This window comes from Mercenaria mercenaria, chromosome 16 (genome assembly GCF_021730395.1).
Source record: "Mercenaria mercenaria strain notata chromosome 16, MADL_Memer_1, whole genome shotgun sequence".
NCBI classification, from domain to species: domain Eukaryota; kingdom Metazoa; phylum Mollusca; class Bivalvia; order Venerida; family Veneridae; genus Mercenaria; species Mercenaria mercenaria.
Window position 1 is genome coordinate 35,547,226 of NC_069376.1, and position 140,028 is coordinate 35,687,253.

General features: G+C 35.0%; 4 protein-coding genes and 1 long non-coding RNA gene across 5 annotated transcripts; 1 reads left to right on the plus strand and 4 right to left on the minus strand.

Annotated features, from left to right (window-relative positions):
• Positions 1–12,121: 12,121 nt before the first annotated feature.
• On the minus strand, positions 12,122–19,179 carry LOC123541465 (uncharacterized). The gene is made up of 2 exons (XM_045326992.2): positions 18,811–19,179; positions 12,122–14,059 (listed from the first exon to the last, which is right to left on the minus strand). Exons 1-2 carry the CDS (start codon positions 19,024–19,026, stop codon positions 13,307–13,309), a joined length of 969 nt encoding a protein of 322 aa, XP_045182927.1. The 5' UTR covers positions 19,027–19,179; the 3' UTR covers positions 12,122–13,306.
• A 9,595-nt stretch (positions 19,180–28,774) lies between these two features.
• On the minus strand, positions 28,775–38,411 carry LOC123541527 (hemagglutinin/amebocyte aggregation factor-like). Its single transcript, XM_045327079.2, has 6 exons — positions 38,258–38,411; positions 35,468–35,587; positions 33,816–33,927; positions 32,592–32,726; positions 31,967–32,090; positions 28,775–31,258 (listed from the first exon to the last, which is right to left on the minus strand). Exons 1-6 carry the CDS (start codon positions 38,264–38,266, stop codon positions 31,213–31,215), a joined length of 546 nt encoding a protein of 181 aa, XP_045183014.2. The 5' UTR covers positions 38,267–38,411; the 3' UTR covers positions 28,775–31,212.
• A 504-nt stretch (positions 38,412–38,915) lies between these two features.
• Positions 38,916–85,018, minus strand: LOC128549297 (uncharacterized). Its single transcript, XM_053525868.1, has 3 exons — positions 84,761–85,018; positions 44,481–44,733; positions 38,916–40,087 (listed from the first exon to the last, which is right to left on the minus strand). Exons 1-3 carry the CDS (start codon positions 85,016–85,018, stop codon positions 39,558–39,560), a joined length of 1,041 nt encoding a protein of 346 aa, XP_053381843.1. The 3' UTR covers positions 38,916–39,557.
• Positions 85,019–100,202: 15,184 nt separating this feature from the next.
• On the plus strand, positions 100,203–101,239 carry LOC128549853 (uncharacterized). The gene is made up of 2 exons (XR_008367982.1): positions 100,203–100,547; positions 100,882–101,239. It is a non-coding gene; the product is annotated as an uncharacterized LOC128549853 (long non-coding RNA).
• A 3,020-nt stretch (positions 101,240–104,259) lies between these two features.
• LOC128549624 (uncharacterized) lies at positions 104,260–109,093 on the minus strand. The gene is made up of 3 exons (XM_053526730.1): positions 108,823–109,093; positions 106,883–107,131; positions 104,260–104,890 (listed from the first exon to the last, which is right to left on the minus strand). Exons 1-3 carry the CDS (start codon positions 109,071–109,073, stop codon positions 104,431–104,433), a joined length of 960 nt encoding a protein of 319 aa, XP_053382705.1. The 5' UTR covers positions 109,074–109,093; the 3' UTR covers positions 104,260–104,430.
• Positions 109,094–140,028: the final 30,935 nt, after the last annotated feature.

The window sequence follows — 140,028 nt, forward strand, 5'->3', positions numbered from 1 at the left end:
TTAGAATAAGTTTGAGTAAGTTTAGATGTGTTAATCATAAATTACCAGAATAAAAAGGTCGTTTTCTTGGTGTCATAAGAGATGATCGCATCTGTGAGTTATGTAGTATTAACAAATTTGGTGATGAGTATCACTATATTTTTGAATGTCATTATTTTAGAAAAGAAAGAAAGAAATACATTCCTACGGATTTTATTAAAAACCATAACACTACTAAAATGAATTCACTGTTTAATACTGAAAATGTTAGTATATTATTCAAGCTGGCAACATTCTGTAAAATTATGCTATCAAAATTTCGATAGTGTCTTCTTTTACACATTCTATGTAGTAAATTGTTAAGTGATTGATTTTCACTAAAAACCTTAACACTACTAAAGTGGAAATACTGGTTAACTCAGGAAATGTTAGTATATTATTCAGGTTAACAAGATTTTGTAGAACTCTGCTATCTAAATTTCATAGTGTCTTCCTTTTAATTACACACTTGTCTGTAAATGTTAAAGGCGTACGCTAGAATTCCCTGTATATGAGATGGACGAAAATTTTCCCAATAACAGAATTTCTTTAAACTTTGGATATTGAAGGACAATCATCTAAGAAACAAAAAAAAATGCAATAAAAATCATAGGTCACCGAATTCGAAAAAGAGTTATCTGCCCTTGAAAACGTCATTTTTTGGGGAAATGCCGTTTTCAAGGGCAGATAACTATTTTTTGATACCGGTGACCTATGATTTTTATTGCATTTTTTTGTTTCTTAGATGATTGTCCTTCAATATCCAAAGTTTGAAGAAATTCTGTTATTGGGAAAATTTTCGCACCAAATTCTAGCATACGTCCTTAAGTGATTGATTTTTATTAAAAACATAACATTACTAAGGTGAAACTATTGTTTAATTCAAGAAATGTTAGTATTTTACTTAATAGGTTAGCAAAATTCTGGAAAGTTGTTCTATCTAAATTGCAGTAGTGTCTTTCTTATTACAGTTCTGTTTGTAAATGCTAACTTTGTTTTTGGTCTCTCTGAATATGGTACTGTACTGTATAGATGTCTCTGTATTTTAAGGTTTTTGGATTACGACTCTAGTATTCCGTGATGATCCACATGACTTTGTTGCAATTAATATTTCTTATTTCTCACCTCTTTGGGCTTTGTGGATGGTGCAGACTGCTGGAGTTGTACTTCCAAATATTTTTATACCAATGTAAGTCCAGTTACATATAGCCATTAACAATCGTAGTTATATGTATTGCTCAATCTTGTGTAATATAATTGACATGTATGCACACACCCCGATTAGGGGTCATGTTCTTATGAATAAACTTGAAACTTAAAACTTGAAACTTGAATTTCGATCTCGACACCGTTAAAAATAACTGATAAATTCCTTTTGAAAATGATTATATATACAAGTAAAATTTATTAGAAATGGTTAAAAGGTGTCAGTGGGGACTTTGCAAGTCCGATAGTCGCTTCCCAGAACGCCTAGATTATTCCTTTTCCAAAACCTAAGTAAAGTTTTGAGAAGTGTCTTCGCTGGATTAAGACTTGTGGACGTCCTCACAGACAATTGAAAGTGGATAAAATCGACGGAAACTACCACATATTAGTATATATAATGGTATTACTATATTTAGCTTTCACTTAATTCACATTTGACCTGGGCACCGTACGATAAATTAGTCTACATTTGGCATCGTAGGTGGCTACGGGCTACGGGCTACGGGGTATGTGTTCACATTTTTTTTGTACATGCCGGGAGAAATTCTTATACATCTTATACGAAAATCGTGCAATTTAAGTGCAGTTGCCTTGCAGTCACCGCAAGCTTCCAACGGAAATCTTACGTGCTGAAGATGACCAATATATATAACCATCTGAAAAATGTTATGCCATATAAAGGCCGTCGCACGGAAATTATGTGGCCGCTGCAGAGTTGCCGCGTGATGACTGCTTCTTTTAGGCACATAGTCCACGGAATATCGTGCGTTGGCTGCACGATCAGCGCATGGCCTCCTAACGATGCCCGTGCGGAGATTGTGCAATGTCACCTACGACATGTCTACGGGCTACCGGCTTTCGATTAATTTAAATATGTATAAATTTTCGCTAAACAAAGCCGTAGAGGCTGCGGAGCCCGTACGAAATCGCATATCCATACCCCCTCCCCTCCTCCCCACACACACACCCAATGCCTCCGCATGGAGGTCACACAGAAACGAGGATACAGGCAGTCTACGGGTTCCGCAGACACATCGTAGGTGAAAATAAACTAGGCATGGTTCGTTTATTCCTCAGTCATAACACTTCTTATTGGGCATTTACATAACGAGAAACTGTGAAGAGAAAGTGCCAAAATGTTCAAGTAGCAAAAATATGAACTAAAAGTGCTACATTATTCGTGCCCAAACTTTTCAGTTGCCTCGATCAACATGTACTTGGAAAGGCATCGGTGATGTGAATTCTTTTTAGGTTGTGGGAGAAGGGCTATTTATACCTAAAATGTAAATGTATCATTATTATCCTTCAATGCACTTTTTCCAGTTTTGCACACGGGACATAAGTACTGATAGAGTACAAGTCGAGAAAATATTAAGAAAATATCAAACTGAATGATAAACAAATATTTTTATAATAATAAAAACACGCATAAACTCAGTGATTTATTTAAGAAGCAACACATAATTTTCAACAATTAATGTCATCAGTAATTGTCATCGACGTGTAGCCTTCTTCCGTCCTCTTTTGTCTTCTGAATATACATGCTTTCTCAATTAATTCCGTCTCCGAATGTCAGAAAATCCCAAAACTATCAATGTAAGACTCCTAACAGTACTTTCTCAAAATTCATCTAAATGTTTTTAAAACACATAATAAGACAGAAATTTCTCGCCAATCTCTCAGAAATATCGCGTAAAGGAGCAGCAGCAGCCATTATCGATCTAAATGTCGGAGGTCTAGTATTTTGTGGTACCACGTGACCTGTAGGCGGAGCCTGGCGTCTGGTCAATTACCTAAGTGTTTGATGCTTGTAAGTCTTGTTGTTGTAATCATTGTCTTTCTTCGATCTACAGCTTTTTTTTACTATTTGTTAATACATACTCGTTCAAAAGCACCTGGAATGCTTATGCTGTATTGTCACTTGTCTTGCCGACTCAAAATAAAATTTATCTTATCTTACCTAATCCGTAACAGAAGTTTTCGTGAATTTTAGCTTTATTTTGCAACATCCCAATATAAATCATACAGGATTCTAAAGGTCTACGAGAATGTAGTAAATCTAGGAACTTTCTGAATTTTAAAGACGTTAATGACGTGAATTTTGTATGCAAAAAAAACCCAGAATTCCTATAATTGGACAAAAACAAATTTCGAAAAAAAAGAAAAGAAAATCTACGAAACTTCAATGATTCAGAAACAAGTTGCATAGGAACTTTGCTTTTATGGTAATTAAGATATACCCTGACAGTTTTAAAACAATCTATTCACAAATAAATTTCAAACTGAATTTAAAAAGAAATAGTGTCAAAATGGAGTAAAAAAAAACTAGAGTAATGAAGACACTTAGAAAATTTCAAAGTTTGCGTCCTATTTCTATAGAATGATAATTATATCAATGGTATTGTCTTATATTAAAAATAATTCCAAGAAAAAATGTAACGAGAAAGGTGAATCAATATTAATGTGAAACAACCATACACTTAGGGCCATTTCTAACCCGTCACTTTTTAATTCCTTTTTCTCGAATAAGGTTCAATGTATTAATTAGTTTGAAACTATACATAAAGTTGTTGTAGATGTACAGAAATTATGAAATCTTTCAACCGTGACGATCCAGCAGTTTTGCACCCGGTACGTGCACTTGAACGGTATAAATTAGTACACCGATCGTACCTCCCCTGTTGAGGAGCTGAACTCTGCAAACTCCACGGCGAGGTAGGGTTTACTGGTTCCTTGCTTTTCATCACAGCGCTCAATGTGAAGGGTAAAAACAGTTTTATTATTTCCAGGGCCAAATTTTTGATTGGTCGGTTACTTTACTGGTGGAAGCAAGTATCATTTACACAACAGCCTATTATTTTCTAGAGCTCCGATGTGAACTTGCCCCTAGCTATTAAAATTGTTATGGTTAGGATAAATATACAAGAGCTCGGTCGGCATGTTGCAAGCTGGACATTCACTCAGACACGTAAGTAAATCAGATTTTATTTCTATAACGATATTTTGACTCAAGTATTTATAAAATGAATCTGTTCCCAATAAATTATAAGACAGATGTACATTTACCAGTGAAATTTTAATATTGAGTTATTTTCTTTACAAGTTAGCCAAGTCTTTGACAGAGATGTGTCAATTCGACAGAAGTATCAGCGCACTGGTCGAGTTAAGGATGAGCCCAGGCAGCCTCGCAGAAGGGTATGAGCCGGAGTGCCGTTGAACTCCAAGACATACTTGATAGTTGTCCGCGGGAACCTTAATCAGTGTTAATGCAGCTAGGAACCAGCAGGATATCTTGGTCCATGTCGCGATTCCGCACCCATGAGCCGGTGGACGTGGCAGGCAATTGCTGCAAGATGGAGCACTGGCCCATACCGCTCGTACAAAACGTGCGGCAGCTGCCTTTCCCGCCAAAGTCACCGGATCTCAATTTTACTGAGCACCTGTGGGACGAACTGAACAGGCGAGTGCCCGCAGCCCCTCGCAAGCTCTGTGAACTGAAACAGACCCTTGTGCAGGAATGGAGGAAAATTTCACAATGGGTCATTTGTAGATGGGGCAGAGATGAGTGCCTGCTGTGGTATTTTTGTAATTTATAACTTCCAGAATTTGAAGACACCTTTTTGAAGGAAAATCATTGTTTGAAAAGAAATATTAAACATCGGTAATTTAAAAAAATATGCACGTGCTGCCACTATGTTGTCTTTCGTTGTATGATTAGATTTGAAGTAATTCGTTTTGTAGTGAATCGCTTTTGGAAAAACGAAAATCGTATACATATTCTAAAAGTAACCTCTTTTTTCAAGATCAGTATCAATCGACATGATGCATTTAACCTACGTCTGAGATACCTATACTACGGTATTCATTTCATAGAATGTCATGCTATGCCTTCGAAATGCTAATAATACCCCCACAAAACGAAGTGGGGGCCCATCCAGCTCGTTTTTTTTTTTCACAAAACAGCGAAAAAGTTCCTGAGTATCAAACAACAAGCACGGAACCCTTCCGTGATTTGAAGTTCCCGCGCCAGGGTGACTAGCAGCAGTTAGTTTTACAACTTACAGCAGAATTTTACATGTATCGGCTGTTTAAATTTTCTAAAGAATTAACAGTCATTATCTCTCACCTTAATTAACAGACATCCAAAATCACAATGTTCTAATTATAACAAATATTGACGGGGGCCAAAATTCTGCTACCTTAACGTCATACTATGGTCGGATCAACGGTAATGCGCAGTAGATGTCAGATTTCACCAGCCAACTTGGAACACCAACGGAAAATTTCTCATTGCATTTATTTATCTTTATTCCTTTTTCACTTATTTTTTTAAACAAGTTGTTTTATTTTATCAATTGAATTTTTCATTCTAGACTAGTACATTGCTTATGATTATCGTGCAGAACAAAATGTGTTAAAATACAAATTAATATGCTTTCGCATATCTGAGTTTCATGTAATGTACAAACAGAATTTATATTGTGTCTTTCTAATTTCAGAATTTGATGTCAGTATATCAGTGAACACACATACATTGAATGGAATCCCTACGCAAACTGGCGCATTCTTAATATGGAGGATGGAGATGACATTTATTGCATACAAATGTGTGAATGTGAATAGGACTATACCGAATAATGAATGATACGTACACATATGAAAATGATGTTTATTGTGTAACCTTCATAATGAATTCTGTGTTCAAGTGATTACTTATATGTATGTTTAACTTACGGCTATGATGATCTGTCATATCACTTAATTTCTGAAACCTAAGCAAGTAGGGATTCCTATTTATTTGATTTCATAGTGACATGCAAGGGAACGAACAATTAAAGGAACTTCTCCTGTCTCCTTAATTGGCGTGCCCTGTTATATTGACAACTTTATTCATTTTCCTTAACCTGAAACAATGCTAAACACCTTAATACTACTCAATACATGGATCTTTTAGAGTTATAAAATGTAGCTATTTATTTTCATCATTCAGACATTTCAATCGTTTTTTTTATTGTTGTTGTTGAGGGTCGACACATCCGTGAATTACTAAGTTGACGGAAGGTGAAAAATGTGTCTGCTGTGTTTTCCTGTAATGTCTTTATAAACTCAATATACACTGTAGAGGGAGGTGCAGCCCAGGCTGATTTGTCAACAGAACTATTTTAAAAGGCTATCTGAACATTGATTATATCTTTAAAATTCAACTGAACATTAAGAAGTACCTGTGCATTGCTCTTCGTAGGAAATAAAAATGTTAGATTTGGAGAATGGTGTTGCGTTTTAAAGAAAACTTTAGGTGCACCATAAGGCCAAGTACTACGTTACAACGACCAAGATCAGCCTGTACATTTGTGCAGTCTGATCATGGTCTGCATTGTTCGCCATTTAGTTAGTATCTTTTGATAAGCACCCCTTTTAGCAGTTAATGGTACTGTCCAAATTGAAAGATGGACAAGTCCATTATAGAAATTTAGCAGGATAAGAGTTAAGGGAATATATTTAGTAATGAAGCTGTGTAAACTTCATTAGATTTTCTAATTTGCTTGCAAGCATGTGTCACATTCTTTAAGTCCATCGTTTAAAAACTTCAACTTTACGCGAAAGTGGAAAACTATAGGTCGCTCAGCTTAAATGAAAATGTTGCAGGCTCGGTTTGATGGAGCTTATCCATCGATGTAACTCATTGCAGACTTGGAGCGGTCTTCTGCGCATGCCCGAAAGTGATTATCAGTTGTAGCGCACGGCAAAAATATGCATATTTTTGCATGTCCGCATGCATTTAGTGTACAATATGCATGAAATACTGACTAAAGGTTAGGGTTAGTATCACCATGGTTACAAAATATATACATTTAAGATATTTTCGTTCAAATTTAGTTTATCCGGTATGTACCGGAGTCTGTAATTTATACCGGCGCTCCAAGTCTGCATTGAGTCACAGTCCTCATCCATAGACAAGCTGCCGCTTTTAGTTGAGCAGAATTTATACGTGGTCACAATTGAGATATTTATACGGCGGTGTACATGGAACCTTCAGTGGTACACAGGGTGCACTTTCATAAAAAGCGGCATGTGGTCCCAGCTGAAATAATGAGACTGTAACATATATAACTCAATTTATTATCACACCCTTTTACCTGATGTCCCTCACTAGAGAGAAACAAAATCAATAACACCAGGTTGTGTTAGTTTTTTTTTTTTGAGCTGTAGTTTTTCGTTTCGGCTTCCCATTAAGATATTCAAGTGCATGCACACGTGTAAATGCCCAAACATATTATAAAAGTAGTCCTGATCGCTATCTTTGCGAAATAAAAAAGAATTCGGTTGGAATAAGAGGGAAAGGTGCTTCCTCGACAAAATACGATTTCTTTACCTGTGACCTCGTAACGGTTACAGTTAATTTCAACAAGTAGCTGCTTCAATTGTTCTTGGACTTTTTAGGCATCCTGTCTGCAATATTTTGCACTACATTGTCGTTTCGATGTACGGATTGTCTACTGTGTCCAGCTGTTTGCTCTGTGCTTCCAGACCACAGTTTCACGAATATACTTAAGTTTGTTAATTGACAAAGTATGTTGACCTTTAGCCTGCTGACGGCAAGTGATTTTGCCTTTGCGACCAGTGTAGATCGTGATCAGAGTGCACATCCGTGCAGTCTGATCATGATCTGCACTGTTCGCCATTCAGTTGATAACCTTTTGGTAAGCACCCCTTTTAACAGTTAAAATAGTACTGGCCAAATTGAAAGGTGGACAAGTTCATTATAGAAATTTAGCAGGATGAGCGTTAATATGCTTAAGAAAAGTAAAAAAGTAAACCCTTAAGCTAATTCAATTAACAAACTTAAGTATTTTCGTGAAATTAAAGCCTGGAAATTAAACCATACCTTTTAATTTTCAAAGTATTAAGATTTTGTGGAATGGCACTGTTATCATTTGATTTGATTTAATTACAAACGTATAAGTTTAAGGCAACTTTCAAATAATTTTATCTGATCGTATTAAAACGGTTATTTTGTCTTCTTCAGATTTATATCCTAAAAGGTGAAGTTGAAGAAGTTGAAATTAAATCTCTTAAAGATTTATAATTCTATTCTTAAAATGCATTGTCTGAATTGAGCAGTTCTGGTCCATAATAATTTACGCACATACGCAGTTGCCTATTAAAAATCTGTCGAGGAAACGTTTTATTTAATGATTTAAAACATTGTTTGAAATACAGTAAAGAGCCCATATTATGCAATAGATCTTTGTTTTAAGTAAAATGACTCATAACTGTCCAGGTCGGCATTAAATATTCCGCATTGAGTGCACGCACGCATTGAATGTTAAACCTAACAGTATATACATGTATAGTACACTCAGTACATGCGTACATCCAATAGGGGCGATTGTTGACGTAACGTGGGTATACATGTATCCAATAGAGGCGATTGTTGACGTAACGTGGGTATACATGTATCCAATAGAGGCGATTGTTGACGTAACGTGGGTATACATGTATCCAATAGGGGCGACTGTTGACGTAACGTGGGTATACATGTATCCAATAGAGGCGATTTAATGTTGACGTAACAGTTCATCATATAAATGACATTTATACTAATGTTAAGACTGCTACGTGTTTATTTCATATACGCGCAGATCTATTGAAATAACATATTTTATATCATATTTATTCAATTTATTATTTTAGTATTTTTACTTAAAATTATACAGTAAAATACACCATTTTACGCCCTCACATTACCACTGCCGGGTGAGGATACCTCGAACCCCCGTGGGTGTACTACAGTTATTTTCGTTCAAAAATGAATATCACTATAAAAACGGTTTAATGGCTATATATATTGGCAATTTAGGGGAAAATGCGTCATAAATCTTGCCAATAAAGCAATTTGAAACAGCTGCAACACTTTTACGGCGACTAAATGAAACTAATAAAATGCTTAATGCTTCTAATGCGTATTTTACCAAACTACAATATATTTCATGGCTTTAAAACTTACTTATTTTATACCTTGAACAGTACAATACTTCTCTTTTCGTAGCTTTAGTTATTGTTAAATCACCCATTGGATATATATGGTGCCTATATTTCAGTTTCGTCATTTGGCAGCGTCTGTTTTATGCAAGCTATATAAACTCAGATCCCCTCTCTAAGTGTCTGCTCATAGTGTTCTCTTTTAGGGTAAGCCCATTATTTTATCAGGAAACCCTACACAGCTTTCCATGGAAATGCATGTGGCAACGTTAAATGTCGCAACGCCGCTAAATGTCGCAACCACCGTTAAATGTCGCAAGGTTGACGTTAAATGTCGCAACCACCGCTAAATGTCGCAAAATCGTCTGCCGCTAAATGTCGCACCTTTAACGTTAAATGTCGCAAAAATTTGCCCACCGTTATATGTCGCAACTCCAACGCTAAATGTCGCACAGCAAAATAAGATAAGTTAAACAGTCTTCACAACTTAGAGATAAGACTGGGTAATGCATGCTTGATTTTGGAAGGGCTGAATTGACCTTTCACTCTAATCTGCACGTTTGCTTTTCAGTGGTTTCGGACCATACATACGTTATATCTTTCATATCTAAAGGTTTGAGCACTAACGTGGTACTCGCCACAGTACTAGATTTATTTCAGGTCTGAACTATATAATTCTATGGAGTCCTGTTTAGCTCATGAGACATTAAGCTGGCGCTCCGTATTGTCGCGCGTTGTGTCGCATGTCTTTAGTCGACCTGAATTTCGTTACACAGCAGGCCGGGGGCCAGAAATTGTTGATGGAGGATGGGAGTGGGGTGGGGGAGGGGGCACCAGTTTAAAACAAAAGCTCACCGACGACGTGCGGTAGGTACGGGGTTCCTCTGTCCGTATTTGTGGGACGGATAGCTCAGTGGTTTGCACACTGGCCTTCCAATCCTGAGGTCGGGGTTCGATCCCCGGCAGCTACTCGGGAATTTTCAGAAACGCTTTTCAGTGTTTCCCACCCAGCTAGAGGTGTACTGGTCAGGAACCCAGGCAATCCTTGCGTGTATCAGTGCTATACACTGGGCACGTTAAAGAAACAGGCTGTCTATTCGCAACGAGCTAGGCTAAGTTAGCCGGACAAGCCTGTATCTGATTTCTGATCTCTCCGTGGGGGCTTTGTCTCACTCTGTCCCTCTGGTCAGATCGCTCTGTGTCTGTACTAGTAGAGGATGATTTCGCGCCCTGTGTGGCTGCAGTTGCTGTAAAGCGCCTTTGAACGTGTTTATCATGAAAAGGGCGCTATATAAATCTGGTATAATAATAAATAATAATAATTTTTTTTTATATACAGGTATGAAATGTTTGCCTGTGGTGCATTTTTGTCTATTTTTAGCTACGTACTAGAGGGGCACTCCCCTTATTTTAGGTGGTTAGGGTCTTTTCCCATTTACAGTTCTGAAATACAAGTATGGAATGCTGGACTTTATTGCAGTTTGTGTTCAAAATTTCGGTGTATGGGAGGGTTTATCCCTGTCATTTTCGAGGGTTCAGGGTCTCTCCCCGGGAAAGTTTGAAAAAAAACAGGTATAAAATGGTTGCCTCTGGTGCATATTTTTCTTAATTTTATGGTACTGGAGGGGTACTCTCCCCCCCCCCCCCCACTCCCACCTGGGGAATTTTGAAATATAACTATAAAATATTCGCCTCTGGGGCGTTTTTGGTCTACATTTTGAGAAAATATTATTTCCAAAATAGTTGGGTGCAACTTTGATGAGTATAAGTCACTATTAAGCCAACAAGGGTGGAGTTTGGGGTGGGGGAATCGGCTCGGGCAACAATCCAGGCCTGTTACACAACGCGACACGAAGACTGTATTTTGTAGCTGTAGAAAACGAAAGTTCTCTATTAATCAGCCATGGGTTCTATTTCTTTGTTTGGAGGTTTACATTTAAAGTCATAAGGCGACTATCAAGCTTCAATGGCGGAGAAAGATCCTATGTGGCCCTCTGTACATTCTTTCAGGTAAAGCGGGAATTTTGATATTATTTTACTTTTAGTCTCTTAAAATTGTTTGGTTTAGTCTCATTCCCCTCATTATCCTACTTTTTCCGCCTACCCACACATAACCCTCTCTCTCTGCCCCCCCCCCTTCCCCCTCCCCCCCACCCCCCCCCCACCCCCCCACCACACACACTTCAGAAATGTAAATAATTTCTATTAATTGTCTTGGTGCTGTGTGTTTGAGTCTTAGATTTCTGTGTCGTTATTCACCCCGTTCCCCACCCATACCTAACCCCCACAAACATACAACACTATTACCAAATCGTATTTAGTTAGAAGAAACCTCAGAATATTACTGTCCTAAAACACTGGCCCTATTACAAAATAATTTCACAAATATATTTCTTGCGTGACTGTTCAAGCAAGGTGTGGAACTCAGGTGAGCGATCTAGGGCCCTCTTGTTGCTATACGTAACATCACTTATCATTAAGATAATTATTTGTATTTCATAAACCTGTTAATTTTTCTTCACTCAAAAAAGTAAATATACACAAGGAATTGATAATCATAGTGTCAAATAGGAAGTGCGACATTTAGCGTTGGTGTTGCGACATATAACGGTGGGCAAATTTTTGCGACATTTAACGTTAAAGGTGCGACATTTAGCGGCAGACGATTTTGCGACATTTAGCGGTGGTTGCGACATTTAACGTCAACCTTGCGACATTTAACGGTGGTTGCGACATTTAGCGGCGTTGCGACATTTAACGTTGCCACAATGCACACTGTGTATCGTTCAAGGTTGCATGCACACACCGACATATGAACAATCTGCGGATAACTCCGGATTGTTTTTGGTACTTGTAACATGTTTAAATGTTGAGTTTCTGCACAACCCGGGGCCAGATTTCCACTGCCGGCCATGAACAAGCTCAATCAAGCTAGCTTGTGACATTTCCCTTTTTGTCGTGTTGGGCAACCTGTTGAGTTTACACTATTCCTATTTTAAATGTTTTCTGAAAGACTGCAAAGTCTCTTTTTTACCGCATGTTGCCAGACTAAGATAACGGTTATTTTGATGGAAAGAACAAGGTTAAAAATCCTATTGCTTTAATTTTTTAATGTGTGTGGCGGCTGTGAAAAGTCTCCCCGTACCTCCATTCAGAGGTATTATTTTTCCAGTCCTTTGGGATCATGGAGTCCATTCAATATCTGTGAAATAGAATTCCGTTTAAGCCGGTGCTAGGGCGTGGACGACCTACTACGAACAGACTCAATCAAACTGAGTCACTAAGTCTACTACTATTTTGCTTTATTTTATGCTAACTGATGAAATACTGTGTTTTATCAGTGAGATATAACCCATATCACTCACTGCATATCACTCACTGCATAACACTCACTGTAAATGATAAAGCTTTGCCGATCTACTTGTACATCGTGTATAAATTTTAAATTACTTGCTTAAAACAGGATGAAAATTGTAGTCGCACTTTGTTCTTTGTAGAATATTTCTCTATTCAAATTACCTTACTTAATGAAAATTTCATAACGTTGTGCAGCAAGAAATAAAATAAAATGGAACTTTATGATGTGTGCGTCTTCCTAACGTCACAACACGTCTGACGTCATGTTCGTTTACGTGCGTCTGTTTCCCGTGCTGAGATTAAAAATTATTGCAAAATGTATATCTCAAATAAATTAAGCATAAAAATAAAAAGAAAATTTATTTGTTTTCCGTGAATATAGAAAATCTCACCTCAAAAAGAGAACATTTTCACATTTTCACTCGCGCTACGCGATCATGAAAATATTTGAAATTTTCTCACTTCCCAGTGAGATATATTTTATATTCACTCGCAACAAACAAATGTGCTCTATTTGTTGCATGCTATGTTTCCAAAAGATTTTATTTTCACTACAGTAATAAAACCATCAATAACGGACTGGCGACTAGGGTCTAGATGTGTATAAGCCAAAAGTATTGAACCGCTTAAACGTTAATTTCATGAGCATTTTTTTTTTTTTAAAAAAGTTCCATTAGATAAATTTAGCCATGAAAAGGACAATACAATTTCCTAATGAAATTGCTTCCGAAATATGCAATTTTTAAGCGCATTTTTGATTTTGTCTTACATGATGTTTAGCAATATATGTGTTGCAACGTTCACAATAGGTTCCATCCAGTTTACCGTCAACAGTCGATGGCTTCCCAATAGCGTCACGAAGTGAACTGATATGTCCAAATTTCCTGTAAGCATACGTATTGAGGAAAAGTAGTTCGACTTGACTTATATTGTATGTTTCGCAAGCAGGGTATGATGGGCTATGAAGATCATGATGTTGTTTATAATTTAGTTTTCGTGACAGGCGATTTCGCCAATCTGCAGACATCTGTTTTCCACAGCAGAGCCGAAGAATATCCCAGTAGCGGAAATATTCAATAATATGCTGCATTTTTTCATCGGATAACCCAAAGATAGGCTGATATTCATAAGCAATGAAATAACCTCGTCTGGTGACCAAATCGAGATCAGCAACATACGGAATCGTGATATTTCTTTTCTCTATCCCCCGTCTACTTGCGTTTAACAGATGTTTATTCCGAGGTGACAATGAACCACTTGAAGTAATGAAAATCCAAGAATTAGGTGGTGTTTTCGGCAGAAACTTTGCGATATTATGCGTTTTTATAACGTTATATTTCTGGGATTTCTTCCTATTGAAATAGCATCCTACAGATTTTATTTCATCTTCGAACACCATTGCCGTGCACAAACACAATATATTGAACTGTAGCGTTGTTGCTGTGCGTGGGATACCAAACTGTATGATGGTTTTAGGAACACTTCCCGCACATAACTGAAATACAATCAATTAAGAACATTTTTTTAACTCTACTGAAATATAATTAATCAATTAGGAACATGTTTGAACACAACTGAAATATAAGAAAGCAATTAGCCACATTGCTGGATCACGACTAGGAAATATAATTAATCAATTAGGAATATGTTTGAACACAACTGAAATACATTGTATAAGAAAGCATTTAGGCACATTGCTGAAACACGACTGAATTAGAAACATGTTTATACATGTACCATCGTTGACATAAAATAAATCAATTAGGAACATGTCCATAACACGACCATTTCAAGAGCATGTCTTAAAATAAATAACAACCGTAACAAGAGGAAACGGAAGAGAAAAGTTGATAGACGTACCTAGATATAACGATAGACTGGTCCCAATGAAAAACTAAGTGTTTAGTCAAATAGTTTCCGGTAAACTGGCCACAGCCTAACATGTGTCAATCATAGAGATAGCATGGTTACAAATGTAACTTATACAGTCAGATATTCAATAGACAGCAATTTACAGAATGAAAAATCATTGACTGGAAATGAAAATATAACAAAATAAACTCCTGACTACTAGGTAGAACAAACTTCCAAGATTGCATGATACTTCCTATAGACGTTGATTTTTTTCTCTATGTTTTACAAATATTGTTTGTATCTAAAGGCTTTTCAGCTTTTACTTATTAGTCGTAAGTTTCAAAATATAACCATTCGTTCTATATAAAACATAGAATTAAATCTATAATAGAGTAAAATTTCCATGGAGCTTACACAACAAAATACGTGTATGCAGTGTTGTTCATTAAAGCTGTCGTTAATTTTACCATTTACCTCCCTGTATCAATTCCTAATTAGTATTACCCTGGAACTCATATACACATTGTGTTTTAAGGTAGTGGACCCGTAATGACGATCGGCAATTTCCGGTCTTTTACGTATTCTCCGTATGCGTTTTCGGCATTCTCCGGTTATTATAAGAATAATTTTCTGTTATGACCGAAGAATGCCGAAATCGCATACGGAGAATACGTAATCGCACGGAATTAGCCGATTGTCATTACGGGTCCACTACCTTAAAACAAAACATTGGTACAAAGGGCAGTAAGACGAAACCACCTTAAATATCATTTACTATTGTATTCATAATACATAATTGAGCCGTGCCATGGGAAAACCAACATAGTGGGTTTGCGACCAGCATGGATCCAGACCAGCCTGCGCATCCGCGCAGTCTGGTCAGGATCCATGCTGTTCGCTAACAGTTTCTCTAATTGCAAAAGGCTTTGAAAGCGAACAGCATGGATCCTGACCAGACTGCGCGGATGCGCAGTCTGGTCTGGATCCATGCTGGTCGCAAACCCACTATGTTGGTTTTCTCATGGCACGGCTCATATATAGAAGGTCGGTGTCTCTACCTAGATGCTCGCGTGAGGGGCATCTGGGGTTTCCACACCAACAAAACTGGGAAATTCGCTATGTGGCGTTAACTGTGTCGTTTTCGGTATTACTGTAAACCCAACAAAATAAGACAAATGAATACGCAAAAGGTATTTGTTTGTTTCAGTTTAACGTAAATATACTAGTATATCACATTGAGTGAACACCACATGCAATATTTTGACGAGGGGTTTAGTGCTTTGATCCTGCATGGAAAACAAACATATAGTTCCTTTTTATCTATCATTTTCAGTGGTTTTAAGTAAATTTTACCAATTTAGTACCTTGTGGTATAATATGGTCTAAAGAATCCAGTTTATCAATTAGTTTTAATCTACATTCAGTTTTAGATCTGTAATGGATTATGTTATTAAAGAATTTCGCATTTCCTTTTTCAGTTAGCTTCAGAACTGAGTCACACTGACAGTTTATATCTTCTCGCCCAGGTTATTCATACTTAGGCCACGTATGATCGTTTTGTTGTTCAATTACAAATTGTTTAATTTTGACAAGCTGACTAAACAGAAATCATGACATGTTAATTATAAATACTTACTAATGTGTTCACGCTGTTTGTTTCATGTTTATTCAACTAATGGTCCGTTTTCCTTAAATATCGCTAATTTGGAGTGGAGATAGAACTTCAGTATCACTTGTGCTCTCAAATAGGTTGTACACACATTATGCCTGATATTCACATACATTATTAAAATTAGTTTAGGCCATGGACTTCTATTCTAACATATATATTTCAAAGTTACTAGTCCTATTAAATAATTGAGACTACATTTGTATACGAGAACCCTCATCCTGTTACACCACAACCTCCTTATCAATAAAATGTCTATCCAATACATGCATTGTCCCTGTGAAATTACCAGATATATGTTTCCGTTTTAATATTTGAATGTTTCAATGAAAAAATATATAAGAACACTCTTCCTTACGGACTCCGGTTGGTGCCATATTGAATGTCGACTGTCGCCATGGGAAAACCAACATAGTGGGTTTGCGACCAGCATGGATCCAGACCAGCCTGCGCATCCGCGCAGTCTGGTCAGGATCCATGCTGTTCGCTTTTAAAGCCTATTGGAATTGGAGAAACTGTTAGCGAACAGCATGTATCCTGACCAGACTGCGCGGATGCGCAGGCTGGTCTGGATCCATGCTGGTCGCCAACCCACTATGTTGGTTTTCTCATGGCACGGCTCATTTTAAGGCAACAATACTAGCGTTTCTGCGGTACTTTATTCATTATTTCAGCATTTTTAAACCATTAAGCATCAGATCAGAGATCGGTTAATGATTTTTTTTTCTCAGAAGAATGACACATTTAGTTCTGTCGTTAACGTTGTCGTTAATCGTCATGTTAGCTTCCGGTTGGGCATGCGCACATACAAATGTTAAGGTACACTAGATCTACCTCCTTAATAAATGGCAAAGTTATAGTCACGCAAGGAAAACAGTATGGCGTCTGAGTGCATTTTGTTACCTGTAAAAATCTTTGAGCTCAGTATTAAACTCGTTTCCATATAAAACATATATTTCTTGGTAGTTAATTGGTCAATTAGATACACATACACAAAGAAATATTGAAAGTAAGGAATAGTTATTGTAAGAGGAATATGGCAGCGCTGATTTTCTTTTGTTTACTTGTTTTTTTGTGTGTTTTTTGTTGTTGTTGTTGTTGTTGTTGGTGGTGGTGGTGGTGTTTTTTGTTATCTCTGTCAAATGATGCCGCCAATATACACTTATCTTAACAAAGGAAAAGAAACAAATCGGTTCTAATTTCGTTTTTATAAGGAACTTCCTTGTCCGAGACAGCTATATATATTTACAACACATATCAATCGGGAAGACTTCTTTCAAACTTTCACCACTAATCATTAATGATGGGAAGGCGTGCATTTAAGACGGAATTTAAATTGGCCCAATTTTTTCCAGAATTTATGACTCTTTGATGTTTTATAATAAAGGTTGCAAATCATGTTCAACTCCTACTTTGCAATTGTGTGCATTTCTTGCAAACTATAACAGTTGATTAGTAACGATGTGAAGTTATGCATGTAGGGTTTCTTTCACACTTTCACAGTTGATCAGTGAAGATGCGAAGTTAAGAATGAAGAATTTCTTTCAAACGTATGTTGCTCAGTACTTTTAATGATGTGAAGGTATGCAAGAAAGAAGGAATTTTAGTTTTCTAGGAGTTATGACCCTTTGATGTAAAAAATACCTTTTTAAAATGATCAATTGTCATTAAATATTTGGAAAATGTGCTTGTTTCAAAATAGGTTGAAGTAGTTTAAAAATTTTCTCACATGTAATTTTCCACTTTTCCCCACATTCCTCTGATATATTGACCTAGTTCAACTCTGTCGGAAGTCTCATTCTTTTGCCATGCACTCCATTGTGCTGCATTTTGCAGCAAAATTTTTACTTGATGTTACTTATGACAACACATCTTTGGACTCGTAGGTAAACTGATCTGTGCCAATTCTTCACCAAATTGTTACAGTGCAATTCAGTAATAACGTCATAACAACATTACTCGTAATTTACAAACCTGTCTGTATTGTAGTCGCTGATAAATTACAGGACAGGAAGTTGGACAGAACACAACTACAAAACCAGTTCATCCTTTTAGAGGCATTGAAGAGCCTGTTGTCATTGAGTTTCCCCGCTGTCCTGTCATCGCACAATAGGTGAGGAAATCGTAGTGGCCGGCTGTAAATTGGCATGAACATGCAGTGTGTCTCAGCAAGAAACGGCCATTGCCTCTTAAAGTTAAGCTTAGCTTGAGAATTTATAAATGTCACGTTATAGGACTTACAATAAAAAGGGGAGAAGGTGTGTAGGCGGCCTGGTAGCTCAGTCGATAGAGCATCGGAACGGTATTTCGAGGTCCAGAGTTCGTGGTCCGGTCTACATTTTTCTCACCCTGTGACATTTGGCGCCCAACATGGGACTGTGATGGCTCTACGACGCCAATAATTGCTTATATGCTTATATATAAAGTACCCGCTGAAATTCGAGGACGAATTGTTTAAAAATGCCGGGGAAATATGTCACGGTATAGGACTTTTAATAAGAAGAGGAGAAAATGTGTAGGCGGCCGGGTAGCTCAGTCGGCATGGCTTCGGAACAGTATTCCGAGGCCCCGGGTTCGGGTCCCGGTCTGACTGCAGATTTTTCACAAAGCAAATTATATTTTCATAAATGTCAAGTTATGATACACCTAGCCACAGAATTGTCCTTCAATTACATTTAAATTTAATAACTAATTCCATATTACGGTGAAAATTATTTTCTTACCTCCCAGCGTTTTCTTCCGTTTCCTTTTCGAGACATTTGTTCTATTTGATACATACACTTCCGTTGTTTCTTTTCATCTGTCATGCTTTTATTTTTAGAATGTTTTTGATAAAAACAATCTTTACTTCTGTAAAGACCATTAAGGACAAAGTAGATAAACAGAACACATACACATGCCATTACAAACACCTGAAATGAACTTGAACTTAGAGCCATTTGAAAAATCCGCTTTAAACTATAAACGCCAAAACAAATCTGAGTTTCGCTCCGGCAGCTGGTCAGTATATGTCTCGAGATCCAAGTGTAAATAGCTTTACTATTGATCGGTTTGTCATTTTATAGCGTACAAAATAAATTGTCATCTCATTTGCTCTAGTTTTGACTAAGCTCTTCTTAATATATTCAGGAAGTTCCATATTAATGGTGATACCGTCTGAGATTTTGAAGTTGTAAATTTAAATAATTAAACTAAGTAAGTAATATTAATTTTCCTTCATTTATTTTTCCCACTGTATTATCCTTATTGTTCAGTAACAATATATATTTTGGATATATATATTCCACACGATATGCATGTATATATATATAATGATATATCTACTTTACTATCAAACGGACGCATTGGTCTAAAGGGTTATTTAAGAATCTTTCCTACACAGAGCTGAAGGAACTTTGTTAGGCGATCGAGGCTGTAACTGGGTACCAGCAAATGGCTAGGGGTTATGTAAATTTAGTTTTATCGGTTTGTAAATAGAATCTCCCAAAACTCTTCAGAGGTTGTATTTAACCGCATTAAGAGTCATTATTAACTTTAGCCTTATTTGGCCTATACGTTATCGAAAATTTTGAAAATTGCCATACTAGAAAGAGTGTACATTGTTAGCTATCAAAATGTTAATATTCTATACTGAATATAGTTTTAAGAAATTGAATTACACTTATTTTCAAAACATGTCACTGGGTATCATTGTTTGAGAAAATACCTTCGGTCTCGGTCACAAACAATCCCGCGGGCTTCTGCAGACGTTAATACACAAAAAACGTGTATTATCCCTACAATCAACGCGACACACGACACGACGCACAACATTGCAACGCGACGGACGACAATGTAGGCTGAACACCACTAAATCCAGCTCTTCTTTATTTCATATAAAATCCACTTACTTCATAACGGTTTTCGACATTTTCTAGCATATCAGATTTTCAGAGACTTATATTCACATAAAGAACTAGATCGCTACTTTACAAAAACAAAAAGAAAAGTGGGTGTCAACTTTTATATAAGAAAACTACAGTTCAGTAAATGCAACCCGCTGAATTTACTACTTTTCGCTTCTTTCAATTTCTCTTTTCGAGACATTAAATTCTTACGCCGCCATTTTTACCCAGCATGCGATAGGAACGTGCCGATTTCAACAGAATGCAAAGTGATACATAATGAAACACGGTAGGGTAAAAGTAAGCACGTTGCTGTCGAGAAAATGGACTAGGAAAGGAAAAAAGATTAATACTATTTATATTTGGACTACTTGTGAGACCAGCGGAGGCTTACATTCTATTTGGTAGTGATCAGCCTGTACAATGACACACGACATTTTATCATTTGAATGTCTCATTGTCGCTCTAAGTTTTGGCAAAATAAATGTTGCAGTAAAGATTGAGTGTCGTTCATTGTAGAGTGTCGTATCGTGTGTCGCGTTGAATGTCGTGTGGCGTGTCGTCTGCCGCGTTGACTATCGTGTGTCTCCCTGAGAACGCGACATAAGACAATGTGCAACGATACCAGACATTATATTGCGCAAATGTCGTGGAACTGTCGACTTAAATTCTAAACCACGATACGCAACATTCAACGCGACACACGACAATGAGCATCACGCAAATATTTGAAATCATTTTCTTCATTGTAGAGATAACGCATGTTTTTTCGTGTTATAATATCTGCAGATTCCCGAGGGATTGGTTGGTACCCGAGCCCGTTAGGGCGAGGGTACCAACGTATCCCGAGGGATTCTGCAAATGTTATAACAGGAAATGTACATGTGCTAACGCTATTCTAGCATAAAACGCGTAAAAACTGATAAATGGATACAATGTCTCTCAACGTCATTAATTTTCCACGAAATGCGCGGGAATGTCTGAGTTGTTTTTTACGTTGACGTCATTTTGTTTTGAATTATCCGTTTTGAGGGTCGAATGACGTTTACGCTTTGCCACGGAACGCGCATATATAAAAAGGTGTTATAATAGCACGCGAGCGCGAGAATCTCTCTGTTTAAACACGTTTTCTGTCCTGTTAAAACACCCCCGAAAAGTGACAATAACAGCAGTTTTATGCTAGAATATGTGAAGGATAATGTTGACTAGAGAGATTATGGTCATTTTAGTGTTTTCTCTAGTTTTCATTATAATAAAAAATTGAAATTTCTTGCAGTCAATGTTATTCGAAATGTAAATGATTATGAAAAAGAGCTCACAATTAGGTTATTTTCCATGTTGCTGCCCCATATTAATGTTGATTTAGAATATCAATGACAGTGTGGCTATGTAATTTTTGTTCCCTGCACTTGCTTGCTTCTTAAAAAAATAAATCTTCTGACCCGGATCTAGACTATTTTTATTGCAGGTTGAAGGCCTCAATGGTGAAGTGCAAACTGCCGATTACAGGGTGTCCCCCTGAAAATGTTGAAATAAAGGTATGAAATGATTACGCCTGGTACATTTTGGTCTAAACTTTGATGAGTATAGGTCACTTTTCAGCCGACTGCTCTCACCCCAACCCAATATCTGGGCCTGGTAAGAATAGAATCCATGGAAAGCAGGCCACTGACACGTTTACATTGTTTTGAAAAAGTACAGCCGATGTGGTAACTAAAATACCTTTTCAACAAAATACATTTATATTATAATGAAACACAATAAATTAGGTGACGGGGTGTTATCTGAGAAATATGGTGGGAGTTTGGTGTAACATATACAAGGGCGTAATTAACAAGGGGTATGCGATGGGTGCAATCGCACCCCACCCTCCACCCTCCCCTCTTTTTCGGCAAAGCTTGCATTTTTCATTACGCAAGAATACTCTTGAATGCCCATTCTTTGTTGTTTCTTTTCCGGCTCGCTCTGGTCGCCAACTTACATATGTTTACTATTATTGTAACTTAAGTCTTTTGATGACCGCCTATGTCTCAAAGATCAATATCCGTCGTCTGTCGTGCGTCAACAATTTCTAAAAAATCTTCTTCTTCAAAACCACGTGGCAGAATTACACCAAACTTCACAAGAATGTTCCTTGGGTGGCCCACTTTCCAAATTGTTCGAAGAATTGAATTCCATACAGAACTCTGGTTGCCATGGCAACCGAAAGGGAAAACTTTAAAAGTCTTCTTGTCCAAAACCATAGGTCATAGGGCTTTAATATTTGGTATATAGTTCCGGCGTTCCACAACGGTCAATTCTAGGGCCCCTGTTATTTTTACTTTATATCAATGACATGATAGCATTATCAACAAACGAAGGTAATATTGATCTATATGCTGACGACTCGACAATATATGAATCTGATTATGATATGGAAATTGTTGAAATTAAACTCCAAGAAAATTGAAATAAAATCGAAAAAAAATGGTGTATTTCAAAAACATGCTGTTACATCCATCAAAATCAAAATGTATGCTTATATGTACAAAACACAAGAAACGCAATTGTAGCAATTTGAACTTAACTATTGGTGGATCTATCATAGAAAATGTAACAGTTCAAAATGTTTTAGGAATTTATATCGACAATACACTTTCGTGGGATATACAAATAGATAAAGTATGTTTAAAAGTTAACTCAAAAATTGCACTATTGAAGAGGATTGTTTATTTTTTAACACAGGATATGAAAAACTTATTCTACAATCCATATATTTTGTCTGTTTTAGATTACTGCTGTACAATTTGGTTTGTCTACAGGCAGTAAAGGCTCATTAAATAAGAGTTTTACACTTCAAGGAAGTGTTCCTAGAATTGTTTTAAATAAAGAACTGCAGACAAGTAAATCTGTGTAAAATGTTAAAAGAACTCGGATGGATGAAATTTTCTAAACGATGCAAATACCATACTGGAGTAATAATATATAAAACTACAAAAAATCTTGTACCATCTTACATATCATATTTTAACATTTTCCAGCAATGAAATTTATGGCCTTAGAGCAGTTGTACATAATGATATTTCAATACCTAAATGTCGCACAAATTATATGAAAAGATCATTTGGCTATAACAGTGCTAAAATATGGAATATCATTCCACAGAATATTCGTTGTGTGGATTCACTTACTTCTTTCAAAAGCAAATACAAAAAAAAAAATATATATATCTATTAGAATCTGAATGAGCTGCAACTTTTTTTTCTGCCATTGCTATTTATTTATTTTCTTTTTTTTTGCGGGTGAATGTTTATCTGAGTGATTTTACTTTTTTTATGATTTTTACGATACATAGTTTTTTCCTAATTAAATGGAGTGTTTGTCAAGAGTGAATGTTATATTTATATGTTTATCATTCAAATTCTGTCTTATATTATAATTAGATAATCAGTTTTTATCTATTTTTTGTGTGTTGAATTGTTTTATTAATATTATAGAAGGCCACATTGAAACTTAAGACGTTTAATATGTTCTAACATTGTTATATATCTTTATGTGTTACCTTCTTTAAATAAAGTTATTATTATTATTATTATCTACCAAGATTGATCAAATTATCCCCCTATGGTCATATATGGCCCCGCCCTGGCTGTCATATGGTTTACATATACTTATATAGGGAAAACTTTGAAAATCTTCTTGTCCAAAACCACAAGGTGTATATTTGGCAAGTGACATCATCTATATAGATTATTCAAATTATGCCCCTGGGGTGAAAGAGGCCCCGCCCCGGGGGTCCCAAGTTTTACAAAGACTTATATAGGAATAAATAAATAAAATTCTTCTTGTCTGAAACCAGAAGACCTAGGCCTTTGATATTTGGTATGTAGCATTACCTTATGGTCCTCTACCAAAATTGATCAAATTATGTCCCTTGAATGAAAAGAGGCCCTGCCCCGGGCGTCCAAGTTTTACATAGACTTATATAGAAAAAAAAATCTTCTTGTCTGAAAGTTCGAGGCCTAAGCCTTTGATATTTAATATGTAGAATTGCCTGGTGGTTCTCTACCAAAATTGCTCAAATTATGTCCCTTGAATGAAAGGAGACCCTGCCACGGGCGTCCAAGTTTTACATAGACTTATATAGAATTTTTTTTAGAATTCTTCTTGTCTGAAAGTTCGAAGTCTAAGCCTTTAATATTTAAGCATTGCCTAGTGGTCCTCTACCAAGATTGTTCAAATTATGCCCCTGGGGTGAAAAGAGGCCCGGGGTCACTTGTTATATGAGTTATATAGGAAAAATACTTCAAAAATTATCTGATCATATTTCCTAGAACGTTTAATTATAATTACCTGATGACCCCAAATAGGGATCATTTGACTGTGACCTTGACCTACTGACGACCTACTTTCTTGTGTTTCTTTTTAGATACAGCCTTGAAATTTGGATGACTTATACAGTTTTTCACACCGATCTTAAAACTGACTCAGTGACCGTGAATGTGACCTACCAACCTACTTTCCAATAGCTTAGCATCAGTTTGACATTTGAAACATGTAGCTCATATTACTCAGGTGAGGGATCCAGGGTCATAATGACCCTCTTGTTCTAATTTGTATAACTTTTCACTAAACAAAATTGTAGAGGCTGCGGTGCTCGTGAATCCGTACGAAAATCCGTACGAAAATCCTCCTGCACGGAAAGGAGGATACGGGCAGTCTACGGGCTCCGCAGACGCATCACAGGCCTAATGTGAACTAGGCATTACTTGCCAAATATTCTCAGCTGTGTACATATACATGTAGTTATTCTTTGTATCATACAGTATGATTTTTTAAGAGTTCAGAACATTACTTTTATGAAAAAATGATTATATATAGCTATTTACCTTTTAACAATAGTGGAATGAAATATATAAAAATGAAAGTTTAAGTTTGCATTAATTTTCTAATAAATGGTACAATATAAACTTTGTTCCATAAACAACAATGACCTTTTTTCTATGCACATCGCGCCTGTCAAATATTAAAACAATAATGTTGTGTCTTTCTTGATATTACTTTAATTTGTATTATTATTGTTATCTTAAGGTTATAATACTGGCCAGATAAGATTACGTAGCGAATGTAATAGGAAGGTCATTTTTCTACAGCAACGCATAAAATGTCCGTTCACAAAGACATTGGCTGGATAAATCAACCGATTTCTTTACTTTTCAGTCGCACATAAACAGAAAGTGATTTCGAATATAGAAAAAGGCTAATTTTGTGTCTGCGTGCAATATTGTTGTCATCGTATGACATATATGGAATAAGTATGAATAATAAAAATGTCTATAGAAGTTCACATTATGGTTTGAATATCATGTAATATGCTCACTTTTTCTTTCATATTTCGGTTGATAAGACTGAAACTAATTATTGACAATATTAAGAGACTCTCTCTCTCTCTCTCTCTCTCTCTCTCTCTCTCTCTCTCTCTCTCTCTCTCTCTCTAATAATAATTAAATTAGCTTCCTCCTCCTCTGATAAGCGTATATTGCCTTGTTTTTTTTCATTCTTATACGTCCCGCTTTATTTTAATTTTTCACATTTTGCTTTACTTATGTCAGCTGCTTTTAAATCTCAACTTCGAAGAATCAGTTTCCTGTCAATTCTGATCCATTCTCTCCGTCAGTGTTTCAGTTTTTTATCTGCTGTATTCGAATCTCAACGTCAGTAATTCAGTTTCCTATCTGATGTATTCAAATCTCAACGTCAGTGCTTCAGTTTCCCATCAGCTTTATTCGAATCTTAACGTCAGTGTTTCATTTTCCTATCAGCTTTATTCGAATCTTAACGTCAGTGCTTCAGTTTCCTATCAACTGTATTCGAATCTCAACGTTTGTGCTTCAGTTTTCTATCAGCTATATTCGAATCTTAACGTCAGTGCTTCAGTTTTCTATCAGCTATATTCCAATCTCAACGTCAGTGTTTCAGTTTCCTATCAGCTATATTCGAATCTTAACGTCAGTGCTTCAGATTCCTATCAGCTATATTCGAATCTCAACGTCAGTGCTTCAGTTTCCTATCAGCTATGTTCGAATCTTAACGTCAGTGCTTCAGTTTCCTATCAGCTATGTTCGAATCTTAACGTCAGTGCTTCAGTTTCCTATCAGCTATATTAGAAGCTCAACGTCAGTGCTTCAGTTTCATATCAGCTGTATTCAAATCTAATCGTCAGTGCTTCAGTTTTCTTTCAGCTGTATTCCAATCTGTTCGCTAATACTTCTGTTTCCTATCAGCTATATTCGAATCTTAACGTCAGTGCTTCAGTTTCCTATCAGCTAAATTCGAATCTTAACGTCAGTGTTTCAGTTTCCTATCAGTTATATTTGAAACTTAACGTCAGTGCTTCAGTTTCCTATCAGCTGTATTAGAATCTCAACGTCAGTGCTTCAGTTTACTATCAGCTGTATTCGAATCTGTCCGCTAATACTTCAGTTTACGATCAGCTATTTTAGAATCTCAACGTCAGTGCTTCAGTTTACTGTCAGCTGTATTCGAATCTCAGAATCTCAACGTCAGTGCTTCAGCTTCCTACCAGCTGTATTCGAATCTCAACGTCAGTGCTTCAGTTTCCTACCAGCTGTATTCAAATCTGTCCGCTAATACCTCAGTTTCCTATCAGCTATATGAGAGTCTAAACGTCAGTGCTTCAGTTTCCTTTCAGCTGTATTTGACTCTCAACGTCAGTGCTTCAGGTTCCTATCAGCTGTATTCGAATCTGTTCACTAATACTTCAGTTTCCTATCAGCTGTATTCGAATCTCAACGTCAGTGCTTCAGTTTCCTACCAGCTGTGATCAAATCTCGACGTCAATGCTTCAGTTTCCTATCAGTTGTATTCAAATTTCAACGCCAGTGCTTCAGCTTCCTACCAGCTGTATCCGAATCTTAACGTCATTGCTTCAGTTTCCTACCAGCTGTATTCGAATCTAAACGTCAGTGCTTCAGTTTACCATCAGCTGTATTCCAATCTGTCCACTAATACTTCAGTTTACTATCAGCTGTATTTCTCAACGTCAGTGCTTCAGTTTACTATCAGCTGTATTCGAATCTCAACGTTAGTGTTTCTGTTTCCTTCCAGCTGTATTCGAATCTCAATGTCAGTGCTTCAGATTCCTACCAGCTGTATTTGAATCTCAACGTAAGTGCTTCAGTTTCCAACTAGCCGTATTCGAATTAGTCCGCAAATGCTTCAGTTTCCTATATACATGCAATTTGATAGACATGTATTAGAAACATAGATGCTTTTAAGTCGAAAGCAATGTGAGAAAACATTATTCGTAGACCTCTACCAAATGACATCTATCCACATCTTGCAATATTGGTCGAGGGTATGCGAGTCCCTTTTGCGATTTTGGTCGAGGTTCTACCTTTTGCAATATTGGTCGAGGTTCTGCTTTTTGCGATTTTTAATTAGGTTTACAGCAAACTCAAAATCTAAGATAAGGTGACATCGAATGAGACGCAAGCCTGTAGTAAATTCAACTACCTACCTCAGAAATAAACAGGTATATCGTTGTTCTCGTGTCGAAACGTGTAACAGGTAGACCTACGATATCACTAGAGGATGCACATAACATGGTTTAAAACCCTGTAAAATATCCATTAAAATAGGAAAAACCAAATCATGGCCCTTAATTTTGATTTTTTATGCCCATTAAATGTTTAGGTTCTGTACGATTTCATTTAAGAGTAAAATTAATGGCCCTTAATGTGATGCCCATTAAATCCTACATTCTGTAAAATGAGATTCGTATATTTTCAGAAGCACAAAATTTTTTTTTTTTTTTTTTGGCTTGCGCTCGCCCCATTGAATGCTTATAATTCCAGTCCCATATTGTTCTAAAATGCACTTTAATCACAATAAATACCTACGCACACATCGTCTGTAATATATCATGATGTTATATTTAGTTGCATTAAAGTTATTTCCTCTTGATGCAGTTACGCCATTTTCTTTAAATGTTTGTCAGATTGTGTTCCTACAAAAAATCGGATTTATTTCAATGAAAGTCGGATGAAAACATTCGAATTTATTTGATAACAAATAATCAATCTACATGAAATAATGCACGGAGGGGCACCTGGGGTCTTCCTCCACCATTAAAGCTGGAAAGTCGCAATATGACATTTCATGTGTCGTTGCGACGTTAAATCCAACAACAACAAAACTATTTTGGTTAGGGTAAATACGTATTGATGCATGCCATTTTCTGTTTTCTGTTTTTCCTGTCCAAATAATCAGCATTTGTATACGCAAGTGGGTGGGTAAGGAATTTACATTATGAGTTGTGTTCAGACCAGTTTAGATTTTCAAATTTTCGAATCCACGAGTAAAAACTAAGGCTTATAGAGAAGTGAACAGAACACATGATTGTGAAGATTTACAGTCTGATTTAAATTCACTTGGGGCATGGGCAGACAAATGGCTTCTTCGTTTCAATGAATCAAAGAGTGTGGTACGCTTAATTGGGGGCAGCTAATTGTGATGCAATCCCTCAAACATTTGCTCTTAACTGTTTAAGTGCATGCACCTGAGCACAAAGTACTGAAGGAGAGCTAAATTGTTATCGCCCATTGTGTGCTGACATTGTCATCAACAGTGGCTTTTTGAATACACATGACGTCTAGTGTCTGTACCAATAAAAACTTTGTCAGAATGTTTGTCAATATAAAAATGTTGGTTAGTTAAAACTACCCACATGGTCACTTGATCTTAATCCTAAAACCTTTAAACTGGTACCTGTAAACCCTTCTCAGTACATCACAATACAACGAATACAATATCCGTTTATTTTCTGATTACATATTAACATATTATGGCAGAATGAGAATACAATATGACAAATGTTTGTACAAGGCTGTTACATGTGTTTACATAACAAAATAATAAGAAAAAAAAAGAATAAAATATTCTTCTAGCATTTTATAAAACAGTACATGTGTATAGATACTATTACATGTGTAGTAATACATAGTTTAAATCTATAAGGCAAATCTCAATATTAAGTTGATTATCTTAATAATGACTAATAATTCTTGTGGTAAATTTTCATGGCCCTTTATTTGATATACCATTACAATATTGCAAACTCATTAAAATTGAATCTGACATATTTAATGAGACAATTAACTAATTCTAAATAATTAACAGCCATTAATAGAGTATTAAAAAAAAATTAATGGCCCTCTTCGTTTTTACTAATTAATGTGAAATTAAGGGGTACTTTTTTAATGGCTCATTAATTTAATGCCAATTAAAAAATGTCATGGGGTTTTAAGGAGCCAATTGAATTATTTTAATGTTTTATTTTTAGAAGCTTTTCATGGCCCTCAAAGTCATTTTAACAAGGTATATTTTACCAGGATTTTAATTGACTTATTTCATGGCTTTTTAATATATGGCGTTAAAGCTATGGTCATGAAAATGCCATTAAATAGTAAAAAGTAAGAAGCCAATTTCATGAGCCTTTTAATAGCATGTGCATCCAGTAGTGGATGCATATATAATTATATGGAAAACGTAAAGCTTTAATACATCACTCAGAAATTTTAATTAAAGATTGTCTATCTACGTAGACTGACTTTGGTAATTGTAGTTTGAATTTAATATATAAATTGTAGAAAAAAAACTGCAAACAAACCATCCGAGTAATTACATATTTTAATACTCTATGTATAGATCAAATTACACGTAAACTGAATGTGAAATGTACTTTCATGACAGATTATTACTAATTTAGACTTCAACTTTATATTTGTTGTATTAAAGGTGGTTAGTCACATTATGGCATTCTTTACTTTTCATATATTAATATGTTAGAAATTTATTTAGGGAACAAAAATATCCACGTATGATTTATTGATTGCGTAATAGACACAGGTATTTAGGTGTAGTCTGTGCTAAGCGAAGCGTGACTCCTGTTCATGAAGCTCACATATAGTCGCCGGATAAGAATATCGAATATTCGTTTAAGTCGTTACATCGTTAAAAGATAACAAACTGAGCAGTTTGTCAAATTATTACATGATGAATAAATAACATTTCAACACACCACCGTAACGTAGGAGAAGTTGACGTATCTTAAAACGTACACGTGGTGGTGTCATATGCAGATGCTAGATCCACAGCCTGCTTTGATGGCTCTCCAATGCCGATATAACTGATTGGTGTTATTTTCGAATAAAAGATTTTGAGAAAGGCGACGTTGACGAAATTTAAAAAGTTCACGTGGTGGTGTCATACGCAGATGCTAGATCCGCAGCCTGTCTAGTATAATTTATTTCGATAACTTTCCAATGCCGATATAACTGGCTGGTGTTATTTTCGCTTTATAACATTTTTAGAAAAGATTTTGGCAAACGCCTACTTTTGGGAAGAATACGAATCATTATTGATTATAAAGAATGGATCTTTTATAAAACAAAAGTCGGGAAATTTTGATAAAATGTTTGTTGATTTCATAATCGACTTCAGCATGTAATAACATTTCGTTCTTATAAAAGCGTACTGTGATTTATGTATAACGTGACTTACTACACGCGTTACACGTGCACATGCAACAATAGTCACGCTCCAAGTATCACAAAAGAAACCACCACATCGGATCAGATTTAGTAGATAATAATAAGTGAATATAATAATACTTGTATACATGTTGCAAGAGTTATATGACTGCCATATATATAGCTTAAAGTCATTGGGTATATGTCAGCTTAGTGCAAAGGCAATCCAAATCAAGAAATAATATAAATGAAACAATTCAAAACGTTTATATTTTAACCTATGAATGGTCACTGACCCAAAAGGGGAATGGAACATTTAAATTATTTACGAGATTGATGAAAAAAAAAACTCCACAACTTAAAGTATACTGTATGAAGAAAATCTATTTATAAAACACACACAAGCTGTCTGTAGAATATGTAGGATTCGTGCACAAGTCCAAGTGACACATTTCAAATGTGATGTGAAATAGAAGAAAATCAATTGTATCATTATCATAAGGTCCACTTCGATAACAATGGTGTATAGTTTTTATTACTCGGCATATTTTTTCACATGTTTTAACAATTCTGATATTTTCACGTTAATATGGAGGCCGTGCTCTTTAACACGAATACTGTTGTTGAATAGTAATTTAGTCAGGTCAAGTGCAGATAGTCAGTGTTTATCCCGTGTCACTTTGGTCTTGTCCTGTTTGATTCATGTTTATCACCATTTCTTCACTTTGCAAACATTGTACCTATATCTTCTGTCCCTGAAAGAAACAAGCATTATGTATTAATTTAGAAAGTCACTTCTCACTCACTATTTGTCAGGAAAGAATGAACAGTTACAAGAAAACAATTTATTCAAGATAAGCAGTAGAACTTCAACATATAACAAGATGTAATAACATTAAAGAAAATATGCGTATTCACGGGATAATGTTGCCGCGGCCATCCTTACATTAAGAATGCACTGTATATCTGAGAAACTGTTCGGTTGCTGCTGTAAAGATAGTGAGAACTTATGGAATCATATGTTAGTATAGGTAGTAAGATATTTTATATATTTCCGTGGGAAAAGAGTCGAACCCACAGGTATTTCGTTTGATTTTATGGGTTGTGTTGAAACGAATTGTGTGTTATGTGTTTGTCTTTTAATGTTTGTTGTTCTGTGTCTAAGTGGGAAGGTAATAACTATTGTATGTGACAATTTTGGCGGATCCGTTTTTTTTTAATTAATGTTTGTCGTGCTTGACTGCTTTCCCTTCGTTTGTATAGATTTCCAGGCATGTTTTCACAGTGGTTCTGGTAAGACAAAGTGGTAGTTATATATTAGGACGATAACTTATTATGATTATTTAATAAAGTCTTGGTTGGAATTTAGTTAACACAAATCTGCACGTACACATGCTCATAAATGTAAATGAAATATAATATTGTTTGGTACGTTTGAGCTCAATTAAGAAGATGATGCTTACTCTCGGTTATTGTCATGGATAGAAATGACCCCCTTTATAACTTTTCCGTCGGGTACTCTAAAGTCTTGTACTCCATCGTAATCATTGGTCCATCCTGTTAACTCACAATCATACGGATGAAAGTCTGAAATAAGATAGATTAATACATATGAGAGATAGTGAATACGCGGCAAAGCCTAATAATCAAGAAAATGAATGCGACAATTAGATGATAATGGCTCATAAAGCACATGGATTAGCTTGGGATATACTGCGCTGTTTATGTTGTTTTTATCTGGCTATAACAATATATTACATGTTTGCCGCTTTCAACAGGTAATCATATTCCCAGGACTTATTTATTTATTTTGTTGGGTTTAACGTCGCACCGACACAATTATAGGTCACACGGCGACTTGCCAGCTTCGAAGGCGGAGGAAGATCCCAGGTGCCCCTCCGTGCAATATTTCGTCACAAGTGAGCACCTGGGTAGAACCATCGACTTTCCGTAAGCCTGCTGGATGGCTTCCTCACCATTTCCAGGACTATCACAATGATACATACATGAATACTATACAGTATTTTCAGTTAAGAAAGTAATACTGTTGCCAAGGTAACAACATATACACGTAATGCACAACATTACCATTAAATCCACAACAGCGAAACTTCCATCTTCTGTCCTCATTATGATTATGGTGTTCACTTTTCATGCCAACAATGTACATATTTGACCTACACTGGAATGCTAACAGCTCGTCAAAAGCATGTTCCCAATTTGCTGAAACAGTGCAAGAACTGAATCGTAAATTTTTTACAACAGTTTTTTTTTGTCTGTCAGAAAAATAGAAGTAAAAGAAAGAGCACATACATTACTTTCTGCTAGTAGAGCACAAACGATTGGATAAACCTCGTGTTGAAATCGAAATAAGAAATATTATTAACTCTGAAGTTCTCGTCTTAAGGTCGAATTATTTAAAGTAAGCCATTACTGATGCTTATAGTAATTTCGGTATTTGCAGCATCGCTAAATAATCGATTATTGTTAGTTATATCGATTTATTTAGCACAATCTTTTTAGTTTCATTCAAAATATTTACATTCGCCCTATTCTTTTCCATTGAAATTAATGCCGTTCATTTTGTATGAACTGCAAAAGGAAAGGTGCCCAAGTTACGACAATGTTGCTTAATGAAAACGGTTCTGACGACGTCCGCGTACAGCCAGGTATCACGTCGGTGAACAGAATAGCCGATTTTAAAGTTGAATGCAACAAAATGTGTGTAACTTATATTATAAACTTGGAAAGGAAATTCATATTGTAAATGTAAGAAATGAATTATTTTTTTCGGAGTTCATACGAAATGATCGACAGAAGATCGGCAAAATAAATATGGATCGATAGCGCGATTCATGGATTTGCCGATCCTATTCTGACGTTCATTTTGCATGAACTCCGAAAAAAATATTACATTTCTTAAGTGTTTGATTAGCTGTTATTATTTGTGCCTCTCACTACAGCTGTATAATATACACTTACTATGAGGCATGCCGGTCAACAGCAAAACTATTGCTCGAGGTCCAGACGACCGAGAGTTAATATTTTTTTGCATGTACTATTGACAGTCAAGTCAGTCAAACTGACTGGCAAACCATTGTACTAGTGTTCAATTACATGACATAAGAAATAATTTCTAATGCCTTTTATCTTCAAGTTTTGACTTTAGCCCAGAAAAATTTAGTTCTTAAAAATAGAAAGGTCGATAGCATAAATTATGGACCGGCATTTTATATATGGAGTCATGAAATAATGTCATTCAGTGAATGAAGTATACAGAAAGATTTCTGAATCTGTGAGTTCTGTAGTTACTTGAGTACTCACACCTTCTCGGACCTCGTACACCCGGTACGTCTCTGCAAAGGATGCGGAATCTTCTGTCCTCGCGTCCATTATCATGAACACTGTATATATAGCTAATAGCCTATCAAATGACAACATTTTTAGTCAAAGCAAAGAAATTCACGTGAAACTGACCATAAACAAGCAAATTCGATGAATTGGTATCCCCCGCCGAATGGGTTTGTGATGACGAATAGCAAAGAAATATATCCGGCAAAAAGTTAAGATTGTTTCTAAGAAGCAAATTATTTCATTAGTCAGGATCAATTTAACAGAAAACAAATGTTCCAAATGTAGCTAATAAATGTATATTACGTTTTGTTACTGACATACTGTAATAAGCTTAGCTTTTATAATTATATGGAGTTATTTGAAATGTGATCTTGAAGTGTAACTAGAACGCAATATTGTATTGGAGTAGTTTGTAACCAAGTGTCGCTGTACATTTGAACCTAAAAGAACAGATGATGTCCTCTGTCCTTTAAAAAGAGCCCAGTCTAGTAAGAATTTTTGGAACGGGGGTGATCGAGGTTTAAAAAAACTGAAACGAAAAGGAATGGAAAAAAAAATAAGGGGAGGGATGGGGGTGGAGTTTGGATAGGGATGACCGGGTGAGGGTACACAACTTCACATGTTGACAATTAATTATATTGATGGAAAATAAAAAATTAAAAAAAAAAATGTTGGGGTAGGGGGAGGGGTGCTGCATGATCAGGGTTGTGGGGGTGACTGGGTGGAGGAGCCAGACGGGGAAAGGGTACAACTTTGCAAGTTCATAAATATTCATGGAACGCTTGAAAGTTTTTAAATAAGGAATTACAAATAAAAACATGTTTTTTTTTCTTTTTTCTTTTTGGTAGGGGAAGGGGGTGTGACTAAGGCGGGGGAGGGGTTAGGTGACTGAGTGTTGGTACACAACTTCACAATAAATCTTCATGGAGAATAATGAAAGATTAGTTTAATGAAATTCTACCAACTGGTTAGGTTGTTATGTACAAATATGAGGATTTTTTAAAAAATAAAGGGAAATAACTCTGAAGTTACTAAAGACATCCTGATGAAATTGTGTGTGCACTACCACATTATGGTGATCTAAATTCAATTTAAGTTTTATAGTTCTGGGTCAAATACATCACAAGTTATGAAGCAGAAATTGCCATATTTATAATACCCTATACAGTTAACACTAGATATTTCTAAGGGCAATAACTGTAAGGTTACTTGGGCAGTCTGACTGAAACTCGACGGGTCGCATAACCTCATAGTGGTAAATATGTGTATGAAATTTGATTTAAATATTCCCAACCTCTTTCTAGATATGGCTTCGGACGGACAGACGGACGGACGAAAAGACGAACGGTAGGACGGACAGACAACGCCAAAGCTATATCCCTATGACAGAAGAACATAAATTGCCATGCTCCATCTTAACAGGAAATGCATGTATCAAATATTAATCGTACAATATCCCGCGTCCAAGTCAAAACACATTGCGTTAAACACACAAACACGCGCGCGCGTGTACACACACACACGCACGCACACACACACAAACACGCACGCACGCACACACGCGAACGCTTACGTACACATACATGTATATTTTTATGTATCCTACTTGCCTGCTTTTCAGATGCACATTCAAAGTCCAGTATCTCGTCATATTTGTTTTTGAAGTCATAATAGCTGTCAGATCGTCTTATACTGAGACACACGATCGTAACAAAACATAGAACTCCAAACTGTAATTGTAAATATATAGATGATATGAGCCGTGCCATGAGAAAATCAACATAGTGGGTTTGCGACCAGCATGGATCCAGACCAGCCTGCGCATCCGCGCAGTCTGGTCAGGATCCATGCTGTTCGCTTTTAAAGCCTATTGGGATTGGAGAAACCTTTAGCAAACAGCATGGATCCTGACCATCCATGCTGGTCGCAAACCCACTATGTTGATTTTCTCATGGCACGGCTCATATCTGTTTCTTTCAGACATGTTGATCATGGATGAAAGGAACTTTGATTTTACATGTAAAACAAACACATTTTTTTTTTAAATTTCATGTTTGGACCAAATTTACCAATTTTATAGTTTCATACCGGTGAAAGATATGCTTGAAAATGCCAGAGACATTCACTCTAATATTTCAATAATTCACTGAAATCCATGTAATAAATATTTCTCAAATGTATCATTTTTAAACTAGATATACGCAGTAAAATCTTGTATTTTATAATCGTTGTTATTTTTGCTTGATGCGGAATCGTTTGAGGAGTTACTGTCTACAAGATAAAAAATGTCTACTTGTTTTACCGGTATCTTCATGAAAATTTATCATAATATTTATAAATAATACATGAAATGGTACTTTTACATAACATAAAACTATGGAATGTTTGGAGAGTTTTTCAATTGATATCTCAAATTATGGTCAAACCAAAGATTAATGTAACTCGATGATACATTTTATTACCTCAGATCAATTTATATTCTCTGTACTTAATTTCAAGAGAGCCAATGTCACAATTATACTCATCTTCAATGTTAAATATAGTCATAACAACCATTTGAACTTGAAAAAATCTAACTGATAATATTTGTTAAGTAATGTAAACAACTGAATTTCAGAAGAACGTATAATTTATCTGCTGCCCTTTCAAATTTATCAAAACACGCTTCTGAACGGCATTCCGAGAAAACGAAAAAATAAAAATGCTAAATATGCAATAAAATGGAAGGGTAAGGGGGGTTAGGCTAGGAAGTAAAAGGAATCAAGGCAACGGTAAATAAATTAGAGAGCAGTCTTGCAACATTATGAGTTTAGATCTATAAAATACAAAAAATTGTAAAATAAATTCTGAAACTGGTGAAATGAAAAAGCTTTTAATGCTAGAAAAACAAGAAAGAAAATGTAATATTCTTTTCTATGGATTTAAAGAGCAAAGGTATGAAAGCCTAGATGTCACCATGAGATCTTTTTTAAGACAAATTAAATATTAATGAAGAAAGAGTAGACAAAATGCAGTTTATGAATTGCCATGGAACACCACATGAAAGAGATGGTCTTAAACATATAATAGTAAAGTTTCAGTCGTTTAGTGACGGAGATCTAGTCTACTCTAAGTTTTTTAAGTCCAGTTCTCAGAGAGAAAAAACGGTACTAACAGACTTGCCAATTGAAAATTAACAAAAAAGAGCAATGTTGGCTAGGGAAACATACAATATAAAGAAAAATGAAGGAATGAAAACGAGAATAGTGGAGAAGTTAGGAGATCTGCAGAAGACAGTTGGTGAAGAGACATTTGCTGAGTCTTATTGACAGTTATGGAAAATGAAGCTCAAACTTTATGTTGATTATCATCTGAAATATATGTAATGGGCAACTTTATATAAGTTTTTTTATGACTGAAATACGCTCATAAGAAAACCTATTTGTGATAGCCAAGTTCTTAATTACTCTTATATACTTATAATTCATATGTTAACGCCATAAATTCAAATAAGTCTGCAGGATCGTCCCTTTTTACATGACCCAACCCAAACATATATCTAGTATATATCTACAAAAATCTAGTCATTATTATCATGACAGACTAGTATGACTATATATGAAACTTACCACTGCAAGTTGTGTAAATATCCATCCTTGTCTTTAAAGACATAATCACACAGATTGAACAGTTACACCAACACACGACTCACTCTTTTTATAAGTCTTATTTCAGTTATAAACAAATTGATACAGTTGCATCCATATTAAAATACCAGTTTTGCCTATAAATATGAAGCCGAATAATGCTCCACTGGCTGGTCTGGATCCATGCTGGTCGCAAACCTACTATGTTGATTTTCTCATGACGCGGCTCAAATATACCTGGCTTGCTGCTCTCATAGAGCGCAAGCATTCGACGCAGTCTCCTGGGCATTTACACTTGAGACTTCTTTAATTTTGGGAACTCCTTTAAAAGTAGAATCACCGAACTTGGTAGAATTACCGAACTTGCGTAAGATAGCTTGAAGGGTTTTCAAAGCGAGATCAGTGACAGGCAAAATCAGGCCCATACTGTTCTTCAAAACTATTAAAAAAATCTAGTCATTATGGAATCAGTATACTAGTACTAAGAAAAAAAAACTAATATCGGACGAATTGTACGAATTGTACTTCAATGTACAAGTACACAATTAAACATCTTATAAAATTGGAAATGTATAGGTTTGGATGACAAGTTTCTACAACATGAGAGGTCGATACTCTCGATTGACAGATAGTATAAATTTATTGAAGTTATTTTCGTCAATACATTAAAAAAATAAAACCAATGGAAAACATTAAAGAAGTGACGATTTTACGTCGCTTTTTAACTTGATGATAAAATAAATAAAAAAGATCAATTTTAATAACTGAACTTACATGAGCCATTTTCTTCTGAACACTTCTACGTGTATTTCCTCTGTTATTATTTTGATCTGTAGTCTTATATCGATGTGTATCCTTAAACAGCAGTAAATAATTTCCGTATCCTCCACAGTTTTATTGCACTTACAAAATAGACTGGCCCGGTTTATAGGTTGGTCACGGCTACGGATATGCGATATGTATTGTATTTTATCATTATTTTTGAGCATGGATCCCCTTCAGTTTGGAACCGTCCATGTTTACAAACGCACTGGTTTATTCTAGTTAAGCTTGCCGACTGCATAGCTCTCTGGTGCCCGGCATTTTAGATATAGAATTTGGAAACCTAATGTGTACAGGACAAAAATACCTGATTAGTCCAAATGACTCGCCCTTTCGAAAGGAAGAACCCATTAAAAAACAAAAGCTACATTTTACTTTATAGAAGCATAATTCTATTAGCCTTTATGCCCTCCATTTTTTACAGTGGTAAGATCACTCAAGGTTTTTTAATTTGAAATGTTAAAACTACCATCGACGCCATACAAACCTGTATTTGAAAGTGCAGATTAGGAACGAACCAAGAAAAAAAAAACTATAGCAATATAAACCTGTATATGGAAGTTTTTACTTCAATGATACTTTAGTAATTGTGATTTGCAGTGAGAACTTTTCTGCTTGTGACACTTCTGACAAAGAAACTACTAATTGGCGCGAAAACCCCGGCGGGCCTCTTAAATACGTAATGATGACCAATGAAATTGACCGTATTATACATGAAGCTTGACCAATGAACCTCGATGAAAGAAATAAATTAGAAGGTATGGACGAACTAAATACAAGGCGCTGTCGTCATTAATTAAATATTTTAATATACTATTAAAATAGTCCAATTAACTCCTGGCTTAAAACTACTACTCAGAAACAACAATACCAAAGATATTAATAAATTTAATGATCTTAAGATGTGTCACAATTCAAAATATATTTGATCAAATGATTCAATAAACAAAGACAGATTATAAATAAGCTACAACTGCTTACTTAGTAATAATCACAAGTTCAACTTATGGAAATGGAATCCATTTGTAAGGTAAAGTTCAAGTTTTTAACTAAACTGTCCAAATTCCATTATCACCCGCCAAATAACAGCCAATAAAACAAAGCAAAAGCAAAACAATAACTTAAGAAACAGTTCTTCTTTACCTTAATAACAATGACTTGAGACTGTGAAATCTACAATTGAGACCAAAAAGATTTCAAATATGTTGTAATTAAGGATTGCAAATACTGTATTAGTTTTAGACTGCTGATTTTATGAAAGAGTCGAAATAACTCTCAAAAAGAAATGTCTTAACCGATTTGCACCTTCAGAATTTAAATGAAGGCCTCCGTCTAATTTAGCGAACAAGTAACGTTTCACAGAACCTTTAAAACAAAATGGTCTGTATGAGCGAATAAACTTAAAGTCTAGATCAGCAGCTAGAATATCTTCTAAAAAGCGGTTTAATTCTTTTATACAACTTTCTGTTATCTCATGATCCACCGGACGAGGAAGTACTGAAGATACTATTATACGAATAGAAGGATTCTCAGTTCTAATTGCGGCAATCAGATTTGAGAAATCGGAAGACATAGAAGCCAGTGAATCCTGGTTACTGATATTATTGGTACCCACGTGTAAAATGATAAAATGTTTATCATATAAATTAACTCTCTTTTTGCTAACCAGGAATGACAATTTACCAACTGTAGCTCCTGGAAAGGACTGCACAGTAACTCCCTCGATCGGTGGTAAAAACTTTACAATTGAATCTCCTAATATAACGACTCTTCGAACAACATCTGCAATGAGAAAGGTATATTTTAGTAAAAGTATAATATGAATATGTACATAAGATTATTCATATATAACACAATAATGAGTATGATCAACTATTCAACAAAATTTTACTACCTACTTTCAAATGTTAATGAATCTATCTTTAACAATCCTCATTTACTTATAATCATCTAACGAGGAAAACTCTGCGCAGAAGGTTAAAACATCCAACTGACCACAGAAAATTTCCTCTGTTAAGACAGAAATTCCCCACAAGTTGACATAAGAAACAGATTGTAAGAAAATGTAAGTAGCAGAGCAATTTTCTCTAGGCTATTATGAAAAGTTATTTATCAAATTCTTTATATTTAAATTACCCAATGTGTCAAACACACTTTATGCGGACATAATGTAAAATAGGTTAACACTTTCAACTGATCACCAGAACATTTCCTCTGTAAGACGGAAATTCCATATAATAATTTTCTGTTGTCAGATCACATACTGCTTTTAACTAAATTATTTCCTATTTATGATGCTTCTTAATATTCTGACTTATAAACTGTGAAACTTTAACTTTGTCACAAAGAGAATATTGAATGTAATTCTTATACGCATCAGAACGCCAGTCTCCCATAAGCTGAATGAGATCTGCTGGAATGTCAAGTCTGAAGGCTAGAGTTGCTAAACCTCTTCTAAAGGAATGAGTTGAAAACTGTTTTGGATCTAACTCAATATCCTTAATTACAGACCTTAACTTTGATAGAAATAAATTGTAGGAAACAACTTTGCCTGACCTTAAAATGAAAAGTGGAGACCCACCTGAGGCTGGTATTTTTTCAACCATTTCATTGAATGCCTTAACTGGGCACAAGACTGAATCTGGTATGACAGTTAAAGGAGTCAATAATTCTCTTTCACCCGCTTGAATGGTCTTTGTCCATTTCATATGGACTATTAAATTCATTCCAGATCTTTCCACATCTTTTCTTAAAAGAAATTTAGGTTTAATTAAATCTTTTGTATGAGTAGGGACCAAGTTTGATTTTCTTGTCATAAGAAAAAATGCAAACAAGAATAAACACCAGTAAACCAGATTATCTGTACAAGAAAAATCTAACACCGTGTAAATTTTTTCTAAAATATCTGGAGTCATTGGTTCAGCCCTTTTGACCATATGCAGATTAAACTTTGCTATGCCTTTTAACGACAAATTTATTAAAAAGGAATTTAAGTGATCAACACTGTACCCTAATAACAAGTGTATAGTTCTGACTCCACTGATATAATTCTTAATACTATCAGTAGATTTAAAAGATCTACTGAGAAACTGTGTGTAAAGTTGAAGTGTAGTTGTACTGGCTGGTAAATAATTCAGACTGAAATAAGTACAGAACAACATAAATGATTCCCATTGAATTTTAAGGTTCCTTCTTGAACCCTCGGCATAAGCCCTTTTGTTTGTATCTTTTAAATCTTTCTTCAGAACAGTCAGCTGAGATTCTGAAAATATACATCAATCATACAATCGACAAACAAATTAAAACTAAAAACAGGTTAAAATCACAGAAACTGAACTTCTCATCTGTCAAGATAAACACACCATGATAGGTAAGACGGAGTTACCAGTCATTCAAAAATTTGAAGTCTGACTCATAGACTTCCCATTCTAACAAATCAAAGCCTTGAGTCAACTGTCTGAATTGCTCCTCATGCATTTGGTCTAAATGCCATCTAGATAAATGGTCTGCAATGCGATTTTCCTGAGATGGTAAAAACTGAGCTTTAATTTCAAATTCATTAACAGCTGCACAAAAACATATTTCTCTAAGGCAAGATTGTAAGAAAGGGCAACGTGCTTTCCCTGTATTTAAAGTAATACACACTGACTGATTATCACAAAGTACAAGCATTTTGTTATGCTTGAAATATTTTCCCCATAAATGTATACAAACTACCAGAGATAACATTTCTAAACTGCTAATATGCAAATTTCTCTGCAAAATGTGCTCAGGGAAACGTTTGTGAAAAAAGTGACCTTTCCAGAACCCGCCACATGCTTCTAAACAAGAATCTGATGAAAAGACTGCATCAGGTTCAGACCAGGAGCCTAAAGACATCAAGGAGACACCGTTATATAATGGTAAAAAACAATTCCACCACAACAAGTCTTTCCTAACTTCAACTGGAATATCATGTGAACTACTTTTTTCCGATCCATGCAATTCTCTCAACCAGTTTAACATTCTACTTATAAACACCCTACTAGATTTGACACAAGCTCCTATAAAATTTAGCTTTCCTAACAATGACTGTATTTCTTTTAATGATGCTTTCGATTTGTCTGACCAAGCCGTAACCAACTGCATAATTTCTTGCAGACGTTCTGGGGTTATTTCCATAGTCATCTTCAGTGTATTAAACAAAACACCTAAAAATGACATTACATTTGAAGGAGGGCAACTTTTGTCTAAGGACTCCTCAATACCACACTGTACAAGAACTTTCCCAAGAGTTAAATAAGCTGCTTGAGCCAAGTTTGGTTTCTCTACACCAGCAAAATCGTCTAAATAGTTTAGTACTGCTATTCCTAAGTTAAATAAAATGAAAGATACTGCATTAGTTACTCTCTGACAAATAGCTGCAGCACTCCGTAAACCCATTGAAAGAACTGTATCACAAAATACATGTTTTTTCCATACAAAGGATACTAAATTGTATTGTGACGGACAAATGCTGATTTGTCTGTATGCTCGTTTTAAATCTTTTTTATACATCAATGACCCCTGACCTTTGGCAATAATCATGCTAACAAAATCATCAATTTTTGGATATAATAGCGAGACGGGTTCACCAAGATACCAGTCTTTGTCAATAAATTCATTCACTGCATTTGATGTACTACTACTCAAATCCAATATAATTCTTCTTTCCATTGATTTTTTGGTACTGTGTTCAATGGCGAAATAAGCAAATTGTTTGAAAATGGATTATCTTTAAATGGTCCTATTATAGCTGAAGCCTCAGCTTCTTTAACCAAATATTTTTGTATTTCATTTGGAAATTCATTTGCCCCTTTATAATTCTTGTACTTCCAAATATTTTTGGTTGGCGAAAAAGAATTTTCATTCCATGAGAAGCCTAAAGGAAAACCAAACTCTAGGAAATCACAAACTATCAAATCAGAATAACTGAATAACTTCAACATAGTGCGCATATATTTAGTATTAATACGTTCATTTACCCTGATTCGACATTTTTCGAAATTATATTTTCCAGATTTTTTACTGTCTCGTGTAACCTGATTTTTCCTTTACTTGTGCAAAGGATTTGCAATGTTTTATTTCACTGCAAATTTGACAGGATTGCGCATGATTGCATATATGAGACTCTGTGTTATTTAATACAACTTTCTGTTTTTCTCTTTGTACGCAATATTTTGGTAAGAAAATGTCTACTACACTATCCCCCTTTGTCATTTGTATATCTAATTGACCAAGTCAGGCTAAAGTATGTGGGCAAGATGTGGAGCTTTCAGGATGTTGTAATTTAACCTTGTCCTTTTGCCAGCATGTAGCACAAATATGCTGAGCATACTTAAGTTTACCTTTAACTACTGTATTATGAGCATTTTTGTGATTACATCTATTTCGCTGATAAAGCGAGCAAAACCAGACTTGAGCCTCTTCGTTTTGTTCGATTGATTGTTTCGGACTTTTGTTTGCGGCTGACATTTGAGTTTTTTGGAGCCTGGCGCTCTGATGTATGAAGCCCTTGTTTGCCGAAGAGCTATTATTTAGTATAACAATCTCTAAATACGTAAAATCATCTGCCCATGACTTACTTCCTAGCTCTATTTCTCTTAATACTGCTGCATAATATGATTTTAACAGCTTAAAATCATGTGTAGCATGTAAATACATCATTCTTTTAAGAAGTGCAAGACGACCAGCTTTCTCTTCAGTCTTTATCTTTTTGTCAGAAATTATTTCAAGTTCCCCTGCTACAAATAAATGTAAATCTAAACTGTGAAAAGACATGTGCTGGTTGACAAACTCATAACGTAACTGCGAATGTGGATATTTTTGCCGATTTTTTACTTTATCTGATGATTTTATTGCAATACCAGATTTTTTTGAGTGTTTTTTATGTTTTTCGTTGTCTTATTTTTCTTAACATTAACTGTACCCACTTGCATACTTTCTGTTTCTTCTTCACCACTAGATGTTGTACTGTCCGAACTACTTGAACTGTCCGAATCAGTGTCACTCTCACTTGTCTCGTCTAAGCCTAAGGCCTGATTTTCTTTCTTGACTATCTTTTTAAGAGGTTTAGATTGTCTCAAGTCGTTTAAAGTTAATTTACTGGAGCTGACACTGATATCTGGAACGTTAATGTGTTTAGAAATTGACAAACCTTGTAATTTCTTCACTTCCGCTCGTTTCTCCTCCAGTTTCTGGCGTAGCACTGCCTTCTCGTTCAACTTTCGCAGTCTACTCTCTTCTTGCTCTAATAGCGCTAGTTCTTTTTTCATCGTCTCCGCATCGTCAGATTCATATCCTGAAGCGATTTCTGGACCTTCAGGAATTTCTTCTATCAAACCGATTTTTCCTGGTGATGTAAAGCCGGTAAGGCCCGTCCTTCGTTTTCGCCGGTAGCCATTTGCATACTGCTAGACGACAACTCGTCTTCTGCGGTGCCTTCTTGCATACGTTTATAATCTTTTTTGGTGCCTTTTCTCAACTTATCACTATTCATCGTTGAGTGCTTTTCAACAGATATTGCACAACGTACAAATTTAAAACAAAGTTCTTACAGTTCTTGGGACATCAATGTTCGTTCCCTAAATAACACTCCACAATTTCCTCCTGTTTTGTACTACATTATCTTCGTTTTATAAATGCAACCAGTTAAAAATCCTTTATAATTTTTTCTTAATTTGATTAACTACTACTATAAAACTTTTCTGCTTGTGACACTTCTGACAAAGAAACTACTAATTGGCGCTAAAACCCCGGCGGGCCTCTTAAATACGTAATGATGACCAATGAAATTGACCGTATTATACATGAAGCTTGACCAATGAACCTCGATGAAAGAAATAAATTAGAAGGTATGGACGAACTAAATACAAGGCGCTGTCGTCATTAATTAAATATTTTAATATACTATTAAAATAGTCCGTTTAACTTGAGTGATTTACCATTTCTTTGTCATCTTAAAGTAATACTAACAATAGGATTAACGTTTATCTGAAATCAAATCTTGCAAATTTATTTGTTCGTTTTGGGGTTAGTATTTCAGTTATGTAATGGCGAAAAGTTAAACTTACCCGTGTTCTCACACCCTATAAACGACTGTACTACCCCTCTTCCTCTTGCGAGTGATCAAAACAGTAAACTGACAGCTGAAAGTTGAAAAACAGCATTTTAAAGTGACTGATTTGCTTTGAAGGTATGTATATTTATATTTTATTGGAAGCTGACCATGATTTTTTTCTGTATATAATGTGTTACTTTGATTATAGATAGAATTATAGCACAAAACTCGATTAATCACTGATTTTTTCCAGAAATTGTACATTGTCGGCGTCCAAAGTACATAATTTCTTGCTACATGTAAATTCCACTGTAATATGGATAAAGAAACAATACTAGTTTGGTAAAATAAAATAAAATCATTCATAAATTCTCCAATTTGTTTATAACTGTCAATGAAAGAAGATTCGGTGTTATTTCCTGACTGTATGCATGCTTGCTCAAGAACTGTACAAGTGCTTGTGAGTTTCGTAAAAAGACTGTATGCCTGTTTGAGAGTGACTTATTTATAAAATGTTGGCGTTTCTTATGCTCCTGTAGTATTTCTTTATAATTATAACCCGCAAACAAAGTTTGAAGGAGGGTGGTATATAGCAGTCAACATGCGGTCTGTCTGTTAGGTCTGTTTGTATATGTGTCTTCATAAATTTGGTCGTGCAATTACTTGAATACTATTACACCTCTCTCTCTCAAAGTTTACACGCAAACATCAGCAATATGTACTAAATATCTGTCTTATTCTTTTCATTTTCATTTTAAAGTGACACTTAAAGGTGAAACAGTGTCTGTTTTTCGTGTCCTTGCCATAACTTCATTATGCATTAAGGGATTCTGAAATAACTTGGCACAAATGTTCACCATCATGAGACCACAATGAGACAATGTGTCGCACACAAGACTATATTTTCTAGAATTTCAACCCATTGAAACCGATATATCATCGCAACTACAATTAAAGACGCTCGCAACAGTTTCGTTTTTTCCCCAATAATAGATTTTGATGAAATATTCTGTATAAAAAGATCATGTTATGATGTATTGAAAAATGGAATAAAAATACTAGGTCACCAGCTTTGTTTAAATTTTATTTGCCCCTAGATATGATGCTATGTTTAACATTTTTCAAAATTTATATACTTCTAAAATATATTTCAGTAAAGTACAATAACCAGAATAAATTTGATATCTAAGCATTTTTATAACGGAAAACAATATATCTATTTGAAACATGCTCAGAGAAATCAAAAGAAAATGATTTTTTAATGAAAGGAATACTTGTTCAGCAGATCCAAGGGCTATTTTTGCATATTTTGTCAATTTTAAGTTGTTACTTCTGCTATTTTATGGAGTTTCACATAATAGAATTAAATCAAACTCTGCACATGCCTTTGGTTATGTCTACCTAATCTAAAACAAAAAGAAAATTGATAGGTCACCATATTAGATTTCGCATTATAATCATAGGTTATTAACTTTGTATATGGATATATCCACATACAAAGTTGATAACCTTTTGTATTACATACCCACTATCAAATAATTAATTTATGTCTAAATTATCGTTCTGTAATGAAAGAAAAGAAAATACGAAAAGAATTTCTCCGAAAATGTAATAAACAAATCAGACTGACGCGCATTAATATTTTCCTCGAAAATGACGTCAACTTGTTGTCGCAACGTGCGCGTGGACGCCATGGACGTCACGCGATTCTTTCCATTACAACGTTAAGAAATCATTCCACGTCCGATATGAAAACGTTCCACGTCAATATGAAAAAAAAAATATTGCACGATCGCGGTCCATTGAAACTCAATGGAAAATAACTTTAGGCATGTAGTAGAGGTGGGGTATGGCGGGCATTTATACAACGCAGGTTGGTACGAAATACGTACGGCTAATAATTTTTTATTTCAAACAAGGGCATATATTCAGCCAAACTCTTGACAGTATTCTGTATTTGTCCACAGCTTAAGGCAGATATATTTAACAAGTGGATGAAATGGCCCAATGTCGCTCACCGTAGGAACATTTAGAATAAACTCGCTGAAAGTTTGATTGTAGAGACATTTTTTCAGGATTTCTACAGAAAGAAATCATTTCATCATTTCGGCTGCCGCATCCTTTACCTCTAACATTTTGATCTTAATGGCAATAGGTGTTATCCACTCCATTTAGCCAATCATCCCACTAAGTTTGAAGAGTACAGGTTAAAGGCTTCTCGACAAATGCCACGGAAACTCTGTCAGTGTTTGAGCAAATGACTCAGAAATATATCAAGTTATCAAACGACAGATTTCTTAATAAGCGGATTTTAAGGTGTTTCTGAAGTATTTTAATGTCATAGATCGATGTAAGTTTCCGCCTTTCTCAGAAACAAAACCTATAGTTTACGAATACGGAGGCACGGTATGGGTACGGTACGGGATTAGAAACGGCTGTGACTCAATGCTGAGTTGGAGCGCCGGTATAAATTACAGACTCAGGTATATGCCGGATTGACGCAGTTTTAACTAAAAGTACATTAAATGTATATATTTTTTAACCATGGTGATACTAACCCTAACCTGTATTCAGTATATCATATATATTATACACTAAATGCGTGCGAACATGCAATAATTTGCCGTACGCGACATTAGATAATCACTTCCGGGCATGCGCAGAGACCGCTCCAACTCTGCAATGAGCTACATCGATTAGGTAGCAGGGTACACTTTTAACGTATTTTGTCATTAGGAATGATATAAGGGCAATTTTGCATCAGTTTGCGAAAATAAAATGTCCCCACTCCCTATTTCCCTATTTCATGGTGTCCCCACTGTTTGAACATCCCCCTGATTGACAAAATGCATAGCTGGTGGGCCAAATATGCGCTGTGTGGGTTAATAATGATAGAAATGATGTTTTTACTGTACCAGAACCCTGTTACAGGAGCTAGAATCTATACAAATCAGATGCGTGTATATTGACTCTTATGCTTTTATGTGTCCTCACCGTAACATGTTTGAGCTGCTATGCCGTCAGGTAGCGTTTTAAGTCCCCAGAAAGTTTAGAATATCGAAGAAGAGGTTCTAAACTATGTGAAACCGCACAAATTTAAGAGTTCTTTCGAAATTTAATTTTGGCAGATTTCCCTTAAGGTAGCAGGGTACACTTAGATTCGAAAATTTTGGGCACGGACAGTCTTACATGTAGCGAGTCGCAATATTGCACTTCCGTTATGAGCAGAATCAGGGTGGCCATTTTATAAATTGCGTGCATGGTTAGTGCTTTTAATTAATGGCAAGATCAGGATTCTCGTACAAGAATAAAGAAAAGTATCAAACGAAAGTTTTACACCATCCATTAAAAACAGCATGCCAAAATCATCAATTTTTCACTTTTTGAACAACCTGCAATGATCCCGCTGCAAGAACAATGCGCAATTTTATTGCATTTCTCAATTTAATAGTCCTTACTGAACTTCAGGATATGAACGGAATGGGGGCCCATCCAGCTCGTTTTTTCACAAAATAGCGAAAATGATCCTGAGTATCAATCAACGAGCACAGAACCCTTCCGTGATTTGATTTTTTTCCGCGAAAAGGTGTCTCATTGATTCACACAAAGCTAGCAGCAGTTAATTTTACAACTGACATCAGAATTTTACATGTATCGGCTGTATAAATTTCCTAAAGAATTAACAATCATTATGTCTCACTTGAATTTAGAGACATCCAAAATCACGAAGTTCTTATTATTAAAAATATTGACGGGGACCAAAATTCAAAGTGTACCCTGCTACCTTAGAAACAACCAAATTGGCACGGTGTTGGGGTAAATATAGATCCGTCCGGAAAAAGTATCGCAAGCGCCTTTAATAAGATTTGAAAATATAAACAGTAAATGGGGTGATTTTTAGTGAAACGGCGCCTGTCTGGCGTCAACAATTTGACTGTTAACACTGTAGAGGTCACACTTTTGGTCCAATCTTAATGAGACTTGGTCAGAATGTTACCCTCAATAGAATCTTGGACGAGTTCGATATTGGGTCATCTGGGCTCAAATGCTAGGTCACCATGTCAAATCAAAGGAAAAGGTTGTTAACAGTCTAGAGATCACAATTTGGCCCAATCTTAATGAAACTTGGTCAGAATGTTACCCTCAATAGAATCTTGGACGATTTCATCTGGGTTCAAAAACTGGGTCACCAGGTCAGATCAAAGAAAAAGCTAATTAACAGTCTAGAGGCCACATCTGTGACCATTTATTAATGAAACTTTTTTCAGAATGTTACTTTTGATGATATTTAGGTCGAGTTCAAATCTGGGTCAGATGGGTCAAACACTTGGTCACCAGGTCAAATCAAAGGAAAAGCTAGTTAACACTGTAGAGGCCACATCTATGACCATATCGTAACGAAACTTTGTCAGAATATTAATCTTGATAATCTATAACTAACTTCTAAATCTGGGCCAACAAAACCAAAGGAAAAGCCTGTTAACTCTCTAGAGGCCATAATTATGGCAATACCTCTATGGAACTTGGTCAGAATGTTAATCTTGATGATCTTTAGACTAAGATCAAATGGTCAAGTGGGGTCAAAAACTAGGTCATTTGTTTGACATCAATAGAAAATCTTATTAACACTAGAGAGGCCACAATTATGATTGTATCTCCATGAATCTTGGTCAGAAAGTTTACCTCGACGATTTTGATGAAATTGAAACAAAGACGAGGTACAACTCACACAATTTTTTAAACAACGGAAGTAGATTGAGCCAGGCTTAGCAATGAAAACGATTAAATCCACAAGGACAGGTTCCCGTTGTGTGCAAGCGTTATCACTATCAAATGTAAATTATTTCAAATAGAAATAACGGTTAAATCTTGACAGGTGGTAAACACGACGGCACGGTATTTGTAATGATAACATGTTTATGTTATTATTGAGAAAGGGGGAATCGGATTACTGAAACCATTAGGCTATTTGTGACAAAAACGTTGTACTACTTTTCAATCTTGTTGACTGATTTACCATGAAGTAAACCCTGAATTACTAATAAGGACTTAATGGACTTTTCCGATAACGTTTTCGTTATCGTTTTCTATTTATACGTCAGTTCGCAGGATACTTGCGGGTGCAATAGTTTTAAAAAATCAGAGGATCATTTTGTTGGCAGACGGACAAGACAGACGGAGGTCAACCTATAGTCCCCTCCTGTCTCATCTCATCGATATTTTGAAATCGTCAGGTAACATTTCTTCGCGTGATTTCCACAGGGACTCGACGGTTAATTTCTTGCATGACCCTGTGTAAACATTCAGTTTCTAATCCTGTATTTTATGATGGTATATGTGTGTAAAACCAATACTGAATACATGCTTGTAAACGAGACTGAAGCATTCAATTCATTAAATAATTAAGTAGGATAGCGAATCACAGACCCTCTATCCCCACCCCCAATGGAATAGTACAAGCATAGCACGAGGAGTGCGACATTAAATGACATTATTTATATGACGACTGATCAAAAGAGACAATTTTGTATGCATTTTTTATTTCATTGACGACTTTAAAGGACATAAATCGCCTACTTTACTCGCAAGATGGAATACAGTTTCACTCGTAAATACGCGTTCAGATCAAATATCAAAATTGGCAAGTCGGCATACAGTGAATGTTTTCTCACCGACTAGATAAAATATATTTCATTCAAAAACGCAACAGATATGAAACATCTTATTTACATATATTTATAGAGTATGCATTCTTTTTTCAGGAAACATCATTGATTATTGGATTACAAATCAATTTGACGTGTTATTCATTTGTTTCGTGACTTGGTCGAGTTAATTTTCATGCAATGAGTGTGATCAGTCAACATTTTGGCAGCATTTTGTAAACATTACCTGTCAATGTCATCTATCATATCACCATATACACATATTTATGTTAGACTTATCGTTAAACTTAAATACACATAAAGTGTAAAGCAAAATAATTAATTTCAAGAAGAATTCTTACCTTCCGGGTGTCTGTTTATTGTTTTGATCACTCGCAAGAGGAAGAGGAGTAGTACAGTCGTTTATAGGGTGTGGTTCTTGGATTCTGTTACCAGAACATACGCCTCGCCCAGGGAACAAACACACAGTCCTACGCACAAACCGTAAATCTGCGTTCTCTCTATTTAGCTAAGCGGGCTGGTTCAGTTGCATGTTTGAGCCGAGATTGATTTGTACGTATTTTCATGATTTCCTGGAGAGAAATGTACAACCTCTACTTTGAAAAAAATGTTAACAAAAAATGCTGCTTTTTCATTATCGAAGACTAATTACATTAATAGATTAATAGACAGAGAAGGGCAAAAAACAGGAACTAAAAACACTTCATATTTAAAAAAAAAACTAGCTGACAGGTAAACATCCGCTAAACGAGGCAGATTGTACGATTAACTTGCAACAAATAAATAGAGTTGTTTTGTAGAATATATTGCGTTTTGTATTTGCATGTCAACTGTGCATTATATTCGATGAAAAGATAAAAATTAAACATTATTCAGCATTATATTTCATTTCACTGCTTTTAATAGTCCTATTTGTCAAACACCGAAATCAACGTAAATAGACAGCCGAAACAATAATTGAGCCGTGCCATAAGAAAACCAACATAGTAGGTTTGCGACCAGCATGGATCCAGACCAGCCTGCGCATCCACGCAGTCTGGTCAAGATTCATGCTGTTTGCTTTTAAAGCCTATTGTAATCAGAGAAACCGTTTGCGAACAGCATGGATCCTGACCAGACTGCGCGGAAGCGCAGGCTGGTCTGGATCCATGCTGGTCGCAAACCCACTATGTTGGTTTTCTCATGGCACGGCTCAATTACACCGTGTCAGTTGAATCTTTACAGACATATTCTTGTTGCATTTGGGTAAACAAACTTGCATCGCTCATTACGCTGTTATCGTCTTAGGTTCAGCTTAATTTGCCAGCCTATTAAAAACAGCACAGGCTAAGCAATTGCTCCGATTAATTTTGCTACTACGTTAGCAGCAACACAAACCGTTGTATGTCGTTAGAGCCAGCCCAGCACGCAAGCCTGAATTGGGCCCATATGGACTATATCTGGACAAATCTACCATACGGGTCCCATATGTGACCAATATTGTAAGTATTTGCCCACAACGGACCCATATACAGTGTCTCTTCGATGTGGGACCCATGCCAATCCCGTTTGCAAATCCCATGTAGGCCCCATGTAGGAAACTATAAGGGGCCCATATGGGTCCCATATATTTTGTTGGCTGGGAGCATTGATTGATTGGAATAAAGTTTCATATTTCTGGTCTAGCTGTAAATAATGCAGAATGTTATTCCAATTAACTAAGCCATTGAATCTCCAGTGAAAATCTAACACTGATTAAAAACTCAGTGAACACGTGTTGATGTAAGTTAAAGTTTGAAAGGAATCTTTGACCTGACCAAAGTCTGATTAAAACTTACGAATGCGCAACTACGAAATTACAAGGCATAATAAAATCTTAAAATTCGTGCAAACAACACTGTCTAGTGGTATCACTTTCCATATAGAATAAATCTGAAGGGATGTAAATGTGCTTTTTTTTTCAAGAAATAGACCCATAATTTATTTAGTCTATTTTAATTAATTAATTAATTAATTAATTAATTTAAGGAAACAGAAAGAGACAGTATTTGTCTAATCAAATCCTTCTTTGTTTCACAAAGGTGGGGGGGGGGGGGGGGGGGTCCCAGTTAGGTGTCTGCGCAAAATGGTAACAGTAACACTTGTTAATGAAACTTAATACATGTAGGTATATTACCACAAAGTATAAATAAGATCAAAAAACATTTTGCGCAGACACCTAACTGGGACTCCCCTTTAGGTCGTCTTTACGTATCTTTATATAGAACATAACTTTTTCCGACACCTATTTTTCATTAAAGTTCTATCATAAATTAACGAAAAAATGAAAAGAGAATAGGGGGTTGAATTGTTCCTAGTAAAATGAAAAAAAAGGACTTATTTCAGCTCTTTATATAGGATGAAGGTCAGCAATTCAAATCCTTTTATGTTTCATATAAAAAAAACTCCTTTACGTTGTTTTATAGAACATCACTTTTTCCTACACCTATTTTTCATGCAAGTTCTATCATGAATTAATGAAAATAGGGGTTGAATAGTTCCAAGAGAAATGCCAGTCAGTTGTGGTCTGCTACCCAAAAAATGGCGCGTATTGGCTCTTTTCCGTACACTAAACACCTACTTCCGGTTCCGATCTGCAAAACTTGCCACGTGGAGTGTATAAACATGAACACCGTTTCATTTCATGCAGAATTTATTCTAGAAGTGAAAAAATGTGATTAAAGCACTAACTCTACACGAATTTGAACAAAGTATGGGAAAATCAGGATCTATTTATTATGGACTTCTTTCGACTACACCACGGAAGCGCATTTTTCGACCGAATTACTGACCTCATTCCTATATATTATGTCGCGAATACATATTACAAATCGCCCTTTCAAGAAAGTGGTCTTGGGAAGCTAGTTACCTTACCTTGTCCGTGGTACAAGTAAAAACTTCAAAATAGAAAAGTGGAATGTGACATTTTATATCACTATTAGATGTTCATATCTTCTAAACAAAAAAAAAAAAACATAAATGCATCTTAACAAAGCTTGCGAATAAAATAATGTACACTTAGACCTTTGTACACATTTTAGCTGCAATTGTAGCTATTAATCATCTGTAGTAATTTACAACTTGTTTTATAAGATAGCTCTATCTAAATGAGCTTACGTGTTTGACAACTTGATTTATTAGATTGCTCTATCTTAATCACAAACAGTAACTAGTTTGCTATTTATGAAACCGTAACGGTATTCGGAAATTTCCGTGCGAATTCGTATTCTTGTCTACTCAATCCGATCACATCGGCCTTTATGCTACGCAATAGACGGAGTATACGGAAATACCCGAATTTTCACGATTGCTTGTCTACTATTTTGAACTATAGTTCACACGAGTAATCGTTTTGCTTGCAACCGGAAAACTAAATTCAGAGTAATACGTAATCTAACGGAAATTTGTCATAACGTTGCGCCACCTTAAGCGACATAATAAAGGTTGTACGCACAATCTACATTATGGGGAGCGGTGTTCTAGTAGCCAAGGTGTCGGTCGCTCAAAGTTGAGGTCATGGGTTCGAGCCCTTCTGGAGTCGCGACCACGCCTTCTCATATGAGATAAGTACTGACTTTTCCTGAAAGCGGACTCAGGAAGGATTGAAATAAGTGCCAAGCTTTCATCACAGTCGAGATTAAATAATTTACTATAAACTTAATAGGGAATCGATCCTACGGTCCCTCTACGGTAACATACGATATACCGAATGAGATATACACTATCGAATTAACAACGTCTTGCACATCAATACCAATATGGGCAGTGTTGTTTTATTCCTAAATCTACCTTTAAATTGGTAGGGAATAGATCCTGTGCGAAGCGACGAAAATTGGGATCGATCCCTCTACGTTAACAAATCAACAGAGAAAAATGGAAATCTAATTTTGAAGTATTCCACTATGAGTTCATTCTTGATTAAAGGAGCTAGTTGAATAAGAATTTATTGAATTTACATATAGCTAAATATAATTATTCGTTCAGAGATTGAAACACAAATGAAGAGGAGCGATGATTTAGTGGATAAAATGACGGCCGCTCAGTTCAGGGGTCGTGGCTTCGAGCCCAACTGGGGTAACGACAATGACTTCTCATATGACACCAGTACTGCTTTTCCAGAAAGCGGACTCGATTGTGGTTCAAATAAGCTTGTTTAGCTAAAACAAATTAGTATAAACTAAATAAAGATAAGCACTGAAAAAAAAACCGCTAAGCCCGCAATGCGCCATTTGTTAATACCTTACAAATTACTCAAAGTATTATTTAAGAAATATTAAATATGTCCCTATATTTTATCAGTTAATAAAATATGGGTAGGATTTCGGGTGCGTTATAATTAAATCAAGAGTACGTAGCATCCGAACGACTGTCCATATTTCACTGACTGATAAAATTATTGGAACATATTTATTATTTCAATTCTAACCACGCAAATTATTCCCATTTTACAGCACTACATTTTAGCTCGATACGTCATTCGGCTGGCCATATGCTATTAAAATCAAAGCACTGAGAGGACTGATGTGGGCAGCGGTTGGGGAATAACAGTAAATGTGAGCAAAGGTCATGGACTAATTGATAATTATGTGATGTTTGGAGATTCTAGTTATAACAAGAGTTTGTAGAACACTTGCATGAAGTAACTGACAAGGAACAGAAAATATTTGTCACTGCCCACCGGACATTTAACGTATTGATCTTAAATCAATAATGATGAGTCATTTACCAGTCTTAAATGACCTCCGTATCAAATGTGATCTTAGACCAAAACATACTCTAGTTTTCTGGCAAAAAAAAAAAATTATATTGTCAATGTGATCTTGACCTTTGACCTACTGAACTCAAAGTCAATAGGGGTCATTTCCTGGTCATGACAAATCTCCCGAACACATGATCCTAGGCCCAAGCATTCCCCAGTTATCATCCGGAAACCGATTGGTCTACTGACCGGCCAACATACGAAATCAAACAATAATACTTACAATAGACCCCTCCTCTTTCGGAGGAGGGCAATAATTTTCAAGTTGAAGATGCCCAGGTCTCCCACAGTGCATAGTCGTAATAGGCAAGAAGTCAATACAGGATAGGTGCGAAAGACAAAAAGACACTAAGGCTGCAATAGAGATCATCTACTTGGCATGTCCAGTCATCCTATGAAGTTTCAAAATTCTGGTTCAAGTGGTTCTCAAGTACACCGTTTTCCATGTGCAGACCCCTGCGACCTTAATTTTTGATCGAATGAGCCCAAAATCAACAGGGGTTATCTACTCTGCATGTCCAGTCATCCTATGAAGTTTCAACATATTGGGTCAAGTGATTCAGTCTCAAGTTATTGATCCGGAATTTTTTTTAATCTTCAGGCCACTTTGACCTTTCCCTTAAGTCAAATGACCCCGGAAACATTAAGGGTAAGCGACTTGTAATTCCTATCATCGTTGTCGAAGGATTCTAAAGTTATTGGTTGGAAACTGTTTTCAAAGTTCCTGTGACCTTGACTTTTGATCAAGTTATTCAAAAATCAATAGGGTTTATCTACTGTATATGTCTAATCATCCTATGAAGTTTCAACATTCTGGGTCAAGTGGATCTCAAGTTATTGATCAGAAACGGGTTTCCATGTTCAGGCCCCTGTGACCTTGACGGTTTTTTTTAAATGTTCATGTCCCACTTCGAAGAAAGAGGGGAATATATGTCCCCATTCGAAGAAGGAGGGTATATTGTTTTGCAGATCGGTCGGTCGGTCGGTTGATATTTAGACCAATCCGTTTCCGGATGATAACTCAAGAACTTTTGGGTCTAGGATCATGAAAGTTAATAGGGTGGTTGGTCATGACCAGCAGATGACACCTATTGATTTTAAGATCAGTAGGTCAAAGGTCAAGGTCACAGTGACCAGGGACAGTTTAACGGTTTCCAGATGATATCTCAAGAACGCTTTGGCCTAGGATCACGAAAGTTTATGGGGAAGTTGATAATGCATGACCAGCAGATGACCTATTGATTTTGAAGTCAGTAGTCCAAAGGTCAAGGACACAGGGGCCTGGAATAGTAAAACCGTTTCCAGACAAGAACTTGAGAACACTTTGGCTTAGGATCAGGAAAATTGATAGGGAGACTGATCATGACCAGCAGATGACCCTACTGATTTTGAGATCAGTAGATCAAAGGTCAAGGTAACAGTGTGACCTGGAACAGTTAAAATGTGCCCGGACGATCACTTGAGAATGCTAGGTTCTAGGATCACGAAACTTAATAGAGAGGTTTATCATGACCAGCAGATGACCCCTATTGATTTTGAGGCCAATAGGTCAAAGATCAATGTCACTTTGATCACGAACAGTAGAACTTTTGTGCACACTGACCATATAATTCCTGTTCCTTGTGCAGTTACTGAATGCATCAGGGGAGGGGGAGGCGGGGGGGGGGGGGGATCATTTTTGTGTTCAACGACCTCTTGTTTCAAATGAGATCTCATCCTGGTAAAAGCAGGCTATGAATATATTATACATAAATTGCATAGATAAAAGACACTTCAGAATAGTTCTTAAACTAAAAGCAACCATAAAGGAATATTTACAATAAAATTAAATGTTTAATTCAATTTAAAAACAACCAAAACAACTACTACTGTCTCAAATATCAGCTCACATCATGATCTTCAGGTTGCATTCAGTAATGTTTTAGCTGCAGATTAATGAAGTGCGACCGAATAAGTAACAAGTAACGTTGCTGTTCATTTACCTGTTTTATATAACTTGCTAAAGGCTACTAAATCATGCTGAACATAAGATTTGGCACTGCATCTAGTGCTAGTACATCTTTCACTTATTCGTGCCCGAATATATAATTAGTAACATACGGGTTCAGTGAATTCAGACATGTTCAGAGCTAGATTCATATCATTTGCTATAGCTTACTTAATTATGCTGAACATAAGTGTGTTCGATTTGCGGTTTCATCTGGTGGTATTTCATCTGTTACTTATTCGCGGTCGAAAAGTAACAAGAAACGTGCGGGTTCAATATATTTCAGACATGTTCAAAATCGGTTTTATATGTCTTAAAATAGCTTGCTGCATCACGCTGAACATAATTTTGGGACTTCATCTGGTGCTAGTTCGTTTTTACTTATTCGTGCCCAAATAAGTAATAAGTAACGTACGGGTTTAACATAATGCAAACATGTTCAGAACCAAATTCATATGACTTGTTATAACTAACTTAATCATACTGGACATAAGTGTGTTCGATTTGCGCATTCATCTGGCGGTATTTAATTTGTTACTTATTGGCGGCCAAATAAGTAATGTAGTACTAGTAACAGCCACCAGGATATCTTTGCAAAACCAGAATTTTGGCAAACTTCACTACCATGTCTAAGTGACTTAGAAACTTCTATTTTGGTTTGGATGGTAGGTTAGGGACCAATGAGCAATAAATGATTGAGTTTTGTAATATTTCAAAATTATGTATGTACAAAAATATCAATTAAAACATTTTGTCCGATCGGATTTTTCCAAAATCCGGTTGGATTATAGTGTCGGATCGGATTTTTTTAAAATCCAGTTGGACATTTTCCCATATTTCGGCGTGCTGGAATTTTTCCCGGGCGGAAAACATTAAATTTTTATCAAAGAAATAAATGGTATATTTAACTTAGGTTTGTGTTGTACATTAATTCTGTCTCGGTTTGAGACGAATTCAGCCATAAATAAAGGAATGCCATTTTAAAAGCTGGGAAAAAATCCGATTGGACATTTTTAGGAGAAAAATCAGATTTATTGTCATGATTGTTGGCGGTTTTTAATATGATGAAATAAATACTCTAATACACATTACACTAAAACGTTAATTATATTATTCTGTGGGCAGAACAAACTGTTTTTTAGGAATCTAAAATCCAATAGGACTTTTTCCCAATTTGAAATGCTGGATTTTTTTCCAACTTTAAAAATTGGATAAATATCCACCTTAAAAAATGGGACTTTTCCAATTTTGAATGTGTGCTTAATTCTAATGCCAAATATGCGACTTTCTGAAATATATATCAAGCTTGTTGCAGTTCTTTGCGTTTTTACGAAGTATGTTGCTATCAAACAAATAAACAAGAAAATTTACAATTTTTTGTCTTCATTTTTTAACTGCATTATTATAAAATTACTAACCAGTGAGCAATAGAATATCGTTTGATACTCCCAGAAAGAGAACAAATGTGATTTTCTTCCATCCATTATAAACTACGGCTTAACATCTTTTTATCATATAAATGAATAAAAGCTGCTGATACTGCTGATGCTGCTGCTGATGATGAATGTTAATAATCAATAGGAATAATGATGACTGAATTATAAGTTTAAGAATGAATAACGATGACGCTGTTGATTAATATTTATAATGATTGCTGATGATGATAACGGTGAGGATGTTTATAATGGGTAAGACAGATTATGACTGATGATTGGATAGACGGTGATGATGGTTGAATAAATGGTGATTGACAATAAGCACGATGTCATGAATATTGATGACTAATGATAATAATAACGATAATCATGATGATGATTAGTGATGAATAATTATGATAAGTGATGAAATATTATCATGAATAAAGCTGTTAAATAATGATGGTGATGAATTTAAAGAAATGGATACATGATGATGATAAAGCATAATAACTGACGATGAGTTTACTGAGACGCTCAATAAAATTAACCACAGCTTGAAATTTCATGTTGAAAACCCCAAAATGCTGAACATAACATTTATTTTAGTGAAATGTGGTAGAAAATATATGAATAGATGAAAGTTCTTAATGTAGATTTTTTTTTATTAAATGTCTTTCAGCTGTAAATTGTCTTCGTTCATATGATTTTATTTGAGACATGTGCCAATGATGAAATACATCAAATCGTTTCAAGCTAATATGTAAGTGTGCTATTTGCCAGTTTTATCGATAATAATTAACTTTAAGAAAGAGGATGCAATTATTCATAAATTATGATTCCATATGCCTGTTAAAGGTTGTATTCTAGGTTATAGAGATAAATGGATTCAGATACAATACCTTATCTTTCATGTTGACATGAATACAATTTCTTATATCCTAAGGGCGGTTGCGCATGCATAATTTTTCTGACCAATGGCAATGAACTATTTTCATCATCTAGTATTATTCTTGAAGAATGTATTTGTCAGGATAGTTATATGATCCAGGGAAGTGCCTACGTCTTTAGTATTTTGAACAATGAAATGGGTCCAATTGCTAAGCTGACAAACGATGTAGAAGTCCTTTGTTAAAACGTATAGCTAGTTTTACCAACTATTTCATATATAGAATTTTCCTCTGGCTACCTTGCCAAAATGATTCGTGTACCAATGATTCGTAAATGATTTCAATTATGAGCTAGTCTAAGACAATTTCAGGGATCAGGCAAATCAATAAATGTTTCTAACTAACAATCTTCAATTAAAAATGGTCAGCTCAAATTCCTATAGGCTGGAGACTATACTTGACTGGTCTTTTTGTCGAAGTTCCCGTCAGACAATGTCTTTGAATTAAGAACATACGAGTCCTATTGCATAGATGCTCGGCCTCTGTCCTTTTAAATGAAGTAACAACCCTATATGATTGCTCTGACTCCTGGATGCTTAGCGCCTATATGATATCACATGTAGCATTCAACTACCATACATGTATGTCCTCAATGCCTTGGCTGTACTTCGCCAATAACGCTGAACCGTCTATAAGCTGGACCTCTCTTATCATCTCAGTATATTACAAAACTCTGGGTCTCTGTCTCAGCTTTCCGATGCTCAGCCTACATTTGCTATCGTCTATTGCATTAAACTACCCTTAAAATATAACACCTATGCGCTGGCCCTATAGCTCGAAACCTTGTTGAAATTCTACAACTCTTCTTTAGTCTATGAACTTCAAACGTATTCATCTTAATGATTTATCCGCTTTGACAGTGTAGTTGCAATAACCTCCTTATCAAGGTACTGGGATAAATTATTAGTTGAATCCTCGATGTGTCTTCTTCAAATGCTGGATACCGAATGATCTCTCTGTCATCCATCTACCTATTTATACCTTAGCAGACGTGAGCTTTGATTGGTGCTTTTTATAGAACGTGTTCTGATTGGTCCAAATTTATACATAGTATTTTACAATGAGTACTTGCTCTATCAAATATCTGGTTCCCTTTAACTATTGTATATGACATAATGTGTGATGCTGGGATCCAGCTATCACTGTAATTAACCCAAATCGTCCATAAACGACCCCAATCCTATTATTAACAGCAATTCAACAATAATTATAGCAATGGTAGCATGCAAAGGGAGTCAAGCACTATCTGTGCTTTATGTGTTACGTTATCAATACATCAAAAGTACAAATTATTCTGACAGTATTGTTGTTCTGATTAATTAGTTTTATTTATTTTACACTGTTTCAATATGGTATTCAATGCGCGCACCGCGTCATCATGTGACACAGAAACATTTTTTTATCTTCCACAAGAGGATATCCATGTAAATAATATTACTGAAAATAATCCACATAAAGAGATTTGCAACTGCTGTAATTTTTCATACTGTGGAAATAGTATCAGGAACATGTACTTTCTTTCGCACTGAAGAAAGTTTTTTCTAAATCTATAAAAAATCCATCGATTAGGCTTTTTTTATTTTTAGGATATTATTAATGATTCAGACAGTTTTTCTGAAGGCACATACTGGTAGTTCCCTGTCTGAAGACGGACCAATCAAAATTATAAACGAAGAAATCACTGTGTAAAAAACACCCGACAAATATCCCCTTATTTCACTTTTGATCTCACTTTGTGACCTTGGCAGAACGTCACCGAAAGTATATTGAATAAAAAATACACATTTTTGAGGATCACAAACATGAAATATACTTCTTTCAAATGGTAGATCTATTGAGAGCATGTAAATGCTACTAGACTTTTATTATCTTATTTCAGTTTCTTCCTTGCACATACATGAAGCATGCAATTTAAATACAATTAAATTCAAATCAAATAGTTTATCTACGACTCTTCTTACGTAGAGTATGAGTAAAACAATGTATATTGAAACATTACAAAATACTTACGCCTTTCTATACAGATTTCGTTAGTGTATGGAAATGGCGGAAAGTATATTTAAAAGACCTTTTCGTTCTTTGATGTATTTAAAGGACTGCTTGTGTGGCATGTGTAACACCGTTATATGTCGCAACACCGCTAAATGCCGCAACCACCGTTAAATGTCACAAGGTTGACGTTAAATGTCGCAACCACCGCTAAATGTCGCAAAATCATCTGCCGCTAAATATCATTCTAACGCTATATGTCGTGCAAAGTACTAAAATTATTTCAGGACTACGTAATTCTATGTTTAGCTCGTTAGACATTAACCTCGCGCGTCGTGCCGCGCGTCGTTTTGTCGCGCATCGTTTTGTCGCTCGTTATATTGCATGTCTTGCGTCGACCTCAAAGAATTTCATTACATCATTACACAACAGGCTGGAATCCATGTGGGGATGGGGGCACCAGTTTAGAACAAAGGCATCAACGTCGAGGTGCGGCTCTGTCCGTGTTGGGATGGGTTGGGGAGTTATCTATGTACAGGTATGAAATGTTGGCCTGTGGTGCATTTTTGATCTAACTTTTAATGTATTAGAGGTGTACTCCCCCCTCATTTTATGGGGTTAGCGGGATGTCCCCTGAAACATTTGAAATACAGGTGTGAAATGCTTGGCTCCAGTGCATTTTTTTTGTTATAAGCCTTATGTATGGAAGGGGATACCCCTGTCATTTTAGAGGGGGTTGGGTCAGTGGGCTCTCCCCCTTGGAAATTTTGAAATACTGGTATATAATGGTGGCAACTGGTGCATTTTTATCTTAATTTTAAGGTTCTGGAAGGGTACCTCATTTTAGGTGGTCAGAGGGGGTTCTCCTCCTGGGAAATTTTGAAATATATTTATGAAATGTTAGTGACTGGTGCGTTTTGAGTTTAAATTTTGAGCAAATATTATTTCAATATAGTTGGGTGCAACTTTGATGAGTATTGGTCACTTTTCAGCAAACTGTGAGTGGGGGAGGGGGGGTGGGGGGGGGGGGGGGGAGAGAGGAGGGGTCTCGACCCGGGTCATGATCCGGGCCTGTTACACAAAATGATGCTCAACAGTGCGACGTTCGACACACGATACGACGGGCGACAATACGACGCGACCGTTAGCGTGACATCAATGTTGAGCGTCGTGTCGCATTGTCGTATGTCGTGTCATACTGTCACGCTTCGTGTCTCATTGGCGTGTTTCGAGAGCATGACTTCTTATCACGAGTTCACGACATCAATCTCGAATGCATGACAATTCTTTCCGAGAGCGCAACTTCTTATCTCGAGTTCACGGCCTCTTACTAGTATCTCGATCACACGTAATCTTATCTCGAGCGCTCGACATCTTATTTCGAGCTCGCGACTCCTTATTTCGGTCGCACAACATCTTATTTCGAGTCGTGATAAGTGAAAAAACAACATAAGTGTGCGTCCTATACATACCACCGTGCTTTATTAAATTATAACATTTGTTTTGGCAGTTGCCAACAACTTACCTTCACGATACCAAATATAAGAAGAGATAGCCAGAGGACCGCAATGCAAAGCAATATACGACCGAATCTAAGACATTTTACCCCTAAGTATGACCTTGACCTTGAAGCGAGCCATCCAAAACATGCGCTCTGCACGTCGTCTCGATGTGATGAACATTTGTGCCAAGTTTCTTCGAGATCCTTCAAGAGGTCCGAGAGTTAGGACGGACACGAAATTTCTAACGGACGGACGGACAGACGGACGGACACCGGAGTCATAACATAAAACGTCTCTTCGGGGGTATAAAAAGCGAGTGGCTTCTATCAAACATTTAGGCTAAACTAGCCCAGCCAGACCGGATATATCTTATTTCAGTAAAAGTTGCTAGAAAATATATTTTATAATGTGAAAATGTACGATATATGCGAAATTAAAAATGCCTTGCCACTACAGGATCGAACCGCGATAGATTGAAAGACATTCACTCGTCCCAGGGGCGTGCCTGGACGATTTTGAACTGTGCGCCAGATAGACGATCGGCATAACTATGAGCCAAACAGAGATGATGCGAGTATGGGGTAGTAGAGAGAGAGAGAGTCTCGATTGAACTGTGTAATGGTATTCTAGTTTTTGTTGTTTTCGTTTTTGAAATCATTGCAATGTTTAATTTTCATGCATGACTTCTGCATCCGCATTTTGACAGTTTTTTTTTTATAAATGCGTCTATCCATAAATTGAGAATGTATCAGGTTTTATCCGAAAAAAAAGAACATTGATATATCTTTCTCACACACAAGTCAACCTTGACCTTGAAGCTAGCCATCCAAAAACATGCATTCTGCACGTCATATCGATGTGGTGAACATTTGTGTCAAGTTTCTTTGAAATCCTTCAATGGGTCAAGAGCTAGGGCGGACACGAAATTGCTAACGGACGGACGGACGGACGGATGGACGAACACCGGTGTCATAACATAATACGTCTCTTCAAGCGTATAAAAAGTGAGTGGCTTCTATCAAATATATAGGCTAAACTAACCCAGCCCAGCCGAATCTGTTTCATTTCAGTAAAAGCTGCTACAAGATCTATTTTTGTAATGTGAAAATGTAAGATATATGCGACATTTAACATTAAAAATGCCTTGCCAGTAAAAGATCAAACCACGATAGATTGAAAGACATTCAATCGGATAGCAATTTGATACACATGCGAGTAAACCCTCTTGTTTCTATACGTTATAGCACTTATTATTAAGATAATTATTGGTGAAACATAAAACTGTTTATTCTTCTTAAAAAAAGTATACAAGAATGTATGAGCATGACTTCCGTCGGGCTTAAGGCTAACACCACATTATGCTATTTTTGAAGATTCACGTTAATTACATAAAATAAAATTTTAAAATATACACAAGAAATTGTTTATATATGTCATAGTGTCAAAAAGAAAGTGTGACATTTAGCGTTAGTGTTGCGACATATAATGGTGGGCAAATTTTTGCGACATTTAACGTTAAAGATGTGACATTTAGCGGCAGATAATTTTGTGACATTTAGCGGTGGTTGCGATATTTAACGTCAACCTTGCGACATTTAACGGTGGTTGCGGCATTTAGCGGCGTTGCGACATTTAACGGTGCCATAGTGTGTATTATCCCCAATGGCCCTAAATTCTTCACACAATATCTAATACCTCCTGTAAAATACATTTAATAGTACATATACATGTACTGGGATTTGTCAGTCGAAAATTAATCGATCTCATATTATGTTTTCGTAGCACATGGCCGATGAACACTGTACAACCTAACTAGCATACTTGAATGAAGAATTCAATATATTTTTTCTTTAAACACGAGTTAATGAAAATGAGTTTTATACACATGCAAAATAATGCTGTTTTTCACGTCACACTGACTCAAATTTAGAGAGAATAAAGTGACAGGAAACGATCGATGCGAGGTCCAGGTGACAACATGCCTCTGATAGTAGTTACAAAAGTTACAAAACTTATGCTGTTGAGAAAACTATTGTTAGGTTAAAGGACGGACATATCTCTTAAATTTGTGCAGTCTTCCTTTTACTTTTGCGGATATTATGACAGCAAAAATGAAGGTCAAGCAAGAAGGTGCCTCACTTCTAAATACTTCTAGTGTCTCACTTCTAAAAACTTCCATAGTAGCCCATTTCTCTACGAAAAACAGGGTATTTAGACAGCTGTATATTAAAATTGAATAAATCAACTATAAAGTAAGTTAATATTCTTAAGTTGAAATAAACCATACACGTGATTTTTCGTTATACCTGTAGTAATCAATACAAAATTTTGTAACATATTTCTTTTGATAATAAGCTTATATATTTTTCTTGAATCATTAAGCAAAATCTTTTGGAACTTTTTGTTTTTATTACGAATTATTCAAAAAATTCTTTTATCGAAATTTTCAGAATAGAATTTTACCGTTCAATCAGTACGTACACAACGGTCCAAATATTGCTGGGTAAAGTAAAAAAACTCAGAAGAGCCTGAGTTTCTTCCTTAATATTCAAATGTGCACAGGCTTAACCCTCATCCTGCAAAATTTTTATCATGAACTTGACCATCTTTTAAGCTCACCTGAGTAAAAGGCTCAGGGTGAGCTATTGCGATCGCTCACCGACCGGCGTCCGTCCGTCCGGTGTCCATCCGTCCATACTTTCCTTTAAACAACATCTCCTCTAAAACATCAGGACAATTTTGATGAAACTCCACAGGGATGTTCCTTGGATGGTCTTCTTTAAAAATTGTTCAAAGAGTTCAATTCATTTTAGAATTCGGGTTGCCATGGCAACCGAAAGATAGAACTTTAAAAAATCTTCTTGTCCAAAACCACAGATCATAAGGTTTTATATTTGGTATGTAGCATCATCTAGTGGTCCTCTACCAAGGTTGTTCAAATTATTCCCCTAGAGTCAAATATGGCCCCGCCCTGGGTGTCACATGGTTTACATAGACTTATATAGGGAAAACTTTGAAAATCTTCTTGTCCAAAATCACAAGGCATAGAGCCTCAATATTTGGCATGTGACATCATCTAATGGTCTTTTATAAAGATGTTCAAATTATGCCCCTGGGGTGAAAAAAAGCCCTGCCCTGGAGGTCCCAAGTTTTACATAGACTTACATAGGAAGATTTTCTTGACTGAAAGTTCAAGGCCTAGGCTTTTGATATTCAGTATTTAGCATTGCCCGGTGGCTGTCTAACAAGATTGTTCAAATTATGCCCCTGGGGTGAAAAGAGGCCCCGCCCCGAGGATCACATAGTTTTTATATAAGTTATAGAGGAAAAAATACTTCAAAAATTATCTGATCATATTTCCTGGCCCTCTTATTTCAATTTTGACAGTACCATTAACTGTAAAAAGGGGTGCTTACCAGAAAGATACTGACTGAATGGCGAACATTGCAGATCTTGCACGGATATGCAGGCTGATCGTGATCTTCACTAGTCGCTAAGACAGAATCGCAGAATCAGTCGTGTCCAGCATGCTAATGGTCAAGCGGATCTCTGTCATAAAGGCACATTGAATTGATCTGATCACTTTTACCTTAATCCTTTTACCAAGTGACCTCCAAAACAATAAGAGTTATCTACAGACCACAGGATTCATGCTTTGAAGCTTGAAGCTTGTAAGTCAAAGCATTCTTCAGTTATAGATCAGAAACTGTTTTCAGTCTCAAGGTTAATGCGACCTTTATCTATAAGCTATTGACCGCAATAAACAATAAATTTACCTAAACATTCCTGAGTTTAAATGAATTTTTATGGTATTGAACAAAACTATTTTGTTTTTAAATTGTAAAATAACCTCTGTGTGCATGAGGGATTGTGTGCACAACATTTCATTACTTAATGGTCAGAATTTATTAGACCAAGCGGGCTTACTTTCAGTGTTGCGAATTCCATTTAATGTAAACTCCGATTAGGCCAGTATGAGGGGTAGAGGGGTACCTCCCATTATTAGACTTAATTAAATCGAGTCTGGTATTATTTTCTTTGCTTGCTAAGGTTCTTCTAGAATATTTCATTCAACCGGGATTACAGCCTATATTTGTTTTAGTTAATATCAACACCTCATTGCATGTATACTCAAAATCCATTACATGATGCAGCTATTGCAGGCTTTGTACAGTTTGCAAGACACTTAAGCTATGGAAACCGGTATATATGAAATAAAATGAATAAAATTTCATCCGGGTAGACGCATTTGCAAAATAGAGATTCTATTCAGCGTTTATCCGTATATATATTATATTTTATAATTACATACGTCAGTAAAATACTGTGATTTGTATGGGAAAACAAAATATGTTCTAAAGATTATTTGCAACCGAGTGGGTAGATGTGTTTACAAAAGTTTCTGTTTTCAGTGAAGTGGACAAAAAGAGTTAATTATCCGGGATTCTGTTTCCAATGAAGTGAACAAAAAGAGTTAATGATCCCGGATTCTGTTTTCAATTAAGTGAACAAAAAGGGTTAATGATCTCGGATTCAGTTTTCAATGAAGTGAACTAAAGGAGTTAATGACCCCGGATACAGTTAACGGTCCCGGATGCTGTGATTTTGATAGGTAAAAAAGACATTTAAACAATTAAAACAAAACCGTCCGTGCAATTTGTTTACTTATACGTGCTGAAATGTAATATGGGCAGACAGAAATTTATTCAATATTCAGTCAAAATTATACCCGTTACATAATATATTTGACATAGGTCAACATGGCCCATCAATAAAACTTGACAATTATCAACACATTCTGAAAATGATTGTCGATGGCAGATATATATACGCTTAAAGGGTACATTCATGAGAAATAAACCTCGCTGTGTCAAATAGTTTCGCTGTTTTAGTATTTAGTCTCACAAAAGTTTTCCTAACAAAAGCAAAGTTGTAACAGGAGACTACAGTGCAACCTCTGCAGAGTAATACCTTTTGGAAGATGCAGATATTGATCTCTATTGAGAGGTTGTTGCTCTACAGAGGTTAAATCGATAGTAAATTTCAGCAATTTTGATGATGCTGTTGTGGAGAGGGTTTTGCTATAGAGAGGATCGCTCTGGAGAGGATGCACTGTATGTAATTTAGTTGTAGTACGTTAGAAGTGCAATTACAAAGAAAAAATATGAAATTTGAATTGAGACTTCTCATCGTTGGTTAAACAATGAAATACAAGTCTTTTTATTTTCAACGTCCCAAATATTTCTAATGACTTAATAATGTTTTCAGATTTTTTCAATTCAGTTGATTTGTGTATGATCGGTCTTTTTTTAGTGCAAGAATTTGTGCCACAATTTTGCACCTCCAGTGAAAAGGATGAAACCTCGGTGACAATACACCTTTTAAATTCTTAAGTTAACATTAGCTGTCTCAGCATATAATAAATTAAACAATCTTCTTCTAACGTTTCAAGATTACTTCTTTGACAACATCATAAATTGAGCTTTGAACTACAGACTGCACGGCCTTTGCAAGTGATAACACTTTGTAATAGAAGACTCCGATTTTCCCATTGTGATATAGGATTTATAGGACTTTTAGCTACTTTTTCAAAAGGCATGACATTTTTTTCAACTTTTTTTTTCTTGAAAATGTCAAGTTAACTTGATATGTTTGGTAACATTAAAGTTAGAAGAATTTGGAGATGGCTCCGTTCTTCTACTTGCCAGCTCTAACTTTTTCATTTATTTTTCAAATTGCATTCGTTTTATTCATATCCAGCTCTCTCTTTATGTCTGATGTGTTTTCCTCTATGTGCATTATATATCCTTTCTCTTAAAAATCCAATTTAACTGCATTTTGTGAAAAAGGTTAAATGAGACTAGGTTTAGGACTAGTTAGCAGATGAATCAAATCCAAGAAATATTAGTGGTAAAGATAATGCCGTTCCCGGCACAAAATGTATACCGTTTCTGACACAATATTGACCATTAACCCCTGACCCATGACCCACGGTCTTGACTTTAATCGTTTATCCTATTTTTACACACATTAAACTTCGAGGCAGATGTTGTAAGCCGGTATTGATTTAGTAATGCACTTACCTTTTGATTAACAACTTATTCATTGACAGTAATTAAATACTGAACTTTTTCTTTTCTTTTTTTCTTTTGTGTGTGTATGTGTGTGTGTGTGTGTGTGTGTGTGTGTGTGTTTTGTTTTAATACTAAATACTGAACTTTATTGTAACTACGGCAATTTAAAAAGAAAATCTATTAAAGTCCTTAATCGAAACAGTGCGAATTCAGAAACTGCGATTCTTTAGAAAACTTTGTTTTCGAACTTATTTATATTCATGCTCTTTATACTGAAATTTTGAAATATACAATGGAAAAATGTTATTACCTTCATAACCAAGTACATTAAAAGAAATATGTTACAGGGAATTTGATCACAGTATAGTCAAGTTTTTCAATGTATTCTTTATAACTTATATGTGTAACAGAGTTCCGCTTGCTTCCAAAGGATCTTTTTCCAGATTTTATTGAAACTCTTTTAGGGTATTTTTTTCAACAGGAACTTAATAAGCGACATAACACCAGTTAAAACATACACTATCATCGTTCTTTATAGTTATCAATCTTTTCAGTGCTTTTTTCAAAGTCTTTGGTAATTCTAAATAAATTGAAGCGGCTAAGCAGCTATATTCATCAAAAGCTTGACATAAAGTATTTTTTATTTCATTTACATTATACATAATAATAAAAGGACTTGACAATAGCTACTGGCTGGTTAGACGACTGGCTAGATTTTGCAAAGTTTACTTTTAAAACAACATTTATTTTTTACCCTTTAAAGATTCAAGTTCGGATTGAAGATAATTAAACGAGTTTAATAAAGTTAATTGTAGCTGCTTTGTTGAGTCATGTCTATATGCAATTTCATTTATTTTATAAAGTATCGTCTTGAGGATTCCTCAATTTCTCTCACAGGAATCTATATATAATATATATTTATATAAAAAATCTCTCAGCAAATCTAATTCAAAATCTCTAAATTTATATCTTTTCCGTCAAATTTTGATATTCCTCATTTTACTTGATTTTTACCTTCACATCACACTTTGATTAACCCTGAATTGATCCCAAGGTCTTTGGATGCTGCATAAGTGCGTCTATGTTTGTTCATTTGTTTTTCCACACTTTGTTGCAATGGTAACTTTAGAATTGTTTCGAAACATATTAGTTTTTATCTGTTTGTGACAATCACATATCCTGTTTGTACTTTCTTGTATTAAACAGCCACAACTCCATTCAAAAAGTTCTTTATTCAAACGATAAGGATCAATAACATTTTCTAATTTATCAATCACGTGTTTCTTTTTAACTTCATCGCTGGATATTTGTTCAGGTTTAGATGTAAAGATATTTCTATTTTACCGTATCATTATATATCATTTTAAATCTTTAATTGTGTATGTTCTTGGGCTTGTTTTGCGATTTCCATTAAATTATAAATATTTCCTCTGTCCAGTTTTTTGTGTAACCATTTTTCAAAATGCCTCTTGATTTTACCCAAAGAAACTCGGTCTCCGATTTTATACTTTGTCTTACACTTTTATACTTTAGACTTACCACATAAATTAAAGTAAACAGTATTGCCGCAAGATGAACATACTGCTTATACCATTGTTTTATTGTAACGTATTAAGGATTTTTACTTTCAGTAAATTTCTTCTCTGATACACAATCTATTTAATTATAAGTACTCATTATATATTATAGTTTTTAAAGTACTGTTTTACTATAGTTTCTGTTTCTTTATATTCGCTTTCTGTGTTATTTTAGAGTAGGTGTTAAGGATCGTGGGGGTGGGGGTGGGGGGGGTCGTTTAAAACCTATGGTTTTTCACTGAGATTTTTATACAACATAATTTGCAAAATGTGGCTGAAAGTCTCAAAAATATGAATTAAAAAGTATAGCAATCAAAGTTTCTTCTCGGCCGAGCCTCAATTTGTGTTACGTCTAAAGATTATAAATATGCACGTTACTTTAGAAACTAAATGTAACAGAAAAACAAACTTGTAATATTTTGTTAGTTATTTTCCCCTTTTGTCAGACACCTACCTATTTACAAGCACCGTGGAAGATTTTAACACTTCCACGAAAAACGAAAATGTTGCCTGAAGTACATCCCCATCTAAATAAGGGCAATTTAAATTAAAATTATTCTCTTATCATAACCCTTTTAAAAGGATAAAATTGTTACACATTAAAAGGTGTGTATCAAAACATGATGCAGTGATATCCGAATTGTGATTTTTATTTATATGGATTACACGCAAATAAATGTTTCCCACCATTTAAAAACAATAAAGACTGCTTTTGTGACAGTTAAATGTACCGACCATTATCATATGAGCCGTGCCATGAGAAAATCAACATAGTGGGTGTGCGACCAGCATGGATCCAGACCAGCCTGCGCATCCGCGCAGTCTGGTCAGGATCCATGCTGTTCGCTAATGGTTTCTCTAATTGTAGTAGGCTTTAAAAGCGAACAGCATGGATTCTGACCAGACTGTGCGGATGCGCAGGCTGGTCTGGATCCATGCTGGTCGCACACCCACTATGTTGGTTTTCTCATGGCACGGCTCATATATAGAATGCAGTTGTGCAAAATATTAGCAATTTCACATAGACAGTTCATGACGGTAAGAAACCATATATCTTACTTTAATTGTACCCAGTATCCATTAAAGGATAATACTTTAGCTCAGGTTTCTCACAAGAAGACATGCTTATATTACATTATTTAATTAACTACACTTTCAATCTACTGACAAGCAAACAAAAATATTTAGATAAACCCGGATGCATCTTCAAATATGTACGTATAAAACGAATAGACAGAAAACAAAAGGTTAGATTATAAATAGAATTTTAGATAGCTACGTTAGATCCGGGAACAGTAAAGTTCACAAATATAAGAATATGTAGAAAAACTATAGCAGGGTGTTGTATGCGAGTAATTCAATGATATGTCACATCTAGTTTACAGGCATATGTAAAAGAAGTCCTTCAAAAGTGTCAAAGTGACCTCGCAATATAAAAAAAAAATGTAATTAGGAAAATGCAAAATACGTTTGCAAAATATAGACCTGTTGTAATCTAGCAAATAATTTGAAATAACACTGTTATTATGCCAAAAATTATAAAACTGTCGAAAACAATTACGACCTCTAAATTGTGCATATGAAAGCGATTCCTTAGTTGTGATCTTAATTTTTCCTGTGCAAAAGTCTTGAAGAGCCTGACCAAATTCAAATTTCGTCAACGTTTGTGTATAAAGAGCTGTGCATTATTCTTACGCCTATTGGTGCCAGCTTGTGAAAGAATCTGCAAAAAAAGAGGTCTTACTAATTCTTTAGCTACAGTCTTGATGACACTTTTTTTAGGAACCAGCATATGTTTGATTCCAAATTATAAGGAATAGCGGTTCTGCAAAGTCAAGGATAACTAGTCATTTATTTGTGATGTAACCTAGCACGTTTTTCATTACATTGAATTTGGAGCAGGCAAATGTTTTAATTTTATCATTCTTATTAAAGTATATTCAATTTATATCGTGTGCGTCAGTTGAACAAATTTAATGCGAGTTGTAAAGTTGTCTGTTTGGACCAAAGCGAGAAGTCAGAGGAGGACTTGCATTAAAAAGAATATCACCTAGGGAAATTCATAGAGATATGAAAACACTATGACGGATGTGGACAGTTTTAATAATCAAACTTCAGACCTTATGGTTGGCGCTTAATGATAGAACAGTGAAGAGTCAGCATGCTGTCGGTACTGTAGGTATTAGTTTTCGTCAGTCCATCTTGTTTCAAATTACGTCATTCACATGAACAGGCTGTCGGCATTGAGAGTTTCATGTATTCTGACACGATCCTGACTAAAATAATTAAATCTAATGTGGTTTGTATTTATTTAGTATTATATATAATTGTACTATGGCATAACTAAGAGATAAACATTTGTAATCGTATATGTACAGTGTGTATACACGTCATATTACATCCAATGACGCCATATTATATGCCTACGTCAAACATTATGAAACGTTCTGGACACATGATCTTTCTAAGCCATCGATGAGCCGTGTTGGTTGTTGTTATTATGGAAACTAAGTATACAAATAAAGATTATTGATGTTTATTACAGCTACCTATACTCATATAACTTCTGTAAAGCACATGGTGTGTTCTTTACTATTGGTATTATGCCGGGAAATACACTTGATTCACTGACATAATTTTTTCTTAAACGATGTAAGATGACGATTCTTTAATACGTTATATGCACGGTCATGTAATTCTTGAAACTCCACACATGTTCTGTTATACAACAGATTTGAGGTTATTCATCACAGAGGTGAAATCTATTAACTTTAGAGAGCCCATATCGATTTCAATATAATGTAACTATCGGTGTTTTCTATGAGATAGGACTTTCAAATGTTCGACTAAAAAGACACAAAGTTTCCTTACAAAAACATATATTCCGTACATCTATATGATTAAGGCTCAACATCTTTATAGAAACAAATTCAACAGCCAATATTTTAAGCGTCATAAAATGCGTTACCCACCGGCCCCTGGTTTGGATGAGATCTATTGATAACTTACAGACAGCTAAAGGGATCTAACTGTCCTACTTCTATTGTTTGTTTATTATACCATACAGCATGATATATTCGTTCATAACCTTCTGTCCTGAAGCATGTGACAAAGTAAATAAGACTATCGATTGTTTTAGATATAGAATTTCGTTCAGTATTTAGATATTTGTTCAAAAATACAATTAGGACATAAAATGTTAAACAGGTCCTGGGATTTATTTGAAACCTCAAACAGGCGTATTCAAGAAATTTCTTGAGACATTTCCGTCTCTAGGCTTTTTCAAAAGAATGGTTCATAAAACATACAGAAATAATAATGACAAATGATAAAACTGCAAAATAAACAAACATAAAAATCCGTCTCAGTTTGTTATTAATCAAATCATGAAAGTCGTGACGATTTACTGTATAACTTGTATGGAACATAAATGTAAAACATATATTTTAAGGAGAAGCCCATTGAAATATTCAGGATATATTTCTGTAACATTTCCGATCTTTTCTCAAAACACTGTGCCAACAGTTCTACAAAAAGATCTTTATGATTTTGCCGAGGAATATTAATTCATAACTATCAAATTGATATTATCACATGTATGCCTTTAGACATTATTACATTCATTTCACTGTACATTTCTAGAAAGAATTATATCGACAAGTAACTGACAACTTCTCCACGTGAATCAGGGGTGGATGACGATCCATTTTAAGCGTAAATGTGAACAAAACAGAACATATACAATAAACTTCACCTATAACGAAAACAGTTATAACAAATCAACGGTTATATATTAAACATTTTGAATGGCCAAAAGTGTACCCTTCATTGTTTTATGTAAGATGAAATAATTATAGAAAACAAAAGGGTCTGTGGCGCAGTGGTTAGTAGGTTGAACTACAACGCCAGCAATCAAAGTACGATTTTTTTGTCGAGGCTGATATCTCGACTAGTGAACAAATGCTTGGTGTTTGACTTGAATTGGTGCTGTTTAAAGCAGTAACAGCCTAGACTGGAGGCTTGGGAGTTTAATATGACACCTACCGTGGGCATGGCTGGCAATACGTTGTTCCACATATTCCAGATGCGGACGTTCGTCTATTACACAAGCTCACATAGAAATTTTATCTTCATAGTTAAAGCGAATCATCGGGTATAAGGAGCACATTCTATGGCTCATTGTTCAAAAATACATTGAAATAACCTAGGCTATGTTCATCTTCAGTCCGAGGCTTTACAGTAGCATTTGGTACACATGGTAGCAGCATTTTTGAATCATGTTTATTTTACAAAAATAGCGGATTATTGATATCATCGTCTCAACAACATTCAAAACCAAGTATAACACTGAAATCTTGATTTGATCATCTTTAATGGAGCTTACCCACACATTGTAGACGAAAATAAAGTATATCAAAAATTCATCTTTAATGGAACTTACCCACAAATTGTAGACGAAAATAAAGTATATCAAAAATTCATCTTTAATAGAACTTACCCACACATTGTAGACGAAAATAAAGTATATCAAAAAATCATCTTTATTGGAACTTACCCACACATTGTAGACGAAAATAAAGTATATCAAAAATTCATGAAAAAGAGAGTAGTCTGAAAATAACTAGTGAAACAGACTTATTGATTTTAGAATTTTGCAAGGTATTTTTATAAATAGCCAAACATGTTGTGCAGAAGGTAGTAAAGCTTTTGACATAATGCAAGACGTTTACATTCTTCTTGCACAGTCTTACCAATATCTTTCATTAATTTTCATTTTCATTCTTCAGTGTCATATACACATTTTATGCCAAACTTGGTAGAAATGAAAATATTGAGCATTTTCATCCAGACTGTACGAGTGTAGCTTTAAGAATGTTGTTTCAGGTCTTCTCAAATATAATGCATATAATCTTGTTATCTTTTGTGCCATTGAAAAACATGGTTTCACCAAATTAATCGCCCACTGTGAATTAGTTTTAAAATATTTGCATATCGTACGACTTTGTACCGGTGTCATAACTGGGCATTACCCTTAGGATTTAATTTGGTGTGGTTATGTGATTTCTATAGGATATCATTTTTAACAAATTGCGACAATTATAATATCTATGTTATCTGAAATTACCTTATAAATCATTATGCGAAACAAATTACGTTTGCGGTATTATACATCTCGGCAAAACGTCCTATTTAGAAACTTTTAAGCTTGTCAATTTTCTCAACCACAATCTTATCAATTTTTTTGTATTTTGTTATAATTGTATTTTAGACATATGCTTTCTAAATAAATAAAGCTCATAAGGGACTTGTTCTCTAATTTAATTACAAACTCCGGCTATAACGAACACAATTTTCTTGTTCCGATGAGTTTGCAATAAGCGGAGTTTACTGCACACGGTAATGTATACTTAAGTAGCATACAAAGAACATAGATATATAGACCTTTCCTCAAAGACATAAATCAAACTGTAAGGTAATGCCATCCGAGTAAATTCCTGACAAATTGATAATATAAAATGATTTGTTTTAACAACAGAAAGTCATAAACTGCTGATTTCAGAAAGTGTCCATAATCATCTCAGTATTTACCATATGGCACGGGCTTTTAATGTATAAATGATATGTCTTCGGGTCAATTCGTTTCATTTTTGCGGCGCATGCCGATATGTGCCCGTCTGGTGAGATAGTCAAAGCGGCAAATCATATAATTTCGCGATTTTAAATCGGGTAAACATTTGGAAATTAAGAAAGGTTAATGCAAGTAAAGATACATACCGCAAGAACTATATTGCTAACTTATTTGGAACAGGCCACAATAGAAAATCACGACAAATTGTTTCCTTTTATTTGCAGCTTACGTGACCGGCGTAACAAATTGGAAGTTTTGTAACATTTCATTGTAACCTACAAGGTTAAGAAATTCGTTTTTTTTTCGGTTTAAATCGTACATATATACAACTCCAAAGCCACTCTTGACTATTTAAAACAATGGAGCATGTAAGTAATTCAGTTATCATTCTTGGAAAAGGTCTGCATTGTGGGCCTATAAGGAGATTTGATAACCGTTACTCACGCTTGGTTTACAAATCCGCCACAGGTCCACACACACTGGATATAGTTTTTTGTATGTATTGAAAAACTCTGCAAATCAACACTCGTTACTATATGTTCTATAATACACAACTTTCTACCGGTCAAGACTTGTTTGTTTGACAATAAATACTTTTTTCTTCTAGTTAGAAAATATTGGTTATCTTCCTCTTTAATACTTTTGCTTCTCCAATTACTTTATTACTGAGTGTTTCTAATTTAAGATTTTATCCAGCGAATAATCATGATACAAGCTAAACCCGGATAAATTAATGCTACAGTTTTGCAAGTATTGCTACCCGATACTTGCAATACCATTATATTTTGGTAAACAAGAAAAAAAGGGATGCAGCAAACGGATGCAGCAAATGTAAGGTATGTAAGGTTGCAAGTTTGATAAACGCTTAAGAATAAACTATATTTAACTCTAAATGAAATGCGCAAGTCAAACCAGACACATCATGCGGATTACGCACATTTTCTGTTATAATTGTCGCGTTCCCCAAAGTATTGTCCCAAAACCAGGACGAAGGAAGCGTAAGTTCTCGTCTTGGTTGGGCTCAATGAACAAAAAGGCACAGAAACTTATAAAACCACAACACGAGACTTGCGTCTTTTACTGATGTTATGCTGTCACATACACTGGTGAAGCATTGCGGAAATAAAATCCAAGAGGCCCGTCACCAAACTGTTAGCAGGTGAATGAATGCATGAATGTTGAGTGTAATGACTGAACACTTAGAATGGCTGATTGAATGAATACATGATAGATGAGTAAATGACTGACTGTGGTAATTATATTATGGCTTACAAAGTGGGACTTCTAAATATATGAATATTGGAATATGAATTTCTATAGGATGTCTATTATATATGAAGCCATATACAACATAATATAGAAATACAATTACAGAGTATAGGACATTACAAAATATGCATACAATAATTAGACATAAATAGACATAATGATATGAAGCAGACATAATGGTCCTGTGACATAGAGATTTGACAAATCTATATAAATTCGGCAACGTATTTTAGAGGCATAATGGTCAAGAATTAAAAAAAAAACATAATGTTTTGTTTTTTTTGCTTTTATAGGATAAGTATTGAGCGTATCATTCTTGCATACCGGAGTGGGATTTCCGGTATTTTTGCCGGTGCTGGGAACTTCCATCTTACACCCCTGGGTGTAAGGTGACTCTCGTGCTGTAAATGACGTGTAACGGACTACAAATATGTAGAAGAGTTATGTAATAATTTATATTTTATTTAAAAAAAAAAAGAAATAAAAATCCAATACCTTGACAGTTCCTCCTGGTTCTTGATAGTATATTTCTCGATTCAAACACGATATTTTATCAAAAATTCATAACGTTACGCTGCAACTGATAAAACAAAACCGGAACTAAACATTGTTATTTGTCTTTGAAACGTCATTACGTCTTTCCTGTTTACGGACGTTGGTTTCCCGCGCTTTGTTTAAATACGCTGCATAAGAAATAGTTCTAAAAAGAAAGCCGTTCGACTGATTTTATTTTTAAAATTATTTCTTGAAATTGGTATGCAAAAAAAAAGATTCTGTCACAGGTTATAGGTGCAGATGGGAATATCCGGCTCTCGGGTTACTGTTTAGGCGGTAACTGGGCAGGAGCCGCACGTAACACATAACTTACGGCACATCTTCTTTGTTTTGACAGTGTTAGTATCGGGCATATATTCTATTTGAGTCTCATCTATTTACATGGATCAATTTACATAAACATATAAAATACTGCACATAAAATATAATGGAAATGGCCACTCTAGTAAGAGTTACAAGATACTTTATACAAATGCTACACCATTTTGATATATCATACATCAAACTTTTATATTCCACTCAGTCTTGTAATTTAGTATACAAATGTATATTCACTGTAAGAATTAGGAAGTGTTCGCTAACCATGAACTGAAGTGCATAATAGAGCCTTAAAAGATGATGGATAAATTTTGACAAAGAGTTAAAAGATGCACTATCATGATATATGCTCCAGTAAAAGGAAATTAAAATCATGTACCACTTCTAATCAGATTAAAGACAGACAGATTAGCAAACACCTCCTATATATATATATATAAATAAAAAAGAAAAACATCCAATGGGTTTCCTCTATCTGTATTTCTGTCCACCTACCGGTTTCATATCATAATCATCAGGGCAGACATATAAAAAAAGATTTTTTATATGTCTGCCCTGATGATTATGATATGAAACCGGTAGGTGGACAGAAATACAGATAGAGGAAACCCATTGGATGTTTTTCTTTTTTATTTATTATATACTTGTCCAGGAGTTACTTTTAATATTTTCTATTATATATATATATATAAAACAGCAATGCTAAAAAATTTAATTACAGCAATAATTTAAAATAGTTTTCAAGCATTAAAATATTGTATGTCAGTGATTCCAAACCTACCAAGCAACATCTTGTATACTGTATAATACTGTTGTTAAGATGCCGAATAACTAGTTTTATAAGCAAAACTAATAATGCCACTATTGTTTTATGTGAAAAAAAACAGTAAACAAAAACCAAAAATCAAAAAGAGAACCGAGTTGAAGCTGATGATTGTAAGTCGAAACAGGAAAAGGAAACCATACTATAACAATTTCACAAAACTTAAAACTAGATGATGTAAATATATTAGCAGGTGAAAACCAGATATACACGAGTACATATATGCTGCTTAGTGGTTTTGAGTCGAAGATCATATGACTTACATGTTTTTACTACACAACAGGTTTTTTTCTTATTCTTAAAATATTACAGCAGGTTTTGGCTACAGCTCTAACTATATCAGGATCGTTGAACATAAATTTTAATTTATCATCATCAGACAATTCACTGAAGTTACTTAAAATGGAGCTAATTTTCTCCAACATGTCTTTCGTAATTATACATCGGACAGTTCAATAGAACATGACTTTCTGATTCCATCACATGAATACACAATGGAGAGGTTCAGGTTCTATTCATTTATTCATTTCAGGTATGTTTTTATATAGCCCGTTCTCTAGCCGTATCGGTGCAACATCACACCTTGTTGTATTTTGTTGTTTTTTTTTTGTTTTTTTTTTTTAGACCCAAGTGAAGTGTAACCCCGTTTATTTTCAAAAAGGCAAATGTACATTAATGTCAACCATTCAATATACATTATATACAAAACATAGTACGTGAAGTATAACTCGCAATTTAACTGTGAAAAATTATCAGTGATAACTTAAGATCGTATCATATTAAGTTTGGTTCTGTCTTTCATCATGAATAACGTTTTTTTATCCTACACAACTAATTCTAACATCATTCATTTTTGAAAATACAAATTGCTTACCAAGCGAAAACTGAAAAAGCAAGACAAAGATAATAGGAAAAGAATAGTATATAGGGGGAAGTAACTCTTACATCCTTATTTTTCTTTGCATTACTGAGTTATACTTCTTACAATGTAATGTACTTAATCTCTTGAAATTATTAATTAAAAAAAAAACATAAAAGAGCTCAAAGGTCATGCATTTTACATAAAAGATGTTTAAAGCATTACGAGTTATTTGAAAATAGAAGGAAAAATATAAAAAGGGGTGGGGGCTGGGTGCAGTATTGGGCAGATCAGGCTTCGAATAAAATTAAAAACTTAATTGTAATTGGTGTACAATGGTAATTATTCACTCCATTTTTTGTCAAACTTTGAACTTCACTTCCTTCGAAAAGGCCTGTAGTAATTGGCAATCAGAAAACAGATGCTTTATTGTTTCAGTTTGGTTATTACAGAAAAGCACCGCCTATTCATTTTTTGTAATAAGTCATTTGTGCCAAGAATCCTATGATCTATTTTAAACTGATACCAATGTAAAATTGATTCATTTGTAAAGGGAAATCTGTAAGTATATTTCCAGTTAAAGTCATCACCTAAATTTAGCTCATCACTCCATTTTCTGTTTGGAAGTTGGAGAATTATTGGATCTTAAGACATGATCATAAATAACTTTGCATTATTCTTTTGACTGTGAATTATTTTAGCTGAAAATGGTTGTAGTGGATGTTCTTCTTTTATGGCAGCACGTATAAAAGGCATGGCAGATAAACATCCTCGGATAGACTCTATAATATTTTGATATTGTAAAAAACTAGTATTTATGTTGTACTTATTTTCCATTACTGTCCAAAACATCATTTACTAAAATCACACCCCTATTTGCAAACCTTGGATAGTAGAAGCTAGTGCCTCCTATTGTGAATATAGAATTATAAAAAAACAAACAGACAGAGCACAGAAGTCAATCCATTTCTTTGGATGCTACTTATTCAAATGTATAAGTCCTAAACACATGTCTTTCCAAAATTTATTCTTGATTGTTTGGATTTTACTTTTCAAAAAATCATCTCCAAATTTACTAAAGTTTAAAAGAAGTGGATAAAGACCTTTCACAAAATTGAAAGCTTAATATTATAAGTCAACAACCTCCTAATCCATGTCAATTTTAAAGATATCATAAACATTTCTAGATTTATCATTCTAAGTCCTCCATAATCATAGGACTGAGAGGCAATATTACTTTTTATTTTATCTGGTCCTGAATTCCAAAGGAATTTATAGAAAGAATTCTGTATTGATTTATGTCTGCACTTGGGTTAGGTAAACTCAAAAGAAGATTATTTACTTTTGGTAGAGCTAGTATTTTAATCACGGCATTTTTGCCAACTGGGGTAATGATTCCTCTTGAGCATTGTATAAACAATCTCTCAATTTCTGAGGAGTAATTTACAGGTATTATATTATTGAAATCAATTGTGAAATTAACTCTAAGTAGTTTAAAATATTCTGTCTCCCACTGAAGATCTAAGTCCGGTTATGGTTATAGTTACAGTTACTAAAATAACACTCATTTCCCCAATGTGTACGAATATAATTAACTTCTTTATTGGTAAAATGTGTACCTTGTAGAAAGTAAATGTTATATTTCTTTCCTTTTAAATAGTTAAGGACATCTTTTTCTCTTTTTGCTATCCCCTTAGCCCCTGAACATTCATCGAAGCAAAAGTTACATTTTCATTCATTACGGTGGGTCTTTTCACCCCAAGACACCCCAAACCACCTCAAGACACATAAAATATTATCTAATTTCTATTATTTATTTTAAACAATTTATCAAAGACATGTTATTACAGATAAATTGACATTTAGAATAGATTCGTTCAAGGAAATACATATAAAAACATCGGTGAAAAAAGAAAGAAAAAAAGCAGAGCACATTTATTATATGTTTGTATTATCGTATCTATATATCTTTTTATTATCTTCATTATTTCAAATTTGTACTAAAAGATGCATTCTGCAATATATGTATATAAAAGAAAAAACAAAAAGCAGAGCACACTTATTACACTTATTATTATTAAGAAATATCGTATCTATCCGTATCTTATGTATTATCTTATTTCTTATTTCATACTTATATTTTATGGGCCACGATTGAAAGCGCCTCCCCGAGGTATGGCCTGGATGTAGTTGAATACAGCTATTCAACCGGATAGGGTTAAATACTGTTATTCAACTATAACAGAACGCTTTCTGTAACTAACATATATTATACGATGACAACAATATTGCACATAGACATTAAATTAGCCTTTTCCTATGTCGAATTTGGATTGTTCCCCTTGAGTTATTTATGGTTTTTTTAGTTCTCTTAATGAAAAGAAAGAAAATTTTCCCAAATAACTTTAATACACGTATTTGTATTATTATGACATCTTAATACTAAACAATAGGATACTTCAATTTTAAGTTATTGATTTTTATTATTTTTCAGTTCTTACTGTACTTATAAACTTGTCGCTGGATAATTTTGACTTATTGAACACAATTTAAATGCCAAAAACTAACGGAGTTTTCCTGATTTTTAGTTACTAAGGTAGTAAAACTACAAAAAATCATATGCAAACATCATGTTTACAAACCTAAACAAACATATCATGTCACATGAAAAACAAATCAACGGCAGAACAGATACAGATTTTACCATTTTGCAGAATCTTCCTGCACTTAAAAACTGGGTTAAACATCAACATTATAAATAATTAATATTTCAGTGAGAATTTCAGTTGACATTTCATTGTTTGGTCGCTCATGCTATTTTTTGCTTTCGATATTAGAAATACCTCTTATGTCAAAGAATTTATCAAAGAAGGCAACCAATCAAAAGTATCAACAAGGTATATATGACCTGTTATGCCATATCACGTGGTGCAGGAATGGGGAATCTAGAAACTATTGCTAACCAGTCAGCATTGATATTGACATAACTCATATTAAGGCGCGTTATGGATTATCCAATCAAATCGTCAAGGGCGCAGGAGTGACTATAGTTTGCATACATAAAAAAAAAAACAAAAACACGTGTTCACAATTTAAACAAATTTCCAGTCTATATACACATTTTACAGTACCATTAGTATATGTAAATCTCAGTAGAATTGACTACTGACTAGATGAGCACTAATATCACCGTAAAAGTGATTCAGATAAGTCTGTGAACATGTCAATTTTTATTTTTTACCGTTGCTTTACAACGCAATAGTTTTTCCCTCGTTTGACCAACAGTTTGTCACTTCCTCTTTCTGTGATAATCTTTCAAGTAATTTCGCATCCTTGAAAGTAAGATCTTCCCTGATCACATAGCTTTTCCCTTTAAACGTTTACCTGGCACTGATCACGCCTACACCGAATTTGCCCAGTCTATGCGCGATGTCGATGTCATCCACGCTTAAATCCATTCCTAGATGGTCGTTAAGGAGGTATATTACTTTCTTTTCGATGGCATCCGTTGTCTCCTGTTTATCCGTATCCTCAATGTTATAGATGCGAATACTGTTCCTCCTAGTACATTGTTCTAATTCATTTAAATGATGTTCATTGAACTTTATTCCGCATAGTTATTGCTGATTTTCTCATTAAGACCTTTCTTTTTGTTTTTAACTTTTCGTTTTCTTCGATGATTTTCTCCACTTCAACCTGTCTATCACTCTCCGAATTTTCTAGATGGTCTATTTTAGTCTGTGTATCCTTCAATTGCGACTTAACCGACCTCAGCCTCTCGTACACTTTGTCTTAATCTGACTTACTCTCGTCACTTATGTCTTTTTTCAATGCTTGCAATGACGTATTCACAAAATCCTCACTTACTAGGCCCTCCAGACGTTTATCTAGTGCATTTTCTATATATTTTTGGAGGCAAGCTTATTTACTCTTTTTCCAACCTCGTCACAATATCTATAATATCTTTCAAATTCGTTTCTTGCTCACCTTTTCTGCCACTGATTCCATTTTCGATCCTTCTTTACATGCTTCCTTAGGTATTTGTACCATCGTTTGATCTATTTTGACTTGTTTGCCACTCTTTTCACATTTCTCCGGTGTCTTATCTTTGTCCAATTTATGATCTGTCTTTTGCTCATTTTTATTTATTGTTTCTGTAGAAGATACGGCTGATGTTGCCCCTTTGCGCGATATACTAGTACTTTCTCTTGTACTTTCTCGCGTACTCCCTCTTCTGCTACCCATGTTTACAGTGTTTGTGTTTGTGTAATGAGAATTGATATAACACAGATATTGACCTAGGTTTCACAAAAAAAATCGCTCACCAACGTCCGCCATAATTCTTTTTTTTTTCTTTTTTTTTTTTTTGATATTTTGTTTTTGGATTTAAAGTCGCACCGACACATGATAGGTCATATGGCGACTTTCCAGCTTTTTAATGGTGGAGGAAGACCCCAGGTGCCCCTCAATACATTATTTCATCACGAGCGGGCACCTGGGTAGTACCCCCGACCTTCCGTAAGCCAGCTGGATGGCTTCCTCACATGAAGAATTCAACGCCCCGAGTGAGGCTCGAACCCACATCGATGAGGGGCAAGTGATTTAAAGTCAGCGACCTTAACCACTCGGCCATGGATCTTTGTCTTATTCTATTGTTCACTTTATCACGCTGAAAACAGCATTCAAAGTCAAACTTTCACATAATTTCCATAATAAATCATTTATTATTCAGTTCATCCAAATTTTCTACCAAAGTCTCACCATTCTAAATTTCTAAAAACGTTTTTAATCCAAGTTTTTTGCAGCTGACCAAAAATACCAGATATCACAGGTTTGACCTTTGAACTTTTTCAAATGACATCATATTCACTTTTAAATAGACTATATGTTCTCAATTTATTACGGCCAGTGCCGTTTACACTGTGTATTCTTTCTACATCAGCCCTCCATTTAGCAATGTGATCATTTATTATAATTTCAGACATATCAGTCAGTAACTGCCGTCGTGAGAAAGACAATTGCAAGTAAGAATTAGCCCAATTGACTGTAGCTTACTGGTCACAATGTAAACCCAGGTTTTACACCTACTATTGCCTTTGTGCCATGTCCAGTCAAATATGTTATTATTTACTCTCGACCTGCCATAATTCAGGCAACGGCTCAAATTATTACAGACAGATTTCAATTGTTCAATCATAGTTGGCTCCCAGCCCATTTCACCTTGTACAGCAGCATTGGGAGTACTAGTATACTTCCAAGTACCGAGAAAGAATCGCATTGCTCTGTGGTGCACTGCATTAATACAAGAGTAAAACCCCAAATTGGAGCTCCATGACTAATAACTGGAACAACACAGGAATAATACAATTTATTGTGTACATTGTATGGTAAACCACCACTATTTTTGAATTTTGCAGTAAGACGACCAAGAGCGCGGCCAGCACTCTGTGCTACGTTTTTAGCAGTTACATTTAAGTGTGTACAGACCCCCCAGCTCTATTAACCAGTTCGTTGCTGAATATACTTTACCGCATTATAACAATTTACTTATACTGAATTGACCCAAGATGAAGTGAAAAATCTCATCAATGAATTGAATACTACGTCTTCAGAGTTAGATATTTTGCCAACACGTATTCTGAAATCACATGTAGACGGACTTCTCTCTAGTATCACTAAATTGGTGAATCTCCCATGACAACAATGTGTTTTCCCTGTGAAATACAAACAAGCAGTTGTTAGACCTCTGCTAAAAATAGCCGGTCTTAAACTAGAGCTTTCCAATTAGCATCCTATGAGTAATTTATCATTTCTATCATAACTTATTGAGAAAGTTGTTCTTTACAGATTAAACAAACATGTAATTCAAAACAGCCTTTTGCCTAAGAACCAGTCTGCATACAGAAAATGCCATTCCTGTGAATCTGCGCTACTTCGGTTAGTCAACGATCTTCTAAGTGGTATGAAGAAAAAGGAAGTCAGGGCCCTTATTGCGATTCACTTAAGTGCGGCATTTGACATTGTCGACGACGACATTCTTCTAGATTTTCGAAAGCACAATATGGCGTCTGTGATACAGCTCTTCAATGGGTAGACTCATATTTAAGGCCTCGTACTTGTAAGATTAATATCAACAATGTATATTTATCAGACCGCCATCTTGAATGCAGTGTGCCCCAGGGCAGTTGTCTTGGTCCTTTTCTGTATCTCACCTATGCTAGAACTCTTTTTGATGTCATTCCAAAATCCATATCAGTCTACGGTTTTGCTGATGATCAAATAGCCAATAAAAGCTTTCGTCCTACATCTGTTGACGTAGAATCACAAGCGATAGGAGACCTTGAAAGGTGCGCAGTTATAATCAATGACTGGATGAATAGAAACAAACTGAAAATGAACACTTCCAAAACTGAATTTATTATGTTTGGTGGCAGACCTCAATTGAACAAATGTTTTACAAATTCTATTGACATTGCTGGTGACGATGTCAAACGTCAAAGCACAATTAGATATCTCGGTGCGTTTCTTGACGAAACCTTGAACTTTAAAGATCATGTAAATCGCAAATGTCGTACAGCCATGTTGAATTACCTACGAACTAAGAACATCCGAAAATACTTAACAAAAGCAGCCATGGAAAATTTAGTTTTGTCTCTAGTTACTCACATCTCGATTATTGCAATGTCATACTATATGGTGCAGCTAACTGTCAGGTGCGTAAGATGCAACGTATTCAAAACATGTGCACAAAACTTGTCCTTAACAGGAGGAAATTTGACAGTTCTAAACAAGCATTGTACCACTAACATTGGCTACCGGTGAAAGCAAGAATTGAGTTCAAGATATTTTCTTTCATGTATAGCTGTCACACTGACAGAGCACCTCTGTACTTAACAGAATTGCTTACAGAGTATATTAATAGTAGACAAGGTTTAAGATCGTCTGAAAATTCTGAATGTCTTTATGTTGTTCCATACAACAAGTGCAAAACATTCAATGATAGAAGTTTTTGTAATATTGGTCCACAACTTTGGAATGAACTGCCGTTAGAACTACGCAAAAGTAAATCACTTGACACATTCAAAAAAAATTTAAGACACCTGTATTTCAGAGATTTCGCGGCATAGTTTTAATTTTTTGATAACTGTTTAGCATGCGAAAACAGCAGGTGATAGTTCTTAAATTTTTGTAAAAGGTTTTACATTTCAACATTTATATCTCCAAGGTTTGTTAAATAAACGCACTTGTTGGTAAGGCAATATGGATAGGGTAGTGTATAGTATTTCTTTCTTAAAATAGTATATGATGGCACCGGGGGATTTGAACCTCTATCTGCTGCTCGTCTGTGGGCGTACCAGATGCTTTAAGCACTGTTCTGGAAAAAGTTGATATGATCACGTGATTTCCGCCGAAACACGAGGACGAGTCCATTTTATAACTGATAAAATAACAATTCGTGCTTTCACATTACTTGACAAGTAAATATTAGTATTTGTATCATTTTAACTACCCAGTTAGTATTCTGAAACATATCTCAGTTGGTTAAAAGGCAGATAACAATGGTATACAAGCAAATCATTTTGTGACTTCGAATCCTCATCAGGACATTTCTTACAGATTTCTTTTTTTTTCTCATTCGTTTTCATTTTTCACCTATTTTCGTTTCTTTCTTTGGTGATTTATATTTGCATTATATGTCTTTATATAACAAAATATTATATTCATCATTCGCTTAATTGCATCAATATCGGCTTTGATATTTCTCTGCCGTATTGTCACAAAACACATGAAGAAATCTTATTTTTTATGCTAAAAAAAAAAAGGTTAAACGCGATGCTGAGTTTCGAATTAACACGGCAAAAGATCTGTTTAACATGAAAATTCTGCTTTACCTCTGAGCTAATTTGTAGTTGATACTAAAACTAGAAATATTTAGATTTTAACATGTTAGAAAAAGATATAATTTTCTATGTTCCATTTTAATCCATTCATAGTCTTGTTTGTAAACATCAAGTTATCGTTGTGGCGTAGTGAAACCTAAATAAGTGGACGTTTTTCACGAAATAATGATCTGGAAACATTTTGTCGCAATATTGCGGTCGTCATTAGAATTATAGACGTGTGTTCATCACGCTTAAAAGAGTGTAATCCCAGGCTTATGAGGCTAAATAAAGAGTTTTTAAACTTCTACTTTCACTTTCAAAAACTTGAAAGCTAGGCGTTGATTGGTTAGTGGAAAGGTCGCGAGAAGGTGACCTCCAACGGGTCACTGTCAGATCCTAATGTACAGCGTTATTGAGGAGATTTTAATCAGATTGGAGAACAACATTGACGTAAACCTGTCTTCACATTAAACCAGTCCGTAAAGTGACCATTAACACGTACACAACAAGTGATGTTGTATGTATTTGTTTAGGTTGGCATGGCCCTTATAGACAGGGACCCTCACCCTGTATTCATAAATCTTGCAACATCAAGCCGTAATAATGGAATGAATGAACTGGCATGCAGAAAAGTGCCATTCAAATATTCCAAATTTAAATGTAAACACAAAGTCACCGCATCCGAATGTTCAAATGAAGTAAGTATAATTTTGTTGAGCACTACCACACTAATGCATCAAGCACCACCACAATCCGATAATATTATAATACAAAATTAATTCAGAATTAACAGTTCTGTCAGTTCTGTATTCACTATATTATTCAAGAATTTTAAAGGTGAACTTACGTTTTTAAAGGTGTAGCACTGTTGAAACAAAACTGCAAGTCCCTTTTTACTAAAATAATTAACCTTAATTCATCTTAAGATAGCTGTATTATTTTTAAGGTAGCATTCCACAGACAGCAATCTGCATACATTTTAAGGTATTGATATTAATTTTTAAAGTAGCAGTCCTAAGGTAGTGAGTTTTATATATTTTAAGGTATTAATTTAATAGGAAACGAAAATAAAGTAAACTAAGGTGTCATGCATCTTTAGCCAGCACTACAGACACTATCTTCCGGTTCAGCCTGTGCTGAAAAAAAACCCAAGAATATATGACATTATACATTCCTTGTGAAAATGTAGTGGTGTCTTAAACATGTTTTACTCAGTTGAAACACTCGGCACTCTAATGTCACACATTCAAAATGCAATCAGCACACCAGACATCACTGACTAAGGAGAAGACACAAACAAAGGATAATGGAATATTTAAATAAAGTAAAGATTCTATCTATACTGCCCAGTTTCTTTTAGTGAAGACTGTGCTATTCTTCAATTTAAGTTCCCAGTAGTATGGGTAACAATAGTTGAAATTACTATCTATATTGTTTTAGTTTCTCTTGAAAATAAAACAGGGGGGAGTGTTGGTCTATAAAATTTAGTTTCTTTTAGTGTAGACTGTGCAGTTCTTTAATTTTAGTTTCTACTTGAATGGGTAATAACTATTGAAATTACTATATATATATATATATATATATATATATATATATATATATATATTTTAGTTTCTCTTGAAAATAAAAGCAGGGGTGTGTGTTGTTTTATAAAATTTAGTTTATTTTAGTGCAGACTGTGCTATTCTCCAACCTTAGTTTCCAGTTGTATGGGTAATAACAGTTGAAATTACTATCTATAGTTTTTAGTTTCTCTTGAAAATAAAACAGAAGGGAGTGTTGTTGATTAATACATGCCCGCTTCCTACACCTATTTATTATCAAAGAGCTATTAAATGAGCAGCGGGCGACCTTGGGAGCACGCGCAGTGAGCGGCGACGCAACTCGTTATCCAGCTGACTAGGCCCTATCAGATATCTATTCAGGCCCCTGCCAGGCCCCCGTAGGGTTGTAGGTAGACGGAGCCGTCAACCGTATCGTATTAACACAGTAAACAAATGATAGTCCATCCATCTGTCGGCTACCAGTTTATCTATTTCAGGTGCAAGGTTTGCTAATACCACCTTTCAAAAATATTTTAGCATTCTGTTCAGACACTATGAAAACTTAAATAGATCTACCAGTTTTTCTGCTGTATTAGAATATATATCCAAGAAACGAATGTAACCATGTAGCCTATTGATTATTCTTGATTTTCACAATATTTACATAAACATTTCATCCCAGTCCTAATTAAATAGCTTATAAATTAAATGGCACATGCCTTTGAACAGTTTCCAATGGCATTTTTACTTCTAAATTCCTATAACATAACACACAGTCCATTTCTATAATGCATCCTTTCTTGGCGGATTTTATCCGAACAGGACTACACTACGGCGCAGTGTTCACAGAGGCAGCATGCACATTTCACAGTCATAATAGATATTTCTAAAGAAAATTTGTCTATAATAATTAGAGAAAATAGCAATGAAATTCATGCAATTCATAACACTTTACATAAACTTGATCATTTATTTCGTCTGCTTCGTACACCGGAAGGCACGGAGTGCAGCTTTCCTGCCGTACTACAACCGTATTTCAGTGTGAGTAAACTGTATACTGACCTAGGGGTCTATATAAAAAATGTTCAAAATATCATTAGGAAATGACAATTATGATAAGAAAACCGACTGATGTAAAAAGTAATATTGTCTGTATTAGAAAATTTAGCTATACATGTAGTAGTTAAGACGAAACTGGATACTGGATCAGGTACTATAACCGCCCATTTTTACCTATCACCGACTTTCGAATTGTGACGATAATCAATGCATTCTGGTGAAAAACTATAAAGAATTTAGAGAGTGATTATAAAATTACACAATAGTCACAAGAATATGCAACTATTTAATTAACAAACTGTAAAATATCCATATTCGGATTGCCACTAGAGACTGTATAGTTACAGAAACACGCCTATCATATGACACTTTCTACCTGAGCAAAAACTGGAAATTAAACAGGCATGGGGAATGGTTAATGTAAAAAGCATAACTAGTAGAACATTTGAATAAGAGGCCAAAACTGGGCATTCACGAAATAATCAAGAAATACTATACCAGTGAATTAATAAATATCAAATCTCAGGTAGAAAGCTTTATACATATGTCAGTTGTTAATACAGGCCCGCTCCCTCAGCAAAAAACATTTATTTTGTTATCACCAAGAGATTACGCGGTGATTTTGCTCCTCAGCAATAAGCTCATTGGTATCAGTCCATCTTACAATATGTTCATTCAAGATACTAGTATACATTTTATACATTGTTGAGGCCAAAGTTATTCCACAGTATGACATTGGGTCCATTTGGTCTTTCCTGCTTGATTTAGGTATCGGGTTTATTATACTTTTCGACCACATAGATGGCACAAGCCCTGTTTGGAAACAAACGTTAAATAAGCTATGTAGAACAAGTAGGAACGAGTCATTTTTCAGAACTTCGGACGGTATAAGATCTACACCAGATGCTTTACCTGCTTTAACCCTTTCGACTGCTTTAAAACTTCTAAAATGCTAATATATTTGTCTAATTCATCATTCATATTGTCCAATTAATTGTACAATTAAGCCATTTTCTTTCAGTGAGATTCTAATTCCACCATGATTTTGCTTTTCTAAAGAATTTTAAATTAGGTTGGTTGGGATTTATGGTCTTTGAAGGCAACTTAATATAATATATTTCATCTCTAACAATACCACACCAACCACTGTACACTGTATCAAGGTTTGACTTTGTTCTCATACCCTGCTCAATTTCTGATATCAATGTATTGATTTTCGCAAATGTATCGTTATCACTAAAAAATGTGTTCGTAATACTTCGAAGATCAAATTTACCAAAACTAGGAGCATTACTATTACCATCTGTTGTATGAGAACAAATTCCAATATTGAAATTTATATTCCATGTCAGAACAGAGTGATCCGGTTTATTTCGGGAAGATGTGCAATTAGCACCAAGGCATTTATTATTTCTGTTACACGTATAACATTAAAATCATCAAAAAACTGCAAGTCATCATTGTTTAGTAGGCAGCAGTCTACCACTGCACAGCCTTTGCTAGATATAGATGTAAAATCATTATTTTTATACCTGCGGCCATTCAAAATGCACATGTTACTATCTATAAGAAATTGTATGAGCAAATCCCCATAAGAATTTGTCTGGAAATCTAAAACATTACGGTGTTCAATCTCATCTACACCTGCTATGAACTCTTCATTATTGCCAGAACGACTGTTAAGGTCCCCACAGACATATATCAACCCATCATCTTGATATTCATATATATTTTGTAAAAGATAATCATAAAAATGATTCGCATCTGAGTGACGTGAAGAGTTATCAGGCGGTATATAACAAACGCATGGGAGCAAACATTTATGCTTCATCTTTAGCCAAAGTGAAGAGTTATCAGGCGGTATATAACAAACGCATGGGAGCAAATATTTATGCTTCATCTTTAGCCAAAGTATATATATATAAATCATTTAAAAGGCATATCAACCTGAAAAGCGAACGAGCGCAGGTTGGTAACCAAATAACATTTGTACTAACTGGACTCAAGTAGGTTAGTATTTGAATACCAACGTGCGCTTGTGCATTGCAATCGGGCTGCATACCTCTATTGAAGTACCAACTATTGTCTGTTCTCCACAAAGAGGCTTTGATTCGAAATTTAGCATATATGTTTGATGAAACTGTACAATCATTAGTCACTGTGACGAAATTGTAGTTTGCTCTCCAGTCTTAAATTGTTTTAACCCTTTTGTAAACAGTATTTGTATATGGTGTAGACTGCTCGATACAAACATAGAACTAAAACAGATTCAAATACGAGCTTGCTTATTATGTAGCCTAGAAACGCTTAAGTGTTATGACACATAACATAGAAACATTATTGCAAGTGAAACAGTTAATAAATTAAAACATATAAGATATGTTTCCTAGAATTAGAGCCAGCTTATAAATTATATATATTTTATCAGAAGTTGTAGGACATGGATCAAATAGAATAATATCGATGATTCTTTGATATCCGAACTGGACCTTCAGACAGATTATCTAAATAGTGTGAAACTACTTAATGTTTCTATCGTGACAACTGACATTCTGATGGTCGTCCATTATTAATCGATAACATGACTTGTATAAACATTAGCATAGGACTATGGACATAAAATATTTTTAACCTTTAGCCTGCTGGCGGCAAGCGATTCTGCCTTTGCGACCAGTGCAGACCAAGATGGTCTGCACTGTTCCCTATTCAGTCAGTAAATTTTCAGTGAACATCCCTTTGAATAATAAGTGGTATGGCCCAAATTGAATGATGGACCAGTCCATTTTAGAAATTTAGCAGGCTAAGGGTTAAAGTTCTGACAACTTCTCAACATGACACATAGATGGAGGACAAATAACTTTAGACACAATTGTCTTCTGTCAAATAGGCGAGGAAAACACACGTCGCGCATTGGGATCGAACTCGAGACATCTCGATTAAAATATGTCTCAACCTATTGAGCTAACTGGGAGGACTGGTTGTTCAGTTTATATGATTGTGGTGTCATTGCCTACAACACATATAGTAGATTTGATTACTCTGTGTACAGGTTCACATTGGTAAATCTTACAAGTACATGTATATGAAATATTAGCAATAACATTTCAAAAAAGGTAAGCATACACATTATAATAATTGTTATGTTAGTTATTATTAACACATTTTTTTTCCTCTCATCTTTTACGCCTTATGTGGAAATTAGGATTTTTTTCTATTTTAATAGTTCACTAAGGTTAATCAGAAGGAATGTAAATAAAAACAAAAAAAAAACAAAAAACAGGAAAGTAAAAGAAACAGCTTACAACACAATATCCGCCCACAGTTTACATACTGCTTCTCTATAAAAAATGGGACTAAAATTTATATGTCTTCACTTGGTACCGGCAGTGTTCTACAAGATTAGAGGACGGCTATCGTTGTCCCTGTATACGGAAAGGGCCCACGAAGCAAAGCCAGTAATCACAAACCTATTGTCTTACTTACATTGCTTCCAACTGATGGAGTATGTTTTAGTATCAAATATTATCAATCATCTACATAATAAAATTTGCTTAATTCCTTCCAACATGGCTTCCGCTCAAAGCACAGTTGTGAATCTCAGTTATTAAATTTTAGTCAAGAATTTTTTATTACATCGAAGCTAGTAAATAGACAGACCTAATAGTTAAATATCATGCATGATTGTGAGACTCTCTAGCAGTGATTAGAGTATATAAAAAAGAAATAATAAAACATGGCTTTTCGCTATTAGCTACATATCTATGAATTTAAGCTATAAAAATGCTTAATATTTAAGCGAACCAGAGTGTGAGATCACAATAAGGCAAACAAGACCCTTACATACATGAAAAGAAATGATCAAACAAATATTAAATGTACAAATTAAGAAACTCCCATATAAAACATATGTTCACCCATAATTGGAATATTGCTCAACTGTTTGGCATTCATGGCAACAATTTCTAACATATGATATTGAAAGAGTACGAAAGGCTTCCGCCAGATATGTTCAAATCAACTATGACTGTAGATGAAGCATCACAGAAATGTTAATTGTACTTGGCAATTGTTAGAAAGAAAGAGAAATTTCACACTCCTATTATTTTTATATAAAATACATTATTCAATTGTTGTTGTTTTTTGTAAATCACCTTACCGGCTAGACTCTAAGGACCTTCACTTTTATATTCCCTCCTCTCGCACCTATTTTCACTAGAATTCATTTTTTCCCAAAAACCATTAGACTCTGGAACAACCTACCACATCATGTTAAATCTAGTGCTTCTCTTAATGAGTTCAGGAGTGGCCTAGATTACTGATGTTCAAACCTGAAATATATGTGTTATCATCTTTTAACCTGTAACTTGTAATATAATAGTACTGACTTTGATATTGCATACTAATTTGTGTTTTCAATAAAGGAATTTATCATCAAAGTGTTGACCAGACAGTCGCCTCCCATTCACAGTCAGTCATTGACTGTGGGGACTATTTAGTTCTGGCTACCATAACTTAACTGATGCTTTTTTTATTTTCTGATGGTCACATCCATTAAGTTATTACGAAATACCATTTGTATAACTTACCAGTATCAAACCAAAACATTTCGCACAGTCTCTCGTGAGAAACTCATGAGGTCATGCAACAGTTCAGAGCACGTGGTTATTTTTGAAAACCAGTGTCAAAAGTTTACCTATTTATGAATTCAATTTAATCATAAATATAACCATTTTCGATAAAATCTATAAAACAACATACAAGTTCTCAGAAAATATCAATAAATAACGATTCTATACCGCCTATAGGTTTTTCAAAATGAAGAGTACCCTGATCAGTTAACAACTACCATGAAAGACAAAATATTGCAAACAGGGGTACAAATTATGTGTTCAAATTATTTTGCACGGATAATTTATGCCAGGTCAAAAGGAAAATGGATTAGAAATGTTATAAAGTAAAAGGTGAGTCCATTGCATTTGATGAAATTATAGCGTGAAAGACTTCTGGAAAGATTCCTGGTTAGGTTTCAGTACGTATGGGATTCGTTTGAGCTCAGAGATCCGTAACAGCATATAAACATCTCTGAGCTGATTTTTTTAGCTAGGGACTACTGTGCAGATCTAGAGAAATTAACCGTTCTTACGGGACCGTAAAACGAGCCACGCTAAACGATTGTTCCTACAGGACCGTACAAAGAGCCACGTTAAATTTATTTCAAGAAACACAACAACAACATGCGTAGCACATTCGTATCGCATTTTCTGGTTAACTGCCTTTCCTCTTATTGAACAACAGGCTTAATTTGATAACACTAATGTATTGTTTTTTGAAATGGCATAGAAAAGCAAAATAATTGTAAATTTCTGCATTTATCCGCCGTCTTTACACAAAATCCTATCACGGACAATCAGCCCTTGTTGTTTTCGACGTATTTAAATTTTGGTCACGTGACACTGTCTTCGTTGGTTTACGGAATTCGGCGAAGCCTGGCGAGTTAATTAGTGACCAGCTTGTTATTAAATATTTTATGGTTTTTAGCTCACCCGAGCACGAAATGCTCAAAAGTAGGCTTTTGTTATCGCCCTGTGTCCGTCGTCGTCCGTCCGTGCATCAGTCGTCCGTCAACTGTTAACACTCTAAAGGTCACAATTGTGGCCCAATCTTAATGAAACTCAGTCAGAATCTTACCCTCAATAAAATCTTGGACGAGTTTGATGTTGGGTCATCTGGGGTCAAAAACTAGGTCACCAGGTCAAATCAAAGGAAAAGCTTGTTAACACTCTAGAGGTCGCATTTTTGGCCTAATCTCAATGCAACTTGGTCAGAATATTACCCTCAATAAAATCATCTTGGATCGAAAATTATGTCACCGGGTCAAATCAAAGGAAAAGCTTGTTAACACTCTAGAGGTCACAATTTGGGCCCAATCTTAATGAAACTTGGTCAGAATGTTATCCTTAATAAAGTCTAAATTCCAGGTCAAAAACTAGGTCACCTGGTCAAATCAAAAGAAAAGCTTGTTAACACTGTAAAGGCACATTTATGACTGTATCTTCATGAATTTTGGTCAGAATGTTAATCTTGATAACATCAAGATCTAATCTGAATATGGGTAATATAGAATTAAAAACTAGGTCACCAGATCAAATCAAAGGAAAAGCTAGTTTACACTATAGAAGCCACATTTATGATCATATCTTACTGAAACTTAGTCAGAATGTTTAACTTGATGACCTTTAAGTCAAGTTCAAATCTGGATGAGGTGGAATTAAAAACTAGGTCGCTAGGTCAAATCAAGTGAAAAGCTTGTTAACACTCTAAAGGCCATATTTATTACTGTATCTTCTTGAAACTTAGTCAGAATGTTAATCTTGATGGTCCTTAGGTCAAGTTTGAATCTGGGTTATGTGGGATCAAAAACTAAGTCACCGGGTCAAATCAAAGGAAAAGCTATTTAACACTTTAAGGTCACATTTATGACCATATCTTAATGAAACTTGGTGAGAATGTTAATCTTGATGTTCTTTAGGTCAATAGGTCAGGTGAGCGATACAGGGCCTCCATGGGCCTCTTGTATATCCATTCGTATCTAAGTCTAACTAACGGGCGAATTTGTTCATTAGACAATTTCCTACAAATCTACAAAGTAATTTGCTTTATTTAACGGTGATTTTAAACAGGATTATAACTTTAAACAAATATAATAATTCATAAGCCATTTCACACCAAATGAAAACAAATATTGACACCAAAACATCGTGTATTTCACGAGAAAACAAACAATTCACCCTAGGGTGTAAGATGACTTACGTGCTGTAGTTTATTATGAACGCGTGAAGCTATTTAAAGCATTAGTTTAATTTTATTTTTTCTATTACTTGAAGTATACGGTATGTAAGAAAGAAGATTCTAACACTGGTAGAAGTTGTGGATGGAAACATCTGACTCTCGTGTAACTGCTTTTGCTCGTTACCACCTAAACAGCTGCCCTCGAGCCAGATATTTTAATCCGCTCCTTAAATCTATGAAAGATTCTTATATTGTACTTCGTTCGTTTGAATTGTAACTGCCATGCATGGCCTGGTAACAACGTTTGGCCTTCGAAATGTTTTGCAAGTCATTCGTCAGTTGTGGATGCTACTGTAGATATATATCACCTGGCACTGATGTTGAATAAAATTAACTTGGTTAGTACCTGATGAGAAAATACTTCACAGTAATTCCTTATTGCAGATATAATATTACTTTGTTTAGTTACAATAGGTATTTTTGAAATGTACTCTAAATGTCTCTGTACTGATTATTAAGACATGTGTCATTACATAATTTAAAACATAATAATCATTTTGTTTGCCGAAGTTGGGTAAAAACCGAAAATCTCTTCATGTAGTAAATTTCAAGTTTTCTTCCATTAAAATAAATATGTCTAATTTTCTCTCCCGTTCACCAGCTATGAAACTGCGTACGGCAGTTTACAGTTTTTTGATTATTGAAGAAATTCTCAGTCATAAGTATGTCATAAGTATGCGAAGCCTTCAATATGTAATTGATTTCTAGATATGTCTGAATTTATCAATATGCACACAGCTGCAACCAAAATAAATGAATGGTCTTATATTCTGTGGAGCAAGTTGGAGCTCTGGTCAAACTAATATTTTGCTCCCTTCTTTAAAATCTCCATATTTTCTACATATTTTCAAACATCTGTGATTTCAGCAGTATTCAGAGATATGATTAGGTCAAATAGTGATTGTAAAAAGAAGTCAGTATAGAAGATCAATATTCTGAAATAATTCTGAAATAAATGTATAAATTGAAAAGAGCTAACAGATAGTATTGTGAAAAACACATACGTTGATTCAATAGTTAAGGAAGGGCTATAAATTGTCACCCTGTCATCTTGTAGGATAGCTGTATTATTTATTATCAACACGTGTGTGTTGGGGTGGGCTGGGGCTTAAGAGAGAGAGAGAGAGAGAGAGAGAGAGAGAGAGAGATAGGTCACTAAGTTGTGATGGAATACTTACCGTTCAAAGAGTGTTCTATGCTAATCATATGTAACTCGAATTTGTTGTGAAATCCATTATCAAAAATGACTTATTCGTGTAATTTATTTCCTACGATTACTAAATCTGCATTACAAACAATCAAAAAACATGACCTAACATGCGGATGGTAACACTTTTGTTGTTGTTGTTTCGATTTAATTTAAGCAATAGAAGGAGTTCTCGTTGGTCTGCGTGGGCATTGATTTTAATCCACAATAAAGTCGAGTCTTGCAACTAACCAATCCATTTTAAATAAGAAAGCACTGCAGCTGCAGCTGGTCTAACGGAGATGATAGAAAGAGCTAGTTTTTGCCTAATGTGTTTCAAATAAAACGAAGTAATGAATGAAAGAATTCTATTGTTAATTTAGTTAGTAAAACGAAGTTAAGCTCGTTATCTGATTAATTTCGTCACATCTTAATACAACATGTAATGAAAATATATTCACATTCCTTTCATATAAACCAATCAAATTATCAGTTGAACATTGTACAGTGCAATCCCTGTAAACATGAAGTCACTGGGCCAACGACGGAAAACCGTCAAAGGATAATCGTTGTTGGGCCACTGTTGGCCCAACAATGATTAATAATTATTGTAAATACAGCTGTTGGGCCAACGTTGAACCAACATTAAATTTCAGTCAAAGATATCTCTGCATTGGCCCGATATTGATTTTCAGGGAAAGACTTATACAGAGAAAACATCGTTGGCCCAACGTTGGGCCAACGTTGGTCCATTAGAAGTAATGATATAATAATTGTATATTTTACAGGTCACTGTTTTATCACAAACCCCCACAGGTATACACAGGTTGTGTAGCTGTAACATGCAATATTTAATTAATTATTAAACACTTTAAATTTCCTGCACCAATTCGTAATCAGTTAAATTTGTGCTAATTAAACTAAAAACTTATCTGCAGCCGTAATGATATTTTGAACTATTTCAAAACTTCTACCTTGAAAAAATTGTGAAAAAGGTATTGAAAAAAAAACCCTTACTAACTCTGTAACAAATATCTAACTTTATACAATCATAAAATGTTTACAATAAATCTGTTGAATATTCCAGAACATGAACTCTCGTTAACCTGAGTTATGTAAGAAATCCCAGAAAATGTGGTTAATTTTACTCTCTAGGCCAGATTTCTAGCTTTATAGACATGTGTAGTAAAGGAAACTATTATACATGTGATAGGTCTAGATTTAACAAAAACCCGGTCTTCCAGCTATAAACTGTAAGTAGAAGTGTTTTTTTATTTTGTTTATGGAATCTTATACAGAATTTCTTTTTATATCCTGTATGCATGTTATATCCATATGACTTGAACATATGTTAAATACTTATATTTAAAGCTGGCGGATGGCACTTGTGTTGAGTATTAAATTCTGTAAATAAAATAACTCATTTTCTTGTTAATTCTAACATATTTTTCTCGGTTAAATACAGACACAAATTAATTTCATACATTTTACGCAAGTTTATGTCCAGCTGTTTATGTGCATTTCTTTAGTTATTGTTATCAATTTGACGTAGATGGTTTAATCAACATTATGATTTTGTTTTTACAGGGTGCTGTCCAAGGGAGTAATAATGGAGTGCCTAGCACTGTGGTGCACAGGAAAAAATAAAAATATAAAAAGCTGCACCTTCAGTGAGAAGAGAAAACAAACAAACATAACTTGGATATATAATGAGTTAATATACAGACAGTAATTCACTTTAGTAGGATTTAATTAGTGACTGAAATAAGAAAAATATTTAGATTTATAAAAGACTGGAATCAATATTTTACATGTTGTAGTGATGAAATATTCTGTTATATTTCTTCAGGAAAATTGCAAACAAACTTTAAATAAATGTTAGATTTCTTTTTGTTAAATGTGAACAAAATCACAACTATTTGAAAATAAAACATGTATTAAACCATGCTAGTTTTAGTCTTTTTTTTCAATTTCGTAATCGTTGGGATAGCGTTGGCATCCATCTTTGGCCAACAAAGAAACAGAGTTGGCCCAACGTTGGACCAACCGTGATAGACGAAAAAATGCTGTTGGCCCAATGGAGGGCCAACGATGAGTGTAGGATATCAGTTGTTGGCCCAATGGAGGGCCAACGATGAGTGTAGGATATCAGTTGTTGGCCCAATGGAGGGCCAACGATGTGTGTAGGATACCAGTCGTTGGGCCAACGGTGTACCAACCGTTGGGCCAACGTTGCGCCAATTAGCAAAATGGCGTTGGGCCAACGTCGGAAATCTTCGTTGGGCCAACGAAGAGTCCGCCGTTGGCCCAACGTTGGGCCAACGCATGTCTGCTATCTGGGATGTCACCTTAAAGAAATTGTTTATTTGTATGTATAAAGAAAGATTTCTTCTCGAAAATTATGTTTAAGAAAATATGTAACGTTAAAACTGGTGATAAAAATGTGAATTCGTGGAAACGCATTGGGAATTAATGGCCTGTAATAAGTGTTTCATATCATATTTCATAACACAAATATCCGTGTAGATAGGATAAGACATGTACACACATAGTCTATAGTTTTAAAGTTACTTTTAGTCTGGTCTGGTGCTAATGGAGAGGCCTCTTGCCGTATGTCATTAAGGTATTCTGACAAATGGCAGCGATTAAATAATACTACACTCGAAGGAATTATAAATGCTGCTATATACATGAAGTATAGTCTTATCTTTCACCAGAGGTCAAGTATATCTTCCTACATAATACCTTCGTTCCTTATGTTTTTGGCACAGTTTTGAACATGTACCAACACACTTCAATATGATTTGTTTGTTTCTTGTTCTGAGGAGCGGGTATTGCTAAAGGTAAGTAATTAGCCCATGTATTTTGTGAAAGCTGTACTGCTGACGAAGATTTCATTCTGATATACAATAAAGAATGCTAAACGGTTGCTAGTTTCTGGTTGTGTTTCAAACTTAATCAAGAAACTAGACGTTTACCTTCAAATAAGCGTCTTTTGATTTGAAATTCATGCTACGGTTCCATTATGTTTTTACAATGCTTATTCTTAAAACTTTGGAGATTAATATTACTAAGCATGCAAATAAAATGGAATGAATTTAAAGAACCAGGTTATTCCAAAGTTTAACAAGTGATTATGCTAACGGTTGAATAACTTTTAGGCATATATATTGACGGTTTAGTTATTTAGTAAAACAAATGTATGAAGTAAGGATTATGGTCACTAAAAAACTTTAAAGTTAAATGTTAGTATCTTCCAAACCAAGACTAATATCTTAAATCAAGATTTATTCGGCGATAAGTTTAACAGCCGGTTTAAGTTTCAAACAATTGAGCCCAGATTAATGTATATATTTTGTTCAATATAACAATTCTAAATTCTGTTTCTGCTTACCGATGCTACAACCAAGAAAAGTTCATTGCAGATTTCTTTTGTCAGCAATCAGCTGTCCTTCTGGGTGGATAAGTCATGATACTAGCTGTTGTCATTTAAGCCATGACACTGAACCATGGATGCGTAAACAAATAATTCAATAATTTTTAAACAATATTTGCTGTTGATCTCACTTAAATGTAGCAAAGTACCATTACTTTATTATTTCTTTTTATAGAAATGCAGTTTGTTATTTATAATTAAAACAAAATTGAAAGGAAAGTCTTTGGAAGCACGAGCGAGCAAATATATAGTAGGCTCGGTTTGATTGCCTGTTCATGCAAAGTAATAAAATGCGCAGCTACACCATTCACGCCCCTTAGCAACGGTTTATGCGAAATTCTATTATACAAATACATGGAACAAACCCCATTGAAATTATAACAACGGTGAGTCCTAGTATGCGAAAACGTTTTATAGCCGCAAACATTTCTTAAAACTGTTGTTTTGGTAGTTAATAAAATCTTTAAGTTGATTCGTTGAAAGCTTAGGATATAACCAAGCAAAATAATACCTGACTCGGTTAAATTGGGCTTGTGTACATGATAGGTAATAAAATGTATACGCCCCAATTAGACCGTAAAATTATTAACGAATTGCAGCATCTGGATGCATATAACACAACCAAGATAAATGATGGCAGACCCGATTGACTGAATCTGTTCATGGCAAGTTACTTGTTATAATAGTCTTTATCCTCATATGCATGTCTATATAGGCTTAACTTTAATATAGTTGCTAAATTCAAATGAAGAAAGACCCTACTATAATATATGGAAACCCACAGGCTGGCTTGGTTTGACAAAGCCAGTTAGTGGAAATGTATATTACTGTCCATGCCCTTTAGCACCGGTTTGAGCAAGTTAAAAGTAATGGGCTTGCCCTGAGCGAGAAAACAAGTGCATAACTAAAGAAACTACTAGAATTAGAGAAGGGATTTGAGGTTATAAAGCCTGCATATCACACCGTCAAAGACAAAATAAAAAGCAAGGGTCCATATCTAAAGGGTGATCACAATATTCAAAGGCGTGTGCATAACATATTCATAACATAGTGGGCCTATATGCCATCTAGTCAAACAATAAACATAATGTACGTGATATAGAGGATATTTGTTTGTTTCGGTGTAAGATCGAAAATTTATTTCATCGAGTGAACATCACATGAATATTTTCACGAGTGGCGAAGCCACGAGTGAAAATATTAACATGTGATGTTCACGAGATGAAATAAATTTCGATCTTTCACCGAAACAAACAAATTTTCTGTTTATTTCATGCTTATTCAGTGGTTTCTTTTATAAAATCGTTTTACTTTTTAAAAATTCCCCCGCAGGGAGCCCCACTGTTTACGACTGTCAGCGCTGTGTTATGCGTCCCAAATAGTTCTACAAATTTGGTCCAGGTTGTGTTTTGTCTAACAGAAGAAAGGAGATTAATTTATTTGTAAGGGATATAAATAATATATTTGGTACTTCAAAAATTTTATTCATGTAACTTCAGATATATTTAAACAAACAATGTGTGAATTCATACGCGCAGATACGCGCACTTGCGCTTGTCAAAATTCGAGTCCGCCATTTTGTTTTACTTCAGTCAATCGGTAAACAGTTAGAACAAATAACTGGAGAAACAATACGAACAGTGTAACAGTGGGATTTTAAATGGACTTATATGTAAACTCTCGTGTCGTGAGTGTTACAGTTAGTCACTGTCACTTTCTGGAATCATTCTTATTCGTTTGAATGGTCTGGCAGTGGCAACTGGCGAATCGAGCATGTTGGAAACGGACTCTTCAGCAGTTGCATTACTTCGGCCTACGTTAACTGTGGACATTTGTGACAGTGTTTCCGATACAGATGTACTGTGGAAATTGAAAGTCACAGGTCCGTGGAAAGTGCTGCTTGCAAAAAGACTGCGAGAGCGATTGGATCCGAAAGGCCCAGTCCATGGCTCCGGAGCACTGGCAGCACCACTTCCTTGAGTTTGAAGGTTGGTTTCATTTCTCTGATTCGACAGTATTTTAGAAATATTTCTCGACTGGTCGTTGTTGATTTTACTGTAGTTGTTTATAGAATTCACATTCTTGTGACCAGAAATTTGCATGATTTGGTTGGCAGGGACCCCAGCATCGTTTAGAGTTTGAACCAGATGTTTTCTGGAGCTGAAAAAAAAAAATGAATGGAATTTTCATATCATTGACCTATGAAATTATTTGAAGGCATAAATTATTTTGTACAAGTGCATTTTCTTTAGAATGAGTATGCAGGCATAAGTTCGTTTTTCTAAGTTGGCTGACATGGGAGGGCTCTGGGTTATTCTCATTCTGCATTCTAACACGATCCGATTCATTTTACTATTAAACAAAGAAGGCTGGAATCAGTGAATTATCAAACAACAATTCACTGTTCTGACGTCACAATTATTGCGTCAAACGGCGTAGCAGCGCGCTAGAAAGAAACCGATTGAAAACGGGCAAATAATTAATGAATGCCGGCAAAGATGTACTTTAAAGTCCTTGGGGCTAGAATGCGCTTTACTGGTACGCACTTTTTGCTAGGATTGTAAAAGGTAGGATGTGCTCGTTACAATCATTTAAATAAATTGTAACAATAATCTATTCATTAAAGAAAACAGAAAAACGGGGGTGTGGGGGCAGTAGCCCCCATAAGAATAAATGGGGAGTGTTTATTTAATGTGCGTACTGGTAAAGTGCAGGTGTCCCGTCCTTGGTAACGTGTTAGAATCAAAATAATACATCTCATTTAGTGATTTGCTCTTGAATAAATCAGTGTTTGTCGTTCAGCTGCGTAGTATTATACAACTCGGGCTCCGCCCTCGTGATATAATTCCTTCGCATCTGAACTCCAAACAGTGATTTATTCAGCGACAAATCACCGATGAGATATATTATTTCTTAAATAAACCACTCGCGTGCAGTGACGTTACCGATCCAGGTGCATAGCACGGTTGTAAAACGTAGTTTTTTTCTTACACTGTTGATACTAGTATGTAGTGTTAGAATCGAAATAACAAGTTCCCAAGTGTGATTTATCGTAGAATAACACGAGTTTTTCGTTCTTATGCGAAACAGTATTTAAAATAATACGGCCTTCTTGATACATTCTTACATGTACGCATAAGAACACAGAAAACACGGGTTATTCTACGATAAACCATGTTTGGGAACTTATTACTAAAATTTTCTTAATTTCACGGCTAATTCAAGTCAGCGATAAAATCTTAATCGTGCCATTTATTAGCTTGCTAGAATGATATCACCTTCTAAGAAATTGCGAATATGACGTCGGCAGTAAGAAAGCGAGGATGAGCAAAGCATCAAACTGACAGTGCATGTCCTTCTATGGTTAATTTTATGACAAGAACGGAAAAAAAAATCTTAATGAAGAAATCGCAGGTGGAATTGTACCGGACATCATAACAAATGTCATTGATTCTGGTTGGAAATAGCCCATGATGAATAGCGAAATACTAAAACGTAACAGAAAAATTACTAAAGTCATTGAAAACGGACAAAAAATGATAGATGCACTCCCTCCAGCAAAAAAAAAAAAAAAAAACTAACTAAGAAAGATTAAATGTTTGCGATGCAAAACTAATACTGATTGAATTTGGTTGTGAAAAAACAAAGAATTGAAACACTAATTGCATGAAAAATTATCTGGAGGCCTGGGCTTACAGTCTGATAAGTACTTGAAGATTCTTGTTATCAAACTACTTTAAATATACTGAATTTATGCAGGTATGACTTTGGTAAGGGTATTTCAAAAGTAGATATTTTACAGTTTTAGGGTGTTTCTTTTTTTCAGAAATGAATTTGAAAAGGAAAGAAAAGATCAATAGATGTCAGATTTGAATTTTTTTGATTGTCGGAAAAAGTTTTAGTATCCATATGACGGCTTATAATTTACGTACTTGACATTCCAGTAAAACTGTCGTTTTAAAGCTCTGAATTGAAAATGTTTGCAGAAAAATGGGGGGAAAAATTTTCAGTTTGGAACTCAGAACAATATCGGCTATAAAATCAGGCTTATAAAACGTTGCTATATCAGGATATTTTCAGCTGTTCATTTATTATATCTAGATAAACCATGGAAAAGCATAAAATAAGAATATAGATGTATAATATGCACACCTGTAAGGCGTTATTCTGGGATTTTCAATTCCTGCTTCAGCCTTCATGTCTCTCATAATGTTGTAAAGTTTATTTATTCCAAGTGGGGTTTTTTTGAACCAGCATCTCTGTGGTTTATCATTTGGTGTAAGGAAGAATGGGCTGTCAGGTTTGCACATTTCGTCCGGTCGTTTCTGGCTGTACAGCTTGTACAGATGTACAGGATCTCTCTGGGCGTCAGCAGTGGCATAGGCTTTGGGTTTTGTACCTCTGAAGTAATGAAATTTACACTGTTATACATCATTAAAACATTTATCTTTATTACAGTCTCTAACCTTTTGACAGACATTTTACAGAAAAAATGCAAGTCTAAAACTCTAAATCGTAATGGTGATTGTAGCAACATACAACAGTTGTGCATCCAAATAGTCTAGCGGAAGGACGGCTGTTACTAAGTAGCAGTAGGCCTGGGTTCGAATCCCAGTTTGGATAGCTGTTTTGTTGTTTATCGTTATCATTACAAATAATCTACCATTATATTTCAGTAAACGCATGGACGTTGTTTATAGTATAGGAGACGTTAGTCAAATTGACTTATTCATATAATCTAGTAAAAGAAAGTAGAATTTTTGATGTTTCGCCAGGGAAGGTTATCATGTGGGGAAAAAGAATATGACATTTGTGACTTTCCACATTGAGTTTATTAAAGGGACTGGCCTCCAGATCATTCTACTAGTCTACTAAAAGATTTTTTAGATATCTGGAAATAAATGCTATATTTCTTAAGAAGGGTTAAAACTTAATTACTGACAAACTATATCATGTTACGGAAACACATTAGAATTTGCTGTTTTTTTCTACTTTTTACGATGAAAATCGAAATGCGTTTGTAACGCATTACTCCAGGTAAACTGTCTCAATTATAAAAATCTGTATTTTGAAATCATAAACTCACTAATTCCTCAATAGCTTTATTGGTTACGAAGACGGGAAAATGTCTTTATTGCCGTGGTTGTCCGGGGTTCGATTGCCGAGACGGTCATCTTTTTTTCTTGAATAGGATTTTTAAATTATTTTAGAAACAAAAACTCATATTCTAATGTTCGTAATATGACCAAAGTTCAATTTGAAAGAAAAAATATTATTTATCCAAATCTGGAGGTCAGTGCCTTTAAACTCGATGAGTAAAATTGATAAAATGCTCTGCAGAGCCTCGCATTTTATTATTTTATTCAACTTGTTTAATAAATTCAATATGAAAAGACACTCCTGTAATATCAGATTTCACATATATTTTTTTTTTATTTCACAGATTTCACATTTTCACAAGGAAAGCTTGTGCAATTTTAAAGATATTTTAAGATGGTATCAAAAATACAAAATATTTAAAGCATTTTGTGCATGAAATAAACCGAAAGAAATATCAGTGGAAGAATGAGATATTTCAATTTGTGACACAAATTTTGAAATTACTAATTTTAGTGCTCATTCAGTGACACTGAAAAAAAAACAACACAAAATTATGGTAGATCTACTGTATATGAATTAAATTACTTTATCACATGTTCGACTTTGCGGGAGTGTAATAAAGCCATTAAATAAAAATGATAATACACTAGTGTAATAACGCTTTGACGTCGACGTCGTTTACAGTATAGGAGACGCTGGACAAATTGACTTATTTGTATAGTAAAAGAAAGTTGAATTTTTGATGTTTCGACATGAATAGCTAACATGTGATGAAAAGAATATTACATTTGTGTCTTTCGACATTTAATTTATTAAACTCGTTGAATAAAATTGATAAAATGCTCGGCAGAGCCTCGCATTTTATCATTTTATTCAACGAGTTTAATAAATTCAATATGAAAAGACACTCATGTAATATCCGCTATTTATCACATGTTCGACGTTGCGGGAGTGTAATAAAGCCATTAAATAAAAATGCAATTGAAACGTACCTAATGTCCCGAGGATTTGAACCAGATCTGGTTTTGGTTTGTCTCTCTTGGTCATATATAAGATACTCCTCACCAGAAGTTTCGTCCATTCTAAGATGAATATCTCCCCAGCAGAGATCACGGCATTCTTTGCCTGTCCGCATTCCAAAATGGTTTGTGCATACAAACCACATGGAGTGTAACAAAGACCTTGGAGTGTAGTCACCTAGTGTCCTGGCTTCATGCATCTGGTCAATGATAGACTCTGTCATGGTTTCTGCAGCTCTCGGCTTATTGCAAGTCCCTGGCCTTTCAGCTGTTGCTGTTTTCTTGAAAGGACAGCTCGTGTTTTGGAAAATTCTCTGTCCTTGAATATGGCAACATTGCTGTCACTTGCTTTTAGATATCTGTCAACAGAGCTTATAAAGCCCGCAAAGTTGTAGGCTCATATTCCCTGCCATCTTTCTTGGTAACACCAAGATAAATTCACACAGTAATGAATTAAGCTGATATGGGGGAATGTATTCTGGTTTTCTCATTTCATTTTTTGACATCAGAAAAGAGAAGAATAACTTCATGTCACTCTCTGTCTTCTTTTGGGTATTTTTATTTTCATTTTCTTTAAGAAACTGGTCAGCATCTACTTGTCTAAAGTTCCTGTCTGCAACCTGAAAGTCTCCATATTCCTCCTGGTCAAAGAAATTTGTGAAAATGTCATTCAAGACCTCTGGATCCAGTTCTTCTACAGACATCTTGATTGTATACTAAAGCAGACGTCAGATTTGACAGGTGTTGTTGTTGTTGTTACAAACATGTAAACAAAGGGAAGCTACTACAACCAACCTGTCACCTCATGTATATACATGTACATAGAGAGGTGTCCAATTGGGGGAAGAAAGTAGTCCGGCACAGTGAAAATTATATTTTGATAAATTTCACTGTGGGTTTACCAGGATATAATCTACCATTATATTTCAGTAAACCACTGAAAAGCATGAAATAAACAAGTATATACAATTTGTGTATCATTAGATACAATGATATGGCTTCTGTAAGGATAACTGATACATGTAGACATATCATTACATTTGTTGTATAAGGTACTTAAAACGAAAAACATATGTTAAATACATAAAGTGAAAAATAGCTGTTAAATGTAATGTTACAGAATAAATACATGTATGATTATATGTATACGAAATATCGCTAATATGCACAAATGTTTAACCTCACGAATATATATCTGTCTTCCTGATCTGGTATGCATGAAGTATAAATTTTGATACTTTTCTTGGGTATTCATTTAACAAGAAAGAAAGTTTCTTTACGCTAGAAATACTTGTATATAAATCACATGAGATTACATTTTCGAACAAATAACTCTCAAGTCATGATACAGCTAACATTCAAGCAGACAATGTGTATATCTTCAACAGCACCAAGAGAGCAAAATGTACTAACTCTTAAATTTGCCGTTTCGCCAACGTATCTGCCCGTTTCTATTCTTAGAGGTAGGATCCCACACCTAAATTGGCATAACATTGATCTTTCATATTTGCTTAGGTTCATGAGGACATTGAAAGTCTTGTTTAAATTTTCTTCTTCTTCTTTGTTCGCCCTACACTGTCAGACAAGTAGCCTCGATGAAACTTGTGGTTTGCCTCAGATCCTCAATGCCTCCATACAGTTTCTGGTGGATTGGGGTATCAATCGGTCAAGTCGCAGCTTGCTGCTGATCATGCCTTTTACATTTCTGGAGTACATGCTCCGTAGTAGGAACTTCCTCACCACATGGACAGGTTGGCGATGGTGCCAGTCTGTATTTCTTGTACATATGAGCATTGAGCTTGTTGTGCCCTGAGTGAAGTCTGACCAGCATCACTTGTTCAGACCGATCAAGGAGGTGAAAAGCATCGTCCTCTATCCTTGGTCTCGTTAGTGCCTTCATGATGGTGACTTTCTTGATGGTGGTGACTAGCTCAAGATGTTGTTGGTTGTTCTAACAGAGCTCCTAGCTTAGCCAGTTGGTCTGCCTCTTCATTGCCTGCAAATCCACAATGGGATGGAATCCACTGAAGAGCTACTTTGCATATGATATTCAGGTTCTGCATTCTCCTGACTAGCTATGGAGCTTTATTGTTGATCAGAGCTTCCATGACAGACAGTGCATCTGTGAGAAGGACGACTGAGGAGCTTTTTTTCTGCCGAGTCTTCAGTCATTGAGACCGCCTTCATGAGTGCTTCAGTCTCCGCCTTGTAATTGCTGCAGTGTTTTCCTGTGGCTGCATGTAATGTTTCTCTCTTGTCTTGTTTAAATAACCTGCAAGTTCTTAGTTAAGATATGAATACCGTGTGACCACTTATCTGCATAATGGTTACGTATTAAGTCTTTTGCATTTGGGAGTTGTATAACGGTTTTAGCATTGAACTTTTCAGATAAATCCTATTTCTTGTAAGATTTGTTTTACATCACTAGTCCAATTATTTCTGCAAATGTTACAGTCATTATTAAACACCCATTTGGTCGGTCTCTGGTTTTTTTAATGTGATAAGTCTATTCCAGTACCCCCATCTCCTGTATACATATGCCTGGTAGCCAGCTAATCTCCCCAGAAAGCGTAAGTATAGGTGTAAATCGGTGGACTCCATGAAATGCCCTGTATTGTACCTTGTCTATTTATTGGTACTGTCGCATTCCCCACACAGAGGCTCCGTAATCAAGTATAGGAACAACACATGATGTGTACAGTTTCTCAAACGATGTAAAATATTTTAGATGTTGAATTTTGCTAATAAGGTCCTGGCTCTTTAGAGAGGGCTTCAGAGTTTTCACTAAAGTTATCATTATCTTGGAAAATTTGTCTTCTGAAATGAACAATCTTTGATTTGCTGGGGTTGATAATAACTCTCCAACGCTTACACCATTGATGAAGTGTATTAAGCATTAACTGTAATTTATCACCAGTGTCTGCTATTAACACTATGCCGTCTGCATATAGAAGAAGAGATAACTGAACATCATCCATTTGTATTCCAATATTATATTATATCTCGAGGGCGTAGCCCGGATGAATTATTCTGGCGACGTATAATCGGTTTTGTCGTCGTCAGTGTGGTTCATCGCCTTCTTCTTCATCGTCATCATTATCATTCACTGTTATCATTCATCATCATCGACAATTATCATCATCATTATTCATCATCACCGGTCATAATCATTATCAAATGTCACCATTTCGTCCTCAGTCATTTATCATGACAACTTTTTTCTTTAAGATGAAACTGAAAAACAAAACTCAGTCAGCTGCTGACTTGAATAATTCATATTTATAAAAAATGTTACTGTAATTGTTGAGGAATTTAAATATAAATATATAATTGTTAATATAAAGATAATAGTGTCATAAAATAAAACAGTTCTTGGCAAATAAGCCTCGGTCAATACGACTTTCTGCCATCATATTCTATGGGTACCTATTCACCTGTATAACATACTTGTTAATATAGTTGCAGGAATAGATCACAGACATATTTTCAGATATTCAGTTATCATAGTCATACTCTGTCTTTGCTGTTGGAATGTTGTTTTGTTTAAAATCAATAACGAAATAACGAACCTATTTCATAATTGAAAGGTGTTTCTTTTATCTCAAAAACTGTTACATACATAATATATAGAGGCATATTGACTTTTTCCTATCATTGTCTTCAGTTTATAACTTTCTTTGGAGCTGCTCAGCTCCTGTTTGCTACCAAGTTAAGCCATGGATGTAGTTCTTGGCTGGGTGTTTGTTTTAATTTTTCTTTCAAAAATTATTCTATCAACATCCGACTATGAAGTCAAGTACGGGCGTTTCCGTGTGCTGCGTCAACACCCAAAGATACGACAATGCGCGGATGATGTTCTAAAAGAAGTAAGAAGTTTGACACATTGTTTCTTTTTTTGCGATTTTATTACATGTTTTACGATTTAAAGCGGTATGATATTCATGTTGTAAAACATATGATTACGGTGTATCTTCTTAATGTATGCCTGTGCCTGCCTATTACTTCAAATATTTTACCATTGCGTGTGTGCTCAGGAGGTTACATGCACTGTCTCCAGATCAGAAAGAACCAGCCGGCATACAAGTGTTACCCTGCCTCTAAGTATATATTCTTTAATGTTCATGAACGGAAAATGTACTTACGCATTTTAATCAAGCATTTCTCGCCTAAAACGCGCATTTCAGTAAATAGGTACTATGTAGATTGGAAAAGTGGTAATTTATCTCCCATCGTGTCCAAGGCACATTGTTTCAATATTTCACATCGCAGACACAGACGGAAAAAACTTGGAAGAACTTCCCTAATGAACTTATGGTTTAGATAACACGGCAACACGGCCATGTCCACATGATAGGCGATACGTAAACAAACAAAACGGAAAAAAAACCTCGAAATCATGAATAAAGTCATCTTAGAAATAATTCTGAATTTGGCATCATAAAAAGTGACACATATTTGAAGTATCTATTGAATTCACATAGCACAATTATGTCAAGCGAACTCGTGTAACTCAAAGACGACTGACATACATTTCTTCATCAACCAGTCAGAATAGTGTTGTCATCTAGACCGGAAGTTCATTAGGAAATTTCAAGAAAATATTGAACTACCCTTGCACGCAAACGATAATATGAATTATAAATATTATAGGAAATATCTTACGAGATATACATCTGTATCAATACATAAGTATATTAATAACTACATAAAAACAAAACAAAACAATTTATGTACTTCATAATCTAAAACTCTTAAAGATTCGTATTTTCTTTCATTCTTATTCTTTTTCTCCGTTCGATTTTTGACTAGTTTTTTATTGACTTTTTCCAAGTAATATTGTGACGTCATGATTTTGCGTGTGGTATTTACCAACTTTAACTATCAAAAATTGATAAAGTTAAAAGAACATTGGTATGTTTTTCATGCAATACCGATCTATCTTCCACCGGTTTAAAGTTTTCACTCTGCGCAACTTTCAAAAATAATAGTTTCTGATTTTAACTAGATAAAACGTAATCAAATATTGTCTATATGTATGAAATGGAAAGCCAAAAATCTGCAAAATCACGATATACACAATTCATATACAGTTTGTACAGTTATTATTTCCTTTTTACATTATTCATTGTGCCCCCATCCTATTTAATTTGAGTGTTGTTGTGGGTAGGGGTTTGTCGGGGATGGTGGGGGGGGGGGGGGGGGGGGTCGACGGTGGGCACTTAGATTTGTATGTCCGTTTTTCATCCGACCAGATTTTGTGCCGTGCATATTTCTAAACATATTTTATCTTCAGTCATTGGATCTCATATACACCTGGGGTTTTGTTTTTGAATTCACTCAGCCAGACTTGGTCAAACCACGCATTAATGGGTCTCAAAGTTTGTGTCCACGTATATCAAAAATATTCAATCTAGGGACATAAAACATTACAGAAATGCTATTCAGCATGTGATGTTGTGCGCTTTGGTTTTGTTTGAGATTCACTTTGCCATTCAAAAGCTATGGCCCTTGACTTAATAGTAAAATACTCTCCACTGGGACTTAAACCCAGACCTCTTCCTACGTGGTGTAAGAAGCATTCTTACATTGAAATATGGAGAGGCAAAATGTTGTAAAACTGGAAAATACAATACTTAAGCATATTTATCTGTTATCAGAAAACTTCAGAACAAATGTATAAATGCATACACATTATAACGACAAAGTAAAAATGTATGGTTATGCCTACAGGTACTTTCCTCCAACTATTTCATTTCAAGAAATTGAGAATCATTAAATTAATACAGATGTAAATTCTTCAACCAAATTAAAGTTTAAGAAATAACCTTTGTAATTATTATGATTTAGATAAAGTTATTACCCAAAATGAATTTTTATAATCCCTTCATACCAATCCATTTGAATTGTCAATGATAGTGCAGTCATTTGCTGGTAGGGATTAGTGACAGAATACACTGTCACATCTTATCTTTGCTCTTCATTATGTATGAAAGTGTGCATTGAAAATAAAAGTAAAACAAGAGGGCCAAGATGGCCCTAGGTCGCTCACCTAAGAAACACACCATAACAGTGTAAATCATGTTTGACCTAGTGATTTCATGGAAACAATGTATGTGTGTATGTGTGTTCGGGTTTAACGTCTTTTTGTCATATAAACGACGGTGTCTACTTGTAGCAGTGAGCACAATGCCCAACTTTATAGTGCTTCATTAAGATTGGACCAAAAAATTGTTCTCTTAAGATTAAACAAGCATTTTCTTAGATATGACCTAGTTACCTAGTTTTTGACCCTAGATGACCCATGTTCAAACTCGACCTAGATTGTATCAAGGCAATCATTCTGACCAAAATTCATGAAGATCAATTGAACAAAAACAGCCTCTATCACATACACAAGTTTTTTCTTTGATTTGACCAAGTGACCTAGTTTTTGACTTCAGATGACCCATATTCAAACTGGACCTAGATTTCATTAAGGCAATCATCCTGACCAAATTTCATAAAAATCAATTGAAAAATACAGTCTCTATCCCATACACAATATTTTTCTTTAATTTGACCTAGTGACCTAGGTTTTGACCCTAGATGACCCTTGTTCGAACTCGACCTAGATTTTATCAAGGATATTATTCTGACCAAATTTAATAAAAATCAAGTGAAAAATACAGTCTCTATGGCATACACAAGATTGTTCTTTAATTTGACCTAATGACCTAGTTTTTCACCTGAGATAACCCATAACCCTAACCCTAACCCGATAAAGATTTCATCAAGGCAATCACTCTGACCAAATTTCATGAAGATTAATTGAAAAATACAGCCTCTATTGCATACACAATGTTTTTCTTTGATTTAATCTAGTGACCTAGTTTTTGATCCCAGATGACCCATTTTCGAACTTGGTCTAGATTTTATCAAGGTAATCATTCTGACCAAAATTCATGAAGATCAATCTAAAAATACAGCCTCTATCGCATACACAATGTTTTTCCTTGATTTGACCTAGTGACCTAGATTTTAACCCCAGATGACCCATTTTGGAACTCGGCCTAGATTTAATCAAGGTTATCATTCTGACCATAATTCATGAAGATCAATTGAAAAATTCAGCCCCTATCGCATACACAAGGTTTTTCCTTGATTTGACCTAGTGACCTAGTTTTTGACCCCAGATGACCCATTTTCGAACTCGGCCTAAATTTCATCAAGGTAATCATTCTGACCATAATTCATGAAGATCAATTGGAAAATACAGCCTCTATCGCATACAAGGGTTTTCCTTGATTTAACCTAGTGACCTAGTTCTTGACCCCAGATGATCCATTTTCAAACTCGGCCTAGATTTCATCAAGGTTATCAATCTGACCAAATTTCATGAAGATCAGTTGAAAAATACAGCCCCTATCGCATACACAATGTTTTTCCTTGATTTGACCTAGTGACCTAGTTTTTTACCCCAGATGATCCATTTTCGAACTCGGCCTAGATTTCATCAAGATAATTATTCTGACCATAATTCATGAATATCAATTGAAAAATACAGCCCCTATCGCATACACGATGTTTTTCCTTGATTTGACCTAGTGACCTAGTTTTTGACCCCAGATGACCCATTTTCGAACTCGGCTTAGATTTCATCAAGGTAATCATTCTGACTATAATTCATGAAGATCCTTTGAAAAATACAGCCCCTATAGCATACACAATGTTTTTCCTTGATTTGACCTAGTGACCTAGTTTTTAATCTCAGATAACCCATTTTCGAATTTGGCCTAGATTTCATCGAAGTTATCATTCTGACCAAATTTCATGAAGATCAGTTGAAAAATACAGCCTCTATGGCATACACAAGCTAAATGTTGACGGACGACAGACGACAGACAGACGACGGACGCCGGACATCGAGCGATCACAAAAACTCACCTAATGAAACAATATGTTAGAAAGAATTGTTTAATTGTTTAAGAAGAAAAACATGACATTCAGCCCTAACATTCACTCAGTCATGCTTTTTACAATGTAACATACAGTGAAATTCAAATAAGTTTTAGTTCATACATCATTTCATCATCTGATTGTGAACATACAACTTAAAGGTATTGCATGAATGCTTTCAAGATATGACTGAGAGGTTGAACTATGTGAAATATAAAGTCTATTTCTCAACAGTGAACTACAGTAATATGTGCTAAGTAAGTGAACAGAATGTTTCTCATACATGTGTGCATTTTTAAATACTAATTATCACTCAGTTATTTGATGTTTTGTCCTATTAAACAGTCATATCTTTTAAATTGGTATTTATTTCCTTTTTTCCAAATCTAAGAGTATTATGAGGACACAAATTACTCAGTAAATACCTTTGGGAATTCCTGCCCCTGCAGGGATGGAAAAATCTGATTTTCTATATATTTGTCTGTTTTTTTTTTGTTTTTTTTTTGTTGTTTTTTTTTTTCAAAGATCTATTTTTAACTTATGCATATAAGGGTTATATTATAAAATATGGTGAACTTCTATCTGAATGTATGGGCTCTGGTTTGAGCTGCACAAGTCAGACCATAGATTTTGCCGCCCATGCCCTGGCAAATACCAGACAACTCTGAAAAGAATAAGATTCTTATACATCCTAAAAGTAACATAGCTTACATATTTATATATATATGACAAAATTAAGGGCAATTTTTGTATGCAGGTAGAGAGAGGGAAATTTAACAATATTTCATTTCAAATAATAAACAAAGAGAACTACAAATTTTATCCCATCCCCACTACAATTGAATTATATCTGCTGCCCCAACTGCTAGCAGTAAAGATAAACAAAGAACTATAAAATACACAGAATGGCAACTGGAGATAATCTTGCGTTATCTCGTGTTAGCGTGTTATCTTATTTGAAAGCGTTTGCCGACTCGATCAGTCGTGATCAAATCAACAGACGCTTACTGAAGTATAAAACTGGCGGTATACCGGGCGCGTAATAAACCCAATCGAGTCCATTTTTCAAACAACAATGTTGATCTCTCAGACTTCCAATCATAAATTCATTCATTCCCCGTGTAGAAAATACTAGTAACATTAACTAGATGTGTGTCCATAGGACACAGGTGCCCCCACTCCTGCTACTGTAACATGGTTTTATGACTCAGGTTAAATGATTTTTAAGATGTTTGCAACACGAACTTTATGTGTATTTTTCACTTAGTTAGCCATAACTATGGCCTCGCTGAGTAAAATCCTAAAGAGAACACTTCACAGGCTATAAAACAATCCTCTAATGTTTTTTTTATTCTAGGTCAAGTACATTTTAACATACATGTTTCACAATCTTTTTTTTTTAGTAAGTCTGGACAAGAAGTCTGGTTTTGTGTAAAGAAAAAACCCAAAAAACAAAATGAGTCAGGGGCCATAACTCCTACATGACTGAACGTATCCGGATGCCAAACCCCAGGTGCACAACTGCACATGCTGACCAACATTCCTGTAAACTTTGGTGACTCTAGGTTAAATACTTTTGGAGCTACGCGTGACACAACATTAAAATGACCAATTTTTACTAAGTCAGGGGCCATAACTCCTTCATGACTGAATGAATCCGGATGCGAAACCCCAGGTGCACAACTACATATGCTGACCAACATTCCTGTAAAGTTTTGTGACTCTACATCAAATACTTTTGGAGCTAGGCGCGACACAACACTAAAATGACCAATTTTTACAAAGTCAGGGGCCATAACTCCTACACAACTGAATGAATCTGGACGCGAAACCCCAGGTGCGCAACTACACATGCTGACCAACATTCCTGTAAAGTTTTGTGACTACGTCAAATACTTTTGGAGCTAGGCGCGACACAACATTCTCGTAAGGACGGACGGACAGACGGACAAGAGCAAATCTATATACCCCCACCACTCATGGGGGGGGGGCACAAAAAGCACCATTCAGGGCCGTAAGAACAGGGGGGCCGCCCCCCCCCCCCCCCCACCACTCCCAATAATTTGACCGATGATGGTAATTATCTTAGCAATTTTGTCAATTTTAGCTGATTTTCATGATATGTGAACCCCAATCTGAAATTGCTTCATACGGTCCTGCCATTATCATTATAAACAAACGACCCGAAAGTAATCTTATTTCAAAGCGTTTGCCTACTTGATCAATTGTGATCAACAGACGCTTACAACGAGATCTCATTCAGTTATCACGGGATGTTGGCGAAATTTGCTCTATATATATGCCTTTCAAGTTGCCGATCTATTTATTTTTATAGCTCTTTGAGATAAAGTAGATAATTGTGTGTCTTTTATATTTTTGCTTAATCTGTAATTTACACATTTTCACTTAAAGTTTACTGGACCCAATACTATTCTAAAATCTGAAAGAAATATATATAATGTTTCATATTCAATATTCTGACATTATCACAGAAAGTGTGTGTGTGCGCGCGCGCGCGTGTGTGTGTGTGTGTGTGTGTGTGTGTTCGGGTCATATAAACGACGGTGTCTACTTGTAGCAGTGAGCACAATGCCCAACTTTATAGTGCTGCCTCACTGGAATATCACGCCGTAGACACGTGGCGTGATACCCACCCAGTCACATTATACTGACACCGGGCTGACCAGTCCTAGCCCTATCCTCTTAATGCTGAGCGCCAAGCGAGGAAGCTACTAGTACCATTTTTTACGTCTTTGGTATGACGCGTCCGGGGATCGAACCCACGACCTCCCGCACTCAAAGCGGACGCTGTACCACTAGGCTACCGAGGCGGTTTATCACAGAAAGAGACAAAAAATATAAAAAATCAAAAAAGTTAAATTGTCATCGGTACGTAAATATTAAAATTTGCAGTGACTTGGGGTCCAAGTTCGAACCTCTAGACAATATGAACAGGACAATACGAATAATGTGAATGATATAATGTACAAAGAGGCGACATATTTCATCTTTAAAATCAGGAGATGATTTCAAAAGTTTGCTCTCGTACATTTTTTTTCGTCCGTCTACATGGTAAGTGACAGGAAACACAACTATTTGTATTTCTTTAATCTCCGGTGAAAATACCATCGCAAATTCGACCAATAATAAAACAGCAATTTGTACACCATAACTGGAAGCTTTCCTTTAATTCTTATAAGTCTCAGAACCAATGAATGAAAATAATTAACGTTTTCTTTAGTATAAGGCATAGATTGTGCTCATGACTTGTCGATTTTGTTTTACTACTTGAATGAGTAAATAACATAACCATGACTACCCTAAATCGCTGTTGAAATTTCATATCTATGCCTGGAACCTGGGTCAGAGCTACATTTGTAATTATAAATAAAACATTTACAAAAGTCGCAATAACTGTCATGGGAGAAAATGTGAAAGCGGCCGGGTAGCTTAGTCGGTAGAGCATCGGAACGGTATTCTGAGGCCCCGGGTTTGAATACCGGTCTGGCTGCACATCTTTCTCACCTCCGAGACATTTGGCGCACAACGTGAATGAATGAATATACTCCAAGATCATGTTTACCTTACCTTGTTGTCTTTCCCATTAGAAATTCGAGGATGATTTCATAGAGCGGGTGAGTATGTCACAGTATTGGACTTGAATATTAAACGGGGAGAATATGTGTAGGCTGCCGTAGCTCAGTCGGTAAAGCATCAGAACAGTATTCCAAAGCCCCAGGTTCGAGTCCCGGTATTGCTGCACATTTTTCTCAACCTGTGACATAACAACTAATCATAACTTTTACCATCAGTTAATTTATACACTTGCAATACAGTACATAATATGTACATGTTACTTATCGCATATCGAGTACCAATAATTTAGGCAGTGGCTACGATTACGGTACCGTAATCCTAGCCTCCGATTCTAGGATTACGCAAGTTCCGTAATTTCCTAGATAATCCTATGAGGATAGGCTAGGATTTATTACGGAAGTATGTAAGAGGCATCAAATATATGTTAGGACATGAATAAATGATGTTGTAAACTTACTTATTTCACTTAAAATAGCGATTTGTATTGCTGTCGTACATACGGGTGTTGATTTCGCCCGATTCTATATGCGCGGAACTTGATCTAAAGTGACAGGCAAAATCAAATCATAAAATTTAAAGTATAAAATATTTTTTTTAAATCCTTTTGAGCTATAATTAAGAATATAATTCTACATTTGTCGGTCATTTTTTTAAAAAAAAAAAAATATTTAGTATGCTTTTGGAAAGAAAACGTATGTATACAGGTGTTGACTTCGCCTGTTTCTTCACGGAAAACTCGACTAACCCAAAATGGCGGATCGATTACACGAAATACATGTAATACGGTAGGCATGAAAAAATCGCTATTTCAGTGAAATAAGTTAGTTTACAACATCATTTCTGTATGTTCTTACATATACTTGATGCCTCTTTTACATACTTCCGTAATCCTAGCCAATCCTCATATGATTGTCTGGAAATACGGAACTTCCGTAATCCTAAAACCGGAGGCTAGGATTACGGTACCGTAATCCTAGCCACTGCCAATAATTTATACTGTACATTAAAAATATTGGGGACGAACTGACTGGGGCGAAATTACGCCTGCATTTTGCATAAACAGATACTGATAACTTTCATTTATAAACTAGAGTATTAACTATTTACACGTGTAATCAGCGTCTGTTGATCTGAATGGTTAAAATGAGATGTTTCCCTTCTGACATGAAATGACGTAAAAGAAACAAAGGGAGGTAACTTTTTGAAGAATAATCGAACTACAGCTGTTTGCTTAAATATTTATTTAACTCTGACTTTAAAACTGTAACAAACAACAAAGATTAAATAGAATCTAATGAAAAATAATTGGGAGCTCTCACGGAAATGCATTATGGTCAACAAAAACTTCACCATCTCTGACGTTTATAACTGATGCTCGGCATCATTTTTTCACACAACAACAATTTCACACTAGAATAGATATTATAACAGAATATATCCATTAAGTCATACATTCATATGCATGCATTCATACATATGCATTAGCGACTATGCGTCCAGAAAATGTTTCAAACCACCACAAACGTTAGACCTACCTATAAATCTAAGTTTATCTGATTCAACGATTTCCCTTGCTTTCTCTTGCTTTCAGTGCAATAAAACTTATCGGTGTTACCATCAAAATCGCTATTAAAAATGCAAATTTTTTAGGCTAGCTGTAATCCGTAGTAATCTTTTACAGTTGTGTCAGAATAATTATATTTTAATGGTTGACTAAATCTATGGTATGGAACTACTTTCGGCACTATTTTGTTCGGTTTACAGTAAGGAAATTTCTGCATTGTTAACTTTGGATCAATCCAGAAAGTACAGAAAACTAACTGTAAATAGGGTAATGTTTGTCCGTTCTAATTGGTCAGGCCCAAGGGGTAACTGGTTTCATAGTTGAAGTTTTTACTGCATTTAAAGTATTTTATTACACATTTTGACGAAACTCGCTACATTTTATGTATATTGAAAAAATACTCATACTCTCAGGCATGCCATTGTAATAAATTTACTCACATGTTACGATTCAATCATAAAATTATTTTCATTTCCATACGCCGAATCCAGGCTTTATTCTACGTTTTCCGGATAATCCGGTTTATCAAACTTACAGAACTACCTTAATAAAATCAAGGCATGGTTTTGGAAGGTGAATGTTATAAGCATGGATGGATCTACCAATTAAGCTCCTTATAAACATAATAACTGGTGAGTGGCGTTTTAGGAAATTGCTTGCATTCTCTTTGGTCATTTATTTCCTAATATTCTAATCTTATACATTATCATTCCTTTTCCCAACAAACTTCTGTCGCAATCCTTCTTATGATGCTTTACACATCTTTAATGGCATATTTGTAACAGTTTGCGAGAAGGAAAATGAAAGACTGTTTGAGCTTTCTGATACTAGTTTTGTTCACTTCAATTTGCTCAGACACCCATTTCTGTTTATAATATACAGTAATTGTTCCTATTGATAATGGCTATGGGCTGACCAGCAATTTTAACATACAAAGTATACTATCAATGCCATTAAATTACCAAAATTTTGCAAAATGTGCATTTTAGTTTTAATGATATAGCAATAATAAGCCAGATTATTTATACTTTTATACAAACGGTGCATATAATTACATTTTTATCATTTACTGCGTTTCAATTTAAATTGAAGATGAATGGAGAAAAGTTTGGAATTGGAGCAGTTTGATATTGTTAAATCATGACAATAAGAAATTATGAAGCAAACAATCATTTATCTACGTTATTTCAATGTTTAACCAATCTCAGATTAGCAGATAACCATCTATCAATGTCAATATAGATATCAACCGTTTACAATACAGGATCTAGAACAGAAGCAATAGCCATTCAACCTAAATTAAATAATACTTGATGCTTTCCAACATGACGTCAACTTTAATCAACGTAGAAACAAGCTTTAATCCTTAAAATCAACAATGAATAATGGTTGAAGCTTCAATTTTATTTCAACTTTCAGAATCATACATAAATCCAACTAAAATTTAAATTCTAAGATCACCGTTGATTCAAATTTTGTGGTCGGTGTGACTGCCTGGTTAGTTATATTTGTCAGAAGTCATTATTATTTAAACATCATGATAATGTTAGCTAAATGGTTTACTAAATGAGAATAGAGCCCGCCCGCTTAGTTCAGTAGGTAAGAGCGTTGATTTACGGATCGCGGGGTCGCGAGTTGGATCCTCGGGCGGGGCGTATGTTCTCCGTGACTATTTGATAAACGGCATTGTGTCTGAAATCATTAGTGCTCCACCTCTGATTCATGTGGGGAAGTTGGCAGTTACTTGTGGAGAACAGGTTTGTACTGGTACAGAATCTAGGAACACTGGTTAGGTTAACTGCCCGGCGTTACATGTCTGAAATACTGTTGAAAAACGGCGTTCAACCCAAAACAAACAAAACAAACTAAATGAGAATCGATTTGCAACCGTTTCACTTCGACCTATAGTACGTTTTAGAATATGGGATTTAAACTTTTCATTATTCATAAGTGTTTGCTTTTGAAGGTAGTCTCTACAAAGGCGAAGATTAGAAAATCAATTATACTGTGAAGAAGCTTTTCGTGTCGTTTCAAACTTAGAGAGACAAAGGCGTCGATTCTGCGAGAATGAATGTCAGTAAGGCATCAAAATTGTTTTCATTGTTGAAAAATGTATCTGTACCAGCACAAAATGTCTAACTTAATCTTTCCATACGTATGTACACCTATAACCTCAGAACATCCGTTTTTTCATGATCATCGACCCAAACAAAGATGTGCAAATAAACAAAACTCCATTTCAATTGTGGGTAGGAGTTACGGAAAGTTTTAGTTTCCGTCTTTTTCTCCATTTGAAGCTAAAAAGCTTCATGAATTCTAGTTGTTCTGTAAAATGTTAGTGAGATATATTCAGTATTTACTTGAAAGAAACAAGTATCCTTTATACAATTCTTTAGTCTAGGCACTGCTATAGATTTTCCCCTAGAGTTCCATTATAAAATCGACTATGTCACATACCCCAAAATTGAGAAATGACACTTTTGATAAGTTCTATAGTCATATAGGGAAAAAAACATTTCTTCCTGTCCAAAACCACAGGGCCTAGGGTTTTGATATTTGGTATCTAGCATCATCTAGTGGTCCTCTCCCAAAATTGTTCAAATTATCCCCAAGGTCAAATATGGCTTCGCCCTTGGGGTCACATGGTTTACTTAGACTTACATAGGGGAAAAATCAAAATCTTCTTGTCCAAATTCACAGGGCCTAGGACTTTGATATTTTGTATGTTGCATCATCTAGTGGTCCTCTACCAAGATTATTCAAATTATTCCCCTAAGGCCAACTATGGCCCTTCCTGGAGTAACATGGTTTACATAGACTTAAATGGGGGAATATTTTAAAAATCTTCTTGAATTTGACAAAAATCACAGGGCCTAGGGCTTTGATATTTGGCATATAGTACCATCTAGTGGTCTTCTACCAAGATTGTTCTGATAATTATGACAAGTATGGCCTCGCCCTAGGTGGCACATGGTTTCTATAGACTTATATAGGGAAAAAACGGAGAAAAATCTTTCACGTACGCCTAGTTATTTGTTTCAGAAGCTTTAGCAAACAATTTGTTCAAGCAAGCAACTAAGCTCAGGTGAGCGATATAGGGCCACGATGGCCCTCTTGTTTCCTAAGATTTTATTTTCGTTTTCCTGAAATCATAAGTGTTACATTAGAAAACTTAGAGGAGTCTTTGTTCATGGTAATGTCATAAAAAACATATTTGTTAATTCAACATACATATTGCATTCGCAGAACCAGTATATTGGTGGACGTATATCTGATCAGACAGGTGTATGCGAGGGATTGTCTCCATCTGTGTGGCGAAACCAAACAATAGAACCTGGATATGGATACGTGAAGAAAACTTACGTGCAAGAAAACTTTGAACCACCGGTATAATGGTTATTAGTTTTTTATCGTGAAATACGCACACGTTCTGTAGCGGAAATATTCCGCAAAAGAACGAAAACAAAATTTTTCGATCAAACACAATAACTTTCACATATTATACTTATAGTTAGTGTATTAGTGATATAAATTTGTTATTTAGAATTAGTAAAACTGAAAATATCATAAAGTACTTCTAAACGCGACGAAACACATGAAACAAACGCCGCAAATGACGTCACGCACGTAGTACGAAATTTGAAAGTCAATACGGACAAACGACGTTTCAGATTCCACTGCAACTTAAGGTTTAGGAGTATATCACCTTAATACAGAAATATTTGAAAAAATAACAACATCGTTTGACTGTCCGGAAGTTGGGCTTCTTTAGGCAGTCCTTTTCCGGAATTCAATGTTTCAATTTCACATAACTAAGTGGAACACAGTTTTCAGCAATTGTTTATTTTTATTTCTTTACAAATGGCATTCATTTTCAAAGGGGGACAACGTTTTTAGAATATTTCAAGTACGGGACAGTACGGTAGAACATGTAATGGTCAGGCAAAATATTGATAACGATGTTGTTCGTTCAAAAAATATTTCTGTGTTTTGGTGATATACTCCTAAGCCTCAACCGAGCTTATAACTGAGTGAGTATGTAATGAGTTTTTTATATTTTATTTATAACTGCAACACATAGTGTGTAAGGTGAGGCTGACTTAAAGTAATATTTTCAGTTAACAACTATAAGGCTAAAGAACTGCTGATGATTCAAACTATAACGTTAAAAAACTGCTGATGATTAGTCAATACGGACAAACGACGTTTCAGATTCCACTGCAACTTAAGGTTTAGGAGTATATCACCTAAACACAGAAATATTTGAAAAAATAACAACATCGTTTGACTGTCCGGAAGTTGAGCCTCTTTAGGCAGTCCTTTTCCGGAATTCAATGTTTATATCAGTATACTAACACTTGTTTTGCAGTTTTTGTAATGATAGCGTGTATATTACTCTACAAAACAAGTGTCAGTATAGTGATATAAACATTGAATTCCGGAAAAGGATTGGCTGAAGGGGCCCTACTTCCGGACAGTCAAGCGCCTTTAAAAACTCACCATTTTCATGGAACTGTTACACGTGTTCGTTTTGATGCATTTGCAATAGCATGCTAGTGTTGAAATTTTACATAACTAAGTGGAACACAGTTTTCAGCAATTGTTTATTTTTATTTCTTTACAATTGGCATTCATTTTCAAAGGGGGACAACGTTTTCAGAATATTTCAAGTACGGGACAGTACGGTAGAACATGTAATGGTCAGGTAAAATATTGGTAACGATGTTGTTCGTTCATAAAGTATTTCTGTGTTTTGGTGATATACTCCTAAACCTTAACCAAGCTTTTAACTGAGTGAGTATGTAATGAGTTTTTTATATTTTATTTATAACTGCAACACATAGTGTGTAAGGTGAGGCTGACGTAAAGTAATATTTTCAGTTAACAACTATAAGGCTAAAGAACTGCTGATGATTCAAACTATAACGTTAAAAAACTGCTGATGATTCACGAACTATTTTCTAAATTTCAGATTGGATTAGAGCAAAAAGCAAACGTTGACTACAGCTGGACTATTCCCGGTATCATGGATGCTGGAGCAAGAGTAGATGTGCATATCACATGGCCAAGAACGGAGTCTGTGAATAAGTAAAACTGTTTTCTTGTATACAATTAACATATTGAATCATAGTCTAAATAGTTTTTTGAATGACTAGATATTATTACAAAAACAAAGTTCCTCCTTTACAATCGATGTTTATAATCAATAGTAGGGAAATCAGTTACATGACAAAGCACTAAATTAAAGCAATGGTGCACTGGTCTTAATTAATAGGTATACTGAATAATTGTTGTAAGCGTTGGTATGTTTTCGTTTTGGGCCTTACTTTGAAATTGACCTGAATGCTCACTGATCACTAAATATTATTTCACTAAAACAATAAACAGATATACATTCATTACAGTAAGTGCGAAATTCTTCATTATCACATAAAGCACAAAACTATCTTTTATAGAGAACAAAGACCCTTTTAGTTAATGAATACATTTTAGAGTTTTGCTTGTGATATGATTACAGTAATTGTTCAAAGCATAATTCTGTAAAACATTCCTGAAGATCTGAGGTAAGTTTTTAAGGAACCCCAAAATTAATAGTATTTCTCTGAATTTACTACATAAAACTTTAGTAGACATCAATTCACACCTGTCTTTAATGGAACGCAAAGTTTGTGTCTACACTAGATATCCAGGCATGTGTTTACTCTTCAGTGCACAGTACGGAAAGGACGACTCCTTGTTAATCTGAACAGTTATATTCAGAAATTTGATTGGCATAATCGAAAATATATTTACCTAAAATCGCACTAAATCACTAGAAACTATAACATGTACAACACTAATTTCAAACACGGGAATATTATAAAGTTGCCATGCGATTTATAATCTGATAGCGCTGCAAGAACAATGTTTCACAGATGTGAACAAGAGTTGATGACAAATGCCCAAAATCGGCGAAAGGAAACAAATATATAAATATGTTCTATATTTAACATAAAAACTGTTTATATACACTATTACGGATTGGCTAGAAATAGGAGAGAATAGACTGCATATTGTAAACAGTCATAAAACGAAGACACCGAAATTTTTCTCAGTCTATGGTCAGAAATTGGCTATAATTTCATTAAATAATTTTACAGAAAAAAGAAAAACATATGAAAGGTTTAAAAAAAAAAAATTAAAAAAAAAACAAACAGAAAAAATGTAACAAAAAAGAAAAAAAGTATTGGGATTTGAACTCACGAGCACAGGTTTGGTCGCACTACTTAATTTGACAATTGCTCTGACCGACTGAGCGTTGGAGCAACTTACATATTATCGATGTTTTTTTAGCTTTTATCTACCACACTAGACCAGAAACTCTCCGGAATACTACTGACGGCACAGAAATTATTAATATTTATAACCATAACTACTTCGTAACCACAATGTATGATTCAACAAAATACAAACTTGGCTTGTTCTGTTTCATTTTAATTTCCTACTTACACAAACATGTGTAATGAAAGACTGTCGCAAAACTATTTTGCGTTGTTTCGCGCATGACAATTTTTTCTATTTTCAACAAAACTGTTGCTCGACTTCAAAGTCTGGTTACACTGAACAGAGGTGCAAGCAACCCTGTTCAAAAACTGCTGATTTGTCGAATCTGTAAAAAAACAATTCGGTAGTACAGAAGTCACATCAGCAAAGTCTCAGTTTATTCAGACTATTAATGATAGATAATGATATGTGCAACGGCTGTAAGTCTCCCACGTACCCCAGCACCGGCTTAAGTGGCACTGTATTAAAATTTCATGCTCCAAAATGATGACAAAGAATAAATAAATCAATCAATCAATGGCAAGGTCGCTGCACGGCAAACAAAGGCTGCTCGTGTGATTGATGAAGAAATATTGGGATCAAAATATCAACCAAGTAAAGAAATGGTCCCGGATTGATTAAGTTAGTTCATGAAATCTTTACACATGCGCGAATTGCATTTACCAAAAATTCTCGTACGTTATCATTTTTTTAAATATTATTTTTTTGTATGTTTTTTTTCCGCAGTATGTGCATTCGGTTCAGCGAAGAGACAAACGCTTTTCCAATGTTTGAAATGAGGTAAGAATGTTTTATTTTATTTAATTGCTATTATGACAGCTTGATCAGCTGTCGAATTGTTTATAGCATGATCTTAAAATCGTTCAAAGGTTACCTTAGCTGTCGAATTGTTTATAGTCTGATCGTTGAAAGATTATCTTGCCAAATTTATTCAAATTGGCCAGTAACCCTTATTATTCAAAGGGGTGTTCACGGAAAATTTATTGACTGAATCACAGGCTGATCTTAGTGTCACTGGTCTCAAAGCAAATTACTTGCCGCCGACAGGCCGAAGGTGAAAGAAGTTAACACTTTCGCCATATAAAATACCTCCATAAGCATGCAATTTCAGATGCTAGCACATAGTGTGCATATAAAGACCGTGGTCAGTAGTATTGGCATCTCTTTGTGTGTAAACAAACAGGCGCCATCTTGGATGGCCTAGTCACTATTTATAGTAACTCTTTTGCACATAGGAATTGAATTCAGTACGCATGCGCATGTCCATGTTGAATCTTCTTTAAGAATGATACCTTAGATTACATGATGCAGAAAACAAGGTAAATGGTAGAAATTAAATCAAATAATTCACTGAAAATAGTTTGATATAGATTGTTCCATTATGATTAATAACCAAATTTACATTCGAAAACAGTTTTGATACAAAATAAAACACGTAAAATAAATATGACAAAATGACTCCACTGATAAATGTACTAGTTCTATGTGCACATTCATCAATTTATTTTAAGAATGAGATAATTATCTTTTTTGTATTATGTGTTATCTATGTAACAAAACTTATTATATTTACTTATAAATAATATAGAGTTTCCTTATATGAATACATGTAAAAAAATGTTATATGCTTGATGATAAATATTGATTAACGAAAAAAAGTTTTACCTTGCCTTAAATAAAATGCATGAATAATATACACTAGAAACTTACTTTTCATATGTATTCACTCCTCAAATTCCCGCAACTAAATCACTCCAGTGGCAAATATATAAGATAAGATAAGATAATTTATTTCAGTTTCATCATCATGTACATCATTACATAAAACAAAAACATACATGTATATATTTACATACACATTATATAACATAGTACACAGATGCCACTCATTAATGAGTTATAAGAAACTAATCATGAATATCACAGATGCTATACGAATACAACACTTAGAATTAAAAAAATTATATATATAAGACAAGGGCTGCCGAAGGACAACAACGCACGACTATTCAACAGCCTTGTCAATTGAATGAATAAAAAAGTCGAAAAGGGGCATAATTTTGTATAAATGCAAAACAGTGTTATAGAACCTGCACAGTGCTTATCAGCTCATGACAGTAGACAAGTGTGTGAAGTTTCAATCCATTCCCATTAGTAAATACTGAGATACCAGCTTACATATAATAATTTAACCAAAAACTGCTAAGTTAAAAAAGGGGCATATTTTGTAAAAATGCAAAACAGATTTATTGAACCTTTGCATTGCATGTCATATCATGACAGTGAACAAGTGTGTGAAGTTTCAATCCATTCCTATTAGTGGATATTGAGATACCAGCTTACATACAAAAGCCTAACCAAAAACTGCTAAGTCGAAAAAGGGGCATAATTTTGAAAATATGCGAAGTAGAGTTAAGGGGCCTGCACACTGCATGTCAAATTACGAGAGTGAACATGTGTGTGAAGTATCAATCCATGTGGTTACTGAGATACTAGCTTACATACAAAACATTAACCAAACATTCTAAGTTGTAAAAGGGGCATGGTCGAGTCCAATAGCTCTACTATTCTATGAATAGTCGAGCTAAAAAGTCTCTGTCTGTGTGTGTGTGTGCGTGCGTGCGTGCGTGCGTGCGTGCGTGCGTGCGTGCGTGCGTGCGTGTGTGTGAATTAAGCATTATGGTTCTACTTTAATGCTTACCTGACAAATTGTAAAATTAGAATATTGATAACTATGAAGTATGGGTAATCTCACATTTTCTACTTTTACTACTATCTATTCGCATAGTAAGACTAGTACGACTAAGGAGCAGTAGCTAATCACTCATAAAATGAGATTAAAAGGATGCATCTAAAACAAAAAAACAAAACAAAAGGGAACACCTAAAATATAACTTGTGTATTAATAAGAATGCTATTTCTATTTTGAAATTCCCTGTCTGTAAAAAGCAGAAAAACCTCTTGTAAATGAACTGATTTACTACTACTCCATAGATCACAGAAAGACAATATTTGGCTAAAAGGTACTACTGACCCTTATTTACATTTATGCTTAAAACAATACTAAAATTCATGTTCTACAGTACAATTTCTTTTTCCTTTCAAGTAAAATATAAAAGCAGGTTTTGGCAGATATATATACAAAGTTTTCATCACTGAAAATTATAGTGATTTTCTCATCATCAGACATATACATGTTCTGATTATTTTCTGACAAATTATTTATTGCAGTGACTAAATCTTTCCTTATATCATTATATACTGGGCAATAAAAAAGTACGTATTTTTCATCTTCTACAAAATCATGACAATTAAAACATGTTCTGTTTAAAACATCAATATTTTCATATCTACCCGTTTCTAATCTTAGTGGTGCTATACACCACACCTGAATTTTGTGAAGGCCGTTCTGTAATGATATAGATTTATTAACTCTATAGTCATCAATATTCATAACTCTAAAATATTGTCTAAATATTGATCCCCATTGCCTAACAATTGGTGGTGTCCACCCCATCTCTCCACTTACTGCCACATTTGGAGAATACTTTCCAATACCCAAATAATAGCGCATGGCTCTATGATGCACTGCATTAATGCAAGAATAAGATTTGTCACCCCAAATAGGAGCACTGTAGTTAATAATGGGCCAGACCGTGGAATCATAGAGTTTAGTAAATGTAGAGTAGTGGAAACCACCAAATGCTTTACTTTTGGAGATTAAAGCTCTGGAAGCAGACATTGCTACCGTCTTCGCCATTTCATTATAATCCATGAATTTATTTAGTACAACACCAAGATACTTATAGCTGTGTACAATATCTATTTTTTCTGAGTTAAGTTTAAAAACATGGTCTGTTCTAGATATACTGCTGGTTCTAAAATGAACTATATTTGACTTATCACAGTTCACCGTCATTTTATTATGACAACACCATGTTGCTAAAGCATCTAACATCGACTGAAGATCATGGGCATTTTCTACTATCAAAACTACATCATCAGCATATAATAAAATGCATATTTTTCTATCTCCGCAACATATACCTTTGTCTAAACTATTCATATAAGTGACTAGGTCATTAATGTACAAATTGAACAACATGGGAGATAAGGGACATCCTTGTTTAAGGCCACACTTAACATTAAACCATTATGTATCAAAACCATTTAGCCTTACGCAACATTTAACATCTTTATATAAAGATGAAATTGCTTGCATGAGTCTACCCCTTAGTCCTATCTGTTGGCGCAATTTCTGCCACAGATACCTACAGTCTATTAGGTCGTATGCTTTCTTGAAATCTATAAAAGCTGTAAATTTTGGTAACTTTTTAAGTTTACGTGTTTCGATTATTGTTGTAAGTGACTGTACTTGATCAATTGTGCTTTTACCTTTTACAAAACCATTTTGCTCGTCACAAATTATATTATTACTTTCAGTCCACTTAGCCAATCTGTTTTTTAAAATAGCACAATAGATTTTGTACATTGAAGGGGCTAATGTTATAACTCTGTATGAAAGAGGGTCTCTATGATCTGATGTTGAACATTTTGGTTTTGGTGTAATTATACTTTTCGACCATGCAGTGGGAACTCTACCACTTATAAAACATCTGTTAAAAAGACTATGTAACAAAGCTAACGTAGAATCATTTTTGAGTAGTTCACATGGTATATTATCATATCAAGGTGCTTTACCAGATTTAACATGTAAAATACACTTCAAAATTTCATCTATAGTTATCATACTATCAAGATGGTCAATCTCAGGTACATCCATACTATTACCATTATGCAGACCTACATTATGTATATCAATATCATTAGCAACTTCATTTGATGTAGTGTTCCCAGAGTTTAGAAGACCAGCAAAATCAGAGCCCCATTTTTTGAGAACGATTTTCGGATCAGTACTAATAGAACCATCAGACAATTTTACTTCAAAAGGTATGCTCTTTAAACGCTCATTTCCAATACCAATATATCCAATGCTTTTCCAAAACATTCTTGAATTTTGCCGATACTGCAGTTTCAAGGTCGGACTGGGCTTGATAAACATACTGCCTCTTAGCTCTCTGAACACTACTATCAAATGCTTTCCTTTTCTGTACATATACATGTTTAAGGCATTGCCGATTATTACTTTTACATTTGAGCCATGACTTTTCAGCTTTGCACAGGTCAGTCCACAGGACTGTAAGTTGTTCAGACCACCAAGGTATTTTAAGCCTTAATTTTTTCCCGTTCTTCTGTTTGCAGATATAGTAATAACTTTTTGTTCTAGGACATCTCAACATGAACAATATTGACAAATCTATCATAGGCTTCGTTTAGACCAACCTGTGATACAACAGCACTTTCTAGCTGATCAATGGTATGAAAAACCTCCCTTTGAACCTCAGGATCTGCCAAAAATTCACGACCTACATGCTTAGTATCATACAATGTTTTAGTATGCACCATATTACATTTTGGTTTAAAATCAGCATAGTTCTTGCCAACAACATCTAAACTAAGGTTCCACTTAAGTAATGAGTGATCTGGCACTGCAAGTTTACTAAGTTGCGGGTACCCGTTGGTTGAATCTAGAATATCGGATACTTTCAATACCTCAAAGTCTACAAACATGGACAGGTTTTCATAAGGGATTAAACAATAATGGACAACAGATGCACCTTGAGGTCCTACAAATGTGAAGTTATTTGTTATGGTATTCCTCCCATTCAAAATACAAAAATTTACATTAATTAAAAATTCTGTTAAAACATCTCCATATTGGTTTGAAGAGAAATCAATATCATCTCTATCAGTTAAACGATCAATACCTGGGATATAGTCCAAGTTATCAGAACACCTACTGTTAAAATCACCGCACAGATACATTACAGTATTTTCTTTTTGATATTTTTCAATCTGACACAGTAATGTGTCATAAAAGTCATTTACATCAATTTGCCTACTAGAATTTTGTGGGGGCAGATAACAAACACAAGCCAGTATATCTTCATATGTGTCATCTTTACATGACAATGAAATCCAGAAAATACCTTCATATTCGTTATCAATAATATTACTATTAAAATCATTTAAAACCTCAATTTTTATTAAAAATGCAACACCACCTGACCAAGTTTTAGCTTTTTTATGTAAATTACGTCTACTAAAACCATAAAATGTATAGCCTTCAACATCTAATATCTGATTATCATGTAGGTGCGTCTCCGCAATACCTAATATGTCATAATTACAAAATTTTACACAGTGTTCTCTTAATTTATGGTTATCTGTTAAAGTATTAGTGTTCCAGTTTTGTACATTCCAAAACCCGCAGACGACCTATCTCCTACGACTGTTGCCATGTTTTTTTCCATAGTTGGAATTATTGTTAATGTTATTATTGCCATGTCGATTTGGTCCAGAACTCCTTGATCTATCTCGTGATCCTCGATTCCTGTATGACGACCGTCTATCATTGTTCTTTCTTGAACTGTCTTTGTGGCTGTCACTTAAAGAGTTACGTGAAACACGATTGGAGTCATTTCCTTGATTACCGCCTCGACTATCATTTGTTGATACAATATATGCACCACGCATTTCTAGATTTGACACTTGACCCGATTTCAAACCATCTATAATTTTTCTGAAATTATTAGCTTGCACTCTCTCCTCTGTCGATCTATCACTTGAAATAAACACATCACTATATTGCTTGTTATTTTTAAACATGGTTTCTTTTTAAGCACAGCACTTTTATCATCTTGATTCCTCATTGTTGCTATGATGACTCTAGAGCCCTCTGCTCCCTTGCGCTCTGCCCGTATGGCTTGCACTGGACCCTTAATCACATCCTTCAAGAAGTTGTTGACCTTTTCCAACACATTTTCATTTTTGGTTTCCTTGACATTCACAAACACAATGTTATTGGAAATATCTGACACTTTTGATCCATGAAGATCTAAACTTTGCATCAGTTCCTCAGTATTCTTCTGAGATTCCTTAATATTCGATCTACATTCATGTTGAACATCTCTGATAATACCGTCTACCTTTTCATCTACATGTTTTTTTCATCTTATTCACCTCTGTAGTTATACGTTTGTCAATAACATTAGTCAGTTTCTTTGACACAGACTGCTCAATTGTTTGTTGAACGTTGTCAATTCGTTTATGAACTCCAGCAATCATAACATGCACATCCGTATTTAACCTATGCATGTTGTTTGACATAACTCTTCTATCACACGTCATTGTGTAAATCATTTTTGCAAGGTCTGACAAATTCAGGTTATTGAAGTCAGGTCTCTCCATAACTGGCACATGAATATCTACCACATGTATTTCTCCTGTTGCCGCTTTACCATCTATCGATACGTTTTCATTTCTGTCTCTTCCACTAGAATCACTGTCTAAATAATCTAATGTTTTTACCTTTTTATTGTCACTTTCTGCAAATTCCACTGATGTTCAGATGCTGGCTGAGAACACATAACCTCCCGTACAAACTCGGCTGCCTCCTCAGCTGTCCCGTTTGTACTATTCTGACTACTTATGACACTGTCCGACACCGGTCCATTATTGTTATTTACTGGTGAAAGAGTACACGTTTTACTAGTTCCTCGTCTCAATAGTCCCCAATCCGAAGAAGATTACAAACTTCTGCCTTAGAGAACTTATGCAAACTGTTATAGTTGTGTTTCACAATTCCTTTGAGCTAACTTGATACAATGCACAATGTCTGTAAATCGTTTATAACTGGAAATAAACACAAATATTTTCTGCCGCCATAGAGAACACGTTTTATCTTTAGGTTGCAGACCACTAACATATATATATTAGCTCAACTCTGTCTTTAGCAATCATCACGTGTGCGTCACTCGGGATCGTCTATTATCAAATTCCACCATTAAGCAGTACAACAAAGAAGTCTTTGTCCCATAGAAATTAAATGTCCTTTATATTGAATAATAGATAAAAGATTCTTTGTCTCTGTCTAGGAGAACTATATTGGACAAAATATGGAAAGAATCATATGTCCAATTGAAATTGAATGATCATTTGTATTAAACAGTAGATGAAAAAATTGAACAATAGATGAAACCATTCATTTTTTTATACAAAACTTTTGATCATAAAGTATGAGCGCCACTCCGTTTAGGCACACAACACTTAGCGGAACTATTTTGGACAAATCAAAATGAGCCTGCAACATCGCTTTTGTCGTGTTGAGCAACCGGTGGAGATTCCACTTTTTTCTGTTTAAATAATTGATTTTGGTCCGTTTCTTATTTGCCTGTCGTAAAGTAGTTCATTTGGTTCTTTTGACCCTCTTAATATATCTACAGATAATATTCTCTTGCTCAAGCGCCTGTTTAACAATAGTCGAATGCTTAATACAGGATTGTATTACTTCAAGAATTGTCTATTTTTAAATATCATATAAAACTTTGAAATTTTAAAACTCATATGTATGTTCAAATTGCTTTATTCCCTTTTCGTACCAGTTTTTATAGTTAAATACTTTTTTTCAAGTTCTATGTATTACCTGTTTATTTATACTCTAATAGTTGTCCTGTGTATCAATTTTTCCAAAGCTACTAATAAATATCTTACTATGAACATAGGGTACACAGTTTTACCAAGACATTTACATTTCGCGTATGCTTATAAAGTGTAATTTTGCAGATTTATATAACATTTCTAAAACATGTGTGCATATTGTATTACGTATTGTGTTATATATTGTTACGGTCCAGCTATATTTCAACTCAATTCATGTGCGTATATGTGGTAACGTGTCAACGGCTGCTGGAATCGTACAGTTGATCTGTTATCAAGACGGACTAATATTCGTCACAATAATTACAGAATACTATATTCTAGTATCTGTAATGATCCTGCGAGTTCGGAGAGGTGATCTTTTACCCAGACAGACAAAGACTTGATCACAAAATTACAGAACACTCAAAATTCAAGCATCTGTAATAGTTCTGTAAAGCTTCTGTTATATTGGTGTAGGTATGCTGAGGGTAGAAGATAAATGCTTAGGCTACTTAAGTGGGTCCGTGCCAAGTTATCAACAGAAAGAAGAGCAATACTGTTCCAATTTTACTGATTTTAATGGATGCCTATAATCTGGCTTTACGGCTTGATAATTTCCAACATGTACAAAAATATGTCCATGTATAATATATGTTTCGAAACGGCACACACTTCTGACGTTCAAAATCTTCCGTAGATATAGACGAAGTTCGGATAATAATTATTATAATACGGCTTTTCTATATAAAGATCTGGTTTGAGTCAGTGACCAGTATTAAATGCGAAAATAATTATAAAATAGATCATCTATGTTTCGAAAAATGCGTATCAAATTCTAGATATTGCAGACCAATTATGTAGTGTTCTAGCTTTACTCTAAAGAGGTAAATTGAAAGTCATAGGGTAAAGTCAAGTATTCTCTGATTTATCCTAGCTGTTAATGAATGACACCGAGTTACAGAATAGTTTCCATAAAACAGAAAATAACTCTACCACCACGCCCCACCCCATCAGACGTTTCAAGGCTTTGATTATGATAGAACTCCGCTTAGGGCTTGGGTAGTGTTGGGCATTTATTTACCTCTTAGAACAGACACAGTCGAACTGTGTCTGTAATCATTTTGCTTTTTGCATGTTGTGCTTCCAAGGATCTTCTTACATTCTTACAGATTTTAAATGGTTCTTCCGTCTCGTCAATCATTATTGCTGTTCAGAAGTGCTTTTGTTCATTTCCACATGAATAATATTTCCTTTGAAACAGAAAACACCTAAATGAATCTTGTATCTTATTTCTTCGTATGATGTTGATTTTTATTTCTGTGTAAAGTAGTCACGACAACAACGTATATATACAATATTACATTTAACTGAGATTCAACGCCTTTTCATATTATAGATCAATGCTTAAAGTGTCTGAAGCAAATTACAAAAACCAGTTTGTATGATAATATTCTTTCTCAAGGCGAATTAATTTATGAACTGATTTTATTGACATTTAAAGACAGATCTTTCTTAAAGGTAAGTGGAAATAATATGAATATCTTACAGGGTTTCTTTATAGATGCGTTTGCTAATTAACAACTCTAATTCTAACACGATCCGCAGCAGTTGCTATATAAACATATAGCGAAATCGCCTATACATGAATCTACGATAAAATATAGCTCTTCCATTCCGCCCTACGATTGTAACACGACTGAGATTCTACTCTGCTTCCGTTATATACCGACTAAATACTCGACTTTTTCAGTGTTATGTAGTAGTAATAAAAAGTACATCAAATTTTCTGAAACAAACAATATCTAACTGATGAATTTATTTGTTTATATTTTACCGTAAGAATATGTTTCAGCCCGGTAAGTTTCAACTTCAGCACCAGTGCATCTATGTCTGGTCGTGTGTGTAGTTTACAATTTCTGCGTTGTAGGCACCACAAATGTCAACTAGATTCTACTTTGACAGTAAATAAATTATTATTAATTTTCCAATCATCCTGACTCAAGTTTTTACGTGTTTATATGCCGCCGCAATGTTCTGGCGTGTATGTTTCAGTGCCATCATGTAGGTGACGTGTACTATTTTTAGAAACTGCATATATAAACCTTGAATTAAGTATTTACCTCTGATTTCTATATCCGACCTTTGATGTTATTGAAAATAACATTTTCACGGCAATAACTACTTAATACTTTAATTAAAATTTACTGAATATCGGAAAATTCCGTTTCATGCAACGCTTTCCAATCGTGGGGAGGTTTTTATAATAGCATATGGCCAGCCGAATGACAATCGCGCTAAAATGTAGTGCTGTAAAATGCGAAGAATTTACGCGGTTAGAATCGAAATAATAAATATGTTCCAATAATTTTATCAGTTAATAAAATATGGGCAGTCGTTCGGATGCGAATATTAAATCACTCGTGCTACGCACTCGTGATTTAATTATTACGCATCCGAACTCCTGCCCATATTTTATTAACTGATAAAATATAGGCACATATTTATTATTTCTTAAATAAACAACATCAAACATTTTGTGTATGTAATCTAACCTTTTGGAACTTTTGACAAATTTAATCGGAAAATAACAGCTATAACATTGCAAAAACAAAATAATAATACCTCCACCAATACCCAGACATGTTCTAAAATAACATCCGGGCTTTGAATTAAGGTCCCCTTTTACATATAATACATTAATAACAATTTGGAACACATCCAGGCATCGACCTGTATTTGATATCAGGTCTCAAAATTCAAATTTCGCAGGGCCTACGATTGATTAATTTGGCCGAAAACGGCCAAAACTATGCAGCGCACTGTAAAGCAAAAACAAAAGTCAATTGAATCAGTCTGACTTCAGAACTCAAAACTTCAGCATAGAAAGTAGCTCAGCAATATTCGACATAAATGGTCAATTCCTTCATGAATGATATAAAAGAAATATGTCAAGTACACTACAAAGTATTTATACGTGGAGCGCATTACAGCAAAGTGCATCTCGGGTTTTCGGCAGAAATTTGGATAGAACTATTTACAACTTATAAAAAGAACAGGACGTTTTAGGCGCGGACTTTTTCACCTTCCACACTATATGGACATGTGTATGAAATTGAGTGACAGTCATTTTTGGTAAATATACGCTTTACGCGACTTTTTGGCAGCAAAGGGGCGTCTCTATGTTGAGTAACAAAAACAAAGACAGTGTTCAATATGAC

What these genes read in the sequence shown, in the direction of transcription:
- LOC123541465 (XM_045326992.2), bottom strand. Translation starts at nt 19,026, where the DNA reads ATGGCTCTAAGTTCAAGTTCATTTCAGGTGTTTGTAATGGCATGTGTA. An exon ending in ACGGAAGAAAACGCTGGGAG is followed by an intron (nt 14,060 to 18,810) that starts GTAAGAAAATAA and finishes ATTGTATTTCAG; the next exon opens with TTATGTGCGGGAAGTGTTCC.
- LOC128549297 (XM_053525868.1), bottom strand. Translation starts at nt 85,018, where the DNA reads ATGGGTAGCAGAAGAGGGAGTACGCGAGAAAGTACAAGAGAAAGTACT. An exon ending in TGGAATCAGTGGCAGAAAAG is followed by an intron (nt 44,734 to 84,760) that starts GTGAGCAAGAAA and finishes GTCGTCTAGCAG; the next exon opens with TATGCAAATGGCTACCGGCG. An exon ending in GGAAGTGAAGAAATTACAAG is followed by an intron (nt 40,088 to 44,480) that starts GTTTGTCAATTT and finishes TTCTCATTGCAG; the next exon opens with ATGTTGTTCGAAGAGTCGTT.
- LOC123541527 (XM_045327079.2), bottom strand. An exon ending in GAGAAGGTGTGAGTACTCAA is followed by an intron (nt 32,727 to 33,815) that starts GTAACTACAGAA and finishes GCACTGTTTCAG; the next exon opens with CAAATTGGGAACATGCTTTT. An exon ending in TCGCTGTTGTGGATTTAATG is followed by an intron (nt 32,091 to 32,591) that starts GTAATGTTGTGC and finishes ATCTTATTTCAG; the next exon opens with ACTTTCATCCGTATGATTGT.
- LOC128549624 (XM_053526730.1), bottom strand. Translation starts at nt 109,073, where the DNA reads ATGACAGAGTCTATCATTGACCAGATGCATGAAGCCAGGACACTAGGT. An exon ending in TCAAATCCTCGGGACATTAG is followed by an intron (nt 107,132 to 108,822) that starts GTACGTTTCAAT and finishes TCATTACTTCAG; the next exon opens with AGGTACAAAACCCAAAGCCT. An exon ending in CCCAGAATAACGCCTTACAG is followed by an intron (nt 104,891 to 106,882) that starts GTGTGCATATTA and finishes TTTTTTTTTCAG; the next exon opens with CTCCAGAAAACATCTGGTTC.